Source organism: Callospermophilus lateralis, chromosome 16, assembly GCF_048772815.1.
Source record: "Callospermophilus lateralis isolate mCalLat2 chromosome 16, mCalLat2.hap1, whole genome shotgun sequence".
NCBI lineage: Eukaryota > Metazoa > Chordata > Mammalia > Rodentia > Sciuridae > Callospermophilus > Callospermophilus lateralis.
The window spans coordinates 72,958,776-73,075,267 of NC_135320.1; the positions used below are offsets into that span (position 1 = coordinate 72,958,776).

Below are 116,492 nucleotides of genomic sequence, written 5' to 3' on the forward strand. Positions count from 1 at the left end.
TCCCAGTGTCTAGCACTGTGCCTGGCATTATAGCAGCAGTCAGTATGTTTGCTGAATAAATCAGAAAGTCACTCCTTGATTGGTAGGATAGGGCAAGAGAAGGAAAAACCACAAAAATGCCACCATAAAAATGCACTGACATCTTAATTTCTAGAGAGGATATTCTTCTAGGGATATTTACCCCAGCACTCCAATCTAAGTGTCCAGCATGGAGGTGAAAAGAACCAACAGAGGGAATATGGAGAACAGTGCAGAGTTGGCAAACAGCAACACAGGTATGGCAGGGAGAGTTCTAGGGAGCAGACAGGCATTCTGTTATTTTGGAGTCACGAACCAAAAGGCTATCTGGGACACAGAAAAAGATGACAGTCTGCCGTACTGAGCTGACAGGATGAGCTTAGCTGGACAGGAGAATAGACAGAATAGCCAATAAAGGAAAAAGCAAAGGAGGCGCTTCTTCGTGGGGCACAAGAAGAGTGTTCTAGAACTTGAGAAAATCCAGAGATGGGCATTATTTTGGTACTTCCTACCAGGAAGCAGTTTTATTTCAATCATTACATAACAAAACAATTCTATAAAATAACGAGTCTTAGTGCAGTTTCCTGAAGCAGTTGTTTCACTGTTGTAGGACAGAGAAACTTATCAGGAAGAAGCCTAAATCACTTCACTGTAATTTTCCTTCTCTTAGATCCGATAATCTTCAGGCCTGAAAGACATTAAAAAAAAAAATCAACATTCATCTCTTCATGAATCATTATTTTTTTCTAACTAAGGAAGGGAGATTATTTCTCCAATTTATAATGAAAGCAATGATTCATTGAAAAATTCTACAAATATTGCATCTAAATATATGGTAAAAAACACTAAAGTCAAAACATCACAAAATAGAAAATTTAAAAGAAAATCTGAAGTTCTTTTGAAAACACAAGGTCAACTTGTGCCTGTGTGTGTGTGTGTGTGTGTATAAATATATATATATATATATAGTTACTGAATAATTTACATCCTCTGCTCCACTTTTGAACAGTTTCTCATTAAACTCTTCTCACTGTAATCTTCAGGAGTTTAAAATCACATAAAAATAGATTTGCCATACAAATGCAGATTTTAAATGTGTAATTTCTCTATTTATATTATTTTATCATTTGCTAGATTTAATTTACATTATGATACATAAACAACATGAATATCTAAACACCAGGCCTTTGATATTTTTACAAATGTACAATTGATTTTCCCTCATTTATATACTTACAGTAAAGTATATAAGTATTATATACTTTATAATAGAAACCCGAGAGTCACTTCCTTTAGAACACATTAAAACAAGGAAAATTAGGAAAGTGTTAAATCTAACAATAGATAAAACAAAGAACAGAATCATAACAGAGAAAAGGAAGAATAAGAAATTATAAATTGTCCCCAAATTTAAAGTGTTCTGTTGTCTTTCAGTTGGGTATTTGTAGTTACTAAGCTCTCGTAGAATTTTCTGAAGGAGAACAGTAACATTTACATTAAATAGATATTTTTGAAACAACTATAAAAATATCTTAATTTGAGTTCTTTTAAAAAGTAGATATACTCTGTTTGCCCTGAAATGACTTATCTATTCCATTTCCACATTTACAGTATATTTTCTTAAATGGAATACTCATAAGCTATCAGATAGCCCAGCTAAGAAGACAACTGTCTACTGGCTCAGGAAAAAAGCTATATTAATTTGAAATTGTTTTACTGTTAAGCTGAGGACCACAGGCACTGATCTGGGAAGTGAGCCAGGCATGCTTTACCATATCAGCCATCTATAACAACAAGAGAAAACTGCAGAGTTTTGTCACTGTATTTTTGAAATCTCTTTCCAAATGTAAAAACTGCAACCAAAGTCTGAGAAATGAAAATGGGATAGGATAGCTAAAGGTGGCTCCAATGTGTACCCATTTAACCTTTGCTATTTGACTCAATACAACTAAAGCAGCTCCTAGCTAAATGACACCAGTACATTTGAAGAAGCAATTTATTCTTTTATCCAGCTGGTTCACATAATTGCAAAGGAGCTGGTGGTGATGCAACTGGAAAGAAATCTTCTGAGTTAATTTCCCACAAGAAATCTCTGCAATTCCACTCAATAAAATTAAATGTGTTTGGTCAGTCACTATTTGTTTCCACAACAGAGGTTAATTTGTTAAGTCAAAATGAAATGATGATACCACCTTTTAGTAGAATTTAGAAGCAGAATTAGAAATGTGGGAGAAGTGTGTAATCTGCTAGATAAGGGCATGTGGATACTGACTCCAAGGCAAGTGGAGCTGGATGAAGCCTTAATTTGTTACAAGCAGATATTTTTTTTTTTTTTTTAAGAGGAAGTGAGGAGGATGGAGATGAGGGTTCTGTTAGGGCTGCGGCAGTAATGAGTGAAAAGAAAGGTCAGGTTCAGAATTTTGGAAGCAAAGAGCAACAGTTGGTCTACAGGGTGGGTGGAAAGGGGTGGGGGGGAGAAAGGCCAGGGAGGTGAGGGAAGAAGGAGCTACTAGAAGGTGAGGATTCAAAGACAATTACTAATTTTCAGCTTGAAGAACTCAGTGAATGGCTGTGCTATTTTTCAGGATAGAGGACAGGATTGATTTTGAGCATGATGGAATCTGGACATAGTAAGCAGCTAGAAATTTGAGTTTGACATTTAAGAGAACTAAGACAGGGAGGAATAAGTCTCTAACAGATTCCTTGTCTTCCATCTCACTTCTCCATATCATGTGACTTTGCTTAAAACTGTCAAAGGCCCTCTCTTGCCTTAGCACAGTTCAACTTCTCCAGAATTAAACATATAATCCATGACATGACCTCAGCTAACCTCTCTGAGTCATTCTTATTATATCCTGTCTTTCTGCACCCCAGTCCCTCCACACTGCCTGCTATTTCACAGATAAAAACCTCCGTAGTGCTGGATTTGACTCGGGTACTTGAAATGTCCTCTGCTTGGAATCTCTTATCTTTTCTCTGCTGGCAAACTTGACTAATCTTTCAAAATTCACCTCAAAGGTTACATCTTCTGGCAAGCTCTTCCCTACTTTCCCTCTCTAAGCCAGGCAGGCCTCCTTTGTGATTCCCAGAAAACTTCTTGTGTACTTCTACCACAGTGTTTCTTAAATTATACTCGCTTTTACTTACTTGTGCCGAATGTTTATTAGGTGTCACGAAGTGTAGCAACTACTTCAGGTTAATTATTTTACTTTATCCTCACAACCACTTTGAAAGAAAGACATTGCTATTAAACTGACTTTGCACTGACAAAACTGAGGCTGAGTGGCTCAGTAACTTGTTAATGATACAGAGCTAGGAAGCAGATGGCAGGGATTTGATGGCAGATCATGTGATTCCAGTGCTTGCAAGGGCCATTTTATTCCATTTGACTCCTATTAGGCTGCCAGTTCCTTCAGTGGCAGAGTCCCATCATGATTGATCTTACATTCCCAGCAACAAGCATAGTGCTTGGCAGAGTGTGGATGCCTGGTAACCTGTCATGCAACATAGCTACTGCCTTTGCTATGCCACTTTGTTTACAAATCCATCCTTTCCTCTTCCTCCTGATACATAATCAGGTTTTTTCTGATAATCAGCTTGCTCTCAAGGAGAGGATGCGGGGGGACAGTGTCATGACTATGGAACTAGATTCTAGACACTAGTATAGCTAGAAACATCCTTTCGTAGTGGAGGCAATTAACAACATCATATGACTTCAGAAGGTTCCCATGTGGGGAAAAGAGGTTTGCACTAAAAATGACTCTTTTTCTGTTTCAAACACAAAAGTAAGCACACATAAAACTTATTTGCACTGCTTACTCCCTTCCACTAAAAGAAGAAAACCTATGATAATATAAAAAAGTGATGGAAGAGCTATTTTCTTTGATGTTTCTCAAACTTGAGTGGGCACAGAGATCAAGTAAAAATGTATGTCTGATTTAATTTATTCTGCAGCAGGTTCATGGTTCTGTATTCCTAACATGTTCCACACGACAAAATGCTGGTTCATGTCCTTCACTCTCTAGCAAGGGTTAAGCTCAGACCTCCTTGGACAGAGCTCCTTGGTGACAGAAGGAAACAATTTCTTGACAAAGTTTAAAAATAAAATAAGCACTTCAGAAAGTCAATTTTTAACACTCTGCTGCGCCTAACAGAAGGCAACAGGCTTCCTCAGCTAGAGGTGACTCCATTTGAGATAAAGTATCTTTCCTGGCTCTTTACTAACAGAGGACTACATTCACAGGCAGTATTGTGTTTTTCTGATACAATACATATCTTAGTGATAATAACCTGTAATAAGGCTGGCTACTGAAATTTCTTTGGTGTCCATCATCAAAGAGAGATTAAATTGTAGTCTAAGTACCTTTAGTATCAAGTAAATTTCACTATATTTAGTTTCTTTAAAAGATGGGGACCCCTGTGGTAAAAATAAATAACTAGAATTGAATTATCAGATTATCTTGCTTACATATCTATCCTATTCTGTCCTGAAATCTGCCTAATCTTTTTATTACATTAAGTAATTTTTAAGGCAGAAAATCTGGCATCCATTGTGCTGCTTTTCATCTGCTTAAATATCTGAAACTTTACTAAAATGACTTGAGTTTCTGCCAGAGGGATGATGGGTGAATTTGTATTCTACTTTTGTCCTAATTCTCTGTAACTCTTTCAATGGAAATAACCAATTATCAACTTTTAAAAGGTATTATGCAATGTTAATGTATTTGTTAATGGCAATAGCATTCTTAAAGTGATCTTAGGTAATCTTTGGAGAGAGATTTCAAATCCTTTACAGAAAGCGAATGCCTACTTATTTTTATGGGTTTTGATGAAAATCATAAAAATTTACTCCTCATCAGAAATACAGGTTGTATTTTAACAAAATTACCATGATCATTCTTTAGATATGTAATATAAAGTATCCAAATTTATATATATCAGTTGCATTAGAGCAGACTATTAAGGAAAAATTGTACCTTAGCTGAAGTTATTAAGAAAGTGTTAAAAAGCAGCAAAGACCAAAATATAAATATAAACTATAACAATTAATTAAAAATCAATTTCTATCTTTTACAGAGAATTTGACTCCATCTATTTGTTCAGGCATTCTTTCATTCAACACATATTTATTGAGTGGTCTGGTGCTGCTATGGCTACAGGAGTAGAGTAGTGTCAGGAGAAAGAGAGTTTCCTAACAGAGAGATATTAATATGTAATATATATAATATATAATATAGCTATAACATAATAGATTTTATACAATTCATTAATCATATGCACACAGATGTTTTGACCTTTGAAGAAAAAAGTAAAAGTTTTCACTTTCATGTGTACTTAGGATATACTTGGAAGATTTTTGAATCTTCCAAGAATGATCGAACATAAGATTTTCTTTAATTCATTTTCTGTATTTTCCATAGCTAGCAAATGTTCCATAGCAACAATCTATTTGGCCAATAATATTCATCACCAACAGAAAACTGCCTTTAAACAACATAATTTTTTAAAAAATTACTTTTTTTGAATGAGGAAACACCATCAAAAGGGCCTGTCTGAGCCATAGAAAATATTCTAGTTTCCTTGAAATTGCTCTTAACTGTTCAAATCACACCACATCTTATGTAATTGTTTTGTAGGGTAAATCCTTTATCACACATGTCTCAATGCAAAACATCACCTGACACCTATTAAATTAACAGGCACACTGCAGAAATGCACAGATTCAAATTTAGAATATGGAAATGATAGAGGTCAACACATTTATATTATTCTGAAAATGGCATCATTTTTAAAAAGAACCTTTTGACTTCAAAAAAAATTAAGAGATTATAGTGGATATTATATACTGGTGGAAAGAATGTATGTAGTTTGCAAATACAAGGAAACAAAATTATTTAGCACAATGTTTATACTACAGTTAAATTAGTGACAATATATTAGTCCTAACATAATTTATTTTCTAAAAAAAAGCATTCATATCTTAGTTGTAAATCTAAGAAACTGGGCATAACTTAGGTTTAATAAATCTCAAAAATATTTTCTTCTCCCTTAGTTCTGGTCTTTGTTAGTATAATACTTATTCTAGACACCATTTAAAAGACTACAATAAAATCTGAACAGTGACATAGTCTGAAAAAACAATAAAAAGTCAGTTTAATTGAGTTTTAAGTCACTTCTATTGCACAGACAGAATACGTAGAATAAACCATTCCAGGCAGTCTGGTACAGCACATGGTTCTTAAATGTGTTAGCTGGACAGGGAGGAGTAAATTTCAGTGATGGTACTTTATACACATTTCTGTCAGGCACTCAGCTTTCTCATACCCTGATCACACTGTGCTTTAAAACAATCTAAAATCACATGATTGTTTATCATGTTTAAAATTCAAATTTGTTTTTTAATTAAATTGGAAAGGAAGTGCCATTACATTCAATTATCACTTTTAAAAATCAGAATCTATATTGGCTAGGGCTTGTAAATGATCTGTTTTTTTGTTGTTTTAAATAGATTCCTTTTTTATTTCAACAACCAGTCTTGACCTGTTCATATCAAAGAACACTACCACTTAGAATACCTAATTTGAGCAAACTCAGCACTGGAAATACTGAGGTCTATGGCTTAAGCCAATGCTGAGCTGGTTGAAATGGATGGGAAAGTTGGAAAGTAACCTGTTCTCTAAGTCCAGCTAATAACTTCTGACTGTAAAGAGCAGCAAATTAAGTTAAATCTTCTGGGAAAATGCCACATGACTAGACTAGCATAAAATTATGGAAAATCTTAAAGCTGTCCAGACCCCAGCTCCTTATGGGATTGGAAAAGGTAAAAATCCTTCTTCACTGTGTTTTAACTCTCTGATCTAAAGCACTCTTTCTAAAGATATAGGTACAATTTTTTGGTCAGTATTATTTAAAACTCTGAGGATTAATAGCTTTCATATTGAGGAGCATGTACTACCTTAAGTCCTTATTCTCTTCTAGAGCTGCAGACTGAAGAATGCTCAACAGTGCCCTTTTCTAGGGTTATAGTTCTCAGCTCCTGGAGTCCTGCTTTCCTTTTACCTAGCTGGATGGAGTGCCTATTGAACTCTAATCCTAATCCTAACCACTGGAAAGAAAATTACAGGGCCAGTCATGGCCATCCTCACACCTTCATCTTTTCCACTCATCTCTCCTTTGCAGGCACACTTCTGTAACACACTCTGTAAAAAGTAAACACCAGGAATATGGATTTTTCATTATAAATATGTATTTTCAAACATTCATTAATACTGAAACTTTTCACATTTAAGTTTCTCTATAAAGGTTGAGAGTTTTGCTTAAAATAAAGCATTACTGAATTAATGAGTAAGAAATCATAATGAGAAGCAATGTAAGTTGAGATTTCCCATCTATGTAGATTTTCCTAAGAAAAAAAATCTCACCTCATAATTTCATAAAAATTGGAAATAAAAAACTTAAATAACCTGCTTTTTTAGTCTACATAATAAAAAATTTTGATTACAGTGATAGCATTATAATTTTCATGATAGTTGGAATTCTGTAATGTGTTGGCAAAATTGCAACAGCTATGGGGAAAATTATTGATAGTATTAAAATGAGTTATCCACTTAAAAGTTAACAGTTTCAGGCAGGTGAACTATAATGAAAGGACAGTCCTATTGTTTTTCCTTTCCTTTCATAAAAAGAAATTCTAAGTGCAATGCCCATATCACCACTTACTCATGGAAAACACACATCTGCTCTGTACCACCAAGAGAAATAAGATATTTCATAACATTTTCTTGCAAAATTCATATATTCATGAAGTGTAAAAAATACTAATATGCCAAATATATATTCACTAACTGAAAAAGTGGGATGAATGGCCAATACTACCCATATGGGAAAATAACTTTTAAAGAAATTATTTATAATTTTGTCATAAATATCTATTCCATTCTTTGTTTTTCCCCATTATTTTAAAAATGACTGCACAATTAATAACTAGCAAAAGAAAATACAACATATGTTAAAATTAGAGCTGCAAATATACAAGCTTTGTCAGTGACTTAAAATAATTTAAATTCCCAACTATGGTAGGTTTTAATTAAAACAATTCTATTAATCAGCTACAGGACTCAAAAGCTTAGCCTGACAATTATTACTGTTGCTCAAAAGTTTCCAACCTCTAATAGAAAAGTCAATGAGCTTTCCTTTTACCAAAAGTTAACAAAAGTACCAATGATGATGTATACATTTATATTATAAATATATTTTCAGTTTTATTGCTAAGGAAACAAAAACAAAAGCATGCTATTTTGTGTCTGTTTACTTGTGGTGAAATTCAGGTATATATGTTTCAGTCAAGTCTCTGCAGACTCATCATCAGATTTATGTTGAATAAATTCCAGTTAGTACATTCCAAAGGAAGATTATATTTTTGGCTTAGCTATTTTGGGTGGAGCAAAAGCATATTTTAAGTAGGTTCCTCCAGAAGGAGAAACTATATTTCTTCCTGTAAAGGCAAGTCTTCCAATAATGAGAAATTTCATTTCCAATGCGCTGAATGGCCTGGTGTATCAGATATTTTAATTCTAATTCTAAAGTATAAAACCTTTAGGAAATAATAAACAATGAAGGTGATATGGTCCAGTAAGTTGCTAACCACATTGTGTCTACTGAAATTAAATTTATTAAAATTACATTCAATAAAAAGTTCAGTTCCTCACTCACGCCAGCCATGGTATAAGTGCTCAGGAGTCACATGTGGCCAGTAACTCTATATGAAGTTCAGCTATAAAGCTTTCTTATTGCAGAAAGTGCAAATGAATAGTCTTGAACTGAAAGATCATCTATTTCTTAGACAAGGTTTTTGGTGAACCAAAAATGACTTATTCTTTCCTGGTCACATGATTTTCATGTAACAAGCTAACTGGACTTGATGTCACCTGCAATATGCAAGGAGAATGACATTCTGAATTATTTGCATTAAATGATTAGTATACCTATACTGTGATATACTCTTAAGTTTCAGTAAATGTATATCCACTTTATTAGTCTGGAAACACAAGTTAACATATGTTGTGTGACAAGTAATGAGAAAAGACCACAACTTTAATAAAGTGTAAAGAAAAGCCTGGTGTCTAATGCATATTCCTGTCACAGGGAACTCTGGAATGAAAAGAAAGGACAGGAAAACTCATTCCTGGGGTAGTAACTAAAAATGCATCAAGTAGCTCTAAGTTTGTCTAAAAGTCTCTAAAAGTCCTTCCTAATTCTATTAACATAATGAACAGTCACCTTTCAGTTTGTTTTAAAACATAGCAAGAATTGCTAAATAAAATAAGTGTTGTGATTTCATTTGATTATAATAACACTAAATATAATTTGTTGTAAATGGTTAGTATATGATTGCACTGCTTTCACTGAACTGATTTAAAGCACATTTCAGCATTCTACCCCCCTCTATATAAACACACACACACACACACACACACACACACACACATATACACACATAAATAAAAGTCAAAGTTTATATTGTGGTCACATATTTAATAGCACCTTTGGTAATTCTAGTTTAAAAAAAAGTGTAACAACCCTCTTGAATAGGAATATATACTCATTTATGATGGTGTATCTTTAAGAATATGTGACATACCTATATTTACAGAATTTGTTACAGGAAGGTAACATGCCAAAACTTCAAGAACTACTTTAAATTCTTTTTTAGTATATAGTTTATCAAAACATAATATTTGAGAATGGCTTATAACTTAGGTGTACTTATATAAAATACATTAGCAAGCATGCTAAAATATGAATTTGTAAAAGCAAAAATATTCCCTACACAAAACCTGGCGAACACTTCCAGTGCACTCCATTTTTGTGCACATTAGCTCACTCCTTACTGTAATCCTCTAATAAATGAATTAGCTCTATTTTACAGTGGAAGACATTGAATCAGACAAAGAAACGGACTCAGAATGAAAACACTTACCGAGGACCTACAATGTGCCAAGTATGAAGAGTTGGGGATATAAATTCTGAACCAGATGATGCCTCCTCAACCCTTAAAGCTGTTCAGTACTTAGAACATCACCAAAACTTTGTCTTGTTTGGCACATTTAGTATTTGACAATCACTGTTAACAAGGAGCACTCAGCAGAGTAGCTGTAAGCAAGACCCAGGAGCTAGACATCTTCAGCTTGAATCCTAACCCACCACTCACAATTACATCATTTTAGGCATTACTTTATCTTCTATGCCAATATTTTTTCCTTCATAAAAAAACAGGGATAAAAATTGTAATATAATGCTCATGAATTTGCTCAGAAATAGGTTGTTAATCCATGTAAAGCACACCGTAAATGTTTTATTAGTTATTTATTTATTTTTGGTACCAGGGATTGAACTCAGGGGCACTCAACCACTGAGTCTATTTTATTTAGAGACAGGGTCTCATGGAGTTGCTTGACACCTCGCTGTTGCTGAGTTTGGCTTTGAATTTGCAATCCTCTTGCCTCAGCCTCCTGAGCCACTGGGATTATAGGCATGTGTCACTGTGCCTGGCCACCTTGTTATTTTTATTGCTATTTATGCAGTGATAAATAATACATATGAATATAAATAAATGAGATTTTCTATATAGTGAAATATATTATTATTAAATATATATTATACATAAATAAATATATTATTCTATACTATAAAAAAAGTGTGTTTTACTTCATATCTTCTAGATATTCTTTTCTAACTTCACTTATAAAAGCTGATAATGGAGATTCTGTATCTGCATTAATCCATTCAACAAATATTTGTTGAGTACAGTAATCAGAGATACTTAACATGTAGGGTACAGTAATCAGAGCTGAAGAAGACAAGCATGTAGTTCCCTCATGAAATCTAGACATTAAGCAGATAATCACACAAATATTTGACTACATTAGAATAAACACAGCAAATGAAAAGCAAAGTATACAATGAGACCCTACAATGAGGAGACTAAACCAGTTTAAACACTACAGGAAGCACTGTTTGAGGAGTGACATTTAGAGCTGCATTGTCTGTATATCCCAGGCAAAGAAGCCTGGAAACAATTAGATAGGGGATAGCCTGTCAAATCTTAGCAGCTTTATGGATTTTAGATAGAGGAAATTATATGGAAGAGAGGAAAAAGATTTTGTTTTTCTATTTGGATCAAGACTAAAATTCCAGAATTAATGACTTTTCATTAGATGATATTCTTGGCTTAAGAAGCAATAAGAAAAACAGAATTCCTTCGTTTTAGGTTGATGACAATGCATTTATCATTCCAAAAGCCTACAGTCTATCAAGGTAGGGAGATCCCAAATGAAATACCTGACATCATCCTTGCACTTACCTAGCAAGATGGTCAGGGTTCTGACATCTAATATCTGGAGGTTATTTGCAAGTAGTAGCTGCTGAGTTCTCAAGGGAGTAAAAACATGAATTGGCTCTTCCTACCCTAAAAGATCTTATCATTTAGCTGAAGACAACAAGGGTACCAAGTTCAACTTCAAAAATAAAAAAAAGAAGAAAGATGGGAGAAAAGACACTTACGGAGACCACACTCTCGGGAAAGCCTCTACTTCTTCCTGGGTGTATTCATCTAGACGTTTTGGAATTTTCCGAGGCTGAGGCAGCTCTTCCACTAAATTCTTAAGAATATCTTCTGGAATATCCTATGTTAAACACATTTGAGGCTTAATTTTCTTAAAACATCTTTCTTAATAATAAGTTAATAATACTTACTACTAGAAAATATGCAAAAGATGTTTATAGGATGAGAACAATATAATCTTAAAACTCATTGTCTAAATCTCTGAAAAGCAAAATGGACCAGTGATATAAGTAATTGTATTACAACAATATGCTTTACTTTGTCTATAAAATACATCATTTAATTTACCTCCCTTTTCAATTACAGGAAGGTGCTGCCTTAGTTCATTCTCATGCTTTCTCATCTGATGAGTGGATGTTTTGGGTCTACTGTATCCAGTGCCACTACCTTTCAATTTGCACTTCATGTTATTGCCAGAAAAAAACTTTGAAAATTAAAATCTACTGGATCTTTAGGCTGTTTATTTATCAAAGAAACATTTACTGAACTTTTTTTATGAACCAGAAATTGTGTTTGGTGCTGAGTATATGAAGAAAAATCAGAGATCATGACTTCTAAAGGTTTACTCTTCTCAAAAAGTCACCTCTCAAGCTTAAGTTTATCATGAGGGAGCTCTAACTCCCTCACTAAACTTCCTCAACTAAAGCAGCATCCTTGCTCTTAGCTTGCCTCTGACCTCACTTCTTCCCACACTCTGGAAGTTTCTGACTTAACCACTCCTCATCTTTCATGCACTGGTTGAACTCAACTGCACTGCCTTTCTTAGTGGCATTTCCTCTGTGCAGAACTACTTCCCGTCTATGCCCACATGCTCATAAAAACGAAGAGAAAAAATGGAAAACTGGTCTGACAATAGTAGGCAGAATGGACTGCAGTGGGGAAAAGCAGAAGACAAGGAAAAGAGGTCAGCAGCTATTCTAGTAACCAAAGTAAGACATAAAAAAGACTGAATTTGGGGAATAAAAAGTCAACTAAAGAATAAAGTGTATCAACTAAGAGATATTATAAAAAAAGGAATCATAGGAATTGGACAGACTACATAAAGGGAATGATATTAAAATGAATGGGTAACTGCCAGGGGTTCTCCAAAAGCCCATGTGTAAAAAGCTTGGGCACCCAGGGTGGCTTGAGAGGGAAGTGGTGGAACCTATAGGAGATGGAGCCTATTGGGAGGTCCCTAGGTCATTGTGGGTGTCCCCCGAAAGGGAATTATGGGACCTCAGTGTCTTCCTCTTTGCTTCTTGGCCATGAGATGAGGTAAATAGTTTGCTCTGTCATGTGCTCCCTATCATTGCCTGCTGGTATGCCACCAAGGCCTGAAAGCAATGGGTTCAACTGATTAGGGGCAGGAACCTTTAAAACAATGTGTTAACTAAACCTTTTCTCTTTATAAGTTAATAATCTCAGGTATTTTGTTAAAGTTAACAGAAAGTTGACTAACAAACATAGTAACCAAAGGAATTAACATTCACATTGTACCTATGACACAAAAATAAAGCAACTACCAAAGGGAAATATATTGTGAGACTAGATGGATAAATTAATGTCTATGAGACTATTGAAATAATGGTAAGATATCAACATGGAAATATTTTATGAGCATTTCCACAAGGAGAATAGACAATTTCCTTTTTTTAATTGTGTGTGCCTAGAAATTTTCAAAAAAGGGAGTACCACACAGTACATTACAACTCCCCGAAGAGAACATTATTACAACTGGAAATCAAATATCTAGCCAAGGACATGACATCAAATAAGATAGTTCTGACTAATGAATATAATGAGAGTCAGAATAAAATTTTATAATAGCTTTAGAATCATAGAGCTTGCTGGGCATGGTGGTGCACATCTATAATCCCAGCGGCTCGGGAAGTTGAGACAGGAGGATCATGAGTTTAAAGCCAGCCTCAGCAACTTATTGAGGTCCTGAGTAAATGAGAGCCTGTCTCTAAATAAAATATAAAAAAGGACTGAGGATTTGGCTCAGTGGGCAAGTGCTCATGAGGTCAATCCACAGTATTCCCCCCACCCCCAAAATCTGAGCTCTACTGTGTTGTAAGCCTGTTCTAAAACATACTATAGTAAAAATTTTAATATTTACCATTTAAAATGGTTTTTTAAAATTATGATTTTCATAGGCTGGGTAACTATCAGCAGGAGAAAACAACAGATATTAATGATGTTTCTTTACTAAAAACTATTATAACAATATTGATATCCCTTCTCTTACTATCATTACTTCTCAGTAATGCAAGGAAAGTTTGCAGAAAAGTAGAGAATGCCTGGGTATGTGAAATATTGTTAAACAACATTCAGTTTTGACTTATATAAGGGGAGGCTACATGTTGGCTTTATATTTATGAAAATTTGTGAATATCTCATACTTCGATGAGAAGATATTTACAAAATCCCTAGATCATTTGTAAAGATAAATTCTAAAGTTGTCAGGTGCTCACTCAGCACAGAAACTAGAACACAGTGGATCCCTAATAAATGTTTGCAGAACAGAATGGAATTTTTACTGAAATAAGCTTTTCAAATTTCCTCACTATTACAGAAATGGATAAAATTATCAAAGAATGGATAAAATTGATGTAAAATGAGGAATTAAAGTTGTTAATTAGGCATTACATGTAAAACCAGGAAGAGAGAGAAGTGTCTCCTTGAATCTACACATAGAGGGTAACCCATAAATTTTATGTACCTTAAAGTAACTTAAGAGTACTTTGCAAATTCTTCAACCCTAAATATTTCAGCATGTATCTCCTAAATATAAGGATAGTTTCCCATACAACAATGTTACAATTTCATATTCAGGAAAATAAACATCAATGAAAAAGTTTTTTTTAATGTAATACATAGCATATATTCTAACTTCCCAAATTGGTCTAATATTGTCTTATAACTTTTTGCTAATCCAAGAGCTAGTCAAGGATTATACGCTACATTTAGTTATTCTATTGTTTACTTTTCTACCTACTCTCTAATCTGAAGAGTTGCCCTATCATTTTTCTTCAAGAAATTAGCAACCAGAGATATGAAAAATTGTGCTCTAAATGTATAATAAGAATTGTAATGGGGCTGGGGTTGTAGATCAGTGGTAGAGCGCTTGCCTAGCATGTGTGAGGCACTGGGTTTGATTCTCAGCACCACATGTAAATAAAGATCCATTGACAACTAATATTTTTTTAAAAAAGAATTGTAATGTATTCCACTGTCATATGTGAATTAAAAAATTAATAAAAAAATAAAAGCATAAAAAAGAAATAGGCATTTTAAAGAGTTCAGGTCAATTATGTTTCAGAATGTCTTGAATTGGGATTTTTCTGATTGTTTTGTTATAATAAGATTCAGGCTAAGCATTTTTTGCGAATGTTATATAGTTTATATTGAATCTTCAGTAAGAGGCACATGCTGTCAGTTTGTCCCATTTCAAAGAATACATCAGATCACTTGGTTACCGTGGTGTCCAACAGACTTCATTAATGCAAAAGTATCTTTTCCCTTTCAAATAATTGGTACTCTGGGATTGGCTAATTTCGCTTAGCATTATCTTCTCCAACTCCATCCATTTACCTGAAAATGCCATGATTTTATTCTCTTTTTATTTCTGAGTAATATTCCATTGTGCATATATACCACATTTTTTAATCCATTCATCTACTGGAGGGCATCTAGGTTGGTTCCACAGTTTAACTATTGTCAATTGTGCTGCTATAAACATTGATGTGGCTGTGTCTCTATAGTATGCTGTTTTTAAGTCCTTTGGGTACAGACCGAGAAGTGGGATAGTTGGGTCAAATGGTGGTTCTATTCCCAGTTTTCCAAGAAATCTCCATACTGCTTTCCATATTGGCTATATCAATTTGCAGTCCCACCAGCAATGTATGAGTGTATCTTTTTCTCCACATCCTCGCCAACATTTACTGTTGTTTGTATTCTTGATAGCTGCCATTCTGACTGGAGTGAGATGAAATCAGAGTAGTTTTGATTTGCATTTCTCTAATTGCTAGAGATGATGAACATTTTTTCATATATTTGCTGATTGATTGTAAATCATCTTCTGAGAAATGTCTGTTCAGGTCCTTGGCCCATTTATTGATTGGGTTATTTGTTTTTTGTGTGTGTTTAGCTTTTTGAGTTCTGAAATAAGGAGGCTGACTCATAGTGAGTAGGGACGGGGAGTATGGGAGAAATAGCCGAACTCTAGATAGGACAAAGGAGTGGGAGGGGAAGAGAAGGGGCATGGGGGTAGAAATGATAATGGAATGTGATGGACGTCATTATCCAAAGTATATATATGAAAATACAAATTGGTGTGAACTTACTTTGTATACAACCAGAGATATGAATAATTCTGCTCTATATGTGTAATGTGAATTATAATGTATTCTGCTGTCAGAAATATAAAATTAATTAAAAAAAGATTTAAAAAATAATTGGTACTCTGAAGCATAACATTGTGAAACTAAACCATCTTTTACCCAATGGTTATAGAATATGCTGATAATAGCTATTCTAATTCAATATTCCTTCCATGTTTTCTACATGACATTCTTCCATAAAGAACTTTTCCTTTTTCAGAAAAGAAGAAAAATCATAATAAATTTAAAAATAATTTTTGGACTAACATGGTGATTTTTGTTTTTCATGAATGCAATCCATTATTATTACCATTTACTTCAGACTCACAAAGTTCTGAATTTGGTCAGTGGGCACCACCTCAAGCTGCCTGTGTTCCTTTGATACTTCTAAGTTTTTAAGCCTTAATTTCTGTTCCTACTATTTTACTACCATAAACAATACAGAAATGATAATCTTCTGCAGAGAATAGCACATGAACTGGTCACTAGTTATGCTCATTTCTATTGGTTATTTTATTTTCTGAATATGTAAAATTTTAATATGGTAAAAACCTAAGATAAAAAAATTCTCTAAAACGTATTCTTTAAAAAAATCTCATCCTCTCCCCTATTCCTTTCCAATTCTTTGTATTCATACTTCAGTAAATAGCCAACTTCATTTTCTCATTTATTTTTCTGGTTTCTTTATGCAAAAAAAGAAGCAGATATATACATCTGAGTGTAGAAGCACATTATGTATATAGCCAAAGAAAAGGTAGTGAGTAGTCTATATTATCTTTCACCTGTTTTTCATGTCTCAATATAACTTGGAATATGTTACTTATTGAGTTTCAGAAATACCTGTTATTTTTAAAAATAATTGCACAATACTCAATTATCTAGATATAGCAAAGTTTATCCACTTTCCTCAATAAGCATTATTTATATTTCTTATTGCATTATAAATAAGGTGAAAAATAATTTCATACATGTGTATTCTTAGGATAAATTGCTATAAATGAGATCGCTGGATCAGGAGTGAATCTTTTCATGTATGCACTTTGGTCAAAGATTACCTAATTTATGGAATGACAGTAGGTTGTACATATTGTATTCCCATGAGTAAGTGCAAAGTGTGTTTCCCTGTGGCCTTGATGGTAAAATGTTTCATTTGAACATTTACCAGTTCATTTCTAGGGAAAATGGTACATTTATTATTATTTAATTAGTGTACTGTTCAACTTAACTACCAAACATATTTAAAATATTGATACTTGAGCCTATCTTGTCAATGGAATAAATATTCATTAATAATATTTATTCTAAAAAATCTGTGAAGTACAATCAGAAATAGGAGTTTAAATTTCTGTGATTTTTGTGAACCTTAAATGATGATACTGTACCTGAACATGTTATATCAGAGGTAAAATGACTAGTGGGGAATCACTGTACTTATTTGTATAAAGCAAAGGCAATAAATCAATCCTGTTCATCTACTCACTATGAATAATTACTTATACATTGCTTAAGCTTATATGAAAGAACATAAGTAGCTTGAACAATCACTATTACTTGATATTCTGTAATAAACTTCTATATTATTTTCCAGTACAACTATAAGGAAAACAATTATAACTTGATATTCTATAATAAACTTCTATATTACTTTTCCAGTACAACTATAATGACAGCAACTATTCTAAGCAACTGCCAGGCCCTATATTAAACACTCTACAATTAGATTATTATAACCTTTACAATAAATTTATGAAATAGGTATTATATTCATTTCAAAGTTTACAAAACAGGGGAAATAAGTAACTAGTCCATGTACATACAGTCAAAAAATAATGGGACATGAATTCAAATCCAGGAAGTCTGACTCCAGAGCTTACACTCAAAATATTTTATTAAAGAACCTCTAGTGTGTCACTAAATTATTACTATTGAGGAAAATTATCTACTTTAATAAATAAAAATATACTTTTTCGGGGGTTGGGGGATATAGCTCAGTGGGTAGAGTGCTTGCATGCATAAAACCCTGGGTTCAATCCCCAGCACTGCCAAAACACAAAAAACTTTTTCTTCTCCAAGTACTTTTTAGTTGAGTAAATTCTGAGTAAGAATAAGAATTCTAAAGTTAAATCACAGGAAAGAATTAGCAACCACAAAGTTATTAATTCATGATTTATTGGAAGTTTTCCACTAGTCACATAGAAAGTGAACTAAGTTAATACTGTTTTTCATTGTTAATGAAATTATTAATGAGCAGTTCAATTTAACAGGGGCTCTCATAATTCCTTGTTCAAAATAATGCAGTTACTAACAACAACAAAAACAGATCTTATAAGATTTTGAGTTTTAGTTCAACGATGGCTCACTTTATGGTTTAAAATAGGAGTAACAGTTACTTTACATATACAAATTAAATTACAAAGATGTGTCAGAAGTTGAGATAAAATTATTGAAACTAAGTCAATGGCAATTATTTGAAACAAAGAGAAAATGTTTAGGAAAGGTATCATTACCAAAGACCAGTGACTTACCTCATCTGGAAAAAGATGCAACCTTTGCATCATTGTTCTTCTGTGAAGGTTTTTTGGCAGCATGCCATAAATAGCTAATTTTACAATCTGAAAAACAGATATACCTAGAACTCAGTAAGAAAAATCTGACTTGGGAAAGAAAACAAGCAAACACAATTATAGATGGCGATGAAAACTAGTGGCTAAGATTCAGCATAAATACAGAAAAGAAACAGACCTAGTAAATATGTTGAAGCAAATAAAAAGGAACTTGTTACTTTGTACGTTATTCTTTAGGCTTTATTTGTTTATTGTTTATTTAGGAAAAAAAACAAAGAGATTAAAAATAACCCATGTATGTGCCAACTTTAGACAGCATAAGAATGTCTCTAAGCTTATAAAAGAACCCATGGCTCAAGTAATCTATCACACAAGTTAGAGGACTTTAATCTTGGCAGCAATTAAATAAATGGTTAAATTGAAAAAAAAATCATGCTTAACATTAGTTGAAAAGTTACTATATGTACAGTGGTCAGTGTATTATCTTTTAAATCTTATTTATGATGTTGTGAAGTAGGCATTATAATTAGTTTCATTTTACAGATAAGAAAACAAATAGTGAAAATAAAGAGATTCTCCAATTTTATATATCTAACAAATGGTGGTACAGGAATTCAAACCAACCAGTTTCATTCCCAGAACAGACACCTAGTACCTGCGATCATCTCTATAATATGCTTCTCTCTGTAACCTATCAAGATGACAAAGTCCCTTTCCCTTCCATACCAGTTCCCAAGATGGCAAACTAACTTTTCCATGATTTATTTCCCCCCTTTTAAGTTATTCTCTTTGTTGGTCTGAATGTGATTTTACATGTATTTGGTATAGAAAAGGCCTCACCCTTTAAGCCACAATCTCCCGGGGGCCTCCTATATACAAATATTTGTAGTATACAAATATACTGCAAGCTCTTCATGAAAGTGCTGATAGAGACTTTTGGAGTGCTAAATTGATTTTTATAATTTATATTTATATTTCAAGAGTATAATTTGATGTGTGTTAATGCACTAAATACATATTAGAATTTAGTTGCATTGTATGAGAATTTCTTATTCCCTTTCTTCTCTCATCAAATCAGACGACAAAGCCTTAGTACAGACTGAAGCTAATGGCATATCATACATGTTTTCTGTTAGTGCTGTTAATACTTTATGTTCTAGAGAATTTAATGTAGATTTATACTGTTAAAAGCAATTAAAAATTCATTTCCTCCAACACAGAATCTTTGGACAAGTGCCACCAGTGGTTAGTGGCTACCATACTTGACAATGTGAACAGAATGTTCTTGCCATGGTGGCAATTTCTATTGGACAGCACTGATCTAGGTATTACTTTTTAAATTTTTTCATCTTTTAAAAGTCATAAGTACAACTGACAATGTTAAAGACTACTCAACATCTTTTCTGGATAAGCAAGTTGCTAAATCCTCTGAATATCTTTATAATAGTAATTGTATTGGTAGAGTTATATGACATTTGGTTTTCATGATCGTAAAATTTTGTTGTATTTATCTGAATTAACAAGTTAATATTTTAAAAACATTTTTATTAGTGTATTATAGTTATATATAAACAGGTGGATTTCACTGTGACATATTCATACATCCATATAACATAATTTGCTCCATTTCATTACCCAGACTTCCCTTTTCCCTCCCCTCCTCCTTCTTCATACCCTCCATCTACTGATCTTCTATTTATTTACTTTTTAAAAAACTGGCAATTATAATAATACACAAAAGTGTGGTTTATTATAATATATTCATAAATGCACATAGCACACTCAGTTTCATTTTACTGTTCATTTTCTATCCTTTCCCCTAGATTCCATTCCTCTAATCCACTGTTGTCCTTCTATTTTCATGAGATCCTCCTTTTTATAAACCAATGCTGATTACAAATTATAGCTACCAGCAGAGTTTATTGTTTGAGACAAACACAATGTTTGAACTGGAAATAAGATGAGTGACCTCTTCATTAACAAGTAATTTTTTTTTCAAAATACAAGAGAAAAAACAAACAAAAAAACTTTTATGAAGTAATAATGCAAATGAATTTAACCCTGAAATATTTTCTAATCTTCATCATTCTTCAATGCATTTCAATTTTTGTCCATAAAAATGATTTGAAACAATTTCTACTAATGTTATTCAATGTCAAAAGTTGGACTATACTGCCTCCTAGTGTATAGCTAATATGCCTGAATGAAGCAGAAACTAAATTTTAAGCTTAAAAATATTTATAAAGGATTAAAACTGTAATTGGTTGTAAGACATGGTATATATATTAGTAGCCTTTATAACTTTTAACACTTTAAATGCAAATCAAATTAATAGACTACAATGACCTGTAATAGTCTAAAAATACTAGTTATGGAGCGGAATATTAAGTATTCTTCAAGAAGCAACCTCTAAGCACATTTTCATAAAATAGACATGAATGATACAAAACAGTAAAACATAGAACTTGTAAATGGTATGTCAGGCATCATTATAGTAAAATAATCCTCCCCTACACTTAACCAAGAAAATTTTGGGCAGTACTACAAACAAATGATTGTGTATCTATGTGTGTGTGTGTGTGTATTCACTATTTTGGGGTAATAAAATAGAATATCTTCAGAGTCTAACACTCTTGCTCATTTATGAATGTATTTAAATAAAAAGGCTAAAATAGTCCATAAAAATGGAAAATACTCTCTCTATCCAGAGTATAGTTTAAATGCCAGGTTTATTGAGAATTTCAAAAGGAAAAATAAATTGTAAAACAAATAGAAAGTTTGGTTTTATTCGTATTGAAGATTGATATATGGGTTAGCACTTCTCCCTGTATATAACTCAAATGAAAGATAAAGAAATAAATACTTTAGTAATCTCATATATGTAGATATTACCCAGAAAGACAGTATCAGGGGGTATAGTGGAGAAATTAAAATTTGTCGAAAAGTCTTTGCTGATAGGTAATTTTCACTGAGTATGACCTCACAAGGTTTTAAGGCCCAAAATATACCTTTTTATGGGAATCAAGATCTTAAGTCTAAAGTTTAGCTTAAAGAAGTCTTAGGATGGTAATAACCCTCTGCACTTTATAGCAACTAAGTAAATCCTTTTTTAAAAAAATTAATTTTTAACATGTTTCAAAGAATTCTCAGAGATGAAATTCCAAGATACTTAAGTGTATCAAGTATCCTGAACAGACACAATAAACTGAAGATCCACAACGACCACAAATATTACAGTCAGATATAAATGTTAAAAATATGTACATTATGCTTAAAGAAATATAATAGGGAACTAAAATATGAAAAATTGACCAGGAGACTATCAAAATTGATCAACAAATTTGAAAAAGAACCAAATAGTAAAACTTCAAGAAAAGAAAATAAAAAGATAATTCAATGAAAAGATTAATTGAATTAGACACAGGTGATTAGAGAACTGGTACGTAGATCTAAAGAAATTATTGAAACTGCAGCAAAGAGAGAGGGAGACATAAAATATGAGAGGTATGAGTCATGCACAATAAAATGCAAAAATCTAAGTATAATCAGTTTTTCAAAAGGAAAGAAAAAACAGTAAAGAGACCAAATACTAAAAAATGTAAGAGCTAACAAATTTCTAGAACTGAACACAGTAATCCTCAAATAAAATACACAAGATCCCAAAAGAAATATATGAAAACCAAAGCAAAAAAAAAAGGAATAAGATTTTAAAATTATGCAGAAAGACACAGTACATACAAAAAAATTAACATCCTACTTATCCATACTAAAAATAGAAATCTATGTAAACAGTAGCTTCAAAAAGCTGAGAAATAATGTTCATCCTAGAACTGTATATGCAACTGATCCTCTGTATTAGTAGGTTCTACAGATTCAACCAACTGTGGGTTGACAATATTTCAAAGAAAAAAAAATTACAACTACAAAATTTTATTCTGATCATTGTAAGACAATACAGTATGCCAACTATTTACAAAGTATTTACATACTATTAGGTATTATAAGCAATCTAGAGATGATGTCAAGTATATGGAAAGATGTGCATAGGTATATGCAAATACCAGGCTATTTTATGTAAGGGAGTTTAGCATCTGCAGATTTGCTTATCCATGGATATCCTGGAACCAATTCACAATGGATACCAAGGGATGACTGTATAACAAAATTATCTTTCAAGAATGAAAGTAAAAATAAAGAAGACAGTTTTGACAAAAAAAAAAAAAAAAAAAAAAAAAAAAGATGAGTTCAGTATTAGGAGAATATAACCATAGGAATGTCAAAGGGAAGTATGTATGGAAAGGAAAATTGATCCCAGAAGGAAGGATGAGTTACAATAAGAAATTGTAAGCAAAGAAAATCATTAAAAAATTAAAAGCAGGATAAAACAATAACAAGAATGTTAAACTGAAAGAGTTTTAAGAATATAGAAAGCAGGTAGAAGAATACAGAATATAGAAGGAAAAGAATAAAATAATATTTACCCAGGGGGAAAAAAAGAACACAAGTGGTTAAAAGTATAGACTTCTCAGTTGAATGAAATCACCTTTGCCTCCCTTTTGTCTGTGATCCTTGCCAAGTTTCTTTACCTCTCTGAACCATGATTTGTTACTCTATAAAATAGGACTATGACATGGGTGACCATGAAAATTAAAGGAAATTGTGCATGTAAAATTGTAACAATAAATGCATGTAAATACATTGGTAAATGAATTAAATATAATTTAAAATGAAAAAAAAAAGAAAGCATGTAGGCTAGGAGGGAAGGTGGGTATTAAAAATGATTTAAAGTCTTTGATTTGATTAAGAGGAAGGTAACGATACTGATTAACCTTAGACTTACAATAAACAACTTGAATAAATCCAAAAGAAGACCAGGGAAGGAAAATAAAATAAGATCTAGTTCCATGATGCTTACAACAAACACACCTATAATAGGAAATGGTAAAATTTAAACAATGGAAAAAATATATGAAGCAAACATACATGAAAAAAAAGTGTCTTCTATACTTATACTCTCAGAAAAAAACAGATTTCAAAGTAAAAATCATTACTGAAGACAAAGAAGTTCAGTACACATTGACCTTGATCTATTCTTTACAAAAATTATACATAATTTCAAACTTAAGTTTATCTAACATTAAGTCTTCAAACTATACAAACAAAAAAATTGACAAACCTATAAGGAAAAATGACTAAATCCACAAATTGAGATTTTATCAATACATTAAAAATTAGAAAAACAAAAGAACTCTTTCAGATAAATAATAAAACAAGAACAAGCCAGTAAGAATATGTGGATGGAGCAACACATTTAGCATACTTGATGAAATATATATACATACACATAGAAGTACACACATCTATCTATCTCTCTCTCTCTCTCTCTCTCTCTCTCTCTCTCTCTCCCTCCCTCCCTCCCCCTCCACCCCCTCAAAGTATTTGCAGCAAACTCATATTCTGTGCAAATATGCAGGGTTCAAGAAATAAAAAAATGCATTAGAATTCTTTGCTAAATGTAAAACATAATAAATAGTAATTAGGACACACACCAAATTGAATGGCAATCAAAATAATACTTATCAAAATTTGTGTAAGATAGCTAAAGTGAAGAATCTGTAGAAGAGAAAGGAGATGAATCCATCTTTTCCTAGATGATAAATAAAAAAATTCAGTAGACTTACTGCTATTGGATCCCTCTGGTGAAGTTGAGCAGCTGTGACTTGTCTAAATCCACCTGGATAGCTATTAAAAAAGTAGAGATTAAAACTGGGTGTAGGATATGGTACTGTATCCTTAAGTTGATCATTCACTTTTGATTAAGTACTTTAGTAAATTATTCTTGTTTCTGGAAACTATACTGTTTATTAATGTTTTAAATATAAAATAGTAACCTATGCTATTTGAAATGCTGCTCTCTTAAGTGGCCAGCTCTCATTACTTCATAAATAGTTCTAATCTTGGAAAAATTTCTGGACATAACTGTATTTAAAATTTTTCTATTTTAATTTATTATATATGACAATAGAATGCATTAAATTCATATTACACATATAAAGCACAATTTTTCATATCTCTGGTTGCACACAAAGTAGAGTCACAAGGCTCTATCTTCATACATGTACTTAGGGTAATAATGTCCACCTTATTCCACTATCTTTCCTACCCCCAATCCCCTGCCCTTCCCCTCCCTCCCCTTTGCCCTATCTAAAGTTCCTCCATTCCTCCCATGTTCCCCCCACCCATCCCCATTATGGATCAGCATCCTCATATTAGAGAAAACATTCAGCATTTGTTTTTTGGGGGATTGGTTTACTTCACTTAGTTTAATAATCTCCAACTCCATCCATTTACCTGCAAATACCACGATTTTATTCTCTTTTATTGCTAAGTAATATTCCATTGTGTATATATGCCACATTTTCTTTATCCATTCATCTACTGAAGGGCATCTAGGTTGGTTCCAAAGTTTAGCTATTGTGAATTGTGCTGCTATAAACCCTGACTCGGCTGCATCCTTGTAGTATGCTGTTTTTAAGTTCTTTGGGTATAAACAAGGAGTGGGATAGCTGGGTCAAATGATGGCTCCACTCCAAGTTTTCCAAGGAATCTCCATACTGTTTAGTCATTCATCCATTTATTATGGGCAATCTATCACTGCTTGATTTAAAAAAGAAATAGCAATGAGTCAGAATAGTTCATGTTCCCTGCCATATTAGGCCAATTGTATAAGCTAGGGGTTAAATCTAAGGAAAATGGTGGTAGACCAATTGGTTTCTAAAGTCAAGTTCATACTATAAATAGGTAATGAGTTTTGGCACTAAGAGTCACTTGTTGGCTCCAAGTAATAAAATACTTCATTGTGTTCAGATCAAATATTATATGTAAAATGGATGAATTAGCAAATTAAACTAGGTTTTGTCAGTAACTCCTAGCATAAATTTTAGGCAATTCATTTTACCTGTCTATATGATTTTACTAAAAAGAAAAAAAAATCTGCCATATCTACTTCACAATATTTCTAAAACTCAAATGAGAAAATATCTATATAGAAGAACAAAGTTTCAATTATTTTTAGGAAAAGGTTAAAATTGGAAAGTCAGAAAAACTTAAGATTAAGTAAGTGTGATTCCTTTCACGAGATTTTCTTTTAAGAAAATATAAAAACATTTTAAAGACAACTTAAGAAATCACATTGTGGGAATAAAACTTAAGAAATCAAATTTAGAAGTTCTCTGAGAAAGATGGGCACTTTTCAAACTAATATTATTTTATTTGTTCATGGTATTTCAGTTTTAGTAAAGCTGTCTAGACTTCTATACCTTTAATCTTTCTATCCATGGAAAAATATTTTGTAGCTTCTATGCTAAAGAATCTCTATTTGCTACTGGAATGGCAAATTCTAAAGCATAACACCATTTATGCTATATTTTAGGAGCTTGGATTTCATCCTAAGGATCTGGAAAGCTAATGCAAAATTCTGAGTAGGGGAATGACTTCAGTAATGCAATACTCAGTTGATTTTTACTAGCAAAAAAATAACTACATTTCTTTCTCCACCATAAGACACCTGAATGGATTAAGGGAAAATTGTTTAAATTGTTTGCCATGTGCTTTTCTCATTAAAATAAATCAAATAAACATTTTCTGAATGCCCATTATGCTGGGTACTGAGGATGCACAGATAAATATTATAGGATTCTATTCAAGAAAAATGAGGAAATAAATTCTGTTGGAATGACTAGTAGTAAGCTGTATCTCTAACTCATGAAAATATATTTGAGGCTGGCCTCAAACTTGTAATCTTCCTGCCTCAGCCTGATAGTAGTTGGGATTATAGGCATCTTTCACTGTGCCTGACATCAGAGATTTATTTTAAATAATCTTGATTATTATAAATCATATAGTACACTACTGTACAGTGACTAAAAATAATACATACCAAAAGGTTCCCTGATAATCTTATAAAGTGAATAAAAATATAAACATTTTATATATAAAAATGTTAAATCATGGGATCAGAAGTACATTTTATTCCTTTTTTAAACTTTCTACATTTTCAAAAATTAGAATATTTAAAAAAATTTTACATGTGACTCTACTTTGTGTTCAACCAGAGACATGAAAAATTGTGCTCTATTTAGTAATATGAATTGAACTGAATTCTACTATCATATACAACAAATTAGAATAAATAAAATAATCAAAAAATTTTACAATTATAAGTTAAATTTTGAATACATAATTATAACAGTGTTATGAGCATAATAAAGTAGTCTGTACAAGGTTTAAGTAAAGAGCCAATAGAAAAAAACAGAAAGTGATTAGCTCTATGGACAGTGAGAAAATAGGGAATGTATCCCAGAAAAGATGACATCTGAACTAGTTTCTAATGGTTAAATATGAAAGTTCATGAGAAAGATAAGATGAAATTACATTCCTGCCACAGCAACACCACAAAGGCAGAGAGATAAGCAATAGCAATATGTTGGCTAAAAGAAAAGGTGATCAAACAGCAGCAGTTACGCAGTGCCGCTCAGTTTTCATCCATCAGTGAGAAAGCACTACTGACAGGGACAGACACTACCAGTGATGTAAACACTCATTGCTCACCACTGGCTGTTGTTATTTCCCTTCCATTGCAGTAATACCACACAGTAATTCACAGCATTTTGTGTCAATAATTTCCTTTAGGCTTTTATCACATTTTGTTATTCTGACTTTTTTATTATTTCCCAATTATCTCTTGATTTCATAGAATTTGATTTATATGTAGAGATTTGCCAATAGCAGAAACTACTATGAATGCTAGTTTTTTGTTAAGTTATGTAAAGATTTCAATAATGTATTTTAAGGTGAAGAATGGGCAAAGGCTGACTCAAGAAAGCAAAAAAGTTATGCAAGAGATGAAAAGAAACATACCAGAACACCAGAGGTGAAGGTGCAGTTAGAAACAAAAAAAAGATTTTGATCAGGAATGGAAGATCAACATTTAGCACCAAAATTTAGATGATAATATAAAAGGTATGCTTAATTAAATTTGTCCTTCATCTGAATCTGTGGATTAACCAATACATTAGACAACAAAATTAGATCTCAAAATATCTCGACAGGGTGAAGATAAAATTTTACAACGAGCAAAGTTAAGGTCTTGCAGTTGAATTAAAACAACTAAAACACCTAAGAAGGAAAAGACATAATTGAACAGGACATGTTTGAAAAAGACTGAAGAATTTTAGCTAATAGTTTTAGCTCCATGAATCATATTAGTTACAAGACTTTGAAGAACAATTCTATTGCAACGGATGAGGGAGTTTTAGTTTTAGACTAAGAAGGAAGAGTCACATTGTACTTGCAAACCATGAGAACACATCCACGTGAGTATTTATTTAAGAGATATTGACAAATAAGAATGTATTTAAAGAGTGACCATTCCTTAAACTTCTTGTGAAATTTCATCGTTCAAGATGGTTCTGGAAACAGCAGTAAGATGAATTATAGAAAGCAGAAAGCAGTTAGAAGACTGACTTAAAAATGAGAATAATTTTGATTAGAGAAGTTACATAAAAAGCTTGTAGGAAGCAAATAGTTTTGGTAGTAGCTAATATCTGGCATAATTTTGTGTTCGTTTTGATTGAGTAACTTATACATGTAACAAGAGTATAATTAGTATTTTATTAAATGCTAATTTTTTGAAAATACCCTGTTCCTTTTAAATAAGAGTGACAGCTAAAATAATACCTTTTAACTATTTTCCTTGACAATGGCAAAGAAATCTTACCCAGTATGTGAAGAGTATACTTTTTGTTCCCATTTGTTTCCAGAAAATGCAATGTGTCTTGTGTTTATTATGACAACGTGATCTCCACAGTCACCTAGATTTAAAAAGCAGTAAGAGACTTTGTGTGAAAAATCAAAACTTAAGAAAGGTAAGTTATCAAAGCCTAAACAACATATAGAAAAATAGAAAGCAAATCATAATGCAATATCAAAAATCCTTAAACAGATTTCTGTTTCTTTTTATATAAACCCCAAGTGTTTTAAGTAACCCCTAAGAGTTGGCTGATTATTTGGAAAACCTCAGCACTGGACGGTAAAAGAAATTGAATAAAGATGCCAATAACAACAATGTATGTTTTTTAAAGGTAAACTACTGTTATTTTATTAATCTCCCCATAATAATTACACTTCACTAAAAATGTTTATATTAGTACCTTTAAATATTTGACATAAACTTTTCCTTACAAAGAGCAGAGAAAACTGAAATCAATATGTATATAAACATAAAAAGTGTGTTCTACCAAGAAAACTAAACTCATTGAAAACAAATGTGAAACATTTATGATTATAATTTTTTTTCAAATTTAAAGAACATAGAGTACTATGATTTTATGTATAACTACTGCCACAAGATTTTTTTCAATCACATGTAACTTATTGTTTAAAGTGCAACTCTCAATTGTGACTACAGACATAGCTATCAGGATGTATGACCTGAAAATCAAAATATACATACATCTGAGAAATGTCAAAGTCTATGCAAGGGCAGATTCAAAGACACCTGTTAAGTGTCGTAGAAGTCTCAAGTTCTTCTAAAATATGCTTTATAATCCTTTCCACTGATTAATAATTAATCCACTCACTGCTTATTACATACTAACTGATTTCAGGTAGTATTATTAATGCTGGGAATGTAGCAATGAATTACTGAAATCCCCATTGTTAATGAATCCTACGTTCTAGTGGAGGGAGTTAGATAACAAAGAAACAAATAAATACATATACAACATGGTAGGAGCTAGTACAAATAGGGGGATAGACAGTAATGGACTAGTGGCATTATTAATTGGTATACTTTTTCCCCATAAACTTGGGTTTTCATTTCTCTTGGATAAATTTCCCCAGGAGTGCAATTACTACATTATATGGTAAGCTCAAGTTTAGTTTTATAAGAATCTGCTACTCCTTATCTAGAGTATCTGTACCATTTTACATTTCCACCAGCCATATGAATAATCCCATTTCTCTACCTTCTCATCAGCATTCATTATCACTTTTTAAATTTTAGTTATTTTGATAGATATATGTTGATATCTCATGGTTTTAATTTGGTTTCCCTAGTGGCTTAATTGAACATCTTTTCACATGCTTATTTGCCTTTTGTTCATGTATTTCAACCATTTTCTAATTACATTTTTTTAAAACTGAGTTTCCAAACATCATATAATATTTTGAACATGTATGTGTGTATGCGTACATATATTCACACACACATATATATATGTACATGTATATACACATATTCTAGATACAAGTCCTTTTTTTGCTACGTGGTTTACAAGTATTTTCTTCCAATCTGTGGCTTTTCTTTTTATTCCCTTCCCATAGTCAAATCCTTGTAAGCTCTTTGCTTTAGCTCATTGGTTTTTAAACTGCACTTGATAGTCTTAGGGTTCTTATAATGTACCTCAAGGATGAGGGGACAAGTACAGCATTGCTTTTATATATTATAAGATTTGGTGTAAGAAATATTAAAAAACCAGCTATTGCAAATTAATGATAAAAAAATAAAGGCTGGCTTTGGCTTTTATGTCTGTTTACAATTTGGAAGGATAAATATCCAGATGCCTACATAAGTATTATTTTGGGCATTCCTGAACTTGTGTGTACCCAGTGTGACAGGTGATCACATAGGTTACCATAAAGTCTGAGTGTAAAGACATTGTGAGAGTACAAAGCTTGTTGATAAAATTTACTGCCAATTTTCAATTATTCACTTGCCAATGAAGTAAATATTACAGATACAAAATGAGGCAAAAATCTTCTTCAGCACTTTGTAGGATGATATTTTAGGGGTGAGGTGAAGTATAAGTATGCAATTTAGATTACAAAATTAAATGATTTGGTAGTTAACATTTGAAATAGACTGACTAAATATTAAGATAAAAAATGTTAGGCAGCTTTATAAAACCATCATAAACTTACAAGACAGAATACTAGAGATTATTTAAATTTTAAGTCTGATCTTTGCTGAAATACATGGTATTTATAATGTTAACCTTTAAGAATTGCAAAACTTTTATTTCATTCCATGTAGACAGGATATTTTAAGATAATCTAAAGTTACTTTAATAATGCTAAAGAAAGGTTTCCCTCTGCTTCTTTTAAACTTTCCTATAGTTCTTCTCAGTGAATCAGGTATTGAAGTCAAAGGAGCAAAGTCCTCATGAGAATAAGTCATACTCCATAAATCACCATGTGCCCTTCTTTGGATTTACTAGTCAAAAATTAAACATGTTGGAAAAGTTCTCAAGTCCCATTCAGAAGAACAGTTCTAGTTGATTGGAATTTTTTTCATAGTTGACCCCCATTTCCAATTAAAATTAACTTTTCTGTATTGACCCCCATTTCCATTTCCTAGGAAACTCTATGCCAATTTTCCAAATAAATACAGTGATTATAAGCCCATAATACACACTTAGTAAATGCTTATTGTTTTAAATGTTTTGAAAAAAACACAAAGAACTACACTATTAAAAGACATTATAGTTATAAATTGAAAGCTGCTTAAATTTTGTTTTTAGTGACATCTTGTGGTCATAAAAAGTTTTGCTGACATAAGTTACATATTCAATATAGATGAGACAAAAATGTAAATCAATCTTTAAACAGTAAATTTTTTTTCATATAAAAACTATTCTCCATTATTAGAAATGCCCTAACAAGGAGCCACAACAATTCTTCTGGTGTTTTAGCAGAATGCACATTCATCAGTATCTAAGGAGTACTTCTACAATAATGACTCCATTGTAAGGAAGCACAACTTAACTGAGTTGACAGACAACAGCTATACTTCGATTCAGAAATTAGGTGAAGATTACTTTCCCTCAAATTATGTATTATTTGCACTTCTTCAAGGTCAGTCTAAGTGATCTTATTTACTACTTGCTAATAGCATTGCTAGGGAAAAACAGTGTAGTGACTAAGAATCACCATATTAAAGAATTTACTACATGAAAAAACAGGAGTCTAAGTTCAGTATCAGTTCTACTATTGTATAGTTGAATGATAGCAAGAAAGAAACTTTATTCTTCCAATCTTAGTTTTCTCATCTGTCAGTGAAGTAGTTAAATAAAACGGCTGAGGTCCTAAAGAATTAAACAAACCTATAAACTGGTAATTCTATGACTGGTATTTTCCTGGTCTGCCAAAATAACATTTTTAAAATAACCAGAAATTTATTATTACTGAAAATATAAATCTGCTGATCACTGTTTTACTTTCAAAATACAGTTCATCTCATTATACATGGGTTCTGTATTTGCAAATTTTCTAATTGTTAAAATTTATTGGTGACTCAAAAATCAATACTCATAATGTTTTTGTGGTCATTCATTGACATCCTTACAGTGGAGAGAAATGTGAGTTACTTAATGGGTGTGTTCCCAGCTGAGGGTAAACCCAGCAGTGCTCTACCTTCCTATTTCACCTTTTGCACTGTGAATAAGCATCCTTTGGGTGGTCTACTTAATGTCACATCTTTGGAGTTTGTGTATTTTTTGTTAGTGCTTTCACTGTTTAAAATGTCCTCCAAATTTGATAGTGTAGTATAGTATAATGTTCCTTAGTGCAAGAAGGCTATGATGTACCTTATGGAGATAAATTGTGTGCTAGATAAGCTTAATTCACTTCTGAGCAATAATGCTCTTGGTCATGAGTTCAATGGTAAAGAATCAATAATATATATATATATACACACACATACACACACACACACACACATATAAATGCTAACTTTAATTAAGTGTGGAGGCACATGCCTGTAATGCCAGCTATGTGGGAGGCTAAGGCAGAAGAAGTACAAATTTGAAGCCAGCCAAAAAAAAAAATAAAAAGGTTGGAGATATAACTTAGTGGTGCAGTGTCCTAGTACTGAGGGAAAAAAAATATGTGTGTGTGTGTGTGTGTGTGTGTGTGTGTGTATAGAAACCTACATAAACAAGGTTATGTATTGACTGAAAATATACAAGTTTGACTGTGGAATGCAGTGCACTGACTATACTGACGAAAAAGTTATATCCCGAGGCTACTCAGAGGAACTTAAACCAATATTTTCCCTACAAGCAATGGTTCAGGATTTACTAGTACAGCATTCAAGGTGATTTTATAGAACATAACTTTAGGGAATAACGAGAACACCTGTATTTACAAAATATCTATTTGAAAGTGTCACACCACAAACTATTTCTGATAAGCATCCTTTGGGTCACACATTGTACTAGATGCTTAAAAAACAAAGATTTAAAATGATAAAAATCCTTAGATTCATATACTTAATTGCATATTTTATAAGGTATGAGGAGATTATTTGATACTTTACTGAAATTTTCATTAAGTGGAGAAAAAGGTTAGAGTAGCAAGTATAATATGGAAAATCATAAATCCTTATTCTCACCCAAATCAAATCATTTCAAATGCCTATCCACCCCCCAGCTCCACAGATCCATAAATCTAATTTAGCTTACATGCCAAAGTTCTAGCTAAATGTATTTCTTTCAATTTCAGAACTCATATTTATGAATGCAAACAAACATACAACAATCATTTCTCACATTGCAACTGTATGTCAAGCACTATTACAGGTTCTGGGGCTATAGCTGTAAATGAAATGGGCAAAGTTCCTACCTATTTGAAACTTATTTTAATGAAGGAAGGTGGATAATAAATACTCACATGTTAAGTGATATACAAATGCTTTTTTTTTTTCTTTAAAGAAAAAGCAAAGTAAACATTTAGAGAGTAAAAGGGGAAGCAGAGGGATCAGGGAAGGCTCACTCAGAATATAAATAATTTGAGTAGAAATTAGTAGGATATGGAGGAATAAGCCATGTAGATATACGGGACATCCCGGCACAGGGAACACAATGTGAAAAGGCCCTGAGGCAAAAACTGTTTGGTAGGCAAGTTAATGAAATAGAAACAGATCTGAGAGGTCCATTCAAGGAATGGAGAGGTAGAAAACAATATTGGAAAATTAATAGGAACCTCATTAACAGATCCTTGCAGGGCATTAGCAGAATTTGGGTGTTTAGCCTTTCATTTGGAAAAGATAACTCTGGTTGATCTGTGTAGAAAAGGCTACATGAAGGCAAAACATGATAGAAAGCACAATGGCTTAAAATCAGTGTAGAAGGGAGAAATAATAAGAGGTGCCAGATTCCAGACATTTTTTTTTTCTATTTTTTTAAGATAAATATTTAGGGGGGGCTCAAAATAGATGAGTCACAAATAAAGCAAAGAAAGGCTGCAAACCGGAATAACAAAATGAACAGGGATGCTATTAATGGAGATGGGGAAAACTGGAAAGAAACAGGCTGGTTTGGGTACCAGAAATCAGGAGCAAGATTGTTCCAAATGGGCTTATTCATTAGAAAAGTCTACTAAATACCAAGGAAGATTTAGTTTGGAGAAATTGGTTATGAGTCTAGAATATAGGGAATGGATCAAAACTGAAGACATACAGTCGGGATGCATTAGCATACGGATGATTTTTAGATTCATGAGACAGAAATTGCTCACGTAATGAATGAGAACAGGTTCAAAGACTGGGCCTGTGGCACTCACCCTTATTAGTGAAAGAAAAATAATTGAGAGTTCAAAGAAAAGTGAAGACAGCAAGTGGACTGAGAAAGAGTTAATGTAGGACAAGAAACAGAAAATGGCATCTTGGGAAACAAATGAAGATGGTGTTTTCAGAAAAAAGTTCTCCATAAAAATTAGATTGGATTCCTCAAAAACAAAGAAAACAATAAGGATTTTTCAATTGGAAAAGTAACTAAAGGGATACAACAACTAATGGCAATAAATAAACCTTGGGGAGAATCCTAGTTCAAACATACAATAGCTATAAAAAAGCTCTTGACAAACTGGGTGCTTTTAATATGAACTATTTGTGATGCTTAGGTCAGTTGTAGGCTAGTTTGGGCAAGTTAGCAAGACCCTGTCTCAGAATAAAAATATTTTTTAAAATGGCTGGGGATGTAACTGAGTGGTAGAGTGCCCATGGTTCAAACCTCAGTTACTGTGTACCCCCCATCCCCAGGAAAAAAAACAACAAAGAAAATTCTTGAGACAACTTTGGAAATGTGAAAATGGTGACATCAAACCACATAATTAAATTACTCTTTATCTTCTTAGGTGTATCAATAACATTTTGGTTACAGAGAAAAATCTCTCTATTCTTGGGCAATGTATCCTGAGGTATTTAGGAGATATAATGACATATGCAACTTATTGAAGGACAAATAACCTGGAAGAAAATGGATAAATGACACACACAAGCATTTCAGATAAGGAAATTACAAAGGTCAAGGACTAAGTGAGAAGATAGTGAGCCATTATTCATAATCAGGAAAATACAAATTAAAACTACAAAGAGTATTTCACATCTAGTGGAGTAGTTAGAAAGAAAGAATGAAAATATCAAGTGTTACTAAAGATGAGGAGTAATGTGGCAGAATATCAAGTGTTTATAGCAGCATAGTTTTGAGAACTTCTGAGCACAGAAATTAGGTTTTGAATAATGCTAAGATTTGAAATTATATTTCTTTTATTGAAGAGATGTTTTGCTTCAACTGTGAATCGATTACCTCTGATAAAAGTACATTGTCAAAGATAAAAAGAAAAAAAAAAAGTCAGTAGCTTCCCATGATGTACCAGTAATTCCTGTCCTATGGATATACCTTGGGAGAACTATTCCACATGAACACTGGGGAAAGAGTACAAAAATACTGAAAAAAACATTATTTGTAATGACAATAAATAAATAAATAATTAAAAGGAAACAATATAAATGCCAAATATATGGGTATTCATTTCATCATCATTATTATTTTCTTTAAAATATACTTTATATGTTTACTATACATCACAAAAATTAAACAAACATGATCAATTGCAGCAAATGCTATTGACAGATCAGATGAGATGAGGAACAGAAAATGACATCAGGAGTCATCAGTGAGGTACCACAGTAAACAGAATCAATTAAATCATCTATAAACTGAACTCTTCTAGAATGAAAGACAACTTTCTCTATTATTTTAGAAAAATCATAGAGCCAAGTGTAGTGGCGCATGCCTGTAATTCCAACAGCTGAGAAAGCTGAGACAGGAGGATAGCAAGTTAGCCTCAGCAACTAAGCAAGACCCTACACAACTTAGGGAGACCCCATCTCCAATAAATAAATAGATGAGTAGCTAGCTAGCTAGATAGATAGATAGGACTGGGGATGTGGCTTAGTGGTTAGTGCCCCTGGGTTCAATCTCTAGTACCCCCCCAAAAAAAGAAAGAAAAATGATACTAAAAAAACAAATCTACTTACTTGAAACAGTTAAAAATTAAGCTTTTGTGCATAGCTAGCTCTACACATATCTTCTCGGGAAAAAGGATTTTTCCAACAGAAGATTATTTCCCTTATTTTCAAAAACTCTATTTAAATGCATATCATCATGTGAAGAGCCACATATGAGATGTAACGTGCAAATCAGGATACTTCTGAGAATGAAAGGAGGGGCTACTGGTAATTTTGTCTGCCCAGTGGCATAAAGTGGGGTTCTGCCAAGAAAACTGGTCTGTTATGGCTTTTTCATAAAAAATACAAAATTCAGTTTAGTGTGCTAGTAAGTTTTCAGAAAGAATGGAATCCTCAGGAAGAAAGGGGTCCTTTCTCAAAATTCAGTCAAACTTCATCCATATTCTATTCTAGCATGAAAAGTATGGTTGTTATGATCAGGCTAAAGTGATACTTACTCAGTTGATGGTATACAGGTTTATGTAATCCTTGAAGTTTTATTGATGCTATGGCAGCAAGTTTACCAGGGGGCTGCATTTTCCCATCTAAGAGATACCATATTCGAGCAAAAGTGGCCCATTGCTTGAAAACACAGAAAAGAAAAAAAAATTAAAAATTAAATGAATTAAAATGGAAATAACTATTTTTTACTATATACGATTATATATGTATTCTACAGTTAATGTCAACAATTACTTTGAAAGAACTATCATTAAAAAAATTTTGTTTTGTTTTCATTTCTACTTCTGAAAAAGGAAAGCCTTTCTATTATTCACATTATTTAGGTCAGCAGGTATATTATATTGAAAGCTGAGTGGCCAATTGGAAACTGAAGACAATTCAGGAATTCAATTCCAGGGTAAAGTTATATAAAACAATGTAGTTGGGAAAGGACAGCTAAGTTGAATGAATTTAAATTTTAAAGAATTGTCTTAAGCAGGGCGTGGTGGCACATCCCCATAATTCCAGCAGCTTAGGAGGCTGAGTCAGGAGGATCTCCAGTTCAAAGCCAGCCTTGGCAAAATCAAGGCACTAAGAAACTCAGTAAGAACCTGTCTCTAAATAAAATACAAATAGTGCCCTCCACAGAGCTGCATGTCTGGGGAGGTGACTCAGTGTTCCAGTGCCCCTGAGTTTAATCCCGGGTACCACCCCCTCCCAAAAAGTTGTTTTATATATCTTTAGGTTGTTTCAGACATGTAGACCATTCTTTTTGTAGTATTCATCAGTGTCTTTAAACTCGAAGAAAATTCCATCCAGAAAGACCTCGACCAGATGATTTCATTATGCATATACACCAGAGATTAAACAATTCTGGGGAAAAAAATGCAACTAGGCTAGTGGTTTTGTTTTAAATTATCACAAACTTCAAACTAGCCTATACCATAAGCAAAAGACCAATTTCCCCCCACCCATTGCAGAAGAATAGTTTTATAGAAAAAAAAACTTTGATAAAAACGTACAAATGCTGCCACATTGCAAAACTGTTATTAAAGTTTTAAAAAGAGTTACACTTCACTTCCTGTATTTATCTCACCACTGACAAGTAACAAACAGTCCCAGGAAAGAAGCAGCACTGGGCTAAAAGTCATCCAGGACTAACATATTCAAAAGTAACTTCTAACCTACCCTTCCACCTGAAACCTGCGTCAACTTCAGCCTTCCCTGTTTCAGTTGATGGCACACCACCCTTCCAGGTGTCCAAAACACAAAAACAAAAACACGAAGACATCCTTCTTACTTTGCTGTCGACTCACATTCAATGTTTCAAGAAACCCTCTGGGTTCCATCCTCAAACAAAACCTGATCACTTTTTAGCACCAAATTCCTGGCCTGGATTGTGCACCTCCTGTGTAGTGTGGTTTATTGCAAATGCCTTGAAGACGATTCTCAGCTTCTGCCTTGCACAGACCCGCATCTCTGTACAGATAGGGTGCTTCTCAGGACCCTGTCAGTTCACGTCTGACCCTTTGGATCAACTCTCCAACAGGTCCCCACTTACCATCTCTCTGACAGTCCCTCGGGGGAAGGGAGAAAAACATGAAAAACACTGACTGACAAAGGAGGGGACGAGTACCAAGACGGCAAGTAATGGTCGTCCTCACCACCCTCAGTGTGTATTTTCCCAAGAGTGGCTGCGGGTCTCGGCTTCCCTGCCAATTCACCCTCACTACTAATCCGCCGCTCTCCTTCTGCCAGCGTAATAAACACCAACCATCAAGGCACAACAGTCGGAACTCACCTGGGTTGCCCTAGAGAAACTCGACATCTTTCCCCACTGGCTGAAGCGTCCTTTTTTATCCCCAAGCTGAGCCGGGTCATCAGCAGTACTTGCCCGGCGGAAAACGCATGTACCAAAGCACTTAAGTTCCTAGCTCGTTCAGCACTCTTCTGCTTCTTCTCTATTATGGATGCCCTCCAGTCTTCCCACGGTAACGACTTAGTCAAGGAAGAAAGAAAGAAGGCAGTTATTGATAAAATAATTCCCGAAAATAATTCCCAGTAACCTACGGAAACAGACGGAGGACACAATTTCCAAACGAGCTGAGCGGAAAAAGAAAACCGGAAGTGCGTCAAGCGCGCGGCTGTTTTGAGACTTAAACCTGGGGGTGAGTTCTGAAGGAAGGGATGGATCGGTATCTGCTGCTGGTGGTCTGGGGGGAAGGAAAGTTTCCGTCGGCGGTCAGCCGGGAGACTGAGCGTGCACCAGAAGCGTCGTCGTTTGAGGGTACCGAGAAGCAGCCGGGTAAGCGCGGAGCTGAGAAACGGCGGGAATGGCTTGCGGGAGGAGATGTTTGCGTGTGTGATCTAGGGAGGGACAGAGGTCACCATAGGTCCCAGGAAACTGCAAATCTGGGTGGGATAGATCTAATGAGGGCTGGGCAGTGTCATCTTCATGGGAACAGAAGTACAAATTTATGGATGCAAGATCCCAGGGCTCAGAAGTTCCTGGCACAGTAAGAATTTAACTGATCAAATCCTTTGTACCTTAATGGAATTTCTCGTCTTCGAAAACGTATACAATAAAGTAAATTTTTATGCCTTCCGTGTCCCACATACAGGCAATACAGTAAGGAACAAAATACAAGGTCTTACTGCCCTTGAGCTTCCATTTTAATGGGAGGACGCATATAACATCAACTAAGTTTAAACAAGAAAAATAAATTTTAGGCGATTTTAACTGCTTGCCCTTGCGCTGCTTTTTGGTGCTTCTGTCTAGACTATTGCATTTTACTTGTTTGTTTTGGTCAGGCAGTCATTTTGAGGGGGAAATGTACATAGTTGGGTATAAGGTGTTGTGACAGATTTTCTATTCTTTGCGGGAAATTTTTGATTTGTGCTAACTACTGGCATGCACAAATAGCGGCCTTTTTAGTTTTCTCTGCTTGCTCTTGCTTTACTATATCAAAACATGAACAGGTCTTGATCAACATGTAATTATTTTGTGTACAATACATTGGTTTTGAGAGTCACTGATAGTGAAATTAGAATAGGCCTATATTATGCAACTTGAGCCATGGAGTTAGACTGTCTTTACTTTTTCAGACTTCACAGCAGCAAATGTTTATCACCTCCTGAAAAGAACCATTAGTACTTCAGTTAATCCAGATGATAGTACTTTCCCTGGTAAGTACAACATAAACCTTTCTTTTCTCTGGCACAACAGTTGTATTGCAATCAATTAATTTGCTCATTTAGGAGAACAAGAAATACTTTGTTGATTTGGAACAGGTACTGAGATACCAAGGTAACTTAAAGGAATATAAAACTGGAAAAGGCATCACTTTCTGATATTTCAATATCATAAAATTATTATAAAAATTAATATAGGTTTCTAGACCCCATGCTAGTAACCACTATCCTTTATTGCCTGATTGGCCTCTGAACTTGTTTCCCATAAAGACACATCTGACTAGCTTTGGCAGAAATTGAATCAGAGGATGCTAAGTTAGAGACTAAGGAGCTCCATGAATTTGTTTTGTAGAGCCTAAAAAAGAGGAGAAAAACCCCTCAACTTTTATTGTACAAAATATTTCTTAAAGAAGTGTATTTTATGCTAGGTAATACTCTAGATATGAAATCCCAAATAACCACATGTGACAAAAATAAACAGACGACTGCTGAGTGTGGTAATATACATCTGTATTCCAGTGACTCAGGAGGATGAGAGAGAAGGATCTCAAGTTTGAGACTAGGCTCAACCACTGAGGGAGACTGTCAGCAACTTAGCAAGACCCCAAGAAGACTAGGGATGTAACTCAGTGGTAAAATCTCTCTGGGTTCAATTGTTAGTACCCCAAAAGGAGGAAAACAAAACAACAACAACAACAAAAAAAACCCCTGAAGACTAAAATAGCCCCAAAGCCTTTTTTATCCCATTATCAAGGTAAATTATCTGTAAAGATTTGAAAGTATAGACCTAAATTGGAAATAAGAGACTTAAACAGATCAATAGGCATTTACACGGAAACATTTAATTACTCTGAATGAATTAAAGCCTTCTGTCACAAATACCTCAGAGTTCCAAAGACTTTTGAGATGAGATCATTGGGTCACTATCAGTAACCTTTAAGGAATCACAGACATTTTCAAGACTGGGAAGAAGGTAAGAGCTTGAGAGATTTCTAGTAAATTTAGAATGGAATCCTTCATTCTCTTCCTTTCCAACTTGAGTGCTGAATTCTTCTCATCACCATTCCCACAAAGAATGGTGATGAGAAGAATTCTGCCATCAAACAGGAATATAGAGACTAGGAGCTCCATGAATTTGTTTTGAATGCACCATCAATATTCATGAATGCATCCATGAAATAGTCTTCAAGACGTGTGCATTTTAGACACAGATCCAGAAATTTGACATGAAGGGCAGCAGTATTACAGATCGTGTATCGACACCAGGTTCAACAAAGATGTCTGGGCCCAAGAAATAAGGAATGTCTCATATATGTTAGTGTCTGGTTGTCCAGAAAACATTATGAGAATTAAGATTCGCCAAACAAGACATATAATTTGGTTAACTGTGTGCTAATGCCACTTTTAAAAAATCTATCAATGGGTATGAAGACTAAGCACTGATTGTCAAATAAAGTTATAAAACTGGGAAAAAAGAAGAAGAAAAGAAAATTATTCTTGGATCTCAGCTATAGTTTTATTCCTTTATGAAATTTTCTTGCTGGTCTTTACTTATATATAACACAGGGTAATGTGACATAGGAGGATTTTTTTCCTGAATAAAAATATATTATTAATGCCTCCACATCAACTTCTTTAGCATTTATTTGCTTTTTAAAATTATAAATATTAATATATATATTATTTGAACAAATTATGCCACTTTTTCTGTCCTTAACTCCTACTAATTCTCTTAAAAGTCCTTCATAATTGTTAAACATGGTGGACTTTCTTGGTTCTCATCTGCTTTAACTTTTTGAGGTATTGCATATTTTTTTGTAAAAATCTTTCTACTTTTGGCTTCTACTGACATTTTATAAATGCATGTACTTACTTTGAAGCTTATCTTTACTTTTGCTTCCTCCTCTTGGCCTCTGTCTGAGAATGTCCTTTGAAGACTCAGAAAGTAGAAGTGTCAGAACAGACTAAGTGCTAAAAGCTGAAGGAAATTTCTGTAGATGCCAGGGAGAGTGAGCCCAGTATGGTAACTTTATATTGCTCATGACTGTATAGCCTGCTTCTTCCTCTTGTCTTACATTAGAGAAGTTCCCCTGTCTCAGTGTTAACTATCATCATTAGAAAATGATTTCTAACATGTGTGTACTACCCTAGCTTATTTTCCAAGTCCAATAATACGCTCATTAATTTTTCGGATTGCTATAATTTCAGTCAGTACCACTTATTCAGGAAAGATTTTCTTATATTTGTGCTTCAAATATATCTGTAAAAGAATTCTAGAAATTCTTGTATGGCTAGAAGTCTTTTATGCAGACCTTCTTCTTTTGTGTGGTTTTGTGGGATGAGAAATAACAAGCTGAGCCATGCAAAGCCATCCTAATTTAGTAATTAATGGGAAAAATGACAATTGTTCCATAATCTTTAAAATTTTCTGTTAAAACATTAAAAAACTCTCCTAATGTTATGTATGTTTAGGGAAATAAAAAATCATAAAAATACTTATTTTGCACACTATAATTTTAAATACTAGAAACATTGAGGATTCATGTATTTTATTTCTTTGTAAAAATTTTATCAAGAGTAGTTGGACCATGCTTGCTGTCTTCCTGTCATCTGGCTTAGATGACAGTGTGATGGGTGCCACTTAGACAAGCAGATTTGGGAGGGAATATGACACACTATTTGGAACGTGTAAAAAGTTACCTAGCAAAATGTCAAAGTAAATGTTTTGTTGAATACATGGGTCTGGAACTTGATGCAGGGTATGGCTGGAGATATAGATTATAGAATCATTAATGCATAGATGTCAATGGAAGCTATCAGAAAGATGAGGTATCCTTGCGGATAATGGGAAGGACAGAAAATCTAAAATTGAATCCCAGAATTTAAAAGTGCTGAACACCAGTATTTAAAAGACTGAAAAGAGCAGCCAAAAAAATAGGTGTCACAGAAGCTAAGTGTTGTAATGGTAAATTAGTGGAAAGGGTCATCTTTGATTTGAAATGCTATTTGAAGGGGGAGTAGGAATGTTGATGAGGAAATGGAGAAGGTCAGGTGTAGACAGCCCTTTCAGAAAATTCATGAAGAGGCAAAAAAGAGAGACATGGTAGTCAATGGGAAGGGGAGCCGAACTTAAAAGGATTCTATTTAAAAAATAATAATTTGAGTAATACTTTTAATTTAAACACTAATGAGGGGAACATACTGAAATGAGTGGGCCAGGGTCTCAAAGGAGTTTTGAGGGATGACCTTGAATTGGAAGGTCAGTGCTTCTTAACATGTTAACAAGAAGGAATGAGGCCAACTTAATGGGAGTTTAAGTAGAATCCCATGTTTCCTGAAAGACGTCATCACACAATGACTTCTATCTGCTTAAGGAGGTAGGAGGTGAAGTCTTCTGCTGAGATTGTGGGACGAAAATGATTATAGACACTTGGCATCTTGTCTGACTTCCATGAGAAGCAACTCCTTTGTCTCCAGCCAGGCTGAACCAAACTTCCATGGTCTTTGGAGAGTGAATTTTTTTCACTTAATAGCTTACATGGTTTTGTGTTACTCAGCAGTGATTAAGTAGGTATATTTTCAGTTTTTATAATAAATATTAATTTGTTTGAAAGGGTTATTAAAAATAATAGTGGATTTTGAGTTATGACAAACTAATGCAAAGTGTTTGTTGTAACTTTGCCCTTTAAGTAGATTGTTCTGTTTGAATTTTTATCAGAGATTTTTAAAAAGATCCATGGAGATAGATAGATAGATAAGATATGTGTGTCTATGTATATATGTATGTATGTATGTATGTGTGTGTGTGTGTGTGTGTGTATATATATATATATATATATATATATATATATATATAAAACTTGGAAAACATTTCAAATATGTTTCAAAATTACATTATTCTCTTAAGCACATTTGCTATGACATTTGCTTATTTATGTCTACTTTTCTTCTAATAAGTGTGATTTTGTTTTCAAGCCTGTTCAGTGGGTGGTGTTCCTGGTTCCAAGAAGTGGTTCTTTGCAGTGCAGGCAATCTGTGGATTTTACCAGGTAATTCTTATTAGTCAATGTCTTTGTTACCATAAAGAATTTCATGAATCCATTATCTAATGTGATCTTTTATTAGTTTTGTAGTTCTGATTGGCAAGAGATACATTTTGATGCAGAAAAAGATAAGATTGAAGCTGTTCTTCAAACAAATATTGAAGAATGCTTGAGTGCTGTTGAGTGTTTTGAAGAAGAAGATAGTAATAGCAGGGAATCCTTATCCTTGGCTGAGTATGCTTTATATGTTTTTTATACTAACTCTAAGATATTTTATGGACGGTTATAAAGATGAAGATAGTTATTTTAAGCCAGGAGGGTGAAGATTACATATTTTAGCAACTATACTAAGTAAATTTTAATTAACTGAAAATTTTAAATCTTCAGTGTGAAAGACATTGGGCAATTTAGATCTTTTATCTCAAAAAAAATTCTTCAAAATGCAAAAGTTAATATCTGAAAATGTTTTGTTTTTTAACTTTACATAATTATGAGAATTATAGAAAGTGATTAATTAACATATCACTTTCTTGAAGATAAGTTCTGCCTAATATTATATTTTAAGAGCTTGACTAGAAATGTCATTTAATGTTAATAGTTATCATTATAACCAAAGTATCATTTTCATTTTGTTCTTTGAGGCTGAAATACATGATTTTTAAAAATTTATTTGTAACTTCAACATTTAAAATACTTTTAAAGTCCACAAAATTTTTGAGAAGTATGTATGTGATTGAGTGTTTTTTAATTGTGGTGGTTTTTTAATTATGGTTTTTAAAATTATGGTTCAGTATATAAGATTTTCCAGATTACAAGTTGTGATAATTTTTTTCTTCATACAGTGTCCCATCTCTGATTCATAGTTAGTGCCTTTTATTTATTCTTAATAATAGTTCATGACAGAAACATTTTTAGTATTCATATATTGTAGTATGGCTATAAGTTGCACAAATTATAAGAATTCCCTTTGTCTCTCTCCAGATGATATTGTTTATATTGATTAATGAGGGAAGACAGTGTAGAACCTTGGAAAGAGTATTAAGTCAAGAGTCAGTAAAGTGGTTACTAGCTACCTGACCTTAGGGCAGACACACTGGCCCTTATTTCTTCCTCCATTGATTGTTGAGGTCCTTTTAGATAATTTCTAAGGTGCATTCATTTGCCCTTAAAAGCTCTTATCAATCCATGTTTTCTCACAACTGCTAAGAGATGACAAGTATCATAGTTAGTGTTTCTGGTAAATGACCTAATAACTATTTCCACAAGAGGGAGCCTGAAAACTTTAGTTTAACATAAGATGCCTTAAGTTGTTGGCTTTTTTTTTTTTTAAACAATATCAGTTTATAATAAAGGATTTAAATACCTTCATACTATGTGATAAACTATTATCAGGGAAAAAAATCATCATATGGAGAAAACTGATAGGTTTTGAAGAATCAGAGGAGGGCATCATATTCTTCAGTCAGGACTGTTAAATGCAGTTTAAAGAAATGCAGTATCCTTTATTAAACACTAAGTGATCACTTTAAAAATTCAGAAAAATATTTGTCCATTAGATATCATCTATATTTAGTATAAAAATATAATTCAAAGGGCTGTTATTCCCTTCATAATTGTTAATTTTATTTGTATTTTGGGGTATGGGTCAGAACTTATACCCGCAGTTTGAATCCTAGCTTCTATACATACTAGTTAGGTACCTTTAGGAAAGTTACTTGAAATGGCACTAAAACTAGTATTATAGAGTGCCACATGAATCTGTTGTCAGGGTCAAATAAAGTAGTGCATTTACCTTAACACTTTACAGTGTCTGGCACAGAGATCATTATTACCTATTAAGATAATATAAAATAGATAGATAGGTATGTATGTGTGAATTTTTTTTCCCTCTAACTTGTTCTTTCATTTTAGTCTATATGAAGAATGTGCTGAAAATTTGCATCAGTTATCAGACAAGCTTCCTGCACCTGGTAATATTTATTAACTGCTTTCAATACTTGGTATCTTACACTTTTTTGTGTGATTGAGTAATATATTTAGTCTTTCTGCTAATGTCTTTCTCACTTTTAATCTTGAAAATCAAAATGAAAAAAATAATTTCTTAATTGAGTTGATACAAAATGTGCTCCACTATTTTATTACAGTATGTTACTGAGACATTGAAATTCTTTTTATTATTTTCATTTAGGTAAGCAAAAAATTAGAATTTAGAAAATTAAATACCCATTCTGTTTCCTTATTTAGTTTTTACTGAAGAACAATCTTGCCACTGTGCACCATTGTTTTCAGAGTGTGTTCTGTAGAACACTAACCCTATAAAAAAACTTTTGGAAAAATAGCTTCTTTAACCTAGATATTTTGGATAACATTTTTTTATGGTGAAGTTAGTATACATACTATGAAATGGAATATTGTGCAGTAAAAGAATCTATTTGCTCAGCATTTTTTGTAGAAGCTATTTTTTTCCTATAGTGGAAAATATATTTTGTGAAGTACTGTATTCTATTATTTTTTAAAACTGTTTTTAGTCCTGAACCAACCTTTTTTTGTGTTAATTAAGTGGCTGTCATCTAAAATTTGGTAGAATTTGGCATCATATACTTTTGAAGGGCTTTCTTTTCTGAATGTGCATTTTTGAAGGTCTTTTACTAGGCAGATATTTATGGTGTGTATTATATATCAAGCATTGTTCTAGGGGCTGAGTATATAACAAGGAGTAAAACATAGATAGTGACCATAAAGGATTTTTTTTAATGCACATTTTTAGATGGGGCTTATATTACATACTGGTGCATAATATCAGGACTAATCTCCTTTTATGAATTTTAAGAAGTCAGATCATATATCCAAGATTCAATGCAGAGGACTTAGTATATTGGTATATGCAAATAATATAGACATGAACCTTAAAAACAAATATAAAATACATTTTTGGAAAGTGAATCTCATTTTAATATATTTAGGATATTTGCTACTCAAATAATTCCTATGGTAAATATTTCTTTTAAAATAATAGTAAAACTGAGTGATAATCTTAATCTATTAACTACACATCTATTTTTAAACAAATTCTTATTGACACCAAAATCATAAAGCATCTTATAGCTAACTGACAGTCTGATCCTTATATTCAAGGAGATCGTATTTTAGTGCAGAAAGTCCCACATAGAAAATAACTGCATGTATTGATAAGTAAACATATCATATTTTGTGGGGTTTTTTTGGTGTGTGTGTGTGCTGGGGATTAAACCCAGAACCTTGCATACATGCTAAGCACCCACCTCCTCAATTTTTTAAATGAAATATGTCAGGTTTAAAATATGCATTGATACATTACACAATTGCTGTTTGGGCAGTTAAAGAACTTTCATTATCACTCTCTATTTGGCTTCTGTTTCATTTAGATTTTTCATGTCCTTCAGTAAATTTATAGTTTTATAAATTTAGACTGATATGAAGTTAGCCTTTTTAGAATCTAATGATGTTCTCAGTATAATTGGTTTTCCTGAGTGTTTTATTGTCCCTTAAAGAGAAATAATTTATTTGAGCATCACAATTTAAAACTAATTCATTTCCTTTTGGATAACAAAATTAAGTGTAGAAAGTATAATGAAATTGCGCAGATTTTTTCCTCTGTTGAGTACAACAATAGCATTGATGATCTCCAGGAGGTGATGTATATAATTTACCACTGCTACATAATTGACAAGTAATTATGATATAGTTCATTGTTTTCTAGCATATGCTAGCTATTTTGAGATAACTTAGCTTTAAATCTAATGTTGAACGTTTAAAATTTTTGAACTCCTAAATATGTGTATTGTTTTGAAGAATTTTGGAAAGTAAAGTTAAAATATTCCTTTATCTTCTCAATAAACCTAGCATTCAACTGTTCAGGGTACTATTTTAAGACTTTCCAGATCTAACATATTTAAAAATTATGAAAATGTTTCTCTCTCTTTCTAGGTAGAGCACTGATAGACATAATACTATTGCCCTCTGACAAAGATCCTCTTCAGCTGAAAGACTGTTTACCTGCTGTAGGAGCATTAAAACATTTGAGGGAATGGCATTCAGCAAAAATTACTGTAGTGGCACAACACTGTGAAATGTAAGCTTCTTTAGTCATAGTTATTATTGTTTATGTTATCCGAACATACTAATCTCTGCTTAATATACTCATCATTTCAAAATTATTTTAATGTGACAAGGTAAGTTTTATGTTTACTTTGAGTTATATCTAGAGAATAATCGAGATTTTTTTTTTTCATTATACCCAGGATGTTTAAGTTTTTAGTAAATATAATTAGTGCTGACTTATAATCACTATTGAGCATTGATTTTCCAGACTCATTGTGTACTTTTAAATAGCCTTATGTTTTCCAGCAAGCAGCATGATGTATGTACGTAGGTGTACTCCAGTTGTAATATCATTTTTTTGTTTTGTGCCAGTATAGAAATAATTATACAGTGCTGTCTTTTATGATATTTTACTATTGATCAATTGTGTATTCTGATTTTGATGCTTAAATTACTATTCAGATTGGATTTATTAACTTCATGATCTTTAGAGAGTGCTTATTGAAATTTACTTCATGTCAAGCACAGCAATATATGCTGATGAGTTAAGAAAGTGAGAAAATATGGTCTTTTTCATGAAAGTGTGGGGAGAAACAGGAATACTAACAAGATAAATGAGATAAATCGTAAAATTTCGTGCAAAACCACATGGGAACAATTTTAGAATAGTCCTGTTTCAGAGGTAGGTAACAGATGTTAAGCTTTGTGTGTCTGTGTATACATTTGACACATTAAAGCAACGTAAGGGAAATATATATTTCTTCATCCTTAGTAATAGAGATAGTCTATGAGGATGTGGCATTAAATTAATATGTGACAGATCTTACTCAGAGACTGAATAATAGGAATTCCATGATATTAGTAGGAAAAAAAAACAGTGATATAAATTTTGCAATTTTGCCTGTCTTATAGGTAAACTGTAACCTTGAAATATAAGTAAACATAAAGCTGTGTATTTAATTATCATAATCTTTTTTTTTAATAGAAATTGTCAGAAAATTGTAGAATACCTTTCTGCTAATGTTATATCTTTAGAAGAGCTCAGAAATGCTATTGACTCAAAGGAATTATGGAGGGGAAAGATTCAGATATGGGAAAGAAAGGTAAATGGATTTCTTAATTGTTAAGCAGGTCTTTCAACTTTATTTTTAACACAGTTACTTTAAATAAGTCTTATTGTAAATGTATTCTATAAGATGTTTTACACAAACACTGTGTAGAATTTTCTGTGACAATAAAAGTGTTCTGTTATCTGTGATATGTCCACTAGCCACATTGCTATTGAACAGTTTATTTATTTATTTTATTAATAATTAAGCACCTTATATATGACTAGTCATCTGATGAACTGGTTTTTACTTTAGTTCATTTAATTTAGTTTCAATGTAAGTAGTCATTGTGATTAAGTTTTGGAACCTACAATTCTAGAATACAACACTTTTAAAACAGAATTTAACATTAGTCAAATTCATGTTGTTTACCCAAGTTGCTTTATTTTATTGCATGTGTGATCTATTAGAAACATTGCTTAGAGCGGTACTGTGGTACCATCTCGGGTAATCTCTGCTTTCTACTAACCAGCTCTCTAATTTTGAAAAATTTTCTTTTAATCTTATCAGACCCCATTTCTCAACTACAGAATGAGAATACTAGGTTAGTTGGATTCCTTTGCTCCTGTATTTCTATGAGTTTCCAATTCCATTTTGGTGTCTCTTATCATGAACCAATATGGTGGTTTTCATAAGTTGTTTCCATTGTAAAATAAATGTTTCTATTAATTTATGTATTTTTTAGCTACGCAAAATTAAAACAAGGAAGTTTCTCAGTGCTTGTTCCAGGTGGTATCAGAACATGAGTAAGCCCTTGTATTTCTCCTAAGATTTTTGGCAATAATCATTAAACTGTTTTTCCCTTTATAATTCATAGTTACTTGAGACTTAATAAAAGCTATAGTTAAGATAGTAAGAATTAATGTGCCAGATCTGTCTTACTGATTTGCATCTTGGTTCATTCTAATCTCAGGAAGGTTTAATCTGCAGGTAAACCATCTTAACAGGAAAAAACATACAGCTAAGTAGTAGAGTGGAAACTATGATTATCTAGGACAATTGATTTTGTACACATTTTCTTTTACACATTTTCTAAAACTGCATATTTTTTCAGGCAGAAAATGGCAGAGTTTTTTGTGTGTGATTCTTTTCTTATTACTAGGAAATTAAATGTCTATAAACCCACAGCATACATTTCCATCTTGAATGTAATCACTTTTTTAGTGGAGAATATCTTTCAGCTAAGAGGCATTATAATGATAAAGGACATGGATTCTAGAGTTATAGTGTCTGCACTATAATTCCAACTCTCTTTTCTGTAAGACAGACATAATAGTTCCAGTTCACAGGTTTTTATAAGATTTACATTAAAGCACAAAATAACCACTGAGTGTTTACTGTCATTTTTGATGATACCATTACTATTATTAGCACCATTACCATTACTTCTGTAATGATTGATCTTCTTATCAACAACACATATTGAAGGAAAAACTGTGTGTGAGGCACTGTACTAAGTATCCAGTAGTGAGTAAGACTGCCATCTTCTGCCTTTGCATAATTTACAGACGGGTAGGAAGCCAGATATTGAACAAGTGTATGCAAAGGAGATTGTCTGGTCCTGTGGTTGCATAGAATGGGCTTAGTGTACTCTTGCTGGCTAATTAAGGGTCAATGGGAGGTTTGCATGAAAAATTGATGTTTAAGTTAAAACAGAAGTGTGTGTACAAAAGTGGAAACTACCTTTTGAGCTAAGGAATCAAAAATAAATTTGTACATGGATTTCCTCTTAACTTTTCATTGTAATAAGATGTATTAATCTTTATAATTTTATTCATGATGCCTATATTTGTGTTTTTTCTCTTGTTTCTTTTCAGTTTGGATTTGAAATTAGTTTTCCTGAGTTTTGTTTAAAGGGAGTAACACCTACAAATTTTAATACATCCAATTTAAATACTTGCTTTCTTGACAAAAAGACAATAACATTAAAGGATAAGAATATTTTGCCAAAGGTAATTGTGTATTTAACATTTTTTTGCTATCATTCATTTGTGAATATTTTTGTTCGTATAATATATGTTTTAATCTTGAATTATTATTACTGATGTGTGTGCGTAAGTGTGCTCACCTGCATAATTCTTAAAATTCTTACCATTAAGTGCATGAATTAAATGTTGGTGAAACTATGATTGTTATAGATTTTAAAATGTGATGATCCTAACTTTAAATCATTATAGGCCTGAAACTGCCTTTGGTTAAGACTTTGCTACATGAATTAATTTCCCAATATTGTTTATTATTGCTTACTATAAAAAATTTACTATGGTAACCTTTCACAGGAATTTTTCATTCTTTGTTAAAGATTTGCATAATAAGAATGATAATTTCAGACTTTCTGTTTGTAGTACAACATTCATGTATGATAATTTGGGGCTATTGTCTGATTTTGAGGTATTATTCACAGTGATCTAGGGTACAACCTCCTCAGTAATGCAAATATCCCTCAGTATATGTATGCACATTGTGTTTGTGTATGTGTGTGTGTGTGTGTGTGTGTGCCCGCGTGCATGCCCGCGTGCATGCATGTAAAAGAGAGAAAGAGGATGAGCTTTAATGGTAAATAAACCTGGTTTTGAAACTTTATCACCTATTAGGTATTGTATATAAACATATTTAATGTTTATGTGTTTTATATATGTATATATTTATGTGGAAAGAGTGAAAGATATGTATCTACACATATATACAACACACATACACAAAATCACATATAGTGAAATCACTCTGCTTTTTTTTTTTTTTTTTTTTTTTTAGCAGTACTAGGGATCAACCACAGGGCCTTGCACATGCTAGGCAAGCACTCTATCACTGAGCTACATCCTCTGCCTTTAAAATGTAATACTAATTTCTCCAGGATGTAATCTCTTTTCTTTGTCTTTCTTTATCTCCAGCTATTGAAATAACTGTCCTTTTCTAGTCCACTCTAATTTAGTTTCAGGCCCTACCCAAAGAAATACTGAAATATTATTTCTGTGAGTGGGGCTTTCTCTCTTAATTCATACCTATTGCCTTCACTCTTTGTCTAATTTCTACAGTCTTTCCTCCAGAATTTTTTTTCTTTCATCTCAGCAGACCACTGAGCACAAGTTCCCCCCAGAATATCTTTTCTTTCTCCTTTTCATTCCTGCAGATTTTCTCTTCACAGGTAGGTTTTTTCCTTCTTCAATCTTGGATCACCTGTTCTGTTGAAATTACATAACAGTAGTTGAGAACTCTTGTCAATGCTGCAGACTTCTTTCCATATTTATTTTCTCCTATTAAAATTCTTGTCACTTGCTGGGCACGCCTGTAATCCTAGCAGTTCAGGAGGCTGAGGCAGGAGGATTGTGAGATCAAAGCCAGCCTCGGCAAAAAGTGAGGCACTAAGAAACTTGGTGAGACTTTGTCTCTAAATAAAATACAAAATAGGCTGAGCATGTGGCTCAGTGACTGAGTGCCCCTGAGTTTAATCCCTGTTACCTGCCCCCAATCCAAAAAAAAAAAAAAAAAAAAAAAATTCTTGTTAATTACTAAGGAGTCTCCATGTCTGTCTACTTTGAAATGTAGAATTGAAATGGAAGAAATTCTTGTCTGTTATAGAGGATTACATTTGGGTTGCCAATATTTTTTTAAAAAGTTGCTTTTTAATATCTATTTTGTAAAGTTTTAAACTCAAAATCACTAATTTGTTTACTTTTATTTTCTTCATAGTATTTACAGTATTAGCAATTCGAATTTCTTTTCTAGGTTTTCCATTACTATGGCCCTGCTTTAGAATTTGTTCAGATGGTACAATTATCAGATCTACCCTCCTGCTATGTGTCAGACATTGAATTTGAGTTGTATCCTTTCACTTGCGTGTTCATTTAAGATTACATTTTCTCTGTGTTAGAATGTTCTGGTGTAAACATTTGATATATGTTTATTTTTATTTCACTGTACTCAGTGTTTTAGTGGTGATGCTCAAGTGGGACTCCTCATTGTTGAAGTGCTAGGGAAGGAAAAGGAAATTCTTTGTTCACATCCTAAATTCTGTATTTTTGCAATCAGAAAGAAATCTTTCTCTCTAGGCAAGCACTTTTGTTTTCATTCAGTATTTATTATTTTCTGTGGGTAGTGTTATAGAAGTAATACAGAAGTCATTGAGCCTTGCTTATTCAATGCAGTTATAGTGTTCTGTGCCTGAACACAGGCCAGATCTGCTCTCTCACACAGAGTAACATTAACTGAAACTCCGTCTTTCCCATACTCTGTCCAAACACTCCACATACATATTGTGTATGTTTTGGTTACTTTTGTTGTTATTTTACTTAATGTTTAATACTTCCTAAAAATAATTTCCTGCAGGTCATGGTGGTCTATGTCTGTAATCCCAGCAACTCAGTAGTCTGAGACAGGAGCATCACAAGTTTATCACCCTGGGCAACTAAGGTAGACCCTGTCTCAAAGTAAAAAAAAAAAGGCTGGGATTATAGCTTAGTGGTAGAGCATCCTTGGGATCAAACCCCAGTGCCACAAAAACAAAACAAAACAAAATAAAGAACCACTTCTCTTTTTTTAAATTCAGGATGTATTTCCATGACTTCTGTTTTTCTGCTGATGAAATCTGTAAATGCTATAAATTATAATACATAGTAGCCACTCATAAACATTGTAAAATGAATGGCATTTTATTTTGTTAGCCCATGCCAAAATTTTCGTTAGTTTTTTTCAGATTCCTTTCTGCAGAAAAGATAACAGAAATGAGAGCATCAGAGAACCTTACACAGCTGTTTGTCATCTGGCAGTACCAAATAACGTTTTTATATTTATTTTTTTATTTTTTGTTGTTTTTGAAGGGTTTTTGTTTGGTTGGTTTTGTTGGGGGGTTGTTAAGAGATCAGGCTGGAGAGCCTTTTCAGATTGATCAAATCCTAAAAGACCTCCTCTACCATATTTAGGAGTTAAATTCTGTTCTAAAGGTGATGAGGAACCATAGAAGGATTATAAACCAGGGGGCAGTTTAATCAGAAATCGACTTTCCTATGATTATTATTATTATTATTATTTTGATACCTGGGATCAAACTCAGAGGTTCTTAACCACTAAGCCACATCCCCAGCCCTATTTATTTATTTAATTTTAACACAGGGTTTCACTAAGTTCTTTAGGCCTCACTAAGTTGCCGAGGCTGACCTAGAAATTTGGATCCTCCTCTCTTAGCCTTATAAGTTGTACCATTACACCTTTCTGTAAATAAATTTTAGATCTACTTTTAGTATTTTGGAAATCTGTGGAGCTTGATCTAACAAAGTAACTTTTGCAATGGAGAGCCAGGATAAAGTATAGAATGTATTAAGAATGTAAAACAGAATATCATGATCTGCTACATGCTTGTAAAGTGAGGAGGCTGGATAAGAATTAGATGATTCCCTATGTTGATATAGATGCCACTGATTGAGTTAACAAGAAAAGAGAAGCAAGTTTCATAGAGAAAGAGTAACTCAAGATTTGAGTAGTAGTTTGAATAGTGATGGGTAGTTACACGATGGGTAGTTGTTAAAATTTTTATTCGTTTTTACTTGATTGTATAGAACCACGTAATCAGTACCTCCCTGCCTGGCATTGTGACTGAGGGAAGTACTTTCAGATATAATGTGTTACCAATGTTGCTTTTATCTCTTAGCACCTGTTAGGTCAGAAGCTAGGTAGCATTTGACATATTTGTCTCATGTTTGATCCTTGCTTTTTGCCAGTGGTTTTAAAAATGTTTTCCATTGAAAATCTAGGACTAAGAGAAAGCTTTCCTGAGTAGTGGTATTGGAAGATAAGTTGAGTGGACAAGGCTCTTGGCCCTCTCCTACTTCAGCCAGAGCAGCTGGCTGTTCTAAATGTTGACTTTCCAGATCTCACATGCAAAAAGTTATCGGCACCCAAAAGGCTTGAAAAGCACAATTTAAATTGTTTTTATGGTTCTACCCCCCCACATTTAGACATTAGAACTTTTTTTCCCTAATAATATGCAACATTTTTTTCATTTTCCTAGTTTTAAGAAAAGTTCTACAACTTGAAAAAGAAAATCCTCAAGTACTAAATTCATGATTCCAGAATAGGCAGAGGATGCGTAGTTTTGCTACTCATTACTTATTAGGTAGGGAAGAGGGAAGAATGTTATCAATCTGTGGGGAAAAGCAGACGAATTTATATATTCTTGAAATGTTCAAGTTTTCTTCCTGCCATTTTTGACATGATTGATGTATAAACACTAGTTGGCTGATGTATCTTTGTATACACTTAGAAAAATACATATGCTATCACATATATCCACAAATAAAAATATTAAATAATAATAAAAATTCAAAGAATTTTTAGAAATATACCAAAGAAATGGATATTGTATATAAAAATTATTGATTAGGTACGGAATACTAGCTGTGTTCTTACATTTTTATTCACAAATTTTTACAAATTTCTTTTTTTTTTAATTGATTTTATTTTTAAAATACATGCCAGTGGAATGTACGAATTTCTTGTTCTTAGTTTATAGTAAAAATATTCAGAACAAATTATCTGAAAAACAGTCTTTAAAGAAAGGAGTAATTGTTAATTTTTGTAGTAGGAATTTTTAATAAATGAATTTAAACAACTTGGGGTAGAGTTGAAATAATCAAACTTATTTTATAGAGTAGAATTCAGTTACTATTCCCTCATTTCTTTAACTCTGTGGCACAGAGGATTGACAGGAAATAACACCAAGCAGAATTCCATGTTGCTGTTGGAACAGATTTCTTCTCTGTGTGGCAAGGTATAGTAGAGAATTTTTATGATGTTTGATTTTTATACTTAACATTTTAGGATGTGTAAGAAAAATTAATATAGCTTATTAATCTGTTTTTGCTTGATAAATTTTTTTTTAAATGTAATAACTTAATTTTGTCCCTAATTCATGTTAAAAAAATTTGGACTTTTCACAGTAATATACTTTGCAGACAAAGTGATGTTCTGATTTTAGAAGAAATTTCAGAAATAAACTTTATAACTGGCAATTGCTTTAAAATTTCAAAATTTTAGAATGCATTATTGTTAACTTACTCTTTAAGGCAACATCTCATTTTGATTCTGTGGAAGACATTCACATTTATTACATTATCTTTTTTATGGTAGGGCAGGGGTGGAAGTGAGGAAAAGTTTTAAAACTTCACTGAATTATTATTTGTAAATTTCAGTTTTTCCTTAATTCCAATGATATCAAGTAGATTTTAGCAATTTTAATATAGATATGTGTGCATCTCTTTCTCTGCACACACACAGGCACACACACAGACTCACATACATATAATGATGTGCTAGAGTTGGTATATTTTTAACCTTTATAAAATCAACTACTTTAATATAAATATGTGTATATTTCTATGTGTATACATATATAATGATATACTAGAGTTGGTATATTTTTAATCTTTTAAAAACTATAATATAAAGAATTCTAAGTGGAATCATGTATCTAAAGTGAGAGTACAGTTTTTATGAAGAAAAAAAAAGTTTGGATTTGTTTCTGGCTATTTTTCCAACTATTATGTTTCTATGAAAATGATTTTTAATGCACAAGCTATTGACCATTATATGCATAACATTTTCTTATCATTTTAACAACAAATAGACTATACCAAACACTCCTGAAGGGAGAAACTGATTATTGTAATTATAACATTTTTCCCCATGGTACTATAATCAAATCTTGGTTATAATTGCCTTAGAAAATTGATACAGTAAAAAAAAAATATGATTTTGGATTTCAGATGCTTGACTAGAAATACTGGGGAATGATAGGGGCCAAAGTATGTTGTTATAGTGTGTGCATGTATGAATATGTAACAACAAATCCTACCACCATGTACAACTATAATGCACCAATAAAAAAATATGGGAGAAAAGATGCGTGACTATATGATAACTTAATTTTTGACTTCCAGCCTCATTTTCCTATAAATTTAATAATGTTTTGAATAATGTATCAAAGTATTTATTTGATGAACTGGTCTTTGCATGAATATTTCAAGTAAAAGTCAGAAACATATCTATAATTTGTTTAATACACATATAAAATAATCCTGAAATAGTTATTGGAGATAGGCAACAATAATTTTAGGTGCAAGCTAAACTATTATTATTTATTATCAAATTTTCAGTTGTGTTGTTTTAAATTTCTTTTATTAGATTGTCATTTTTATTGCTTTCTTGAACTATAACTATGAAATGTTAGGACATACTTTATCAGTACATAGGACCTTATAAATTGGTTCTCACTTCAATGAAACAAAAGTGATAATATTTGGAAGCATATTATGTACTTTAGATAACAGATCTCTAAATTTTAAGCACTTTATTTTTTTTTTTAACATTGAGTCATAATTTGCATTTACATTTTTGAAAAAAAAATTAGATTTTTTTTTTTTACACTGCCTATTTGTGCCAGTTATTTGTTAGGTATTGGAGACAATTAGATAGCTTGGGAAGCTTTCGTGTTGCTTAAGTTCTAATGGTTTATGTGATACTCAGTAAATGTCTGTCTGAGCTTATTTATCTTTCCATCTGATTAGCCCCAAAATATAAATGAAAGCTTCTTGGAGTAAATCACATTTTCTTAGTTTAGGAAAAGGGAAGATTAGGATTATTTAGTATCTGATATACACTAATCTTTGATGACCAGGGAATATGTTTTTCATAGAGAGGAATTTCCAAAGCTGTAAGTGTGATTTCTGTAGTGACTGCTTGTTAGGGATAACCTTCTGAAATGATGGAATTACAGTTTTGAAATGTTGCTTGACCTTTAAATTCTGGAGATACAATGAGCCCTAAAAGGATCACACTCAGATCTTTCAGACCTATTTAATGATTAGTATATGGGTGAGAACAAGCTGTCAGAGACCAAGTTCATTATGAATGAAGTATAGACAGCTGACATATTTATTTGGTAGGGAATTAAATCTTGTGAGATTTAGATGTTTATTTTTATTTTTGTAGCAAATGTTTAATAAAAATTAGGCATCTCAAAGGAGTGACCAATTCTTTATTTGCTGGGTCATGACACGTTTATATGGAGCTATGAGTTACTAATTGAACTGCATTTAGCATCTCTAAGATGTTGAGAAAGCTGTAGCTGTGCCTGATATGGCATATTCACATTACAGCCTCCCTGACTTTTTGGACCATACAGTCTTGTTGTACATTCTGGGCTATGAAGTCTTATTATGCAAGAAAGAATTAGGATTTAATGTTTGGGAAATTAGATGTATCTTTTATATTTTGATTATTTTCTGTGTCTAAATATTTTAATCTTAATTACTAACACTTGACTATGTAAATTGTGTTTGATGTAAAAAGATGGATAGTAACCTTAGTAAAGACAAAAAGCATATTTATTTTTACCTTCCTACTTTTGTTTCTAAAGTATTTATTTATATTCCTGTTAAATAAGAATGCGTAAGTAAAAATAGTAGATAGCAGCATAATTAGCACATTAAAGTACTAATTGAGCCAGGCATGGTACCACAGCCTGTAATCTCTGCAATTTACTGAGGAATCTGAGACAGGAGGGTCAAAAGTTCAAGGCTAGCCTTGAGGATTTAGTGAGACCCTGTCTCAAAATTTAAAAAAAAAAAAAAAAAAAAAAAAAAAGGCTGGGGATGTAGCTCAGTGGTAGAGCATCCCTGGTTTCAAGTCTCAACATTGCAAAAACAAACAACCCCCCTGCCCAATCTAAACATATATACCTTTTTAAACATTTATCATTTCTTTATGGCATAATGTTCAAAATTAGTTTTTTGAAGTGTACTTTAGTTCCATCTGTAGTCACCCTAATGTGTAATAGTACCATTCTTAATATGTACTTTAAAGATGAGAAAAATGATCTGAAGAAGAGTATACCTCCCCTATAGATGTTTGTATCATTTGAAAAATTGCTTTTAAGAATCATTATTTATATAAATAGATTTTAGTGTACTTTGGTTTTGTCCCTGCCGTGAATATTTGCACATTTTAAAGAAAAATTACAAATGTAGGATTATGAAAATAGATAACAGTAAGTTCATTGGCACTTAAAAAAACCCCCAAATCAAATTGTCACATATCTTATGTAACCAATTCATCCATTTAGATCAATTAGGTGTAATTTTGCATTTTTGACTAATGCCTTGCCTAAATTTTTCCAAAATTGTTTTTTTTTTTTAATAGTGTTCTTTACTGGGATGTGCTGATTGATGTAGCTGCGTTTCTAAAATAGCTTTTAGAACTGTAATTTGTTTTATTTAGTCCTTTATCAAGCAATTTACCTAAGTTATTATGATTTTTTCTTTTTTTTTTTCTTTTTCTTTTTTTTTTTTTTTCTTTTTCTTTTTTTTTTAGCAAATACTTAAAAAACATCTGTATGCCCAACCCTGGGAATACAACAATGAATAGATTGACTTTGGTCAGAAATATGTCTGAGACTGCTGTATGTTTTCTAGGATACAATTCATTATCTTCTCTGCGGTTTTTACCTATTAGCATTAAATCTCTGATTTCTGGGAACAAAAGTTGCTCTATTGCTTTTAGACATATTATAATTTTGAAGCCAGAACAACAATCCATCCAAAGTTCTAAAATTATGGTTGGATAAGTAAGACATATTTTCTAGTGCTAGAACTCTCAGTCTCTCATTATTTTGCAGATACAGAAAGAAATTGTACCCACATCTGAATATAAAATAAACAGTATGAATAACAAGGTTTTCAGAGATGTATACCTAAATGGAAAAGGGAGGACCAAGGCTTTGAGTGCCTTTCCCTGTTTTAATTTCTTTGCTTTCTTTCTTTTTTTTTTTTTTTTAGACAGTGAGACATTATTTTTTTAACTTTTTTGCAGTGAAGTTGTTGATAGAGAAATATATGTTAAATAGGTGAAATATGAGGAGAAAGTTGTTATATGGCACTCTTTGATGAGTGGATTCCAGTCTGTAATCTATAAATATATGTTCTGCTTTTCCAGGTTGGTGCTCTTTTTGTATTGCCATGCACAATTAGTAACATACTTATTCCACCTCCCAACCAACTTAGTTCAAGAAAATGGAAAGAATATATTGCTAAAAAGCCTAAGACAATCAGTGGTAAGTAGTAAATCTTTATTATCTTTACCATACAACACAGATAGTATATTTATCAAATTTGAAATGAAGTTAATATTTCTTTATTGGAATATAATATTTAATTATTTTTAACCATTGTCGTTAAAAATATATCAGTGATCAAAAGGCAGAACTTTTGTTTAATTAGATAATTAATTATGTTGGTTTCTTAGAGACATTTCAGGAACCAAATAAATAAAATACAGTAGCTCACTTATATAGTGCATTAAAAAAGTGAACCTGTGGTGTCAATTTTCTGAAGAAATTAGTACTTACTTATTTAATGGTTTAACCATCTGCTGTGCAGTGTTCAAGGTGCTTTGAAAATTAAATGATTCACTTCTAACTTTATAAGAGAAATAATTCATTTGAACGTAATAGAATATTAGAAAGACAACAGAGTATAATATGGCCCAGTTTTAAGTCCTTGGAGAAATTACAGAACTGTTAACTCACAAAGTCAGGATTTATATAAAGATTTTTGTCAATTAACAATTCTTTAACTTTTCCAAGTTTCAATTTCCTCATCTGTAAAGTGGGGATAAAAACACATCCATACCATTATTGTAAAAATTAAATTAATCATTTAAGTCTAAATCATTTAATTCTAATCATTTAATTAGGAATGGTTGAAAAAGAAAAGACACATAAACACAACATAGCTATAGAAGAGACCTAAGTATAGGGTCTTTGGAAATAACTACGTTTAGATGGAAGTGGAGAAAAAGTTAGGAGATGATTTAATAAAGATGTTGGAAGTCCCTAGTAAATTATAATCGTTAACATTAGTATCATAATACCATTTATTGCATTATATAAGGTATTGAAAGACGTATGAGAAATAAAAAGAGAGTGGACCTTTGTGAAATTTGTAGTCAAGTGAGGAATGTATTTTAAAAAGCAATCATAAGGCTGTTTAGCCAGTGGTGTGAGGTAAAGAGAAGGTCACTTCCAGAGTGACCTGGCATATCCTTAGTAGCTCCAGGGAGGCTTCCAGGAGGAAAAACCATTACTACACCACAGTGCAGTTTTAAACCTTCCCACCTACTCACATGGAAAAAATGTATATCTGGGGATTTTAGAAGATGCTGAAACAAAATCAGAAATTAATTTCCTAAGTGCCAATTATAGTTAATTTTCTTAGGCTTCATGAAATTATGGGATAATATCCATTTCTCAGCATTGCATACACAGAAGCTTGATACTATAAATTGAATGTTAACATTTAAATAAATTGAGTATATCCTTGATAACCCATCTCTTATTTTTTTCTTGTAACTTTCTACAACTTCAAATAGCTACTTTTTTTGAGGTTTTAATTTTAAGACAATTTATTGAAGCCAAGTGTGTTGACTGTAGTCCCAGTGACTTAGGAGGCTAAGGCAGGAGGATCACAAGTACAAGGTCAGTCTCAGCAACTTAGCAAGGTCCTAAGCAACTTAGTGAGATCCTGTCTCAAAATAAAAAAATAAAAAGGGCTGATGTGAGTCAGTGATAAAGCACCCCTGGGTCAAATCTCCAATACTAAAACAAAACAAAAAAAAGATAATTTATTGATTTAGAATTTACTCAGGTTTTTTTTTTTTTTGGCATGATTTTTATTGCAACTTGAAGAAAATATTATGTGGCTTGGTTTCATTTTTTCTTTAAATTATTGCTTCTTGAAATCTACAGATTAATAGTGGTAACTTCTGAATAATAATAAGACCTAGATCACATGATATTCTTTGAAGCCAAGTTGTTGATTACTGATTAGGCTGGATCATTAAGGGCTGATTAAACTGACACTTTACTGTATTTTTTTTTTAAATTATAGAAGTAGCAACAAAATCAAATTTGATAGCTGATTAAGTTCTGTTCTACCTGTAACCCTTTCTGAAGGGGAAATTCATTGCTTATCACATTAATAGAACTCCTTTTGTAAAAAGAGAGAAACTAAGTTTTAGTATAAAAGTTTCAATAACTCTTGCATCCAGAAAAATTTAAATTCTTTCCCTTATCCCACTAATAGTAGCTCTCACTATCCCAAATAATATATCAAATCTGAGATCATTCCCCTAAATCATAGCTGTTTCTCCATTACCTACAGAATTATGCCCAACTGTACTGTATTGTTACACTATATATTGCAGAGTCACCTAACCAAACCCTGTACTCTTTCCTAAAACTATTTTCTGATTTTATTGCTTTTTGCTTTTGCTACTGATTCTTTGATTCATTGACTGATTCATTCAATATGTCATTCATACCTTCCATTAATTATTTGAATATGAATCAGATATTGTATATCACTTATAATACTGTAATCTGGGGTTGCTGCTCAAGGAGGTAGACTTTATATTCTTGCCATGGAATTTATACTATAACAGAAAATTGGTATTGCAAAGAAATTATAAATCTTATTGCAACATTGTGTTTGGTAGTAACTGACTAGGAACAATCACTAAAGCATATCACATGGAAAAAAGAAGGTGTATAACGGTGTTGCTACCGTTTGTGGTTAAAAAAAAACCCTGTATATGTAATGAGCATTAACACATTTTTATATGCATTAAATATTCATGTTTTCAGTAGATATTTTTACTGAGCACCTACACTATACTACGCACTGTTTTATATGCTAGACCCAGCAGTAAACAGAACAAAATCCTTTCATTCATGGAGCTTATAGTAGAGGTTCCAGTTTTGCTTCTTTCCCCAGATAGCCATATAGCTAGGTCTCTCAATTTTTTTAGGCCTTTAATCCAAAGTCATTTTCTCATTCAGGAACCATTTTGCTATGGCATCTAAAATTGCAAATTAACTCTTCTTGTATTATACCCAGCTTTGTTATTTCTCCTCAGTAATTACTGCTATCTAGTATACCAAATATGTGTCTGCCTTACAGAAATATTTGTTTAAAAATAAATGAAATATACAATATATTTTCAGGTAATAACTGCTGTTGCAATAAATAGGGAAAGGCTTTGAATGGATTCCATCTATGCAGTGTGAGCCAAAGTTCATGCCTTGGTTTTTATTAGTTCCTTAGGTTTTATCCCTTATAAAGTATGTACTAATGTATTAATTTGGGCTATGTAATATTGCTATTTTTAATATGTCAGAATCACTAAATATCAGCAACTTCCTATGGTTTAAAATAAACAGTGATCAATTTGAAGTATGTTTAAATTACAGTAGCAAAAGAGTGCTTTTTCAAAGTGATATTTAGTGATATATTCAGAAATTGTTATATATGAAGATTTTTTTTCATATATTTTTTGACCATTTGTATTTCTTCTTTGGTGAAGTGCTTGTTCAGTTCCTTTGCCCATTTATTGATTGGATTATTTGTTTTGTGGTGTTAAGTTTTTTGAGTTCTTTATGTATCCTGAATATTAATGCTGTATCTGGTGTGCAGGTGGTAAAGATTTTCTCCCATTCTGTAGGCTCTCCAAGTTCTTGATTGTTTTCTTTGCTGTGAAGAAGCTTTTTAGTTTGATATCATCCCATTTATTGATTCTTGATTTTGCTTCTTGTGCTTTAGGAATCTTATTGAGGAAATCAGTTCCTAAGCTGATCGAGAGTTGGGTTTACTTTTTCTTCTAGTAAGTGCAGGGTCTCTGGTCTAATGCCTAGTTTCTTGATTCACTTTGAGTTGAGTTTTGTGCAGGGTGAGAGAAAGGAGTTCAAATTCTTTCTACTACATGTGGAATTTCAGTTTTCCCAACACAATTTGTTGAAGGGGCTATCTTTTCTCTAATGTATGTTTATGGTGCCTTTGTCTAGTATGAGATAACTGTATTTATGGGGGTATGTCTCTGTGTCTTCCATTCTGTTCCATTCATGACTGTGTAGGTACCAATACCATGCTGTTTTTGTTACTGTGGCTCTGTAGTGTAATTAAGGTCTGGTATTGTGGTGTCTCCTGCTTCACATTTTTTTGCTGAGGACTGCTCTGGCAATTCTAGGCCTCTTATTTTTTCAAATGAATTTCATGACTGCTTTTTTCTATTTCTTAGAAGAACCTCATTGGAATTTTAGGAGGAATTGTATTAAATCTGTATGTTCAACATCTCTAGCAGTTAGACAAATACAAATTAAAACTACACTGAGATTCCATCTCACTCTACTCAGAATGGCAATTGTAAAGAATACAAGTAACAATAAATGTTGGCAAGGATGTGGGGAAAAGGTACACTCATACATTGCTTGGGACTGTAAATTGGTGTAACCATTATGGAAAGCAGTATGGAGACTCCTTAGAAAACTTGCAATGGGACCACCATTTGACCCAGTTATCCCACTCTTTGGTTTATACATAGTACAGTGACAGAGCCACATCAGTGATGTGCTTATAGCAGGTCAGTTTACAATAGCCAAGCTATGGAACCAACCTAGATGCCCTTCAGTAGATGAATGGATAAAAAAAAATATGATACATATACACAATGGAATATTATTCAGCCATAAAGAAGAATGAAATTATGGCATTTGCTGGTAAATATCTAGAACTGGAGACTATCATGCTAAGTGAAATAAGCCAGTCCCCTAAAACCAAAGACTGAATGTTCTCTCTGATATGTGAATGTTAACCCACAACAAGGGAGGGTAGGGAGGGGAAAAATAGAAGTTCATTGGATTAGACAAAGGGAAATGAAGGGTAGGGAAGGTAGAGGAGAATAGAAGACAATACAATTATTAAGACATAACTTTCCCATCCTTGTATATGAACATGACTAGGGTAACTCCACATCATGTACAACCACAGGATAGGATCCTACTTAGAAGTTACATTCCATATATGTACAACATGCCAAAATACAGTCTACTGTCATGTATATCTTAAAAGAACAAATAATAAAAAAGAAATTGTTACATGAGAAAGATACTAAAGAAATGTGAACTAATGAAATTATCTAACTTATCTAAAGAAAGACTTCTTTAATGGTATATAATTAAATAAATAAATTAAATACACAGAGACATTTATGAATGTCATAAAAATTTAATGATTTTCTGCAAATTCTCATAAATATGTAATAAAAATATTATCTATCAATGTTGAAAATGTATTCCATCCCAAATACTTTGCATTCATTGTCTCTAATTCTCAGAACAATAATGAAATGTAAATTTTTTACAATCTTTGTATTACAAATGAGAAAACTTAGGGTCAGGGAAAGTAAGAAATTTTTCTAATAACACAGGAAAGAATCAGAATTTCCACTCAATTCTGAAAGTGTCTAAAAGCCATGCATGATCCTTTTTGTTAAATCATTTAGAAGTATTTTGAAAAAAAAAAATTAAAACTTATTCTTTTCTTCTATATTGGCCCTTGACATGTATGGAAGTTTTTAATTCCCAGGTAGGAAAATAGGGTCTGATAATTTTATAATTTTATAATTTATAACTCTGTTTCTTTACAATCCTGCATTTGTTGTTGCCCTATTTTTTTTTTAACTGTAACTCTTTTGGAGTGAAAATTGTTTAAAATACTCTTGAAGAAAAATCATGCCTTTTTGTTTTTTGACCATACAAATGTTCCAATAACAATATAAAGAGGCTGAAGAAATGTTTTGAAATAATAAGTGTGCCCCTTCTTAGTATTCAGATAATATGACATATATGTTTCAAAATAATGGGCTGGAATTTATAAGGTTAAAATGATACTATATAACTGATTTATAAATAATTTCCATCCTTAGAAACAAAGCACTCTGGTAAAGATTTTTGGCAATAAACTTTAGAATCAAAATATTCTTTCAGTCAGTAACATTTTTTATGATGGGCCATATATATATATTCTACTTCATGATGAGTCTCAGTAAATATAAAAGAATAGAACTAATGCATAATATGTTCTTCAGTTACAATGAAATTAAGTTAGAAATCAACAAATCTGGGATATTCTGTATATATTTGGAAATTAACATACTTGTAAATAACCTATGGGACAAAGAAGAATTAAAAAGGAAACTAAAAAATTATTCTAACTGAATGAAAATAAAATCTAACATCAAACTTAAGGAAAATAGTAAAAGCAGTATTAAGAAGTTCTTAAATGTTTATTATAGAATGGAAGAAAAATCTAAGATCAGTAATCTTAAGTTATCAACTTCAAGAAGCTAGAAGACCTAAATCCAAGTGAATAGAAGGAAGGAAATAGACCAGAAAGGAAAAAATAAAATATTATTAAATATATCTAACAAGAGATGTACAAGAGATGACTGAGAATAATTAAAGAGGCTATAAAAAATGGAGAGATATAACATATTCGTAGACTGGAAAATTCGTTATTAGTATTATAGTTTGGATCTGGAATGTTTCTGAAAGGCCCGTGTGTTAAAAGCCTTTGTCCCTAGCCCAGGGTTTATTGGGAGGTAGTGGAACCTGTAAGAGATGGGGCCTAGTTGGAGATAGGTCATTCCCAGTGAGAACCTTCAAAGGGAATGTTCGAACCCTTGCTCGGTCATGTCTCTCTTTGCTTCCGCCTGCCATGAGGTGGGTCAGCATGAACTGAAACTTCCAAAACTCTGTGTCAAAACAAACCTTTCCACCTTTTAAGGCAATTATCTCAGGTGTTTTATCACAGTGCAAGACAGCTGACTAGTACAATTAATAAGATGACAGTGTTCTCCAAATTGAATTAAATATTTAGTCCCATCTCTATTAAAATTCCAGCAGAACTTTCCATAGAAATTGATAAATAGATCCTCTATTTATATGGAATTGGAAAGGGTTTAGAAGAGCCAAGCCAATTTTTAAAATTTTTGAGACTTTACACTATCTGATTTTATGCATGTAAAGCCATAGCATTCAAGACAGGTGGTATTAGATTAAGAATATACATAGATCAAAGAACAGAATAAATACAAAGATGTCAGTGGAAAATGAGTTGTCTCTTCAACATAATGCTGGAGGAATCAAATATCATTTATAAAAAATACATATTTAAATTTTTTAGACTATATATACATTTTTTACTTTATTAATAGAATAACATAGATACCAAAAACATAATGCATGAAATGGAAAAAAATTATATAAATTAGAATCTGCCAAGATTTAAAAGGTCCACTTTTTGAAAAATGCTGTTAAGAAAATTAAACAAGTTATTCATTGAGAGAAAATAATTCTAATCATTTATCTGACAATGGACATATATGAAAAAATTCTTAAAACCCAATAATAAAACATTCCTATTCTTAAGTGAATCAGACTTGAATAGATATTTCATTTATTACATGAATGGCCAATAAAGCACATGAAAAGATGTGCTTTGGATATGCAAACTACAGCTAAAATGTGGTACTACAATACAGTCACTAGAATGACTATAATTAAAAACAGTGACTATCAGATGTTAATGAGGATGTAGAGAAATCTCACCCATTATTGGTGGGGAAGTATAATAGAACAGATACTATAGAAAACAGTGTGGCTTGCCTATCCAACCCAGCACTTTCATTCCTAGGTATCTACCCAAGAGAAATAAGAACACATGTTCACATAAATACTTGTGAACAAACGTTTATAAAAGCATTATTCATAATAGCTAAGAATTGAAAACTATGCAAATGTCCATCAATTGGCGAATAGATAATTTTTTTTTAATACAGTGTAATACTCAACAGTAAAAGAGGAATGAAAAATTTGGGATGATCTGAAAATATTATGCTAAGTTTATAGATAAAGTCAGACAAGATTATGTATTGTTTGTTTATTTAGGAAATCTCTATGAAAGGCAAAAGTAGACTGTAAGGTCCGTCGTTGAGGCCATGGGTAGGAAGAGAGATCTACCACAAGGGTATAATGGGAGTTTTCCAAAACTGGGTTATACTGATAGATGGACAATTGTATAAACTCCTCTATTTTATAAAGTTATCTTTTAATATGTGCTTGTGTAGAGTGTAGATGTATATACATGTATGCATAAATTATACCTCATTAAGGCTTTATATATTTGAAGAATCACTTAAAGTTCCTTTAACCTAAATGTAGAGTTCTGTTCCTTTCCCTAGTTCAGTGATTCCTAATACCATTTACTCATTAGAATCACCCTGACAGTGATTTTTAAATGTCAAGCTGCATCCCACCTGAAAATAAATCAATCCAAATATCTGGGGTGAACCAGGAATCACTAATGTGTAAAAAAGCCCATTAAGTGATTCAGATGTGCAACAAGGAGTGAGAACCTCTGCCCCCTGTGTTGCCCCTTTCAACCCTGGGTTAGGAAGTCACTGCAACTGAAGAGAGTCCTGCATGTATTCTTGAGCAGAGGAAGGCATTTATGCCTTATCTGCAAAGCAGGATAATAACACTTGTTTAATATATTTCAGACATGTTTGAATCAAATTGGTAGTGGAGGTAAACACTTTGTAAACTCTGCAGTAGCTTTTTGTTATTCTGCCCTATCTTACATGCTTTTCGTGTCTGCAGAACAATAAAGAAGTCATTGTTGTTCATAATAATGAGGAAGATCTTGAAATATCTTCTAAATAGCTTCTCTATTCATTGTTGCTTTCAAATTGTACATTTTGCTCTATTGTAATGGAGAAGAAATGTGTACATTTGTGATCCTAATGTTATTTGTTTAAAAATAGTCATGGTAGACTCTATAAATCCCGCATTTTACAACTTGACAGCAGAAGGCTTCATACAACTACTTCAACAACTACTCAAATCTAAAATGACTTAAAGTCATTTTAGGTTTTTTCTAGAATTTAGTTTCATTTTCTTAGACAATCTCAGTGGCAACGAAGTTTCATGATAAATTTTTCAGAGCTTAGTCGGATGAATAAGGTGAGGGATCAAATGAGATAATATATATTTTTGAAAATACTTTATGAATATAAAGTAATTAGATTCCTTTTATTCTTATGCCTCCCCACCTGGCCCTAAAACCTTTTTCAAAAGTCTAAACCAAGTGTCCTGGTGCCTACTTATAATCCCAGCAACTCAGGAGACTAGGCGGGAGGACCTTGAGTTCCAGGCCAGTCTGGGCAATGTAGTGAAACTGTCTCAAAAAAAAAAATAACAAGGGCTAGGGATGGAGCTGAGTAAAGCACCTCTGAGTTTGGCTCTTTGTCCTGGGGGAGAAATATGTTGGGTCTAAAATTGAGCAGTGATATTGTTGGAAAGAGTGAGCTTCCTAAGATACCTACATTGAAAACTAGATATTATGTTAGTATTTGATTTCTGGAATTATTATTAAAAATTACATTATATTGCCATTTCTTAAGTATATGTATGTATGTATGTGTATGTAAGTATGTATGTGTATATATATATATATATATATATATATATATATATATATATATATAAATTATCAGTAAGTCAGAATATTCACTTAATTAGAATATCCTTTTCCCTAGTTGTCTGGTGGGTATTTTTATTTATATCATATGCACTATTATTTCCTTTTTAGATGAATATGATTTTTTTTCATATTGTTGAACTACTAAGATAGTATAAAGCAAGGGTGTCAGAGGGTTTTTAAAACCCCTAAGAAAAAAGGAAAGAAATGTAGGGGGAGGCTGGATTTCGTCATAATTGAAGGGAGATCATAATTGAAGGGAGAGTAGAGGGAAGGGACCGTGGGAAAGGAGGAGAGGAGGAAAAGAGGAAATACTTCAGGATGATATTGGCCAAAGTACATTGTTGTATTGTGGGAATGTAGGAATATGTAACAACAAATCTCACCATAACTTACGACTGTAATGCACTAATACAAAATATGAAAAAAAGCAAACTAAGAAACCTCTTGTTATAGAGTTAAAACTTAAAAACCAGGAATATCAGTGTTTTAAAAGCTACCAAGAAACTTACTGATGTAGAATATGAATTGATTTTTTATGCTAATGAAATACTAAGAATGACATATGCCTTCATTATAGTTAATTTGTAAACTTTGATGTAAGTAATGGACACTTCATAGTTTCTGCTTCTCCCACTTATCTGTAGTGTAACAAAAATGTATGTATGTTCTTGGTGAAGGGACATGCAAGCCAAACCTCATTCTTGGTTGATAATGTAAATATAGCAATTGAAAATAGAAATTTTCATTTATAATCTTTTTTTCCTTATTTCTTGAAGACAAGTGATGAGAATTGAGTAACTACGTTTATTATAAATCTGTTACTCTTGGCAGTATTACATACAGATTATTTAATAATAATAATAAGTGTTCAGTTAACACTTGCCAAATCTGGAACAACACTTTTAAGTGACTACATAGTATTTATGGTTAGGGAAATTCTTTTAAGTAAATATTTTTCTTTTGAGGAAAGTGAGATTATTATAATCGCAAGCTTCAGCATTTAAAAAAATATAGAAAGGATGTCTTAGATTGAAGAGACACACAGCTTGAGTTGGCAGAGTACTAAGATCATAAATAAGTTAAGGTGATTGAATTTTTTGGTAGAATTTAGTCTCAAAAAGAACTGGTAACAGATATATTTATTTTAATAACCTTAATTAAATTTTCTATAATTGCTATTTATGAATAGAATAAATGTCTCTTACAATCTTTCTGAAAATTTTTTTATATACATTATAATTGTTTGGGGATAGGCTTTACCCAAGGTTTGTTCATATTTGTGAAGTGTTATAATAAAATGACAGTATTGTTCTGTTCTTAGCATTTTGGGATGTATGAATGTGTGAATTCACAGTATCCTATAGACTATATGAAAGACCTTGTATATGTTGTGTGATCATATACTGTAGAGAACTTTTGTTTTGTGAGCAGAACTTTACATTCCCAAGGTAAAGATAGATTTTAAAGCTTCATTGAGATAAAATTCACATATCATACATTATATGCCTACTTAAAATATGCAGTTTCACAGTTTTTGTATAATCACAGAGTTGTGCAGGCATCACTCCAATCAATCTTAGGACATTTACATCTCACCAGAAGAAAACTACAGATCTGTTAGCAATTATTCCCCATTCCTGCCAGTTATCCCTTCCCTGTGCCCTACCCTCTTTCTGTCTGTGTGGATTTGACTATTTGGGGCATTTTCTTTGAAGTTAACTGTATAAGTGTAGTCTTCAATGACTGGCTTTTTCCACTTAGCATAGTTCTTTCAAAGTTCAGCTATGTCGTAGCAAATGCCAATACTGCCTCCTTTCGTTACTGAGTAATATTCCATTTTTTAGGTATATCACATTGTATTTATACATAAGCGTATTGGCATTTGGGCTGCTTTGAGGGTTTTATGAATAATAATGCTATGAATATACATGTATAGAGTTTAAATTGTTGTGAGTATAAATTAAAAAGTGAGCATGTTGAGTTCCTCTCTTTTTTTCAGTATCATGAAATAGAAATTTAGGTTGAAATCTTTTTTAATGAAAATATTCTTAACCAGAAATTTCTTTCTAAGCATTCCTTTAGCTATATTCTATAAAATTTATATTGTATATTTGCTTTCATTCATTCTAGGGTTTAGTTAAATTGTCCTGTGATTTTTCTTTGACCTATTTGTTACTTAGTGCTATGTTGTTTAATTTCCACATATTTGTTAATTTTCCAATTTTCTATTATTAGTTTCTAATTTCACTATATTGTGATAGGAATACATACTTTTTCTGAGTTTAGCCCTTTTAAGTTTATTGTACTTTTTCACTCCAATATTTGCATCTGGTATTTTTGTTAACTATATTTTTTATAGTGTCTATTTGCTGAGACATTTTTCTTTAAGCATGGTTTCCTTTAGTTCTTTGAACATATTTATAGTATTTACCTTGAAGTCTTTGTTATAGCTGACATTTGGGCCCTTATCTCATAAGTATTTTCTGTTGCCTGCTTTTTTCTCTCTGTAGATATCAAACATTCCTATTTCTTTAAATGTCTCATATCTTTTTTTGATGAAAGTGGCATTTTAGGTCTTCCCACCCTTTTATTAGGATTGTTTTTGTTGTTTGCTTGTTTGTTTGGTGAGTAGCTGGGCTATTTTAATGAAATCTGTTTTCTCTCTCAGTGTCAATGTTTTGCTGTCATTTTTCAGAGGTTATAGCCATCAGTGGGGGTGTATTCTCCCTGGGAGTAAGGTGTTTTTTGCAGGTCTTTCACTTCCTGATTTCTTACTTGTCTTCCTCATTTGGACAAACCTCCTTACCCAGCTGTTAGATTCTGATTTCCAGCTTATTGTTTTATTGTGGCTTACATAGCTCTGTAGTAAATTGCTGATCCAGTTAATTTGAGATAATTTTTGAAGTTAGTCTTTGCATTGGATTATAACTCCCCAGTGCCTTTTCTTAGCTTTCCTGGTTCTCTCTAGTGAACTAGATCTTTGATTTTCTGCCTTGTAAGTGAGCTGGGGTGATGGCAGTGTAGTGCCCATTATTGTCAGATTGCCTATCCTGGAGTAGAGCCTCTACCTTGAGCAGGGGCTGAGAGGAGGATGGGAGTCCCTGAAATCTCATTCTCATTAGGAATTCAGCCTCTTCAACTTGGAATTGAGGAGCTGAGTGCTGACAGCTGGCCCCTCCCCATGATACACTATAACCCTTGACTGGAGCTGAGGGCAAAAGGACACTCATCTTCTTGGCCATGCCTACTTTAATGGGATATTTTGTCCAGCTCCATTCAGGGGAACAAGCTGGTCATGGTTAAAATGCTATAAACTCACAATTTTTATCCAATTTTAGTTTTTTCCTCAGGAAACCTTTCTTCGTTTGCTCTATAGTGAAATTTGGGGACAATTTTCCCAATTATATTGCTGGAGAATGGTTCTGCAGATGTCTACATGCTTCCATCTCAGTAGTCCCTAAAATAAACTTAAGGGAAAAAGGGACGTGGATATATTGCTTTGAATGGTATAGTCAGTCGGGAACAAATATAATTACCCAGGGAGAATATTTGACTGCAAGGAAATGAGACAAGGGCAAATTTGCAATGTATGAAGGTTTAGAGGAACTAGTAAAGAAGATTGAAAAGGCATGATCAGAGTGGAAGTTGGGAGGCCATATTCAATGAGGGAAAGCTTTCAAATAGGATACATTGCCTAGGGAAAGAGTCAAACATACCCATATTAAACATTTCCCTGAAGTTGGGCCTCAATTGACTCTGGTAGTCTCTACTTATTTTGCAGTCCTTTCAGGTCTTTTCCATTCTTTGAGGTCTCTTCTATCTCTGCAGTTCTTTAGTTTTACTACACTATCACTTGCAGATCATTGTCCTTCTAAGGAGTATTCCAAATGTCTTTTCTCATCACTACTCATATTATCGTGCCACTTAAATTTTTTACATGTAATGTAAAAATTTTCTATTGACTTACCATTATGGAATATAAAGATTGTAGCCTCTTTCATGTTGTTTCAATCTCTCTTTTTTTCCCTATCTTTACAAATCAGTTAACAATTCTTGAATACTTCCTACATGCTAAGTGCCAAAGCTGTTAGGGCTATGAAGTTGAACATTGATGTAGCCCTTAGTGTAAAAAAAAAAAAAAAAACTTACAGTGTTATGATTAATTTCTTATTGTTTTATGTGATGTGCTTTCCACATTTTCTTCTTCTTCTTAATTCCTGACTCTAGCATTCTGTTGACTGACATCTGTTGTCATAATTCTTTGGAACTTTTTTATGAGTAACCCTTATCATCACCTCAGTAACTCACCTTTAGTATTGATTCTCGCCCCCCCACCACCCCCAGAACTGGGGGTTGAGCCCAGTGACACAGGGACTGTACCACTGAGTACATCCCCAACCCTATTTATTTAGGGACAGGAACTCACTAAGTTGCCCAGACTGGCTCAAATTTATGATTCTCCTGCCTCATAGGATTACAGATGTGTACTGTTACACCCAGTTAGTATCAGTTTTGATCTTGTTGTTAGCTATGGTTTTTATGTATAGATATGAATATGGCAATGTAAGAACTAAACATTGATTGTTTCATGGTGGTATATGCTACTCCATTATTTACACAACTTCTATCCTTTAGTATAGCTGGTAAGTAAATTAAATTTTGAGTGCTAATTTTTTTGTGTTTAGTTCTTTTTATTTGCTCAAAGTCATGTACATAAAGTCAAGTATATTATCTCAACAGGTTGTAAAATTTGATTTGAAGCAATCAGTCAATGTTAATAGATATGGGGTTACCCTTATTTAAGGGAATAAAAATATTCTAAAATTAGACTGGTGGTAATGGTTGCATAACTGAATATACTGAAAAACTGTTGAGTTGTAGACTTTGAGTGAATTGTATCTCAGACACACACACACACATACACATGCATCTCAAAAAAGTGTTGTTGTTGTTTTTTTTAAATACTTGGTCCTATCACTTCCCTTTCCATTTGTTCTCCAGAAGCAACCATTTTCAACTCCAAATTTGTAAGTTAATTGCTTAGATTGTCACTGAAATTTTTTACATGTAATATGTTTTCTATTGATTTACCATTATGGATTATAAGGATTTTAGCCTCTTTCATTTCTTTGTCCTTACCATACCCTCACATTCTTCTCATTTCCCTTTCTTCCAAGGATGGTCATATAGTCATTTTATATTAGTATTCATTGTTTTTATTATTATGATTATGTAAGCACTATTCACAATGGAATCATGTAGCATAGTATCCTGTCAATCATATAAGAAACCTGTCCCCAAGGATTAGTTGATTTTACCCTCTAGATTTGTTCCATTGCTTTGTGGCGTGAGACTATCTTTTCTTCATCATTGGAGATTGCTTTGCGATCCTTTGTCCTCCTATTTCTTCATTTACTGCCCCATTTTGTTGGAACACAACCTCTAGTATTTTCCTCTGAAAGAGCATAGGTGAAAAAATTTTGAGACTCTGTATGCCTAGAAATGTTTTTATTCTACTCTCTTCTCTCATGTATTAGTTCTTATATATTTACATTATTTTTAAAATCTCTATTCTCACTTAATGAAATTTCAGAAGATAGTGAAAATAAATGGTTTTGCTCAATTTATAACCCTCAACAAAAAGAATTCTACTTCTATTTTTACTCCCAAAGACTTCCTAGTTCTTCTTCAACCTTCACTGTAACCCTCTCTTGATTTGTTTTTAAAATATAGTTGAAGCTGTCTTTACTGACCTTGACATAACTAGCATACCAAATTAATGAATGCTCTCTATTTCCTCTCTGAAATACATAAGGATGCTCACTGCAAGAAACAAAATATTACTATTCTTCAGTACAGTCTTCTCTTTGCCATGGGGATTTGGTTCCAGGACCTTCACAGATACCAAAATCTAAGGGTCCTTAAGTCCCTTATGCAAATGGCCTAGTCTTTGTATAGAACATATACATATCTTCTCATATACTTTAAATCATCTCTAGATTACTTACAGCACCTAATATAATATAAATAAAACTGTTAATGGTTGTTTTACTGTATTACTTAGGGAATAATGGCAAGAAGTACCAATGCAGGGTTTTTTTTGTTTTTGTTTTTGTTTTCTGGTATTTTTAATCTGCTTAGTTAAATCCAAGGATACAGAATCTGAATGTGGAGGGGCAACTGTTTATCAGTATACTTCTACTCTCACCATTTGAGTTGTGTGTGGTTGCAGAAGTCAGTTTATTTCATTTTAAAGAAATAGAATTTGGAAATAGAAGATCTCATATGAGTGTGGCCATAAAAGAAAAATATTATAGAACTCTCGTAAACCACATCAAAAGAATGAATATGCAGTTTTAAATTTAGTTTATGCTTTGTGTTATTTTTATGATTCTCTGCTTTAATAGCTTTCTCAATTAAGTGAAAAACTACTGGCTTCAAAAATGTTGAATTCAGGGCTGGGTATAGAGCTTAGTTGGTAGAGCACTTGCCTTGCATGCACAAGGCCCTGGGTTCGCTTCCCACCACACACACACACACACACACACACACACACACACACAAAAATGTTGAATTCAACAACTTGTTTTAAAATAACATGGAAACTTTATTATATTCCTTTTGGGCTTCATGATTGCCCCATTACATGTTGCATTTTTGCATACTTGCTGAGATTATTGCTTTTCTTTAGTTCCAGATGTTGAAGTAAAAGGAGAGTATTCTAGCTATTATCTCTTGGTACAAGGTAATGGCAGTAGAAGATGTAAAGCCACAATGCTTCACTCGGCCAACCAGATAAATGGCTCCTTTGCCCTCACTTTAATTCATGGAAAGATGAAAACAAAGACAGAAGAAGCCAAATTGAGTAAGTGTTAACCTAAGTAGAAAAAAAAAATTCTACATTTGTTTGTATGTAAATAGTCTGTGATTTTAAGTAGAAGAAATATTAGATATTTAATGACCTTATTTTCCTTAAACTCTTTCTGTCACTATTTACTTTTTGTTTCAACTACATTTTTACAATGTAAAGTGAAGAGAACTCATTCCTTTTACTATATGCATACTAAAATTTAGCAGATCAGTCTTCAATCAACTAAAAAATGTTTTTTACTTTAAACACATATTATTTTTCTATAATTAATTTTTTTATTTTCATTTGCTTTCTCTCAGGCCTTTTCTGGTTTTTGCCCTTCTTCTTTTTTTCCCCCCAAGTTCTATATTTTGGTTACCTGATAACTATATAACAGACTACCTTAAATTTAGTAAGAAGATATTATTATCTCTCATGGTCTGGTGTGTTAAGTGGGTTCAGCTCTATGTTCTGAGTTTCCTCATATGATTATAGTTACATACAGCTGGGGCTTCAGTCATTTGAGGATCCCACAGGAATTGCTGTCTAGGATAGCTTCTTTATCCCCATGTTTGGTACTTGGACTAAGATGGATGGTTTTCTCTCCATGTTCCCTTCTCCACAGGCTGCTTGGGCTTCCTCATAGCATTAGGTTCTCAGAATAGTCTGACTTCTCATATGGTTGCTGACTTGTCTTAGAGAAATTGTTCTAAGAAACTGCCAGGTCTTCTGTGACCTAGCATAGAAGACATTCAGTGACACTTTTACCATTGGATTTGAGTTATGTAGCAATTTTGGTAATTACCAACCATAAGGAAAGAAAAGACTCCTGTGGCATGGAGAATAACAAAGATTATCAGTGTGCCAACCACCAGGAATAGGAATAAGGAACATAAATGCTTCTGCCCACTTTATCCTGAGCTACTGTTTAGGTCCTCCATGCTCTGTTTATCAGTTTGACTTAGTCTGTGAGATAGAACATGCTTATATAAGTTATGTGAAGTGGGTATATTATTTACCAGTAGGCAGTACAGGATAGAAGAAGCCTAGTATCTACTGTGAGGTGGTCCCTCAAGGCTTAAGAAAGCTGCCTGGGGTAGCTGGAGTCTTGACTCCATGTGTCCTTTTACCACAGCTGAGGGACCCTGAAAGGCAACAGACCCTGGGGTATGTACTTCAAGGCACATATGACTCACTGGGCTAAACTGAAGGGCATCTCCTTGTAGGAGGGAGGGGAACAAAGCCTGAGCTGTCTTGAACACTAACTTCCTCCCTATCTCAAGATAGTACATTCCCAGCATGTTCCACAGTTTTTTTGAGGACTATTGGCAGGAAGATAGGGGGAAGAGACTGGGTCAGCCCAGACTACCCTGAGACCATCATGCATAGGTGGAGCCCAGATTCATTGTGGAAGGGACTGCACAAGGAGGAATGACAGGGTGTGGTTTGTTATAGGAAGGATTGGACATGCTATCTTCAGAGACTAGGGACCATATTTCATCTATTTTGTAAGTAGGCAGAAGAAAATAATGATGTAGGAATTCTACTCTGGTTCCTAAAGTCTCCCAAAGAATTAAGAATCGGGTCAAAGTTTAAAATGCAAAACTATCTAGTATACTTGTTTTCTCCTGCTTAATTGTTACTTTGAAATATGTAAGATCAAGAGAGTGATTAGCTTTTTAAAAAAATCATTTTTAGGAACTGAATATTAATTAATAGAATATCTTCAGTGTTGATTCTTTTCTGTTTCCCAGGCTTCCCTTTTGACTTATTATCACTTCCATGTTTTTCTGAGGAACAAGTTGTACAGAGAGAAAAACAGTTAGCTAATGTGCAAGTTTTGGCTTTGAAAGAATGCCTGAGTAAGTATCAAATTTTACTTTTTTATTCTACTGTAAGAATGTTGATTTGTTTAGATATAAGCTTTCTATATTTGCACACTTGTTTTATATACTTTGTCTTTTAGGTATGACACACATTTATAAAACTATTCTTTATGTAGACGATGTAGAATAGAAGAGGTATGCAACTTTAATTTTAATCAGATTCAGAAAGTTCCTACTATTTGTACATAACTGTTAATAGTTTAAAAATATTTTGCTGAATAAATTTTATATTTTAAATTTGGTTTTAACTATATATTAGAAAAGATACTGAAGTTTATTATCCTAGTTAATATATATATAATAACTTTTATATATTTTTGAAACAGAATAGAGACTACAAGTAGAAGAAAATGTAATTCCAGAGAAATTAATAAGTTAACCTGAGCATGAATTCTGAATTTAATCATGACTCTCAAAAATAACTAAGCAAATTTCACACACTGAATGAAGTTGGTGTTACAGATTTTCCTTAATAAGGAAATTAACATTTTTTCATGAATCTTAATTTAAGAGTTTTCTTCTATTATTGTTAACTTGGTTATCAGTATTTTTTATAAATACTAAGCTTGCATTTTTGCCTAATATGAGCTTATTTTAAGAAAATCATTGATATATAATTTCTAAGAAATTCATTAAAATCCTAAGACTGCCTTAATTTCACATAGAATAATATTAGAATTATGTATTTTATGAAGTCAAATTATCATTATTTTATTTAAAACATCTTATATTCAGTAGCCGTTTGTTCAATAGAAGATAATTTTAAAATATTTAGTTTCAATTATTTATGTAAGGATTTCAAACCTTTTCAGTTGTATAAAGCCAGGGTAATTGTAAATTGATTATTTTTTTAACCAAGAAAATGATGTTTGTTTAAGGAAAACATAATTAGAAAGGCAAATAAGTTTCCATAAAAGGTAGTAGGTGCTAAAATCTAGAAAAAAATATATATTGAAATAACAGTTTGCGATGGTAAAATGTGTATTTCAGACATCAGCTGGCAGTGTTGTTCACTTCTTGACTTTGTTCTGTTGCTGCCAGGCCCTCTACAGGTGCTGATTTTCTTGCCATAACCCTCCTGCAGCTTTTTATACTCAGCTTTTTCAGCATCTCTGCTCTTATATCTTCATCTCTCTTCCTCAACTCTCCCAACTGGGTACTCTTAAGAGTGACCACCTCTCCTTTGAAGATGGAGAAGAGCGAATACAGGAGGGCCAGCCCTCCTGGATGGGGAAGGGAAATACCAACTTCTAGAGCTGGGTTGTTGCCTAGGGGTGTGAGTGAAAGCTCCCAGATGGGAGAGCAGTTGGGGACCAGGGTATGGAAGTGCTAAACAAATGTGCAGCTATAAGGGTGCCACAGCACTGGGCAGAGGACAGGTGCAGGACCTACAATTGAAGAAAGTCTTAGAGGTAGTAGCTGCTGGAGAAGCCAACTCTGGAAGTATCTATGAAATGGCCAGTTTGCAATCTGAAGCATTAAATCTTGGTTCAGATTTTAATGATCCACTTAATCCATATAGGGTGAAAATATTGAATAAATCTCTTCAATACCCCGAAAGTTAATATTACATTAAAACTTTGGTAGCAAAAGTAACAAAGATGCATCTGTATAAAATTCCTGTATTTTAAAATAAGGCAGAGAAAAATGACAGCAAAACAATTTCAAGTGTAAGCATGACATGTCTGATTATCAACTTCAGTGATTTTCAAATATGTGAAATGTGAACAGAAAAGTGTTTAAACTGATATAGTTAATTCACTTATACTTATGAAATCTAAAGAATGTAATGGAAACAGCTTTCTTTGAAAAAATCTAAAGTTTAATATTGATTCAGAAATTGTAGACTTTGCAGAAAAACAAAACTTGTTCAGAAAGATTTCTTCATATTAAACAAACAGAAATAAACATTACTGTTTTTTCAATATTTTTCAGACTAGTATTAATGAAAAAATAAAAAACTAAACAAAAACAGCTGGAAAAGTTTCCACAAAGGTGCATTCAGCAATGATACTACTAAAGCACATTTTTTTAATAGTACAGAACTCAAATAAAATTCTGTTAGAGCTTAATTTTTAAAAAATAAATTCTAATTTATTTTACTTGTAAATTATGTCTAATACTATGGTATGAGAAATTGTGATATAAAACATAATTTTAGCCAGTCACAGCCTTGTACACCTATAGTCCCAGCCACTTGGAAGGCTAAGGCAGAAGGATCACGAGTTCAAAGAAAACCTCAGCAAAAGCAGATCAGTGAGAACCTGTCTCTAAATAAAATATAAAATAGAGCTGGGGATGTGGCTCAGTGGCTGAGTGTCTCTAAGTTCAATCCCTGGTATCCCCTCTAAGACAAAAAAACTTACAATTTTATCTTATATTTTTATAATTTATAACTTTGTACATGGAAGGATATTTAATACTACCTTGTTTTAGTGATTCTTCAAGAAAAATTTAAGATTGCTTAAATAGTTTTATTAAATAAGAAACTGTTCAGTATGATGCAAAATAAATATAAAAATAACAATATTATAATTTTGCTCCAATATTACAGTCATAACTCTGAGCTTCTCACATCTTTTTAAAATTTACAGAACCCATTATAAACCTGATTGGTGCTCATTCTGCTGATACTTGTAGATATTCTATATTTCACTTTAATAATGACTATGTTTTTAGGAATAAGGCATTCTTTGATCACTCATTCAGATTTTATTAGTTTTCTCCCAGATATTTCCTTTTCAATTATATATAGACTCATTTATATAGAGATTATTTTTGTCTATGTAAATTATCCTGCTTGTAACTCTATTAAACTTCATGTATTTTCCCTGTTTCTCAGTCATTATGGTCAATATGAATTCTTACCATGATCTCCAAATTGTAATATTATTGATAGTTTTAATAACTAGAGGTGAGGCTTGTACTTTGAGTAATTTTTTTGTTGTTGTTTTCGAATGACTTTCAGCAGATTGTGCAGAAAGTAAAAAACAAGGTTTTTTATTTCTCACTTAGAAGGTGTAATAGAAACAATATATTATAACTCTTTACCAAACTAATATTCTTGACTATAGAAACCCGTGTTAATTTTCAAATCTGGAAGGACCTGCCAATATCCATGTTGGTGAAGTAGGTTTTTATGGAGGTGTATATCATAAAGCTGAGGCTCTAAAGTGGAGCCTTGAGACTGGTTGCTTCTTTCCCTGTACTGCCTTGCCTTGTTAACATTCTTACTTTGCTTACTGTGTGTAGTGTGCTTTAACCCTCTGTGTCTAAGGGCACAGCATAGTACTTTACAGGCAGTAGGTTCTTGATGTTTGTTGAATTGAATTCTCTGAGGATTTATAGGTTACCATTTTATTATGGAAGAAAATTTTATTAGTTTGGAAGTGTTTAAAGATGAAATATTTTTTTAATCAAAGTAATACATAAGTACAATTAGAAAAATTCAGATGATACTGAAAAATTTTAAATGGAAAATGGCAGTTCCTTCCTTATCCCTCCTTATCTTTCAACCTCTGTATCCATATGTATTTATCCTCTGTCCTTCCATGTGGTTCTCCTGACATTTTTTTTTTTTTTCTGTTTTCTGAACAGTGGATGTATGCTACTGTTTCTTGATTTCAGGCATTCTTTTAACATTTAACTATGGTTGATAAAGATTTAGTGTTTCCATATCACTTTCACTTCTTCTTACAGTGACCCTTTCAGTGAAGTCCTAAATTTTTTCCAAATCAGTGGTTAGTTTAACATTAGTATAACTATATAAATAAGTTTGCTGCTGAGCCATGTAATTCATGATGATGATCAAATCACTTGTGTCAGCTTTGCATTGCTGTGACCAATAAACCTGACAGGAACAACTCAGAGGAGGAAAAATTTACTTTGGCTCATGGTTTTAGAGATTGAGTTCATGGTTGGCTCACTCTGTTGCTCTGGGCTCATGGTGAGGCAGCTCACCATAGCAGGAGGTCATAGCAGAAGAAAGTTGCTCAGCTCAAGGCATCCAGAAAGCAGAGAAACCTTGAGCACTAGGAGTCAGAGATAATATAATCTCTAAGGACATGCCCCCAGTGACCTGTTTCCTCTAGCCACACCCATCCTGCTCAAGTCACCACCCATTAATCCATTCAAATAACCAAACCATCCAAGTGGATTAATCCACTCATCATGTTATAGCTCTCATAATCTAATAATTTCACCACTGAGCATTCTTGCATTGTCTCATATAAGCTATTGGGGGACACCTCATATCTAAACCATAGCATCACCTTATTTTTAATTTGATTACTCTTGTGTTCAGACAAAATATTATGTTTTTCTATAGGTTCCAACATTTCTGCCACACTTTTAACATTAGCCTTCATTGTTGATCAAACACACCAGTTCTTTTTTATTTTTGCATGCTTTTTAGGAGTGTTTCATATTTTCCTCAACTCTGGACTGCTTGCTTAAATCTTTTGACAGCTTGGAGATTTCTTTCTTTTTTGGATTTTTTTCTTCAACCACTTTTTTTCTCCCTTAGATTATTTTCTTGTTTTGTAAAGGCATGTCTTCTAGGAACTTCTTGAGTAAAAGTTCATGATGTATAAAATTTTTAATTCTTGCATTTCTGAAAGTATCTTGGCTTGATTGATAATTCATTTAGAATTTGAGATTGAAAATCATTTACCCTAATTTTGAAGACATTGCTTCATTACAAACTGCTTTCCTGTGTTCTTGTTGAAAAATTAAATACCATTCTGACTCTTTGCAGTCAGAATGGTATTTAATTTTTAGATTAATTCTTAATTCTTTAGATCTCCCCAACCAACTCCATCAACACCCATTCCTGAAAACTTTGTGTGGAAGCTTTATTCTGAATCATGGTATATCTTCCACCATCCACCCCTCTCCCGTTTATTTTATTTTTAAAAAATATTTTTTAATAATTATTTTTTAGTTTTAGGTGGACACAGTATCTTTATTTTATTTCTATGTTGTGCTGAGGATCAAACCCAGTGCCTCTTTATGCTAGACAATCACAATACCACTGAGCCACAACCCATCCCCAACCCCTTTTCCATTTATTGAGCTGTGTACTTGATGGATCCATTTCAACAGAAGATTTACATCCTTCAGTTTGATAATTTTTATTAATTTATCTCTTTAAAAATTTTCTTTGTTTCTTTTTTTTCTCTCTAGAACTCTTATTAATTATATACCAACTTATCTGAACTTAATTTTTATTACTGTTTCCGTATTATCTTTTAATTCTGGTTTCTGAGGGACATCTTCTCTTTCATTTCACAGCTCTTTTATGGAGGTTAAATTTTTTTAGCTCTCATTTGCTTAATTGTGGAAGTCCTTTCTTATTCATTCATTGTTCTTTTATCAAAGCAAGTACTTGTTCCAGTATCTGATCTATGAGAATATTAATTAGCATGCCCTTTCTTTTGTTCTCTGCAACATTTTTTTTCCCTGTAGAGCTCCTTTTTTTCTCTTTGTTTGCTTTAAATCTCTCTCTCATATTGGATATCCATATTTAGTTTGAGGGATCCCAATAATACTTTCTTCCTCTCCCAAAGTTGGAGCCAATGTAGAAAAAAGTGAAACATACAGTTGTAGATAACTTATAGGTGAAAATGATATGGTAATTTGGAGTCATGGCCAGGAAACCTTTCTTATATATACATCCAAACTCAAACTTGAATAGCTCTCAGCTAGGCAACTACAGACCAGACCTGCAAGGGAAGTGTTTTAGTCAGCTTTTGAGTCATTGTGATGCAATATACCTAACCATGAACAAGAGGAGGAAAAGTTTATTTTGTCGCACGTTTTCAGAGATTTAGTCCACAGCCAACTTCATAGCTCTGGGCCAGAGGTAAGATAGAACATCATGGCAGAAGGGCATGGCAGAGGAAAGCAGCTCAGGACATGGCAATAAGGAAGCAGAGGCAAAATATAAACCAGGGACAAAATATAAATCTCAAAGTCAAGCTGCCTCCTTCCTGGCCTCCTCCTGCAGCCACACCCTACCTGTTACTACCTAGTTAATTCGAATCAGTGGACTGACTGATTTTACTGATTAGGTTTCAACTTTCATAATCATTTTACCTGAATATTCTTGTGTTGACTCACATATGAGCTTTTGGGGGGACACCTCATATCCAAACCATAATAGGAAGGTACTTTGCCATACTATAGAGAGTATGAATCCTAAAAACCAGTGAGCAGAAAAGAAAAGGAAAGAAGGGTTTATTAAAACATGCCTGGTTCATGATTTACTCATTGAATGATGGAGGCAGAAGGGAGCTGAAAGTTTTACTTAGTTCTTACATGTATAAACATGGGGCCTGGGAAATGGAGAGCCCCTCTGCCCTCAACACTTTCCCTTAGATGTCTGGTGATTCTTTTCCATCATGCTGTCTTAAATTTCACTTTGTTGGCCTATATCTAATGTAGTCTCCGGCAAACTTCACTGGAGAGTGAAAATTGACCAATCTGTCCCTACACCAATATTAGTATCTGGACCTTTTTTCCTTTGAGAGTGTTCAGTTTTTGTTGTTGTTGTTGTTGTTGTTGTTGTTTTTATTTTTTTTATTGGTTGTTCAAAACATTACAAAGCTCATAACATATCATCTTTCATACATTTGATTCAAGTGGGTTATGAACTCCCATTTTTACCCCAATTACAAGTTGCAGAATCACATCGGTTACACATCCACATTTTTACATAATACCATATTAATGACTGTTATATTCTGCTACCTTTCCTTTCAAAGGTGATCTTTTAACTTTCTAGTAGGGTAGTAAAGCTACTAGCATCAGGGCTCAGAGTCTAACCTTTCAGTGCTATATAGACTTTCATTATGCCTAATATTCTATAGTCTGGGACAAAAAAAAGAACAAAGGAAAGCAGCCAGATGCACTGGTGCAAGCCTGTAATCCCAGAGACTCAGGAGGCTGAGGCAAAGCATTTCAAGTTCAAAGCTAGTTTCAGCAACTTAGCAAAGCCTTAAGCAACTTAGTGAGACCTTGTTCCAAAATTTTTTTAAAGGGGGGACAGGGGAGGTCGCTAAATGGTTAAGCACCATTGGGTTCAGTCCCTAGGGGAACCCAAGGATGCTTACCTTACCAAAAATGAAAGCAGAGTTGCCTGGCTCTGAGTGCTAGAGGATCAACTTGGGGAGCTGTCTGACTACTCCCTATATACCCAGTCCTGCTGCAGGCACACCTCACCACCATCTGCCTCATATTCCTTGGTGTTGCCTCTTTGCAGAAACCTAAGGTCATACCTCCTCTGCTGTGCTGACTCAGTTACCATTCCACTGTCATTTCTGTCTTCCAAATTTGTGGAGAAATATCATTTTTAATCATTTTTTCTTTTATTTTCCCATTGTATTCCTTTGTTGTATGTTTTTAGGTTTGGAAATGTCAACAAATAGAAGGGCCAAGCTCCCATATTTAACTGAAGGTCAACAAGTTTTATTTTCACATAAATACCGACATAAGGCCATTTTTAATGCTTTGCAATATTTCTAAAACTTTTGTTAAAACTTGCCTTTACTGTTTTATCAATTTTTGCTGTTAACAAATTATGCTAATTCTCTTTATCTCACAGAACTAGGAATTCTACTATTGTCTGCAAATAAGATTAAGATGAAAGGGTGGTTTATTGGAGAAATTCACTTGTTTGAGTTTTGAAGATGTTTTTCATAAAGGACTTGTATGTATATGGGCACCAGAGAGACTTGGAAAAAAGTCATATGGTTAATTATATTGATTTGTCTTGTAGAAAGGAGAAAGTTGGCAAGGCAGCCTGAAGCAATTTCTGCTGATGAACTTAAAAGTCTGTTAGTACTCACAAGGGAACGCTTTTTACATCATTTTGATGCTCTTAATCCTAAAACAGTTGTAAGACCAACTGACAAAATTAAAACCTCCAATATGTTAAATGGTAAGTTCTTTGTTATACTTTATTCTTTCTGTGTGTGTGTGTGTGTGGTGTCTGTAGTAGCTATTATTTCTTATTATAACTTAAAAGATGTATTGGTCAAGTCAAAATGTATTTTATAAATTTAAATAATGATATATATTTATACATTTATGTACATATGACTTAACTATACTAAACCTTTTGGTAACATCTTTTATTGAGCAGAGGGAGAAGCATTATTAGATGATCCTTGTTAGTTTTACTGAACTGCTGAAATTCTGTAATAGGATTTCTGTTAAGCTATATTTTCAGAAAGTGAGGAAAGTAAAATCCACACATTAAATTTAACACAGGTAAAACTTCACGTTATAATACTTCATGTTTTCCATTCATTAGGGCTGGAATAGTCACCAAACTTCACTGAAGGAGCACCAACCTCTTTATATGTTTAACTGGATTTCTGTCTGTTTTCCCGGATTCTGTTGTGATGAATTTGAATACAGTGAAACTTTTCAGTATCTAGAAAGAAAGCATTTGAAGATATCTTGACAGAGTGTTAAATATAGAAGATATTTTTGTTTGTATTCTGAGAAAACCATTTTGATTACTTTGGTTAATGAGAAAATGATCACAGAATCAAGTTAGCAATAATGTTTGTTGAGTGCCTTATCTGTTTAATATCGTGAAGGTGCACAAAGAAGTGAAAATGCTGAAAATCTTGAAAAACAGGATTGCAATTGAATTGGAAAGCTAGATATAGAAACAGCATATAGTGCCATGTTGAAAAGTAGATTCTGTTAGGGTTCAAATATCAGATTTGTCACTTGTTTGCTGAATGTCTTTGGATAAATTATTTCACATCTATACCTTTGTTTCCTCATGATTAAAATGGGAATAATAATATAACCCACTCTCTAGGGTTCTTATGGGGATTAAATGCTTGATTCCTATAAAATACTTAGAACACAGTAGGTGCCAAAAAAGTATTAGTGTCATTTGTATTGTCATTGTTCCATATCAGTACCAAACTTAAATATTGGTGCAAAGTAATCAGAAAGGTGCTGGAGACATTATTAATGGAGGATGTATTGAATAAATAAGAGCATGGTTTCACGGCTGCGATGTGGGCTTTGGAGCAAGCTGAATGGTTGAGTGAGCTTGGCACTGGCCCTGCTGTGTGGGCATGTTTCCTGACCTCTTTGAGCTTCATTTTCTTTGTCTTTAAATTAGAAGATTAAATTAATTATTTGTGAGTTGCTTAGGAAGTTACCTAGTGTGAGCTAAGTGCTATATATATGTTGGTTGAGTGAGTCACTGTGACTGACTGTAATCATGCAAGGTTTGTTAGGAGTTCAAGGACTCAATGGAGAATTCGATGTACATAGAGAAGAGAAAATAGGATTTTCTAAGGAGAAGCAGCAGCATACCAGTCATGGACATAAGAAAAGGGAAACTGAGAGAAGTTGACCCACCAGAGTATTTACAAAGGAGCTAGGTAAGGGTTGAAAGTTAGGAGATGTGAGAAGTAATTGCTAGGACTTTTAAAATAAGTTTAGGGCAATGTATCTTAAAGTTACCTGTACAGAATCAAGTGCTAAGACATTCTTAACACTGAGCTACAGGAGTGCTCGTCCTTAAAAGGAGTCAGATTATATCACTCCTTTGCTCAGACCTTTCTGATGGCTTCCAGTTGCTGGGAATGTCTTGCCCTTAATATGGCCCATAAAATCCTAAAATCATATCTGGCATCACGCTCATTCTAGCCTTCCAGTGTCCCATCCGTTTCCTGCCTACCACAGGCTTCTTCTATTCCTTAGACATATTACATTATTGCTTTCCACCTACACAGTGTCCTGTGCTGCAGCCTTTTCCCCCAGCTTTTCTCTGATTAACTGATAGTCATTCTTTAGATGTCCATTTAAATGTAATTTTCTCATACAGATTTTTCTGGACCTTGTTAATTTGTTTCCTGATATATTCACTCCCTATATTTTTCCTTCAAACTATTTATCATATTTTAACATTGTCTCATTTATGGGTTACTATTAATATTTATCTTCTCTCTGAACTGTTCTCTGAGGGTAAAGAATGTGCCTATTATGTTCTCTCTAGTATCCCCTGAGCCTGACAGAGGGCTGGCCCACAGGAGTAGGAGCTCCCGCAAATACTTGAACAAATGCAAGAAACACTAAAGGTTTCCAGAACCTCAACTGAAATTTGACCAACTATTCATTTGAACATGACTTGTAGTGTTCTTGTAGCTTTGATTTGAATGATTCCACATTTAAACTACATCACATGTACAAACAGTAAGGCCAATAATCATGTTTCATATTCTGACCCATTATTGCAACCATGCACATTAGAAGTTATTTGCAGTTGGTAGGGTTACTTAATCTGCTCATGTTTTAAAAAAAAACTCTAGCATGTGTAACAAGTGACAAGTCATTAAGTTAAAAATACCTTATTCTAACCATCTTGTTTACTGTTTTCATGAAGTTGCTAAAGACTTTCACAGAGCCAAATGTGATGCCTCAACTCATAATATAATGACTCTGTCCTTTACCTGGGACCACTGGGGCATGTGAAAGCACTACATGAAAGAATTTACTAGGTAATTATGTGAGATAATACATTTATTGTTTCAGACAGTCTATATAATTCTGGCTTTATCAAACAGATTATATCAATTATACTATAACCTTTCTCTGTGATTCATTCATGTTTGGCCATATAAGATTACCATGGTTTGTATTCATTAACTGCATATTGTTTTCAGTGGCATTACTTTGTGTTCACTGTGATTTTTTATTTTGTAGGGCAGTTTCCCATATTTACATTTTGTATTGATTCTATTTCTTTGTTTCTCCTGTAAAATACTTTAAAAAAAAAAAGTCTTATGATTTCTCAGAGATCTTTTTGGTACTCTTTGGTTGTTGGTGTGGCATGTGATAGCCCTATCACATAAATAAAACACTATATTTTATTCTACTGTAAGAATTATATTAAGTCATTCCTCAAAAGACATGATGTTTATGAATGTTTGTCCACCCATTCTTTAATATTTAGCCTATGTCATTTATATTTATTAGATTGTATTTTCCAAGTTAATAATTAATTGTATTGTAATATTTAGGGACAATTTAATGACTATTTTTTAAAGATGGCTTGCTTTATTTTATGAACTCAGCATGCAACTGTGCAGAACTGCTATTGATTTTCATTCTTTATACTTTCAGTGGAAAGCCATGTCTCCATTAAGAAGTATGTTATTTCATTATTGTGCTCCTTACTCTATAAAATAGTATTTTACCTTTTATTTATAAATGGAAAATGGTGTATTTATATGGTGTTTGTGAGTTCATTACAATATAGATGTTGAAAATGTTTTAAACATTCAAGCTTAAATACTTTTATAAGTAAAACAAAAAGTATTCAGTTGGTTTCCATTTTCATTTCTTAAAATTTGTTTAAAATTTCCTATACTGAATCATCATTTTATGACTTCTCCCAAATATAAAATGAATATATCTGTTATCATTGATGGTTAAACACCTAATGTCCAATACATTCCATTCCATTTATTAGAATAATGTATAATATTTAAAAATAGAAGCAGATAGTTTAAAATTTAAAAAAATAGTAAGTAATTTTGCCAGTGTTAAAATAGTTTGGATGCACTTATAATTTCTAATGAGAACAGAAGCTGAACCTCTAGGTTTTCTTAGAGTCTTGATGGAGTCCAGTACAGCAAATTAACTAGAAAGACAAATACACTTTTTACCTATATTTTATAAGTAGGAAAATAGCATTCAATGTTAGCAATTTGAGGATGTAAATGTTAAAGCATCTTATATTAACAGATAAGCAAGAATTATTTCTGAGTAACCTTTGCCTGAGAATATCATAAATTATTTGTTATTTTATTATTGTGCTTTTGAGAATAAGATAATCTCTTTTTAAAGATAAGGAATTTTTTAGTTTATTTGTACTAAACCTGTATTTATTATGAAAATCTTGTAGTATATCTTATGTGTTCTTTACAGAGCTGCCTGTGAAGTTTCATTGAGAACTAATTTCACTAAAAATAGCAAAATTGTGTCTTTGTTCCATAAGCTAATAGTTCTAATTCAGTTTTATGAATCCTAGCTCATAACTTTTGTTTTGAGGAGACATTTATTTTCATCTCTGGCAAACTTCAACAAATTTCTCATGGCATTTCTACAGTTCAGGCCATCAGAGAGGTCTTTGATGAATGCCTAATGTAAGTACTCTAAAACTAACCCAGTCTGGCTTTATACATACACAGATTTATGTTTGCGTTCGTATATACATATGCATAAAAATGTGGGTACAGCAAAATTTATCCATGTATACATATGTGCATGTGTACAGATTTTAATATGGTGATACTTTTTAGTATTTATGTGTACTTCTTTCTCTTTAGATGCCTGTCCAGTAAAATCTGATTCTTCAAATCTAATGGAAGCCAGTTCTCTGGAATGGCCAGAAAGATATGTTCTTCACAACTTAGAAACTTTTGAAAAAGCTAAGCAAAAAATGAGGTAATATTTGAGTTCATAGGAAAGCATGTCTAGCTTATTATTATTATTATTATTATTTTAAAGAGTGAGAAAGAGTGAAAGATTTGGAGAGAGAGAGAGAGAGAGAGAGTTTTAATATTTATTTTTTAGTATTTGGCGGACACAACATCTTTGTCTGTATGTGGTGCTGAGGATCGAACCTGGGCCGCACGCATGCCAGGCAAGCGCGCTACCGCTTGAGCCACATCCCCAGCCCCTAGCTTATTATTTTTAAATGGACTTTTTCTTTTTTTTTTCTTTTTATTTTTTTTAGTTATAAATGGAAATACTACCTTTATTTAATTTATTTGTGTGGTACTGAGAATTGAACCCAGTGCCTCACCCCAGCCTCAACTTTTTCTTAATCCTTAAAAATATTTTTATGACATATAAATACTTTATAGTTTCATTATAAAAGAATACGTGTGCTGGGCTCAGTGGCACATACTTGTAATCCCAGTGGCTCCAGAGACTGAGGCAGGAGGATACATGAGTTTAAAGCCAGCCTCAGCAACTCTATGAGACCCTAAGCAACTCTATGAGACCCTGTCTCTAAATAAAATACAAAAAGGGCTGGGGTCATGGCTTGGTGATTAAGTGACCCTGAGTTTATTCCCTGGTACCAATAAAACTAGAAATAATCAAATAAAAATAAAAGAATACATGCTTTCCATAAATCGATAGATAATCAACAGAGTAATAAATCAATTCAAAGGGAAATGTTGTTCTTCCTCTGCCTTTTATTTGTACTTTGCAGGATTATATAACCACAGTGAGCATTTTAATATGTAGCTTTCCAGACCATCTTCTGTAAACACTTAAATATGAATATATAAGAAAAATTTAATACAGGAACATTGAAACAGAAGTAAAATGAAGGGAAAATGAAGTAGAAGTACTCTCCTCATTTGAGCCACTCCTTTAGCTGTTCCATTTATGTTTACATAGTACTACTGACTCCTGGAGGCAGGGAGAGCTCTCACTTAAAGTGCACCCTGGTGGATAAATGGGTGAAGCACATTTGCTTGTAGAGAACCAAATAGGTTATCATACAGAGTTTGGACTTCATTATAAATACATTGGTTAGCTTTTGGAAGATTTTATACCAAAAACTGGTGGGATTTGATTTTGTAAAAAAATAGCTCTTTTGTACAAACTGATTTTAGGAGGGAAAGAGTAGAGGCAGAAAGATATGTAAGATGCCTCTTTTTATTTGCAGGTTGAGAGAGAACACATCTCAAGCTAGGGTAGTGATGAGCAAATTTGTGATATATTTTGATGGTAAGCTAGTAAATAAAAACTTCCTATGATGGATTAGTTGTAGAGAGGAAAAGAGAAGCATTCATGATAATTTAGTTTTCTAGCTTTAACAGTACAGGGTAGTGTTCTTATATATAAGGTGGGAGAGATGGATGGGGAGTTAGGGTAAGGACAGATTTGGGGAGAAAAAAAATCAGTGCTTTTGGGATGTAAATTTGATCTATGAATTATCCAAATGGAAATGTCAGGTGGACTGGAAGAGGGATTTGAACTCAGTTTGAAGTTATCATTAAACTCAGGGTCACTACAATACACGATAGTAGATGAGGTCAATTGGTGAGACCATGAGGAAAAAAGAGATAGGGCCTAAGACCATTCCCTGAGGATCTCTGGTGTTTACAGTTTAGGGAAAAGATGACTGAGAAAGAAGAGTGAGAAAAGAACAGATTATTCAATTTCTTACCCACCAATTTTAGATGATATCTTTTCATTTCCCACAAAGATAAAGTTAATGTACCAATTTTTCTTCCCTTTTTATCCTTCTTGTTTATTTGTGGTAGATAATTCTTCTTTTTTAAAAAAATACTTATTTTTTAGTTGGACACAATATCTTTATTTATTTTCATGTGGTGCTGAGGATCGAACTCAGGGCCTCACACATGCTGGGTGAGTGCTCTACCACTGAGCCACAACTCCAGCCCTAATTCTTCTCCTCTTAAAGTGATTTTCTTTCTCCTCTCTGACTTCCCATTCTAACCTGGCCAGACCCCTTTTATCTACACAGCTGTTATCAAGGAATTTCTTTTGATCATTTTCCTAGATAAGTTTCTTATTATTTTGGATCTCATATCTTACCAGATCAGCTTTTGTTCCTTGATAGATATTTGATTCTGTCCCTAAAACTTTTAATTTTTTTTTTTATTTAGGGTTTTGAAATATGAGACCACAGTAAGGAATGTTTTGGTCTCAAGATTTGTCTTTTTTAGCTCTGAGAAGTATTCTGTCATTTCTTCAAAATGTTCTTTCTTCCATTTTCTTCTTATTCTTCTTTCTCTGAAATACCTGTTTTAATTAATGTTAAATTTACTGGATTATTGTTTTAATTTGAATTTGATTTTTCTCTTGATAATCTTTTCTTGACTTGAAAGGCTGAGGCAGGAGGATCACAACTTTGAGGCCATCCTCAGCAAATTAGCTAGATGCTATCTCAAAATAAAATTAAAAAGGTCTGGGCATGTGGCTCGATGGTAAAATACTCCTGGTTTCAATCTCTAATATAAAAATAAAGAAAGTCTCTCCTTTTTTTGCTGCACGTCCTCATGTATTTCTTCATCACTGCTTTCATATTTTCTGTTAAAAAATTTTAATAGTCATATTTTAAATTCCTAATATTTTTTCTTGTATTTCTATCTTCTTTTTTCAGTAGCAACCTATCTTTTAATAGTATTGAGTTTTGAGATGAGAGGTAAGGATATTAATTAGAATTTCCTGTATTCATTTTAACTGTTTTTTGATGGTCTCAATTCCCTGTGGTGGTGGGTGGTTTCTTTTCTATAGTTTTTCTCCAGTGTCTTGGTTGTCTTTCCACAGCTAAAAGCTTAGGGCTAGGTTGGTTTTTACAAATGATGGCATGTTCTTTTTCTCCAAATGTCTACTCCTGTCCCCAGCTGCTCTCACCTGGGTTAATATTGGGTAAGGAGCTTCACGGCGGGGCATGTGTGGTAGAATTTACCATAGGGTATATTTTAAGGTAAGAGCAGACAAGCCACCTTGGCTTTTCACCCGGCACTAAATTGGGCTGGAGGTCTTAATTCTGAGCCATCAACACTGACCCTAGGAGAGGCACTTGGTTCTATGATTTTTAAAGAATTTGTTTTTAGAGATAAAAAGCACAAGGGTAAGGTGTATGGTATAGGACAGTAGTACTTGCACCACTCTTCTGAGAATTTACAGTTCTTAAAATTTGTCACCTTGATTTGTGCCCATTGTCATTCTGTGTCCCCAAAGTTATTGTCTCATTGTGGCTTCCTGGGAAAGGAAGACCGAATTTACACCTTTTTTTATACATATCCCCCTAGTTCTTGTGGAGGTGCTTGTGTAGTGTATCCTGTTTTGAAATTCATTGAATTCTTTGGTCCACTGTTTTTACTTTCTTCCTTTTCTTAACATCCATTATGCATTTAATTTCCGGTACTTCAACATTGTGATTTCATTTTGCTTGAGTGGAGAACTTAATGTGTACGTTTAATCTCATCTTGAGCTAGAAGTAATTTTGGCGTTCAAGGTCCACCTTTCTCTTAAGCCTCCTGTAAACCCTGGAACTCTGTTATATTTCTTCTGTAAACAAGTAAGTATACTACCTTCCTACTTTGTTCGTAAAACTCCTTTTCTTATACCTTTTTGTAACTCATTCTACATTGATATATTTATCTTTTCCCCTCATTTCTCCTATCTTAAGTCAGACCTTTACAGTAAATTACATGTAGTAATTATGATTATTGGTTTAGAGATTATAGTGGACTCTTTTATTATGTCATAATGATATTTGTAAAATAAATACTCAAATACTTGTGGGACTTCAAAAGATTTGGAGACACTATCACCTTGGGGCAAGTTGTGGCATATATTTTCAAAATTTGTTTTGTGTTAAAACAAATTTAACTAGACAGTATAGGATCATTAGATAGTTAATGTCCCCAAATTCATAATTTGGTTTTAGACCCACTCTATCACCTGTTGTGTGACTTTGTTGCCTCATCTTTAGGATGAGGATAAAAACTTCATTCTACTTGAAAGTTGTGAAAATTTAATGAAAGAATATATGGGGGAAAATAACTATAAGTTTGAAAACACTGAATAGAATAAGGTATTGTCAACATTGTTATTTATTTATTTTTTAGCCTAAGACATCTCAGTACTTTAATTCAAAGCTTCTAATTGCTTTGATGTGCTTGTGTGTTGTGTTCTGTATAAAAGCAAATTATGCATTTTCCCATTACATCTAGCCTGTAATATTAGAGTGATATTCATTAAGAAAACTTTGTAAGTCACTGTTAGTAGTTACTTAGAAGTTCAATTAAACTCATAATGCAATTCCTGCCCTTCTGAAGTATGACGTTCAGAGAAAATATTTGAGTATTTTTCTGTTCGACTTTTTTAAGATTTATACTTTCAATTTTAAAGTACAGAGAATGGAATAGAATGGAAGGGGCATTGTCAGTATGTGAGTAATCCTTAATGTATAGAAATGTAAGTTTAAAACCATGATGTCATTATTTTAATCATGTAATTATCAGAAAAATGCTTAATGTGAGTAATAGAGAATAAATTAATATGAAGTTGGTAAATTAATTTTCTAAAAAAGTAATGAAAGACTTTATGCTATGGTGACAGAGCTGTGGTAGCCAGTGATTCAGTATGTGCTAAAACTTTTAGCATTCTCTGAAATAGAAGTATTTTTCTCTTTCCATTTTTTATAATTTTCTATGAACTTTTATTGGTTTATGTTTTGATAGAGTAGAAGTAGTACTTAATTTGTAGTCAGTCTAGTCCTGTCATTTTAAATAGCTCTATCACCTTGCATCTGTAATATAACCTATTGTGTGTTAGAATCTTTAGCTGAAAAATAGGAATAATGATTTTTTGGGCTTGATTTTCACTTTATAAAGGACTTATTTTTAGGTGTTACTTCATTTTAAAATAAGATCTATTCCATCTTTTTCAAGGGAATTTGTTATTGTATGTAAAGTGATTTGAAAAGTATAAAGTCCTGCACATATTTCAGATGTAATAATGATTCAGTGTATTTCATTATGTCATAATCCTGGCTAGAGGAGACCTTGGAGAAAATTCCTATTACTGTCTCATTTCATGGTTGTGCTTTAAGTAATCTTTCAAGTTCATAGAAAATTAGAACGTTCAATTCTTGCCTTTAGAAATTTATAATTTTATGGAGTTTCAGAATATACAGGAGTTTGGATTTAAAATTTATAGAATTGGAAACATCACACTACTGAATAATGAATATACAATCTTTTATAAATAACATAATTATGTTCATTTAAGTAGTAGAATTTTTGACATGGGAACTGAAATTTTCAATGTAACCTACATATTTTTTAAAAATATAGTTTAAAATGAAGTGATTTACAAATATTTTACTTTATGGTCTTTCCTAAAAGTGATTCTTTAATTTTCTTAGTGTATTTCTCTGGTTTATGCTTATATCACCTTTTCCTGACTATGGTGAATTCAAATAAATCTTTAATAAATGTATGTAACATTATTTTTCCAGAACCGGTTCATTACCTCGTTCATCAGAACAGTTGCTGGGCCACAAAGAAGGTCCACGGGATTCAATCACATTATTGGATGCTAAAGAATTGCTGAAATACTTCACCTCAGATGGATTCCCAGTGGGAGATCTTCAGCCTTTACAGATTCAAAAGGGGTAAGTTATAAACTTACAGTTTCCAAAAATCATTTTTAGTTACTGTTGCCTTGCATTTCCTTAATTAATTAATGCCCTATGCTACTTACGTGATATTTACAAGTATACTTCATGCATTTATCATTTAGCCTTAAATCCTCCTCACCTTTTACCTTAGTCAAATGTCCTACACTTTTGTGGTATTAAATATGAAGGAAAAAGGAATAATAAAAGCAACCTCAGAGTATTCCCTATATTAATCAGTACATTCTAATTTATATAGGAAGGACAGTACATTTTCTCTGCCACTACCCTATCTTAAATACAAATGCAAACTGTTTTATTTCAGGGAAAAGAGTTTTGTTTTGACACCAGAACTTAGTCCTCGGAAACTTCAGGTCTTACCTTTTGAAAAAGCCTCAGTATGTCATTATCATGGAATTGAGTAAGTTTTTATTTACATTTTACTCTCCTACATGTTGTTAACTAGTGTCTTTTATGTGAATGTGAAGGGTGACTATAATAAAACAATGTAAATTGAGACAGAGCCAAAGAAAAAAATATGTTAAAAACCTCAAAAAAAGAAAAAAAAAGTGTTGGGGGAGCTGTACATACACGAACAATTTGTCTCCTGTTGAAAAATGCTATTTGATGATTAACCAGTTTAACATCATTTAAGTATCCTCTTATTAGTTATTAAATATTTTAATCAAAAATATTTTTGTATCTACATAATTCATGTGTATTTGCACTGTGGGTCTCATCAGTGTTGCCTGGGTCACTAATTATGTTGTAATTGCTTAGAAGCTATTCGTTGAAATGTGTTTCTGTTTTTAACATGTTGATTATATTAGCTTTTTAGACTTTTAATTGACCATTTTGATGATTCTCTTGCTTGAAGTATTGGTTTTGGGGGTTATGTGCATATCTACCAGTTTCACAGGGACAGGAAATGGAAGATTTTATATTTTACCATGAATTTTCAAGATCTTGGTGATTGAGATGTTTCATAGTTTTAAAGCAAATTATTGCTTTTATGTTAATTTTCCATCAATTACATTAGTAGAAAGCTTGCTTATTCATAGGTATTCATAGGGTTACAGATTCTAGGAAGCAGAAGTAGCAGTGTTGTACAACTACTTCTAATAAGTACTACTGTTGTAATAAGTATGAAGAACATTGTTGACATGCCAAGGAAATTGGTTTTTGGTTTTTTGTTTGTTTGTTTTGGTAACAGGATTGAACCCAGGTATCCTTTACTACTAGCTACATCCCAAGTTCCCTTTCATTTTGAGACAGGGTCTCTATAAGTTGCTGGAGCTAGCCTCAAACTTGCAGTCTTCCTGCTCAACCTCCTGAGTCACTGGGATTACAGATGTATACCCTCATATCTAGTTCTGATGCTTATTTTTGAGGTGATTAAAAAATTGTTTTTAAACACCTGAAATGATGTACTTGGTTTATTCCATTGAAGGGACTCCCATTGCCTTGTATTAACTTGAATTAAAATTCTTCAAGCAAGAGAAGTTAAGGGACTAAAATACTCTGAAGCCATTGAAAATAGGAAGGAGAATACAAATGTAAAAGCTATTTAAGAAACATAAGTGGACTAATGACCTTTTTTTTTCTTATTCTAACAAAGGAAGAACCAAAAAAAGAAAAGAGTGATAGGTTTCTATTTTAAAATAATTAAATCAGTAATCAACCAAAAGTAAAGGTTAAACTAAGGAAAATATTTTTACTGTAAACAAGAGATAAATTTTCTATAAAATTAAAGAATGCTTATAAGTCAGTAAGAATATAAGATAAATACACTGTGGAAGAGTTAGCAAAATCTTGAAACCCTCTTGTTTATCAAAGAAGAAATGAAGCTGGGCACAGTGGTATATGCTTGTAATTCCTGTGACTCCAGAGGCTGAGGCAGGAGGATCACAAGTTCAAGATCAGCCTCAGCATTTAGCAAGACCCTAAGCAATTTATTGAGACCCTGTCTCAAAATAAAAAATAGAAAGGGGCAAGAGGGGTGTAGTTCAGTGATTTAGCACCACTGGGTTCAATCTCCAGTACAGAAAGAAGGTAAGGAGGGAGGAAACCACAGAAACAAGAAATGCAAATACCCAGTATACACAAAGATGTTTTTCTTCACTAATCAAAAAAAAATTTAAATTGGAACAACAGTAAGAACACTTCACTCATAACATTGGTATATGTGATTTAAACATAATCCCATTATTCTGAGTGGTATTGTGGTGAAGGTGCGTGAACAACCTAGCTCAGAGGGATATAAATCACTGCAGCTTTCTGGAGGGTAGCTCATAATTTTAAAAGTCATACAAATGTTTCTAACTTCTGATTGATTAATTTAGCTTACTGGAAACATTGGTGACATACACAAAGTTATTATCTAATGGTATTGTTCACAGTGTTATTTAAAATGAGGAATATTGGAAATAATATTTTTAGGGACTTAAATAAATTTCATAAAATGAAATTCTTTCCATCCACTAAAATGACTCAAATTAAAGACTGATAAATATTTGCAAGTGTGTACAATAGAACTTTCATACATTGCTGTTGGTGTGTAAAATGATTTGTCTGCTTAGAAAGGAGGTAACAAGTCCTTATCAAATTAGCCATGCTCATGTCCTATAGCCCAACAATTCTACTACAAGGTATTTTCCCAAGAGAAATGAAAGCTTGTCTCCATAAAAAGACTTGTGTAAGAATGTACAGAGCAATTTTATTTATAGCTCAAAATGGGAAACGACTTAGGAGAACAGATAAAAAACTCATATATAAAATAAAACAATACTACTCAACAGTAACAAGGAACAAAATGTTGATGCATACAACATTAACATCTGTGTGGGGGGAAAAAACAGTTGAAATAAGAATTTGAGGACTTTGAAATGAGCAATAGGAAGTACAGCATCCAATAATGAATCATTTCTGAAAGTCTTATATGAAAAACTAATTTGAATCTAAGTGGTTCAGATAAGGATTTTGGATTAAAAATTGTGTTTTAAATGATAGACAATTCAAAGACAACTACTCAGTCACAAAAAATAAGATGCCATTGTTGCAACTTTTTATTTCTAATAGTGATGAAAGGACTCCATTAGAGGATGGTCATTCTCTCTCTAGCATTAATAGGTTCCCAAATAGCTCTAAATTTTGATAAATCTTTTAGTTAAATTATTTATATTCTTAGCTATATAGCCTTTTGTGCATTGAATTCAAAGTTCACATTTTATTTGTACTATATTTACCTTAATCAGATTAAATTAGGAGCTTCTTTGTTCTACTACATACAAGTCTGATTAATAGGATATATTCTTTTGTTCCCTCTTTTTGATTTTATGAAAAACAAGTTATTAAACATTATAGAAAATTTGATAATGAGAACCAACAATTTTTTTCCTTTGTTACTACCTACCTCTAGTACTAGCTTTCAGAAACTTCTCTTTTATTTGTTTGGTTTTCATTTCCATAGTGATTACAATTCTTATTCTAGAGGATATGCTTCAGTCAATATTTTTTTTTCATTAATATTTTCTTTATATATGACAGCTGAATGCATTACAATTCATATTACACATATGGAGCACAATTTTTTGTATCTCTGGTTGTATACAAAGTATATTCACACCAATTCCTGCCTTCATACATGTACTTTGGATAATAATGTCCATCACATTCCACCATCATTTCTAACCCTATGCCCCCTCCCTTCCCTATTTTTTAATGTCTTCATATAAAAATGTTATTGACTCTCTGATAAGAAAAATGAGAAATTGTTCCACATATTCTCAATTTGATTTTCTGCTTTTTCTTGCTTTTAAAAATATATTTTAACTTCTTATTACATGACATATAAAGCAGAATTTCCCCCATTTGTTTGATAATTTTAGGGCTTTGTAATCTAATAAAGGAACTTAAGTAGGATTTTTAGGTATTTTGTATGTAACTTGAATATTAAGTTGAAACCAATAAGCATTTTATATCATTATGATGAAAAACAATTTCTCTCACTAACATTTTCTTTACCATATAGTCAAAATACTTTCACTAGGACACGTTTTTACTTGACTCTTCAGTTTGAAGTATCCATCACATAACCATATTTTAGATTATGTTTCCCCTAATTCTGTAATTTAATTTTGTTTATCTTAAGTCTCATCTCCCTACTTTTTTCCTGTTATTCTTAGTTTAATCATAGAAAAATACTAATGGTTGGGCTGGGGCTGGGGCTCAACGGTAGCACACTTGCCTGGCATGTGTGAGGCACTGGGTTCAATTCTCAGCACTGTATATAAATAAATAAAGTCTATCAACAACTAAAAAAAAAATACATTAAAAAAAAAAGAAAAATACTAATGGTACACAAATTTTTAGAATTTATAAAAGATATGTTCTTCGTGTTCATTTATTAAAATATTAAAAACTTACTTGAACTCTACTTGATGAATCTAAATTTGCACAGCTTTATTAATTTACGCACACAATATCTTAAGACTCTGACGCATTATCAAGGAGTAGGTAGGTCTTCTATTTACTACCTGTGTACCTCCATAAACAAACAGATCTAGCTGTGACTTAGATTTCTTTGCTGTAAATTTATGTTCACTAAGCTGGAGACATTTAGAATAGGACAAAACAGTTGCAGTAGATGAGCACCATGAATTCAGAAATATATTTCCCTAGAAGATTTGGGTATATTGAGTGAAGGCCTATTTATGTTCAACATAGATTATAGATTGAAACAACTCAAATGGAATTTTAAAGTTCTTTCTTCCTGTGTTATAATGGGTCTTTAGAACCCCTAAGCTTTTCCTCTACTTTAACATAAAGGAATATTTGTTTAAATTTTTTTTTTTTTTTTAATTTAAAAGAAACCTTAACTGTGTAGGTGTGGAAATCAATGTTTCTTCATGCAAGGAGAAATACTGCTACAGTTAACTTGATTGATTGTTGTTTATCTAACTGGTCCTATAGGGTAAATTATGTTGATTGTAAAAGATGCTGTTTTCTTAAACAACAGACTAAACTCTGCTGTGGTAATGTGACGTTCTTTTGCACATCAACCTCTTGTTTCTTTGTAATTTCATTCATCTATTCTAGGAGATTTGACAAGTCTCTTATCTCCATTGTTATTGCCTTGTATGTAGTAAACATATTTTATCTACTTCTTAGTTATAAAATAAAATTAATTTCATCTTATGAAACTTATTTTTTTTCTCTGTTAGGACCCATAAAGCATTTGGTTATTCTTTGGTAATAAAATATGAAATTATAATTTTCAACAATATATATTTATTTCACTAATATCAAATATATACCTCACTACTCTCTTTTTTCCTTTCTGATTTACAAAGTAATTTTGTTTCTATAGTAAATTGTAGTATAATCATGGATATTTTATGTGTCAACTAAAGTTGACTCTCTGATATGAAAAATGAGAAATTTCCCAAGAGAAATGAAAGCTTGTACGTAATACATTTGAAGGAATGATATTATGAAAGCTATGATCAAGAAACAGTTGGGGGTTGGGGATGTAGCTCAGTGGTAGAGCACTTGCCTAGCATGTGTGAGGCACTGGGTTCAATCCTCAGCACCACATAGAACTAAATAAGTTAAATAAGGGTATTGTGTTCATCTATAACTAAAAAAAAAATTAAAAGAATAAAAAAAGAAACAATGGGAAGCTGCACGTGATGGCACATGCCTATAATCCCAGAGACTCTGGAGGCTGAGGCAGGAAGATCACAAATTTGAGGCCAGCCTCAACAACTTAGCCAGAACCTGTCTCAAAATAAAAAAATAAAAAGGGGGAGTAGCTCAGTGACAAAGCACACCTGGGTCAATTCCCAGTACCAAAAAAAAAAAAAAAAAAAAATCCCCCCAAAGCAAAAAAAACTAGAAGAAATATATCTACATCTTAGAAACTAAATAGTTGGATACAAAAACATATTCTTAGAATCAAAATATCTACCTTTTTCTTTCAAAATAATTTGCATACAAGCTAATCAGGCATTATGTTGCCTTTTGACTACAATTCTTTTTTACAGTTCATGTTTCTTAATTTTACTCTAGATTTTACCAATTTCCCAAGACAGAAGTAGAATGCATCAGTATTTTTTTATGGTTGCTACCGATTTTTAATGAAGTACATTTTACTAAACAACAACCCAGAGAAAGAATATTAGAGAATTGAGAGACCCACCAATTAACATTTTGTCTGAAGTAAGCTATTAGGTTAAATCAGAGATGTTTCAGTCCTAACTATACTTTAACATCACCTAAGTAGCTTTGTAAAAAGTTGAATTTAAGATGTACATGATATTTGGTATGCATATGCCTAGTGACATGATTACTGTAGTCAAGCAAATTAACGTCCATCATCTTACATAGTAACCCCCTTTTTTTTAATGTGTGGAAAGAACACCTAAATCAGTAACTGAGTCATACCCAGACCAACTCTAAGTCAAAAACTCTGGGCATGTAATATTTCTTTTCTTTTTCTTTCTTTCTTTCTCTCTCTTTTTTTTTTAAGATATACATGACAGTATGTTGTACATGATGTGGCAGTACACTGTTTGTGTATTCGTATCTAAATATAGGAAAGTTATGTCTAATTCATTCTACTGTTTTTCCTATTCCTATCTTTCCTTGCTTCCCTTTATTCCCCTTTGTCTAATCCAATGAAATTCTATTCTTTCCCACCAATTTATTGTGTGTTAGCATCCACATATTGGAGAGAACATTTGACCTTTGGTTTGTTGGGATTGACTCATTTCACTTAGCACAATAGTCTCTAGTTCCATACATTTACTGGTAAATGCCATAATTTTGTTCTTTATTGCTGAGTAATATCCCATTGTGTACATATACCATATTTTCTTTATCTATTGATCTGTTGAAGAACACCTCAGTTGGTTCCATACCTGTGCTTTTGTGAATTGAGCTGCTATAAACATTGATATGGCTATGTCATTGTAGTATGCTGATTTTAAGTCTTTTGAGTTTATACCAGGGAGTGGGATAACTAGGTCAGATGGTGGTTCCATTCCAAGTTTTCTAAGGAATCGCCATACTGCTTTCCATAGTGATTGGACCAATTTGCAGTTCTGCCAGCAATGTATGAGTATACCTTATCTCCCACATCTTCACCAACATTTCTTGGTACTTTTATTCTTTACACTTGCTATTCTGACTGGCATGAGATGAAATCTCAGTGTAGTTTTAATTTGCATTTCTCTAATTGCTAGATGTTGAACATTTTTTCATATATTTGTTGACCAATTGTATTTCTTCTTCTGTGAAGTGCCTGTTCAGTTCCTTTGCTCATTTATTGATTTGGTTATTAGTGTGTTTTTTGTTTGTTTGTTTTTGTTTTTGTTTTTGTTTTTGTTTTTGTTTTTTTGGTGTTTTTTGAGTTCTTTCTGTATCCTGGAGGTTAATGCTCTATCTAAGGTGTAGGTGGCAAAGATTTTCTCTCATTCTGTAGGTTCTCCATGTTCTTGATTGTTTATTGATTCTTGATTTTTAACTCCTTGCACTTTAGGCATCTTGTTGAGGAAGTAGGTTCTTCTGCTGACTTTGTGTATTTGTCTCTGTGTCTCTTATTTTGTACTATTGGTCTTTATCTCTGTTTTGGTGCCAATACAATGAATATGTAATATTTCTTAAGACTCTTCAGATGATGCTAATGTTCACTTATGTGTTGACTACTGAATGAGATGGTCATTATACTTTACATAAGAAATGATATGCTATAATGGTTAAAGGCAAGCTCCAAAGTCACCAACCTGTGTTTAAATTTTAGCTGTGCTACATATTATTAGTGTTCTATAAAATTTGCTATAGTAGAAAATAAATATAATGTTAATGGGAATAGTAGCTGCATACATTGTCTGCTTTGCTTGTGTTTCTGGGCACTGGCTTCAATGTTCATATGTACCAATTCAAGTAATGCTCACATTTGCTCTTTCAGATAAATACTATGAATCTCATTTTGCAAATTGAGCAGTTAGAGTGTAACTGAACTTAAACAATTTTGTTACCAGTGTCGCAAGACGTCACGTCAGGCCTGGCCTCTCATCCCAAAGGGGAAAAAATCAAACCAACAAAAATCAATTGTGAAATAGGAAAGGGAGTCTTTATTCTTAGTGTGGCCACATTAGAAAAACAGAAATAAGGGTTGTCTTCAAGTATCAGCTAGAGCTTTGAGGTTATATAGGGGGAAAAGAGCAAAGTCAAGAGGTAAGAAGATCTGTACAGTTGGCAATCTTGGTCAGGCCCAGATCTGGTTGGTCATTATCCTGAGGCTGATTGTGCACTCCTAGCAGAACGAAGGAAATTGCTGCTGCTTGGAGGGCAGTTTCATCAGTTCCATCATATGATATTTATATATCAGACTTATGGTCCTAGAATTTAACAGAAACTGAAGAGAAGAATAACTCTTTCTAAAGAACAGGTTATAGAGAAACAAGATGGAGTTAGTCAGTAATTGGACTTTGCGTCAATTTATCCAAGTTCACTAGAGGAACTTAGATTTAGATCCAAAGCATTAGGCTCCATGGTCTGTGTTCTTAGAAATCAAATATGTGTCATAAAGGGAAAGATAAAAGTTCTTAAAAACTCCACCAGGCAGTCATATCTTCTGGTAATAATACACTCTTTGAGAATTGAACTCCAAAAATCTGATTTTAGAGAACATTTTAGAATTTCGCAGGTGAAAAGGACAGAAAACAGAGAAAGGTATTAATTTTTTAAGTCCTACAATTGCATGCATGACACTGTGTTTCCTTGATGCAATTGTAAAAAGGGGAGAAGGTAAAGAACTTTGCAAGGTCATATGCATTGCAAAGTTTCCTCATTGCTTATTTGTTGTGCTTAACAACATGAATTCCTTTGAGTCCTGAAGCATTTGCTGAACTAACATTTCATTGGTTCCCTGAGTCAGATTTAGCTAGAAATCAGATATAGACAACCCAAGTTTTTGAAAGAAAATCTCTCAGTAAGGTTGGTAAGATTCAATGAAAAAATTCAAAATGTTCTGAGCTATTTAGTGAGCCATCTTAAAATGCCTTCATACCATTTAATCTTTGTGTTGAAAATAAACTTGCCCTTTCTAACAGAAGTCAGCATTTCATGTTGTTGTATATCAGCCATGCTGAGAAATCAGAGGTTGCTAGAGTTTTAAAAAATATCAAAACAGCAACTGTATTATTTTGAAACTAAGTCAGAGGATTAACTTAATCTGTTGCCCAGAAACACGGTCAAAGAAAAGTTAGATTGTAATTCCCATTTTAAAATCTTTTGCCCTTTTATATAGCAGCTTGAAAAAATACTGAACTTGTGGGGGAAGTAAGCTATTCATTCAACCTTCCAACAGTTATTAGAAAGTTAAGAACTTTAAGAAAATATCTCCATATTTTCTGTTTGAAAAGTAAAAGACCTTTGTTCTCTTGGATGCTTTGATTTTAATGATCTTTCCTTCGTTTTAGATATTGTTTAGATGACCGAAAATCTTTAGAAAGAGATGGGGGATTTTCTGAACTTCAGTCTCGTCTTATTCGTTATGAAACTCAAACTACCTGCACCAGAGAAAGCTTTCCAGTCCCTACAGTGTTGAGCCCTCTTCCATCTCCTGCAGTTCTGTCAGAGCCTGGGAGTGTTCCTGATGGAGAAGCTTTGCAAAGTGAACTACGAACTGAGATACCTCGGGTGAAACGGAGATCTCAAGATCTGAATTGCCTTCATCCCCCCAAAAGGTGATATATTAAGTGCACAAAAATAATCTTGAGAGAAAGTTCTTTAGACTATAGGGAACATTTCTTTTCATATTAGTCTTTCATAATATTTAAGTTGCTTTCTGCATGGATTTTATATTAGTTCCTTCATGCCAGAAAGTTTGTTTTTATTTTGAGCAGTTTATGATTTTGCTTATAAGTTATAAAAAGAAATGACTTGGAAAGAAATACACTGTTTCTTGCTGTGTGTACTAATTTACAGTCCATTAGCACAACAGAGTGTAAAGTTTTTAAGCCATGGAACACTAGAGATCTCACCTAATAGATTAAGCAGCTGAGCTGCTCTGTTGAAGAGGGTATTTGGACATGTGAGCTCCAGCCCCAAATAGTTCCTTCTTCCCTCTCCCCACTGAATCCTGCCTGTGTTGGCCCTTAAGCAAGGAGTCCACGAGGCACCATTTTAAAACCACTTATTACCTATGAAATACACCTTTGAAGACCACATAATTAGTATATTATATGAAACTTTTTTTAGAAACTATATTTCCTAATTAAATAAAATGTGCAAATACTTGATCAGAAATTAGAATTTTATGAAACACTAATTTCTGTTGCATTTATATGTCTACAATTTTTTTTGAAATTTAGGTTTTTGGTACCTAAAGCAAACCATAGTTCTTATTGTAGTTAGGTCTTCAAAAAACTATGAAATATATGAAGACAAAAATTTCAAATATCTTTTGAACAGGTAAAAGTGTTAGAATACTATTTCTCTGATATGGAATAACTAAATTATTTTAATAACTACTTTATAAATTCATGATTTTTTTCTAATATCTGATAAAAGTAAACTCATTTAACATTTGGGCTACTATATTTTGTAACTTTCTAATTTCTGAACTATGTCTAATTAAAAGATTTGTGTTCCAGAAAAGAAAGTAACCTATGGCTTCTGGTTGCTTTCTCTACTAGCAAAAGTGAAGACTACATGACTATCTTGAAAAAAGAAAAATTTCAGTCTTCCTGGAAGCAAGTGTAAACATTATAGAAATATTGAATCAAGAACCACTTTTGTAGCTTATTTGGATTTAACACATTTGTTTTGCACACACAGTTTCAAAGATATAATATGATACAGGTTATGTTTTTTTGTTAAAATTCTCTTAATATAAAAATATGTATGCTTAATAGATGAGTATTAAGTCTATAAAGATAATCACTTATCATGCTATAAGATGATTTATGAAGTCATAAATGAGGAAATAGGAGAGGGGGAAAGGGAAAGTATAATAATATTGCTTGTTGCTTTCCCACTTGCTGAAATTCATTGCCTTCAGTTTTATTCCCTCATTTGAAGAAATAAAAGGACAACGTTATAATATAAAATTGATTGCCTATTTTAGGCTAAGTAGCAAGAAATACTGTTTGTTTTTCTTGATCTTAGGTTTGAATGGATAGAGTTGTAACATTTAAGACAAAAAAAATAGAGTTCATTGTGATTCACTTAGTCTGTTCTTGGTTTGTTTTTTTTTTTTTTTTCTTCCACTCATTATAGACTTGTGAAGTCTGTAAGTTCAGATTCTCTTTCTCAAATGAGTGGCAGTAGTAACCATCACCATCATGTGGTGACATCCAGAAAGCCACAGGCAGAGCGGTCATCATCAATGACTGGTCCATTGGTTCCAGTCCCTGCCTGTGAAACTCCAAAAGTCACTACAAAGGCCAGTTCTGTTCCAAAAAACGTGCATGTGTCAAAGACATCAAAGCATACTAAGGAATCAAGATCACAGAAACATACACGGGTAAAGACTTTTTCCCATCTTTCTTAGTTCTACATTAAAAGAACTCTCTTTATTTGAATATTTCAAAATGTATGTCTAAAAATTTTGTGAATGAAATGGCATAATGTCTAGAATTTACTTTAAAAGAACTCAGTACAAGAAAAATGATAGGAAAGCAAATGAGAGCATAAATGAAACAAAATTCGCCACAAAGTGGTCATCCTTGAAGGTCGTTGATAGAGTATCAAGATAGGAATATGTTATAAAATAATTTCTCAACTCTCTGTGTTCAAAATTTTCTGTAATAGTACAAATCTATATATTGCTCTGGTGTGTAACTGTTATTCTCAGGTTTCAATTCAGGGCTCTTGATTTGAAATCCTTTTTTAAGATACTCTAATTGTTTCCTATTAAGATATTAATCCTGTCACGGATGTGACCATGTACATTTTATTGATATCTTTTCATTTCTTTTTTTGTTTTAATAACCTTATATATCTTTAGCATAGTCAGTTGATTGTCTAGTTCACAATTCATTTATGATTGGATACTAAAGTTAGGATGATTGAAACTTTTCTAAGAATATTGGTTGTATGTTATATTCTTTTAAGATACTGAAAGAAGTAGTAACTGAAACCCTGAAGAAACACCGGATCACAGAGGCTCATGAGTGCTTCACTGCATGCAGCCAGCGCCTCTTTGAAATCTCCAAGGTCTATCTAAAGGTACAATGTCTTCTCTACTAATAGCAAAGTTTAGTTTGTGTTCTATGTTCCTGTTTGATGTAAAAAAATGTTTAGATACTAATATGCCATTATGTAAAAATGTGAGTGTGTAACTGATGTGATTCTGCAATTTGTATTTGGGGTAAAAATGGGAGTTCATAACCCAATTGAGTCAAATGTATGAAAGATGATATATCATGAGCTTTGTAATGTTTTGAACAACCAATAAAAAAAAAAATAAAAATCTTCCCCCCCCCAAAAAAAAAATGTTTAGATGAGTATTTTTTATACTGATAGCATCTAATTTGTTGGCAGATTTTTCTTTAAATGGAAATACCAAAATTGAAGCAAAATATTTTACATTTGATTGATTTTATTTTATCCTCATACATAAAAAGCTACATTTTAACTGGAGTTCTCCCTAACAAGTGTTTTCCCTAACAAGTCTTTTTCTTAAGTTGGAACTTTAAACATTACTTAGTAGTTAATCAATCAGTTTAATTAGTAATTTCATTGCAATATGTGGTGAAAAGGTTACTGGACTGAATATCAAAACAACTCATTTCTAATTTTGGATTCCATATCAACTAGTTGTAAAACATTAGGCAAGTTAGCCTAACAACTTTTCTGAAACTGATGGTATTAGATTACCTTCAATCTTTTGAGTTTCAAACTTGAACGACAGTTATGTATAGATTTCTAGTTCAAATTGCACATTGACCCAATGTATTCAATGTCTGTCTTTTTTATAATTTCCCAAGCAAAACATTATTCCGACAAAAAAAAAAATGAGGTGAAGGGATAAGAAAAAAAAAACCTATTGAAATGTACATTGTTGAATAAGAAAAAGAGCATGGAGGCAGATAGCAGAGTGAAAGAAGTTACCACCTAAATGACTACCCTGTGAAATACCAGTGGGAACCATGCCAGATTAGTAGGCAAACTCTTTGAGGGACTCCAGAATTATAAAGCCAGGTACTGTGAAAAGCAGAGGCAGAGTGCCAGGTGGGAACAAGAGGAATTAAATAAAGATCTACAAAGTAGACTGGGAAACTTTCAAAGTGCCCCACATGCCCTTCTCCCACAATGGTAATAGTTCTCTACTGTGACCTCTGTGACAGTGTAAGAAATGGTCTCCAGAAGAAATATTGGTGGCTGCAGTAAATAAGCCAACTGCCCACTTTGTCACCTATTTATGTAAAGCCATAAATGAGCAAGCTCTGCACAGATAGGTCTTTCATATTTTTAGTGTCTCTTTTAAATATGACTGGACATTCAAGGGTTAGCAGACTTTCCAGAAAGTTTCTAACACAAATGATGCCAAAATACAAAGGAGTAAAGGGAACTCTGAAGGAACAGAAAGTGGGAGAAGCCTTCATAAAATTTTAGTTCTATTAGAAATCAGGTCATTGTATTCACAAGCTGAAACATCAATGCTGTTTCCAAAAAATGCACAGAACATGAAAGCTCCTTAAAATTTAAAAAATTGTAACAAAATCAATTTAATAGACAAAATGAACAGTTGAAATTTAAAAAATTACCAGAATGTAGAACCAAAAGCAAAAAATATTAAAAGAAATTAGATAATTAATCCAGAAAATCCAATGTGCTAATTAGTTGCAAAAATAGAAACTAAGGAGAGAAATTGTCAAAAAGATAGCCAAGCACTGAAGGACTCAAGCCTTCTGCTGGGAAGGGGACTCAGCATGGCTTCCCCAATGAATGAAAGCTCTACAACAACTCATGTTATGTGGAATCATGGAATTTCATACCTCTTAGCATAAAGAGAACATTTACTAAAAGATTTACAGGAAAGTTTACTTATAGAGTACATAAAAAGAATCAGAATGGCATTGGATTTCTCCACAGTAACATTGTAGGCTAAAATATGATCTAAAAGTACTTTCAAATTCTTAGGGAAAATGATTTACCTACTAAAATTCAATTTAGTAAAGATACTTTAAAACGTGGAATTCTAAAATAAAGAAATAAAAAAAAATTATTTTACCCACTTGAGAAATCTTCTAGAAGATGATTTCAGCAGACAGGAAGCTGAATGAAGAAATAAAACAAAAACACCAAGTGGGGAAGACAGGTCCTAATAGGACCAGGCCTAGGGAGCACCTAGACCAAATTAGAGCAGGCTGTGGTAGAAAGGTCTACATTTAAAAAAATAAATTAGGGCTGGGGATGTGGCTCAAGTGGTAGCGCGCTCGCCTGGCATGCGTGCGGCCAGGGTTCGATCCTCAGCACCACATACAAACAAAGATGTTGTGTCCGCTGAGAACTAAAAATAAATAAATAAATATTAAAAAATTCTCTCTCACTCTCTCTCTCTCATTCTCTCTCACTCTTTCTTTAAAAAAAAATAAAAAATAAAAATAAAATAAATTTAAAAAAAAAAAGAACCAAGACATTACCAAGTACACTTCAGTGTTTTTAAAAAATTTTGCTGTACATTTAGTTAGTTCATTGTGAGAGAGAGGGAAATATCCAGAATTATATATATGGAAAATTTAAAAGAGAGAAAATTAAGCAGGTAGTCTCACTACAGGTAAAGTAGGATGTTGAATGAAGAGATCTTAAACCATAATACATTAATTATCTCAGGACTGAACAGCATTTACCTACATATAATGAGGCAGACACTGTCTTTTTTGCCAATCAAAAATGGTGATATAGCTGTTATTGAGAAGGTGGTGTGTAAGACCTGGATCCATGGCTGTTAATTGTCACTGTCTTAAATTACTTAATCACTGAGTTGTAGCATAAATATATTCAGTGGAAACATGAAGGTAAAGCAAGAGGAACAACTAAAAGAGTTAAAAGTAGCTGCCTTTGTGAAGCATATCTTGGAGATTTGGTGAAGGATAGCTCTTTTTTTATTAAATACAGTTAGATTGTGTTTACTTCGTAATTTAATTTAAAGAAGTCGGACTTCAGTTCCTTTTCCTATGTCATTCCTCTTTGTTGAGGAATGAAATCTTTAAAAAGAAGAGAGGAAGAAAAAGAATTTTAACTGAACAACAAATATAAACTGTGTGTTCATTTTTCAAGTAATGAAACATTAGATATTCATGATAAAGGATGATGCTTAGATCGGGTCAGTACTATTGGGAATATGACAAACAAGTGACATGAATTTAGGCATATGTATATATATTTTGGCTAGGATATTTTCATATTTAGGATAGAGTTAAATCACAATATATTACTTTGATTTTTTTGTTAATATTTTCCTAATCAAATTTATACTTGTAGATTATTTAGGATAATATTAAGCTCACTTAATAATGAGTTATTTTTTGCAATTTAATGTACAAAGTACAAAATGCTGTATTTTGTTAATGTTTAGGATCTTAAAACTTCAAGGGGTCTATTTCAAGAAATGAAGAAGACAGCAAGCAACAATGCTGTACAGGTAAATAAATTATTGCAAAGAAACTACATTTAATTAAGTTAGTATTTTATTTCAGGATTGTTGTGCTGCTATTTTATATGCAGTGAGAATTGGTGATGGTATTTTTAACTGTCCCTTTGAAAACTCTTTAAGGTACTGAAAAATAGGCTTATTCAGACAGAGTATTGAATAGTACTTAATAGATTTTGTTGTTAGCAGAAAAGTTTCTAAAATGATATTAAGAAAAAAAATGATAAATAATCCAAACAGCTCGAAAAAAATAAACCAGGCCAGGCACAGCTAGAAAAAAATAAACCAGGCCGGGCATGGAGGTGCATGCCTATAATCCCAGCAGCTCTGGAGGCTGAGGCAGGAGGATCACAAGTTCAGAGCCAGCCTCAGCAAAAGCGAGGAGCTAAGCAACGCAGTGAGACTCTGTCTCTAAATACAAAATAGAGCTGGAGATGTGGTTCATTGGTCAAAGGCCCCTGAGTTCAATCCCCAATACCAAACAAATAAATAAACAAACAAACCAGTTTGACTAGTTGGCTTAATATTTTTTGAGTGACCCCTTTAAAACACATTTCAAGATAATGGCTTAAAAAATGGAATAGGACTTTTTTATTTTTCTAATAACAATATTGTACTTAACATTGAAAGTTCAGCAAAAAGTATTCTTCAGATAGAAAATCATATGTTTTTAGGATTTGAAGTTTCTATAATGTATTTTCTACCACTGCTATTTTTGATGGAAATATACCATAATCGTATTTTTTTTCACCCAGGTGATTGAATGGGTATTAGAAAAGACAAGCAAGAAATGATACAGAATCATTCTCGTTAGGACAATTCAAGTTGGATGGAACATCATTCTTTTTTTCTGAAAATTTATAAACATTTTAAACCAAATTTTAAACTTTATTCAAAGAACAGATGTTACATATTTAAAGAACTTCATAAGTATCCTCTTACAGTTTGGATGATGCTGAGTTTAATTATCTTTAATTATGCACTTATTTTATACAGTTTCATTGTATGTTAATTTTTAAGTTATTTTTATATGTTTTAAAATTTTTACATTTGGTTATTTAATTATTACAATAAATAGGAATATTTCTTTACTTCTTCGGTTACGAGTCTTTATTGTTAGGTCCACTTGAATTCCTGAGTCTAAGTCAGACACTGCCATTTCTTTTCCCATGTGTCCTAACAGCATTGTTTTTATTGAACTGTTCCCAATTTAGAAAGAGTGGTAGCACTAATTCAGACAGGTCCTTGCCCTAGAGCTTCCACTTTGAGGCTATTATTGTTTACTTGGGATCAAAAATGAAAAGGGGGCAAATTGTGAAAATGTGAAATGAAAATGACTATGGATTCCCTGAAAGAAAACTTTATCATCATGTTAGCCAATCTGGAAGATACAGGACATATTTAAAAAAAGAGTGTGGAGGGAGAGATTTCCCAACATTCAACCTTCTAAATATAATTGTTGTTGATATTTTAAATATATATGTGTATATATAATTATCTTTTAAATGATTTCAAAATTTAGATCATATAATGTTTGTGTGTGTTCATGTGTGTTTGTGTGCATGTGTATTAATTCATAGCCTGCTTTTTTTTCCACTTAGCAATACAGTGGTCCCCCCTTATTTTGCTTTCTGTGGTTCTAGTCAATAATTTTGTGGTTCAAAATTATTAAATGGAAAACTCCAGAAATAAACAATGCTTTAGGTTTAAATTACACACTTTTTTGAGTAGTGTGATGAAATGTTGTGCAGTCTTAGCTCCATCCTTCTTGACATGAATTATCCCTTTGTCTAACAATTGCATGCTATTTACCTTCTAGTCACTTAATACCTGTCTTAGAGCTTGTAGTCAGGTAACCAAAGCACAAAAATAGGGATGTGGGAGATTTGGATATACCAGAGAAGTCACAAAATACTTCCTTTAAGTGCCAAGGCAAAAGTTATCTCAATAACAATAGAAAAACAAGATCATATTCTAAGGTTGCTAAAATGTATGGTAAGAACAAATGTATACATTAAATTATAAAGAAAAAGAATCTCAGACTGGGAATGTGGTTAGGGATTGTGGCTCAGCGGTAGAGCCCTCACCTAGCACCAGCGGGACCCGGGTTTGATCCTCAGCACCACACAAAAATAAAAGGCATTATATTGTGTCCATCTACACCTAAAATATTTAAAAAAAAAAAAAGAATCTCATGATACTTTGCTGTTGCACTGCATACCGCAAAAGTTATGGGAAACAGTGCATGATTAGGTACTTAATTTAGTTGGAAAAATTCTTACATTTGTGTGTGTGTGTGTGTGTGTGTGTGTGTGTGTGTATATATATATATATATATATATATATATATATATATATATATATATATATGAAAAAATATAGTATATTTAGGGTTTGATCCCTAAACCATATCCATGGTTTCAGGCATTCACTCAGGGTCTTGGAAAATATCTTCCTCAGATAAAGGGGCACTGTTGTTTATCATAAAGTTAATATCATCGTCACTGTTTTAATAATTGAATAATAACAAGTGAACAGAGGTTAATCTTAAAGTTTCAGTTTTTTCCAATAATAATTAAGACTTTAATGACTCTTCTCAGTATGTCTCTGATTATTTCCTTAGTATAATTTTTTAAAATTTTTATTTATTTGAAAGCAACATGTTATTTTTTTTAAGTTGTAGATAGACACAGTTGGACACAGTATCTTTATTTTATTTTTATGTGGTGCCTCACACCCAGTGCCTCACACATGCAAGGCAAGTGCATTACCACTGAGCCACAACCCTAGCCCCAGTATAATATTTGAGAAGTACAGTTTGTGGGTTTTAAACATTTTAGTGAATATTTCCAATCTGCCTTCCTGAAGGATCAATTTGCATTCTTATCAGCAGAATCTTTGAAAGGGTGAACTTTTTTCTGAAATAAATTGCCAACTCTTTAAGTTTTGAGGTTTGAATTACTTTTTGTAAAGCCATTTGAAATTTGGCATGTGTAAATTATGTCCATTTGAACAAAAACAAAAGCAAAAATATAACAAATATTAAATTGACATTATTAACTAATCATTTATTAAAAGGATATTATTATAGCCATTTTATTAAAAATAAAGTTGGAAGACATTACTTCATTTCAAGACTTACTATAAAGCTATAATAATGGAAAATATATCAATAGATGAGGAAAGAAAAAAGTTTAGAGTCATACCATACACCAAACTTCTCCTTGAAGAAAAAAAAGTGAAGCTTGAATAAATGGATAAACCATCCTTATAGAAAAACAAATGACCTTCAACCATGTCTTCACTCCATGTGCAAATATTGACTTGATATGGATCAAAGTCCTGAATTTAAAATCTAAAATCACAAAACACGTGGAAGAAAACAAAAATTTTTATCATTCTTAAAATAAAACAGGAATTTCTAACACCTAAAAAGCACAAACCATAAAATAAAAAATTATAAACTTTATTTCAAAATTTAAAAGTTCTGCTCTTGAAGGATACCATGAAGAAACTGAAAATGTAAACCATAGTCAGGGATAAATTATTTGTAATGCATATTTCTGATATAGGACTTATATCTAGGATACATAAAGAACTCTCACAGCTTAATGATAAAACAACCAAATTGTAAAACAAAACAAAACAAGGACATCATTACCCTAAGTACATTTATGAAGACAGGAATGGTGTGACTCTACATGTGTAGAGATATGAAAAATTGTGCTCTATATGTGTACTATGAATTGAAATGCATTCTGCTATCATATATAACAAATTAGAATAAATAAATAAAAAGAAAATGTGGTATATATACACGAAGGAGTTTTATTCAGTCATAAAGAGGAATAAAATTTTGGCATATTTCAGGAGAATGTATGAAACTTGAGAACATTGTCTTAGGTGAAATAAGTCAAATTAGAAAGTCACGTGTTTTATATCTGGAAGCAAGAAAGGGGAAAAGAAAAGAAAAGTCAGGTGGGGGATCTCAAGAAAACTAAAGGGAGATCAGCAGAGCAGTGGAAAAGGACCAGGGAGAAAAAGAGAAAAAGGAGGGGAGGGAAAGAGGAAATACTGGGGAATGATATTTGCCAAATTATATTGTTATATCATGTGCATGTATGATTCTGTAACAACAAATCCCACCATTCTGTATAACTGTAATACACCAATAAAAAAAGTCAAACCACAGGAGTGGCTATATAATCCTTTATGAAGACCTTAAAATATTTAAAGTTGCTGATTGTAAGGTTTACAATGTGATGATTTGATATATATATGTACATTGTGAAATGATCACTGATATATAATTAACACACTCATTGTAATTTCCTCTGTGTGTGTGTGTGTGTGTGTGTGGTGAAGACACTAATCTGCTTTCTGTCACTATGGATTTGCCTGTTCTGTACATTTCATATAAGAGGATTCATACAATATGTGTTTTTGTGTGTGTGTCCTATTCTTTCACTTAGCACAAGATGCTTCAACCACATTGTAGCATGTTTTAATCAGGTTCATTCCCTGCTGTGACTAAAAGGACCCAACCAGAACAATCAGAGAGAAGGAAAGGTTTATTTGAAGACTCAGGGTTTCAGAGGTCTTGTCCTGCTCCATAGAAGGCCGGCTCCATAGAAGGCCGGCTCCATTCCTAGGGCCTTGAGGTGAGAC

The 116,492-nt window shown here is 32.7% G+C and overlaps 2 protein-coding genes across 5 annotated transcripts; one reads left to right on the forward strand and one right to left on the reverse strand.

Annotated features, from left to right (window-relative positions):
* Window positions 1–505: 505 nt before the first annotated feature.
* On the reverse strand, window positions 506–38,448 carry Mrpl13 (mitochondrial ribosomal protein L13). The gene is made up of 7 exons (XM_076835805.2): window positions 38,162–38,448; window positions 36,378–36,501; window positions 28,348–28,441; window positions 24,251–24,311; window positions 18,531–18,617; window positions 11,581–11,702; window positions 506–706 (listed from the first exon to the last, which is right to left on the reverse strand). Exons 1-7 carry the CDS (start codon window positions 38,186–38,188, stop codon window positions 685–687), a joined length of 537 nt encoding a protein of 178 aa, XP_076691920.1. The 5' UTR covers window positions 38,189–38,448; the 3' UTR covers window positions 506–684.
* Window positions 38,449–38,547: 99 nt separating this feature from the next.
* On the forward strand, window positions 38,548–112,654 carry Mtbp (MDM2 binding protein). 4 transcript variants are annotated; one of them, XM_076835806.2, is made up of 22 exons: window positions 38,548–38,665; window positions 39,466–39,546; window positions 43,528–43,601; window positions 43,678–43,829; window positions 45,507–45,565; window positions 47,562–47,706; window positions 48,661–48,778; window positions 50,602–50,736; window positions 52,511–52,605; window positions 55,475–55,547; window positions 59,768–59,885; window positions 75,899–76,072; window positions 77,812–77,919; window positions 85,721–85,882; window positions 90,309–90,426; window positions 95,999–96,154; window positions 96,483–96,578; window positions 105,643–105,909; window positions 107,444–107,690; window positions 108,281–108,394; window positions 111,750–111,815; window positions 112,580–112,654. In XM_076835806.2, the coding sequence occupies exons 1-22, from the start codon at window positions 38,548–38,550 to the stop codon at window positions 112,616–112,618; spliced, it is 2,715 nt and encodes a 904-aa protein (XP_076691921.2). In that variant the 3' UTR covers window positions 112,619–112,654. The 4 variants fall into 4 exon arrangements, with proteins under 4 accessions (XP_076691921.2, XP_076691923.2, XP_076691922.2 ...); XM_076835808.2 differs by having other exon boundaries at window positions 75,899–75,952; XM_076835807.2 differs by lacking the exon at window positions 77,812–77,919.
* Window positions 112,655–116,492: the final 3,838 nt, after the last annotated feature.

Bases quoted from the DNA above. Each gene is read 5' to 3' on its own strand.
- Mtbp (XM_076835806.2), top strand. From the start codon at position 38,548: ATGGATCGGTATCTGCTGCTGGTGGTCTGGGGGGAAGGAAAGTTTCCG. The intron at 43,830-45,506 runs GTATGCTTTATA...CTTTCATTTTAG, and splicing joins GAATCCTTATCCTTGGCTGA to TCTATATGAAGAATGTGCTG. The intron at 85,883-90,308 runs GTAAGTTCTTTG...CTTTCTCTTTAG, and splicing joins AACCTCCAATATGTTAAATG to ATGCCTGTCCAGTAAAATCT.
- Mrpl13 (XM_076835805.2), bottom strand. From the start codon at position 38,188: ATGTCGAGTTTCTCTAGGGCAACCCAG. The intron at 11,703-18,530 runs GTAAGTCACTGG...TGTTTAACATAG, and splicing joins TGCATCTTTTTCCAGATGAG to GATATTCCAGAAGATATTCT. The intron at 707-11,580 runs GTAAGTGTCTTT...AATGTCTTTCAG, and splicing joins TTCCCGAGAGTGTGGTCTCC to GCCTGAAGATTATCGGATCT.